At 44.6% G+C, this 144,179-nt stretch overlaps 2 protein-coding genes, 1 long non-coding RNA gene and 1 pseudogene across 6 annotated transcripts; 2 read left to right on the forward strand and 2 right to left on the reverse strand.

The window, feature by feature from the left end:
• Nucleotides 1–3,519: 3,519 nt before the first annotated feature.
• On the reverse strand, nt 3,520–8,527 carry cep57l1 (centrosomal protein 57, like 1). 3 transcript variants are annotated; one of them, XM_035757709.2, is made up of 11 exons: nt 8,140–8,527; nt 7,088–7,262; nt 6,795–6,959; nt 6,208–6,329; nt 5,640–5,750; nt 5,465–5,542; nt 5,180–5,266; nt 5,011–5,088; nt 4,668–4,912; nt 4,372–4,516; nt 3,520–4,213 (listed from the first exon to the last, which is right to left on the reverse strand). In XM_035757709.2, the coding sequence occupies exons 1-11, from the start codon at nt 8,140–8,142 to the stop codon at nt 3,983–3,985; spliced, it is 1,440 nt and encodes a 479-aa protein (XP_035613602.1). In that variant the 5' UTR covers nt 8,143–8,527; the 3' UTR covers nt 3,520–3,982. The 3 variants fall into 3 exon arrangements, with proteins under 3 accessions (XP_035613602.1, XP_035613601.1, XP_035613600.1); XM_035757708.1 differs by lacking the exon at nt 8,140–8,527 and adding an exon at nt 7,635–7,856 and having other exon boundaries at nt 5,640–5,738; XM_035757707.1 differs by lacking the exon at nt 8,140–8,527 and adding an exon at nt 7,635–7,856.
• A 356-nt stretch (nt 8,528–8,883) lies between these two features.
• sesn1 (sestrin 1) lies at nt 8,884–93,231 on the forward strand. Of its 2 annotated transcripts, XM_035757705.2 has the most exons (10): nt 8,884–8,984; nt 9,858–10,169; nt 88,772–88,837; nt 89,003–89,203; nt 89,372–89,554; nt 89,879–90,115; nt 90,296–90,556; nt 90,754–90,944; nt 91,124–91,268; nt 91,425–93,231. In XM_035757705.2, the coding sequence occupies exons 2-10, from the start codon at nt 9,891–9,893 to the stop codon at nt 91,509–91,511; spliced, it is 1,650 nt and encodes a 549-aa protein (XP_035613598.1). In that variant the 5' UTR covers nt 8,884–8,984; nt 9,858–9,890; the 3' UTR covers nt 91,512–93,231. The 2 variants fall into 2 exon arrangements, with proteins under 2 accessions (XP_035613598.1, XP_035613599.1); XM_035757706.2 differs by lacking the exons at nt 8,884–8,984; nt 9,858–10,169 and adding an exon at nt 87,489–87,753.
• A 2,012-nt stretch (nt 93,232–95,243) lies between these two features.
• LOC118372012 (uncharacterized) lies at nt 95,244–101,402 on the reverse strand. Its single transcript, XR_004823131.2, has 4 exons — nt 100,583–101,402; nt 99,177–99,492; nt 96,701–96,817; nt 95,244–96,479 (listed from the first exon to the last, which is right to left on the reverse strand). It is a non-coding gene; the product is annotated as an uncharacterized LOC118372012 (long non-coding RNA).
• A 1,517-nt stretch (nt 101,403–102,919) lies between these two features.
• On the forward strand, nt 102,920–113,839 carry LOC118372008 (uncharacterized protein DDB_G0271670-like; annotated as a pseudogene).
• The last annotated feature ends 30,340 nt before the right edge of the window (nt 113,840–144,179 follow it).

Genomic DNA, 144,179 nt, shown 5'->3' on the forward strand with positions numbered 1-144,179 from the left:
GAAAGAAAGTAATAGAGGGAGGTGAGAGAATGGAAAGGGAAATGGAGTAAGGGAGTTGAGAGAGTGAAAAGGGGGAGAAAATAAGAGAATGTATGGGAGTGGGTGAGTCTGGTGGGGGAGAGAGATTAAATTATGGTGAGATGGGAGGGAAAACTAGACAAAGGCCAGGGCTCATCTGAGCTAATTTGATTTCTGCTCCCGGTGCTATTGGATAATCTAATAAAACAGTATGAGACAAACCACTGGATTTTACTGCTCTCTCTGACCCGCTCTGTGTGCGGTGAGATGCAGTGAGCTCCAAATCACACAGAAAATACCAGAACCCAGTGATGGCAGATATGTAGAAGTGAATCAAATGGACGGTAAAAACAATGAGTGCCAGCTGAACTCATCTCCCATGACTCAGGGCCCTGTACAGCCAGTTCAGGTCGGGGTAGAGACCAAGCCGGCCATGTCTGCCTTTTTAACTTTTACAATTTAGGTTTTAATTTCAATTGAACCCTGGGAATGCAGACCACCGCCCTAGGGATACAAATTTGACCACACACACACCTGCAGCTTAAGGACCAGAGTTGGGGTCGATTAATGGTTGGACCACAGAGTGTTTTGGTGTCTGGGGAGTGGCTGAGGACTGAGGTCATTACATGGGTAATGTCTGAGACTGAGACAAAGCCTCCCTGTGTGTCTGTTTGCTGGGTATGACGACAATGACACAAAACCATGGTCAAATGTTAAGATGAGGCTCTCTCCCTGGGATAACTAATAATTCTGAACTTGACATGATTCTGTAAAAGTGTTTTTTATAGCTCAAATTGTAGTCACAGTATGAAGACACACACCCTGCTGATTTGCTGGCACTGGATTAGGCAGAGCTCTTGGCTTCTCCAGCCCCTATGGGCAGAGCCCAGCCCATAACATAGCAGGTGATTACTGTATAGAAATCCCCAGTCAGTCTAGGATCACTCCTAACGAATGTCTGCCATCATCATCATCCGTCCCATCAGTGATGGGCAATGCTTTTCCACCATTTTATCTTGTGTCGATAGAGAATGAGAGAACGAGCACTGTGTGTGTGTGTGCGCGTGTGTATAAGTCAATGGTGTGTATACAGTCATGTGAAAAAGTAAGTACGCCCCCTGGAAAGTTGTCTTTTTTTGTAAATATTTGGACAGATGGATATGTAGTCTTCACTTCAACACTATTGACAGATAAAGGGAACCTAATTTAACCAATGAAACATTATACTTTGCATTCATTTATTCATCAAAAAAATCAACAGAAATGCAATTCCATAGTGGGAAAAATAAGTACACCCCTAGCTTCAATAGCTGGTGTTGCCCCCTTTGGCTGAAATAACTTAATGTAGCCGTTTCTTGTAACTGTCTGTCAGTCTCTTATATCGACTGAGAAATATTTTCCCATTCTACTGCGTCAACCGTGTCATGTTCGAGGGATTTCTTGCATGCAAGGCCTACTTCAAGTTCCCCCACAGCATTTGCACAGGATTGAGATCTTGGCTTTGACTCAGCCATTCCATAAACCTCCATGTATTCTTTTTGAGCCATTCGGTTGTAGCTTTACTTTTGTATCATCGTCCTATTGCAAGGATCCATGTTCGGTTCAGCTTTTTGACAGATGGCCTCACATTCTCCTCAAGAATTCTCTGGTAAAATATGGAATTCATGGTTGACTAAATGATGGCAAGTTGGCCAGGCCATCAGGCAGCAAAGCAGCCATAAACCATAATGCCACCGCCTCCATGCTTTAGGGTTGGTTTGAGGTTCTTCTGTTCAAAGGCCGTGTTTAGTTTGTCAAAGATGGCGTCTGGCATTGCGGGCAAACAACTCCACCTTTGACTCATCTGTCCAGAGCACAATGTTACAGTAGTTTTGGTCTTTACCCAGGTGTTGTCTGGCAAATGTCAGTCTTGACATTCATTTTTGAGAGCAGAGGCTTCTTCCTTCCTGACCTCCCATATTGGCCAAGTTTGTGCAGTCTCTTTCTGACAGTTGACTCATGCACTTCGACACTGATTATGGCGTACTGTTACCCTGGGGTTCTTAGAGACTTCTATGGGCATCTTTTGTCAGAATTTGGTGGGACGATCTGTCCTAGGTAGATTGCCAGTGGTCTGGAGGTTTCTCCATTTGTAGATGATCCATCGGACAGTGGAATGATGTACTTTGATTGCTTGGAAATGGAAACCTTCCCAGACTCACTGGCATCAATAATGTTTCTTCTGAGGGCCTTGGAGGTGTTTTCATCTTGGCGTGATGTGTTACCACACAGCAATACGGTTAAAACCAAACCAGACCAAGTTTCTAATCTTTATGGAAGGCTGGGTCCAAGGTGCTCTAATGAATTCCTAATCATTTGCACCTGTTTTGGTGCACCTGATTCTAATTCTAGCCATTTTAGGTGATGGTAAAGCTAGGGGTGTTCACATTTTTTCTGCTTAAGAAAATTGTATTTTGTTTATTTTAATTGCATAACATTTTCAAAGTATTTTTTTGTGTGTGTTATTTGTTAAATTGGGTTACCTTTATCGATAAATGTGTTTGGAATTTAGCCCAAATATCCATGTGTCCAAATATGTTTTAAAAAATACCACTTTCTAAAGGGTGTACTTTCTTTTTCACAAGACTGTATATACTGTTAACAGAGTGTACAGTTCTGTGTGTGCTTGTTTTGGAGAATAGACTTGGTTCACTCAACCTTCCTCTATGGGGGTTCTAAGTCCTCTTGCATATCACATATCTGGTGTCCCCTGAGCTTTGAGGCGACTGTCAATGGAAACAAAGACTGAAAGCTCATCTCAAGTCTCACTTAGTCTACATTCCCAACTCCAGCCTGTCTCACATTGAGTCAGTCTGTGTGCTAGTCTGTTTCTGCTATTTCCAACCTCCACTTTATGGAGAAGGACTGGCACCCAAGCTAACTGTACTGCACCACCTCAGTATTCCTGTGGTCAGAAAGACATAGATGCTCCTTCGTGCTGCTGTTGGCCAGCTGTCTGTTGCTGTTGACATAAGCTTTCTCAAACAGAACAAACCGCATGGGTTGACTTTCAGATAAGGAAGCCAGCCGTATGATGCTTATATTGGATATTATGAAGCTGTTCATACCCTACGCAGTAGGCCTTATGGTAAGTTGCAATAGGTGTCATAATACCTTGTCTAGGCAAGGTTTCATACTGGAGAACAATAGGGGAATGTCAGTTGTCTATTAATGTATTGTAAAGAAATACTGTAGTCCATGTCCCTAAATTAAGTAAGTCGTAATTTCACAAGCTGAAATAAATCACTAACTGTAGTAGGGCTGGAGGCCCTAAAATTACACAAATATAAATGGTGGCCTCTTCTTACCTCTAGTTTCCTATCCAGGAGAAACATCACCATCTAGTGGATATGGACTGTATGTGACCATTAGGGCACAAAACATTGAATTGAAGTAGTCTGGCCAAATCTGGCTTTAATAGATGAATGAAAATCACACAAAAAGGTTGAGGTAAAACAAAAGTCTGATGCTGTTATATTAAGTGTTTATTAGACAAAAACATGACTATTTTTGTACATGTACAATGTGTATAACAAAACAAACATGCAAAACAAATACAAGTAATAAAAAGTAACTTCAAATACAATAATATAATTGAAATAAAATATGCCCCAACGCATCACTTCAAAGCTCGCAAGAGAGAAAACTCTTGGATATAAAATGTTTATTCTTCAAGGTGAGACATTCATTGGTCATAAATATCTGTTTAGAAAAAAATCTGACAATGCAGAAACTGAAAACCACAATGGGGGATCCACAATGCTTTGCTTCTGTGGCTCCCGAAGTCAGTCCTGAAGGACCCCTATGTATGCAGGCTTTCATCTCCATCGCCCATTGGTCATAATTTATATATAATCCAGTATGGTTTGAGATGAACCTGTACAGAGGGTCCTTCAGATTCCAGCTCTGATACATGCTGCCCTAGCTATGTCTCCCAGGTGATGTCATCTTTCTTTAGGCTAGTGCAGAGTCTCTGGGTCTCTCTGAGCAGCTGGAGGTTCTGCTCCTGACCCACCACAGTTCTCTTACCCCCCCGTGAGGTGGTCTTAACTGGAGAGGGGGGCAAGGATCTCACCCCACTCCCCCCCTTAGCCCTGCCATCCTCACTTGTCGCCCGCCGACAAGGTTTCTGGGGGTTCTGTGTAAGTTTGTCCACCTGAGTGGGGAGAGGAAACACAGGGAGAGGTCATACAGTATTATTAGACGTGTCAAAAAAAAAGTCCTTCCCCAGTAATCCTCCTCCCTACCCCTCCTGCAGATGCAGAACATCCCCTCATTCCTCCCAACTCCATCTCTGCAGTATTATGTACGTACAGTCTGCTGGTGTTTGCGGAGCTTGGTGATCTGAGATCCCTTCTCCTCCATCCTCTTGACCAGCAGCTCTAGCTCCCTCTCCAGGTCCTCCCTGGTGTCCCGACGCCGCGTCTCATCCATTTGACAAACCAGCTCTTGGTGCTCACTGAATTACACAGACAGAAATATTAAACACGCTCAGTAATGTGTGTTTAATAATTAATGTTAACACACCATCAGCCCCCTCAAAATCAGTCAGAAACCTGCATACATATTGTCCACAAACACACACACTCTTAGCTAGTGGTAGTACTCACAAGCTCATCTGTCCCAGTTCATCCTGCAGTGCCAGCAGTAGCTCAGACAGAGAGCCCAGAGCAGGATCTGCCGGTCCAGGGGGAGAGGGGAAGGTGGATGGGGCCCTATGGAGGGCTCTCCTGGCCCCAGCGGAGCCAGACCTGCGCAGGGAACGCACCCGCTCACACAGGTGGGGCTGGTGGTGCTTCATCATGTGGAGGACACTCTGCATGTTAGCATGCACCGAGTGGCTGGGGCTTGTCGACTAAGAGAGAGAAAGATAGGGAGAGATGTTGAGCTCAGTCACAGAGGGATTCTCTCAACAAACCCAATAAATTCTTGCAAAGTAAAATTCAGACGTACTGTTCCAGCTACAAAGGGCAGTTTATTTTTGGGGAAACATGGTGGTGCTGGGGCCTCTTGCCGCACCAAACTTGTTTTCTGGAGAGGAAATGTTCAGACATTGTTATGTAGCACAAAATAATGTTAATTGCAGTGCACGTCATTAAGTTCTGGTTATTGAATGTAGTACCTTGAAGGCATTCTTGGACTTCTTTGGTTTAACCTCATCCGGGACTGCAGGACACAGGCGGAGGTTGGTCTCCAGCTCCCTCTGCAGCTGTTAAAGGATGTTTGGGCTTGATAAAAGTGGAACCTTGTGTGTCCGATCATCAGTCATGATGAAAAAAGTTACGTTCCCTATACTTTCAATGTATTTTTCCGCAAAAGGCGGGTAACCGCTATCGCAAAATAAAATAAAGTTAAAACTGTTTAGCCTCCACTACACCACTGCTTGTGTATGTGTTATTACACTAACCTCATCTGCTTTCTCCTGCACAAGTTTCCGCTCGTGTTCCTCTTCCAGGAGTTTCTGTTCCAGCAGCTCAATTTTCCTCTGAGGACAACAGAGAAAATATGAGAGATTAACTTTTGATTTACCATCACAGACTATGGTTAGTTACACCTCATTCAACCAAAGCACCATTGGTTACCTCAGCCACAGACTGTGTCTTGGACAGTTTCAGACATTGCCTCTCCAGTTTCTCCAGCTTCTCCAGCGGAGTGTGGGCATCAGAGCTGTTCTGGAGCCTCTGAAGGGACAACTCCAATGGATAAACAGACACGTGTTCATCTAGTCTGATGCAGCAAAAATAACATGCAACATGTCTGCCTAGATGATGAGGAACTGGTGAACAGAGGCCAGCAGATTCACATTCAGCTAGATCTATGGACAGCTGTGCTCTGGGTGTTCGTAAATTCAGAGCGTTGTCAGATTGTCCACTCATAAATTCAGAGCGTTTTGCTCTCGGGGGGTTCAGAGCCACACTGGACGCTCTGGCCGAGGAGTAGGTTTGATCCGAGCAACGGCAGTCAAGCACCCTAGCTATCTGGCTTAAATTTGGCTAGTTTGCTAGCTATTTCTAGACACAAATGAGAGGACAACACAGTCTTGTAAAATTCACAAGTTATTCTGCGCTCTGACACACTCATATGAAAGTGCTCTGAAATCAGAGTCGATAGCCAGAGTGAGTTTATGAACACAACCTTAGTGGCATGTACCTGTTTCTCAGTCAGAGTGTTCTTGTCCTTCTCTGCATTCTCCACCATCTTCCTCATGTAGTCCAGCTGCTTCTCAAGGAGCTGACAGCGAGCTTCCGCAGACTGAAGCGGAGTGACCCGCTCTTAACACAGACAAAAAACAGGAGTGAGAGATTAGACATAGTTCCTTATCACCATAAGCATCATTCTGAGTACAGAGCAACAAGAGGCACAGACATGGCAAATAGAAATCCAACCAGATGGACATCAGCAATAGATGGGAGAGGTTGAGGAAGAACAGGTGTAAAAACAAACAAAAGATAACTATTGTAAAATAGACTGTGTCCATAAAATGTATATAGTATGTATAAGCTGTAAGTAGAGGCCTAAGCGTTGTTGTTCACTAGTTTACTCAAATTAGGGGAGGGGTGGTAGGGTTAGAAAGTAATAAAGGAATATATATGGGGGATTGGAAGTGATGCAGACAATTACATTGCTGGAAGATACAATCTATCTGCAATATTAAAGCTGATCTACCCCCCTTAAAAAAACAAGAGGCACAGAGAGTGAGTTGCAGATATACAGTATATAGTCTCAAAGTCAAGTACCTTTCTTCCTGGAGCCATCTGTTTCTGTAGTGTTGCATGGAGTGATGGAGCACTCATATCCATGGGCTGCCTGGGAGAACTGTTTCACGTTCTTCTCAGCCTGCTTCCTTTCCAGCTCCAGACGACGGATCTTCTCCTGGAGGGTCTTGAGAGCAGCAATGACTGCTACAGGGGAGCAAAACACCTACAGTTAGTAACCAAGCTACAACCATATGCATAATAGTTAGACCAAGAACCTAGAACAGCAGACAGTCCCAGAAGTAAAAGCATTTCATTGTCTACATTGTGCCTACCTTTGCTGCCAGCATCAGGCGTAGTCCGATACACCTGCGGAGTGATGTTCTGCAAGTTCATGACCGTCTTGGTAAGGGGTGCAGGGGCTTCCCAGACATATGAAGGAGGTGACAGCCTATCTGGAGGCTGGTAGTAGCTCCCTATGTAACTATTTTTGGAAGGGGAGTCCAGCAACTAGATAGAAAAGCAGCATGGTTTAATGACTTAGCAAAGACACCAGCATGAAGACCACCCACAAGAGTGCTAAACGTGCCCAGTCTTAGCAAGGTGGCAACGCAGCTGTTTTCAAAAAGACAAACAAACTCTCCTGGAAACACATCGAACGTTCCATTGTTCCTTTTAGCAAGCTAGTCTCAGTAGCTAGCGTGACAACCATGACCCAAACAAAGATAACCGGCTGCAAACAGCAACACTTGCATCGCTCACTAGCTAACATTAGTTACGACGAAGGATAGCTTTCCAGCTAGCTATGTGTTGACTAACTAACGTTAGCTAACACGAAGCATGTCTAGTTATTTTGCTAACTTAGCTATGAAATTGTCTCACCTGATCTTGATAAGCCTCCATATGTAATGGTAGAAAAAATACCCTCGAAATAAAATACAAATATATGACATGTATTATTTATCTGGTTCCGATTTGTTGACTTTGGATGGCTAAACTTCCAAACGATGACAGCAGGCAGTTCTTACAATTAACATTTCCCTCCTACACTCTTCCTTTTACCGCTCTCTGGTTCAGCCTGCGCAGTGGGTTCCCTGCGCACACTTTATTCTAGGCACTAGCCACTCAAAAGATTGTCTGCTACAACAGATGTAGGGATAAAATAATACTGTAATGCAGACCCAGTATAATATATGAATCAAATGCGCTTGGAACCGGAGCATAATTTAAATGTATGAATTTATCAGTCTAACAAGATTTAAAAGCCCCTCTGCCATGTGTTACAAAGTCTGAACCAATGATTCAACTGATTGAAGTGGCCCTTCAACCAAATTATGCAAAATATTTGGCCATGGAGAATATTAGTCGGAAAATTATATTTTCATACCATCAGAAAGCTGTCAAAACTGGGAGGCAGGCAGCCTGTTTGCAGATAATGATGATGACGATGATGAGATGCAGATGAATGCGCAGATTTCTTCACATGCACACGTATGGGTTTTCAGAGCTTTGTGTTACGTTTATAAAGGAACGGAATAGCATGTGCCTGTCTGGCACTAGCCACCTGGTGACAGTCTTGAATGAGACAGCAGTTTGCCCGAGTCCCACTGTGGTAATCTCCCCATCACAGACACCCTGGCCGGATGTTTAGTCCAAATTATGGCAAAAACCTCAAATGATGATGGCATTCTCTCCTTACTCTTGTGAATGGCACTATATTTTCATATATAAAAATACAAATGTCTATATTCAAAGAGTTGTAATGGTGGCACTGTTGCAAATAGTATTTAAATGTCTGTGTCACCTGAGGTTTTGAATTGCTTGTCTGTGTAAAAGCAAAGTGGGGGATGTGTTCGCTTCTAAAAATGTTGTTAATTTACATTTATGATAAACAAGGGGAAGCTCTGCGCAACAACAATCCCTATGTTTGCTGGGAAGTGTATTTTTTAATACCTGTTCATTCCCGTTTTTTATGTGGGTCCGATTGCTAAAATAATCAAACTCCCATGTTTCCCCTGTCGTGGTTATGGGCAGGCCGTACACCATACCTATTGGTGAAGATCTGCATAGATCCTCCTTCTTTGTATTATGCAGTAGATCATTGGACATGAGTCTTTCCAATCAACTGTCAACTCAAGTTGCTGCTCTGTATAATGAAATCTGCCTCCGTATTTCAGTGCAGACTCAAGACGTCCTACGGCTGCAAGATCTGTGCAAAATAATGTGAATCAAGTAAGTATTTGTGAATGACACCCTTCGTTTGTAAAATGTACTGAAAAATGAGGGTATATAACTGCCGTTATGTTAGATATTTGTACAATATTCCTGTTTTGTAACCAGCTAGCTACTGTTAAAAGGCTTAAGACAGAGAGGGCGAGAAAAGATTGAATGGGCATTTTGGCTAGCTAACCAAACCTGCCTTGTAAACCAGATACCACACATTTATAACTAGATAATGAGACTACAAAAACAAAGTGCAATGGATGTGGATACTGTCAGATCAGTGCCAAACATTTTGGAAGTACATAGGAAACAACATGTTTTTATTTTTGCATGTTACTACTACTAACAACATTACTAGCTGCCAACGGACTGCAAAACGGCTAACTAGCGTTGTAGCTACAGCTAGCTTGTTGTTCTCAGCAGCAGTACTGTACAACTAGGCTTTCTTTGTTGGCAGTAACTGGTAAACAAACGAATGGTAAACAAACGACTGGCTTTCTCAGTGTTCTCCGTACAGGTTGGAAGGGAAGAAAAGTTGTCTGTATTGTCCATTGATACGCCCGCATGTTTTTTTTTTTGTCCGTTCCCTTTCACTGGTCACACACACGCACACACACACACACACAGAAGCATCTTGGCAATGCATACAATGTCCTTTTTATCCAGTCAAAGTATTTTGTTTCTCATTTGAATTATCAATGTCAACTCTCTAGTTGCATTGTTGAAGTTGACTGACATTGTTTTAGAATTTTCATAAATATTTGTAGTTGAATGTTCTATTGAATCCATTTTGGGGACGCTAACGTAGGGTGTACATAAAATATTTTACCATCTGTGTATTTGACAGCAAACGGTTGGTATTTCATGCACTTCATATTATAGCCTGCCACGAGAAATCAAGAGAATCAGAATAAGATGGACATCCAGGATCAGGATGCCACAGCCAGATGGGAGGCTCTGGGCAGCCGTGACCCGAGATCCAGAGGCACAGCAATGGAGCACATCAGCCAGGAGGTGATGCGGAGAGTGGAGAGTATAGGGCCGATACCAGCCACCGTCCCTTCGCCTGTAGCTACTGCAGGGCACCTCACCAGCGACCTGAACAACATCCTGGCCCGTCTACTCATGCTGTCTAAGCGGTGCCCTTTCGATGATGTCAGAGAGCGATGTGTTTGGCTGCTGCAGAACGTTCAGGTAGGAGAACATGCATCGCGAGGTCGACAGATGTGGTGCTGTCTGATATTATACGGCAGTGGCTGTACCACTACCACTGAGTTTCTTAGCCCAGAGGTGCAACATTGCGAGCAGGGCTCGTCCTTGCTGTTCTGCAGGACCCCAAAAAATGCAGAACTAGAATAGCCCCACTATGTTAAAATACATTTTCCAGTAGTTGAATTAGGTTCAATTTAGGTTCTGAATGAAAGTTGAAAATACATAATTTATAGTTGCCTATGTTTTGGCTGAATGAAGGCTGGTCCAGACCAGACAAAATCTGAACCAAATTTAGATATCTATGGTTGGTTCAGATTTGGTCTGGACAAAAAAATCGATGTCTATGGATGTGGAAATCAAGGCCGGTCCGGACTGCGCCATAAAAAGACTTCCAAAAGGTGTCGGCTTCGATCCGTGCTTAATGAGGTGCCTACAGTATTGCCTGAAATATAATTTTATGAAGGCCCATCTGTGTGGTAAGCCTACCGTTTGTAAAACACAAAAAATAAGTCCGGACAGGACCAAAAGGATATCCAAAAGAAGTCAACCATGTAGGCCCCCAATGTACTTTTATGAATGCCCGTCCATGTGGTAGGCCCACCATTTGTAAAACATGCGTTGCATTGGCTTTATTAATCCTGATTTCTGTGACTAATCTATTTATCTAATTTAAGCTCTGAATATCAACTACCCAACTTTGTCAGCAGGTATCGTGAGCCCATTTGTAATGTGTTTACACAGCGGGAAATGCAGAAGTATTATATTTTTTCCCGCTATGATCAGCTTGTGAAAAATTGCCGGATACAAACTTGAAACCACTAATAATGACAATGGGGTGAAACTCCTCAGTTGTGATTGTCCATTTCACTTTGACCTGTCCTGTTTTTAGGATATATTATTTTTAACATGACAGCACATTCTTTTTATTTGACTGGGTGCCATTTAGGTTTGTCTATTTGATCAGTGAAACCTGCATGATGTAAAAAGTCTCATTACGTTGTCATACATTTGATCTCCACCCTGTGGGCCACAGAAAAGGCCACATACTCTTTCTACCATATCCTATATCTGCTACATGATTAGATTGTATTTTTGACTGAATGTTGGTGGAGTGCCGCAGCGATGTGTAAGAGTTACACAGAGTGGCGTGCTGGGAATGGACAAGCAAAATATTTGGTGCGCCTTTGACAAAGTCGGCACTGCTTATCACAGGGCGGCATCAGTGCTCACCTAAAAAGACCATATGCAAGTGGGTGAGAGAAAATGTTTGTTGTTGGAGATGCGTCTTAGTCAGTTTAGCTCAGAAAATGCCGCCTAATCCTGCATAATGAGTGGGCCGGCCATGATCGAAAGACTTCCTGGAATGCTTGCAAAACAGATCAAGCAGGCTAGGGTTTGGAGTATGAGAAGTCAATGAGAGTAGTGAGAAATTCTAACTTTTTAAAAAGTTTTTAATTTTGTCCAAATCTAAAGACACAACCTAGATTGGAGCCATTGTCTTAAATAGTTGAATATGTTACTCCAACCTTGTGAAAGTTACAAACTGACACATTTTCATTTTTAGTCAAACAGCTTTATATTGAAGGAGTGCCTTTGTTTTGACTGCCTGCACATGCGCAGTTTGTCGCGAGACGACCGTCAAAGATGTTTATAACTAACCCAAGATAGACCACAGCCTGCCTCATGCCATCATGTAGCTAGGCCATTTACAAGTGATCTCTTTTTGATATTGTTGTCTGGTTATTAACCCCTGTGCGTGAATACCTCAGAACCCAATGGCTCATCATTGACAGGTATGAGGATGGGCTACAGTGTCAATGGATGGAGATTACTGTACGCTATTATAATGCAGAAGGCTCTCCTGGCTGTAACCGGATTAGAAACTGTATTATTGACGACTGAACACGGTACAAAACGATGTAACCGCAAGGCACCAAGGGAAAGTAATGATAAGCTAACCTCTGATCTTGACCCTGTCTGTCTCCTGTACATTTTTTGTTTAAAAATGACCCAAAGCTACAAACAAAACTGGGTCAGGGCATAGGGGAACTTTGCCATGTTAATCATCCTAAGGGTGTCTGACTACATAAATATTGTAATGTGTTGCATGCATAGGGAAATGGGCTGAACACTGCACTTTATAGAATAGGCTGTAAATTATTATTCATTTAACCTGAGCTGGTGTACACAGCCTGTATCCTCTCCAGCTAAAAACATGATATGTCTATAACAAACAAACAATTAGAAAAGCTCATGAGGATATGGCTCAGGATGTTATTCAGAGAAAAAACCCTGTTAGGTTCCGGGTATAATTCATGTTTGTGTGTAGAAGTGTATATCTGGATGATAGAGTGAGTAAAAGCACGAGGGACACAGCATAGAGAAAGCGGCTTTGCGGTTTAGCAGTGCCGCCGAGGGTACGCACCACCGTCTGGTATTTCCAAATTATCTTAAGCTGCAATTGTTGAGGTCTTGCCGAAGGTTGCGTTTATGAGTCCTGCACATCTGCGGCTCCCTTAGCCTCCCTGTGTTCTGGTCGCCCGTCCCCACATATATCCCCGTTTAAGATGGGGGGGGGCTTTTCTAATTCTGCTGATATAAGAGAGAGTCTTGGAGAGCACAGGGCAGGCAGGCAGGTCAGTTTAATCATACAGGCAGTCCCCTTCCAACAATAGTCTCAAATGTGAGGATTTTCTGCTTGGTGAGAAGAATGCTTCTATAATACCCCTGTACTTAATCCAGGGATTATATCAGTGATGTATAGTTTACATGCTCTCACAGTAAGGTACTGTAAGTAGACTGTTCTGAAGGGTCTTTTTTAAAATATTATGTAGCATCCTTTCAAGAATGAAGTAGAATAAAGTATTGACACCTGAGAGATTAATGTGTTTGTAAATGTAGGTTGTGTTTTTACAGTGCATTTGGCAAGTATTAAATAAGACCCCTTGACTTTTTCCACATTTTGTTGTTACAGCTTTCTAAAACGGATTAAATAAATATTTGTCCTAATCAATCTACACACTCCCATAATAACAGCAATGTTTTTTATTTATTTATGCAAATGTATTAAAAATAAACATAAATACTTTATCTACATCGTTTTCAGTCCCTTTGCTTTGAGACTTGAAATTGCGCTCCGGTGCATCCGGTTTCCATTGATCATCCTTGAGATGTTTCTACAACTTGATTGGAGTTCACCTGTGGTAAATTAAATTGATTGGACATGATTTGCAAAGGCACACACCTGTCTATATAAAGTATCACAGTTAATAGTGCATGTCAGATTGAAAAACAAGCCATGAGTTCGAAGGAATTGTCCGTAGAGCTCGGAGACAGGATTGTGTCGATGCACAGATCTGGGGAAGCCTACCAAAACATTTATACAGCATTGAAGGTCTCTAAAAACACAATGGCCTCCATCATTCTTAAATGGAAGAAGAACAACAACCATTTAAGCACACAGCCACAGCAGGAGTGGCTTTGGGACAAGTCTCAATGTCATTGAGTGGCCTGGACTTGAACATGATCGAACATCTCTGGAGAGACTTAAAAATAGCTGTGCAGCGATGCTCCCCATCCAGCCTGACTGAGCTAGAGAGGATCTGCAGAGAAGAATGGGAGAAACTCCCCAAATACAGGTGTGCCAAGCTTCTAGCGTCATATCCAAGAAGACTTGATGGTGGAATTGTTTTAAAATTGTACCTTTATTTAACCAGGCAAGTCAGTTAAGAACATATTCTTATTTTCAATGACGGCCTGGGAACAGTTCAGGGGCAGAACGACAAATTTGTACCTTGTCAGCTCGGGGGTTTGAACTCGCAACCTTTCGGTTACTAGTCCAACGCTCTAACCACTAGGCTACGCTGCCAAAGATGCTTCAACAAATGGGTCTAAATACTTAAGTAAATATAGTTGCTAACATTTTCTAAACAGTTTCTGTTTTGTGTGTTTTGTGTAGATCCATTTTAGAATAAGGCTGTAAGGTTACAAAATGTGGAAAATGTCAACGGGTCTGAATAAATTCCAAATGCACTGTGTATGCAGCCTAACATACTATCTGCCAGTTGCAGAATTGCCTTCGACCTAAAACAAGCAGCTGTCATGTGCTATGTTTTCCAAGGAGGCAGCCTTTGTTAATTTGTAGGACAGTGTGTTGACAGTTGCAGGGAAGGGAGCGGTCTGGTTTTTCTGGTGTTGTGTTCCTCCAGTACTGGAGACTGCTGGGGGTGAAGGGTTAGGAGAGCATGTTGCGGGGGAGTAGGGGTGGGCAGGAGGGTCGAGTTCTCACAAGCTGGCTCTGTATAAGGGGTTCAGAGAGGTCAACACTCGGAGGTCAGAACAGCTTACCCAGGCAGTTCAGTAGACATGGTCAACGTAAGCAACATTGGTCACGCTGGTCTTGTTAAAGCGTTGTGCTTTCATTGCTGCTTGAGTCAATGCATGTAGGAGCACAGCTTCTTTACACACACACAGAGAGAAAATACAAAGTCTATGAAAGGCACGGTTAGACTGATCAGCTCAGTGTGGTCACTGTGTTCCTTAGTCTAAGAACTGCATTTCATCCACTATCTACATTTTAGTTATTTAGCAGATGCTCTTATCCAGAGCGACTTACAGTAGTGGGAGCATACATGTTCATACTTTTCTTATTGTTAGACAACAGACGCTGTGCGGGGTCTCTGAGTTATGCTATGAAGCATTTGGTACCCGCTAACCCCCAACCTGAAATAGCGTTGCACATTTTGGGGAATTTTCAGAGGTGGAAACTTTCTGTGGGAATTAAGGCAAATATATGCAAATTAATATGAATACCATTTAAATGTAGATGTTTTTTTTCATATGGAGACAAAAACCTTTTACCTCATCATAAGTAGACATAATTGCAAATTATTAAATCGTTCCAATAGAAAAAAAAAAACAATTTAGTTACGAATTGAACTTTAATTCAGTGAGTTGAGTCGTCACATGGGATGATTTCACTGAACAACAAAAGAAAGGGAATATTGAACCCCCATCGCATCTGACAAAAGTCCCTCTACTTCTTTTCAAGAATTTGCTTGTGAGCTCTGAGGGAACTTTATGCACTTGGCCAGATGATTCTGCATCTTTGTTGCATTTTTCACTTAATGATTTGGCACAGTATTTGCAAATGTACACAGCTTTTCCTTCTACGTTAGCTGCAGTGAAATGTCTCCACACGTTAGATAGTGCCTGTGGCATTTTCCTGTAATTTTTTTACATTTAAAAAAAATGAAACATGTATGGAAACAGTTGAATTAACACTCCTCAGTTTGCAGGCTCAAGCAAGCTAAAACCCACATGGTTGAAAAAACTAACTAGCAGAAATTGTTAACAAGTTAGAAATGATTTAAACACACTGCTGTAGGCCACTATTTACTAGTTAACAAAAAAATAATGTCTCATATTAAATATATTCACCCCACCCAGTATTGTAATCAAAACTGACCAGACAGCATGTAGTCCTTGGCTCAGACAGTGTAGTAGTGTGTGTGTGTGTGTGTGTGTGTGTGTGTGTGTGTGTGTGCTCAATATCATCTCATTCGTGTGCAAGATCTTGAGAATCAGCTGTACATGTGATGGAAGAGTGCACTGTGCGTGCAGAGGTTTGCAATTCTATTGAATTAGGGATAGTTGAACCAAAATATGTCACAAGATCTAGAATTGCCTTGTGTATCCCACAAAAAATGTTCACTGTTATAAGCTAACTTTGTTTTGATGACTTAAGCCCGGGAATTTGTAGAATTTTACTTAACTTCCCATGAAAAATTTCTGTAAATTTACCGGAAAGTTTCAGACCTTTTGCAACCCTAACCTGACTGAGAAACAACTACCGAAAGACCGATTTATCGTTGTTCCTATTTTACCATGTTCCTGGTATCTGCTTGAGCTTCTTAACAAACAGCTGGTACACATTTTGGATTTGATTTTAAAAAAGCCAGACTTGTTGACACAAGGTTATAAAAATGACACTGTAATTCACAGTATCCTGTCCTCTGCCCCACCATGCTAGTAGGAAAAGCCTCGCCAGTGTTTTAACCAATGCCTTCTAGGCAATAGCACAGGTTGTTGCCAGTTAAGGGAGGAAGTGTCAGCTGTGATGCTTTACATTTTTTTTTACACATTATTTAGCCAATTATGTTTCTTTAGCATGGTTCAGCAGCTGTGGAAATAAACACAAACCTGTGATTAATTAATGATATGGCCTGGCCTAGACTGCTGTGCTCCGTCTGGCGTCCCTCCACCCAGGAATAGAACCACAGTCAGGCGCTCAGGCAGTCAGGCCCGGGGTAGGGGGAAGCTACTGCTATATATGACTGTTGCCTTTTTGAGGAGTCCTGCTGCTTTGAAAAGGGGGTAGGGGGAAGCTACTGCTATATACGACTGTTGCCTTTTTGAGGAGTTCTGCTGCTTTGAAAATGGGGGGGGTAGGGGGAAGCTACTGCTATATACGACTGTTGCCTGATGAGTTTTGTTTGGCATGACATGGTGAGATTATTTCAGAGAATTGTTATGTGTTTTTAGTGTACCGTCATGGTGGTAGGACGTTCTCTCTGTGTGTGTGTGTGTGTGTGTGTGTGTGTGTGTGTGTGTGTGTGTGTGTGTGTGTGTGTGTTCCTGTATTTGCTTACTGTATCAATAGAGAGAAATGGAGAGAAAAGAGAAGCCGGTGGTCTGGGACTCTGGGCAGATCTCTCGCAGGTTTCTATACTAACTTTTATACTGGTGCTACTAGCTTTTTATGCTGGTGGGACTGGTGCTACTAGCTTTTATGCTGGTGGGACTGGTGCTACTAGCTTTTTATGCTGGTGGGACTGGTGCTACTAGCTTTTGCTGGTGGGACTGGTGCTACTAGCTTTTGCTGGTGGGACTGGTGCTACTAGCTTTTGCTACTAGCTGCTGGTGGACTGGTGCTACTAGCTTTTTGCTGGTGGGACTGGTGCTACTAGCTTTTGCTGGTGGGACTGGTGCTACTAGCTTTTGCTGGTGGGACTGGTGCTACTAGCTTTTTGCTGGTGGGACTGGTGCTACTAGCTTTTTGCTGGTGGGACTGGTGCTACTAGCTTTTGCTGGTGGGACTGGTGCTACTAGCTTTTTGCTGGTGGGACTGGTGCTACTAGCTTTTTGCTGGTGGGACTGGTGCTACTAGCTTTTGCTGGTGCGACTGGTGCTACTAGCTTTTTGCTGGTGGGACTGGTGCTACTAGCTTTTTGGGTGCTGGTGCTACTAGCTTTTTGCTGGTGGACTGGTGCTACTAGCTTTTGCTGGTGGGACTGGTGCTACTAGCTTTTTGCTGGTGGGACTGGTGCTACTAGCTTTTGCTGGTGCGACTGGTGCTACTAGCTTTTTGGTGCTACTGGTGCTACTAGCTTTTTGCTGGTGGGACTGGTGCTACTAGCTTTTTGCTGGTGGGACTGGTGCTACTAGCTTTTTGCTGGTGGGACTGGTGCTACTAGCTTTTTGCTGGTGGGACTGGTGCTACTAGCTTTTTGCTGGTGGGACTGGTGCTACTAGCTTTTTGCTGGTGGGACTGGTGCTACTAGCTTTTGCTGGTGGGACTGGTGCTACTAGCTTTTTGCTGGTGGGACTGGTGCTACTAGCTTTTTGCTGGTGGGACTGGTGCTACTAGCTTTTTGCTGGTGGGACTGGTGCTACTAGCTTTTTGCTGGTGGGACTGGTGCTACTAGCTTTTTGCTGGTGGGACTGGTGCTACTAGCTTTTTGCTGGTGGGACTGGTGCTACTAGCTTTTTGCTGGTGGGACTGGTGCTACTAGCTTTTTGCTGGTGGGACTGGTGCTACTAGCTTTTTGCTGGTGGGACTGGTGCTACTAGCTTTTTGCTGGTGGGACTGGTGCTACTAGCTTTTTGCTGGTGGGACTGGTGCTACTAGCTTTTGCTGGTGGGACTGGTGCTACTAGCTTTTTGCTGGTGGGACTGGTGCTACTAGCTTTTGCTGGTGGGACTGGTGCTACTAGCTTTTTGCTGGTGGGACTGGTGCTACTAGGACTGGTGCTACTAGCTTTTTGCTGGTGGGACTGGTGCTACTAGCTTTTGCTGGTGGGACTGGTGCTACTAGCTTTTTGGTGGGACTGGTGGGACTGGTGCTACTAGCTTTTTGCTGGTGGGACTGGTGCTACTAGCTTTTTGCTGGTGGGACTGGTGCTACTAGCTTTTTGCTGGTGGGACTGGTGCTACTAGCTTTTTGCTGGTGGGACTGGTGCTACTAGCTTTTTGCTGGTGGGACTGGTGCTACTAGCTTTTTCAGTTGACAGCATCGTCACATGATTTGGTCGCACCAATTTTTCTCCTCCGTGCGGCGAGAATGACTTGACCTACACTGAGTGTACAAAACATTAGGAACACCTGCTCTTTCTGTAACAGACTCGCTAGGTGAATCCAGGTGAAAACTATAGGCGCTTTTGATGTGTAGATGAAGGGGAGGAGACTGCTTAAAGAAGTTTTGTTTTTTTGCGTTGAGACATGGATTGTGTATGTGTGCCATTCAGAGGGTGAATGGGTAAGACAAAATATTTAAGTGCCTTTTGAATGGGGTATGGTGTGTCAAGAACTGCAACACTGCTGGGTTTTTCACGCTAAACAGTTTCCTGTGTGTATCAAGAATGGTTCTCTACCCAAAATACATCCTGCCAACTGTGGGAAGTATTGGAGTCAATATGGGCCAACATCCCTATGGAATGCTTTCTCCACCTTGTAGAGTCCATCCCCTGACAAATTGAGGCTGTTCTAAAGGCAAAAGGGGGTGCAACGCAATATTAAATTAGTATGCCCTTGTAGGGCTTGACATTCAGATAAATTTGTCACAGGCCTGAATGAAAAGAATACTGTCCCGGGATGCTCGCATCATTTTATGTTATATTTACTTTGTGGGCTGAGCAAGTAGCTTATAACCTATGGTGAGGCATAGGGAGAACCTAACCTAACATAACACCTTTCCTTCAAACACACACAATTACATTTTAACTTGACAATATCATATTTACAGTGACTCTTTGGAGGAAAAAAACAAAACTTGAAAAAGCGTGTTATTGTTAGTGATTTTTGAACAGTCGTTCTATAGTTGTAGGGCCCTATAAAATCAGTTTGATCTTTTGGTAAATTCAATTTTTACTAGTTTTCATAGTTTTTTTGTCAGGTTTTCACTCTCAATCACAAGTCTGGCAACAATAAATAAAATAAAGGTGCAGGGTGTAGTTACCCTTTTAAATCAATTGTCCACCTAGCAAGAGTTGTTTGGCTAGCTTTGTGTTTGTACTGTAGGTTTTATAGCTAGTCTCATGCTATTTTGTACATTTTGTCAAGAGGCTGAGAGAAAATGTTGCAGTTTAAAGGTAATTTCCTTTAATAAAAAAAAAAGAATGACATGTTGATATGCTATCTGGGGGGCCCGACCTCCAGGGGGGTGTGCTATGCCAGTGGCTACCATATACAGTGTAGGCGACATGTGAGTTTGATGAACAAATGCCCCGCGATTGATACATCATTCTGATATCATTCTGCCAGGTAGCCCTACTTTGCAGTCAACATTTTAATTGGGAAGATTTTTGGGGAAAGCCTTTTAGAAATTATAATTCAATCGTGCATGATGACTGAAATGCGCATCGCAAAGATTTAACCAAGTCTTCGGACTAAACTTTTTGAATACCTGGTTTCGTACCCATCACTGTTTGAGTAAATCTTGTTCATGAAACGTTTAACATTGTGAACCCAAAACTAACTTGACCGGCTACATTAAAAGTTGTGGTCGCACTGCCAAGTCAAAGGGTCACAAATGCAAGTGTTCTGGTCGCAGTTCTGAGCCCTGTCCTGGATTATGGGAGATTGACCTCGTTTAAGAGCAGACAAATTGCATGGTGGGGGGAGAGAAAGTGAGAGGCTGCAGGCAGCAGCGACCTTTGGCACAGTAACCACACAGAGATGCTCTCTCCCTTTCCCCGTTTCTCTATGTGGAATGGGATAGAGATATCTAAAACCCTGTATTTACAGCTGGCTGCCTGCTGGGCCTGCCTCGTAGCGGGACTGAGGGGTTTGGGTTGCCTCGTAGCGGGACTGAGGGGTTTGGGTTGCCTGGTAGCGGGACTGAGGGGTTTGGGTTGCCTGGTAGTGGGACTGAGGGGTTTGGGTTGCCTGGTAGCGGGACTGAGGGGTTTGGGTTGCCTGGTAGCGGGACTGAGGGGTTTGGGTTGCCTGGTAGCGGGACTGAGGGGTTTGGGTTGCCTCGTAGCGGTACCTAGGGGTTTGGGTTGCCTCGTAGCGGTACTGAGGGGTTTGGGTTGCCTCGTAGCGGTACTGAGGGGTTTGGGTTGCCTCGTAGCGGTACTGAGGGGTTTGGAATGCCTGGTAGCGGGACTGAGGGGTTTGGGTTGCCTGGTAGCGGTACCTAGGGGTTTGGGTTGCCTGGTAGCGGTACTGAGGGGTTTGGGTTGCCTGGTAGCGGTACTGGGGGTTTGGGTTGCCTGGTAGCGGGACTGAGGGGTTGGGCTGCCTGGTAGCGGTACTGAGGGGGTTTGGGTTGCCTCGTAGCGGTATTGAGGGGTTTGGGCTGCCTGGTAGCGGGACTGAGGGGGTTGGGCTGCCTGGTAGCGGGACTGAGGTGTTTGGGCTGCCTGGTAGCGGGACTGAGGGGGTTGGGCTGCCTGGTAGCGGGACTGAGGGGGTTGGGCTGCCTGGTAGCGGGACTGAGGGGGTTGGGCTGCCTGGTAGCGGGACTGAGGGGGTTGGGCTGCCTGGTAGCGGGACTGAGGGGTTGGGCTGCCTGGTAGCTGGACTGAGGGGTTGGGCTGCCTGGTAGCGGGACTGAGGGGTTGGGCTGCCTGGTAGCGGGACTGAGGGGTTGGGCTGCCTGGTAGCGGGACTGAGGGGTTTGGGTTGCCTGGTAGCGGTACTGAGGGGTTTGGGCTGCCTGGTAGCGGGACTGAGGGGTTGGGCTGCCTGGTAGCGGGACTGAGGGGTTGGGCTGCCTGGTAGCGGGATTGAGGGGTTGGGCTGCCTGGTAGCGGGACTGAGGGGTTGGGCTGCCTGGTAGCGGGACTGAGGGGTTTGGGCTGCCTGGTAGCGGGACTGAGGGGTTGGGCTGCCTGGTAGCGGGACTGAGGGGTTTGGGCTGCCTGGTAGCGGGACTGAGGGGTTGGGCTGCCTGGTAGCGGGACTGAGGGGGTTGGGCTGCCTGGTAGCGGGACTGAGGGGTTGGGCAGCCTCATAGCGGGACTGAGAGGTTTGGGTTGCCTGGTAGCGGTACTGAGGGGTTTGGGCTGCCTGGTAGCGGGACTGAGGGGTTGGGCTGCCTGGTAGCGGGACTGAGGGGTTGGGCTGCCTGGTAGCGGGACTGAGGGGTTGGGCTGCCTGGTAGCGGGACTGAGGGGGTTGGGCTGCCTGGTAGCGGGACTGAGGGGTTGGGCTGCCTGGTAGCGGGACTGAGGGGGTTGGGCTGCCTGGTAGCGGGACTGAGGGGTTGGGCTGCCTGGTAGCGGGACTGAGGGGTTGGGCTGCCTGGTAGCGGGACTGAGGGGTTGGGCTGCCTGGTAGCTGGGACTGAGGGGGTTGGGCTGCCTGGTAGCGGGACTGATGGGGTTGGGCTGCCTGGTAGCGGGACTGAGGGGTTTGGGCTGCCTGGTAGCGGGACTGAGGGGTTGGGCTTGCCTGGTAGCTGGACTGAGGGGTTGGGCTGCCTGGTAGCGGGACTGATGGGGTTGGGCTGCCTGGTAGCGGGATTGAGGGGTTGGGCTGCCTGGTAGCGGGATTTAGGGGTTGGGCTGCCTGGTAGCGGGACTGAGGGGTTGGGCTGCCTGGTAGCGGGACTGAGGGGTTGGGCTGCCTGGTAGCGGGACTGGGGGTTGGGCTGCCTGGTAGCGGGACTGAGGGGTTGGGCTGCCTGGTAGCGGGACTGAGGGGGTTGGGCTGCCTGGTAGCGGGACTGAGGGGTTGGGCTGCCTGGTAGCGGGACTGAGGGGTTGGGCTGCCTGGTAGCGGGACTGAGGGGTTTGGGCTGCCTGGTAGCGGGACTGAGGGGTTTGGGCTGCCTGGTAGCGGGACTGAGGGGTTGGGCTGCCTGGTAGCGGGACTGAGGGGTTGGGCTGCCTGGTAGCGGGACTGAGGGGTTGGGCTGCCTGGTAGCGGGACTGAGGGGTTGGGCTGCCTGGTAGCGGGACTGAGGGGGTTGGGCTGCCTGGTAGCGGGACTGAGGGGTTGGGCTGCCTGGTAGCGGGACTGAGGGGTTGGGCTGCCTGGTAGCGGGACTGAGGGGTTGGGCTGCCTGGTAGCGGGACTGAGGGGTTGGGCTGCCTGGTAGCGGGACTGAGGGGGTTGGGCTGCCTGGTAGCGGGACTGAGGGGTTGGGCTGCCTGGTAGCGGGACTGAGGGGGTTGGGCTGCCTGGTAGCGGGACTGAGGGGTTTGGAATGCCTGGTAGCGGGACTGAGGGGTTTGGGCTGCCTGGTAGCGGGACCTAGGGGTTTGGGCTGCCTGGTAGCGGGACTGAGGGGTTTGGGTTGCCTGGTAGCGGGACTGGGGGGGTTTGGGTTGCCTGGTAGCGGGACTGAGGGGGTTGGGCAGCCTCATAGCGGTACTGAGAGGTTTGGGCTGCCTGGTAGCGGTATTGAGGGGGTTTGGGCTGCCTGGTAGCGGGACTGAGGGGTTGGGCTGCCTGGTAGCGGGACTGATGGGGTTTGGGCTGCCTGGTAGCGGGACTGAGGGGTTGGGCTGCCTGGTAGCGGGACTGAGGGGTTGGGCTGCCTGGTAGCGGGACTGAGGGGTTTGGGCTGCCTGGTAGCGGGACCTGAGGGGTTTGGGCTGCCTGGTAGCGGGACTGAGGGGTTGGGCTTGCCTGGTAGCTGGACTGCTGCCTGGTAGCGGGACTGATGGGGTTGGGCTGCCTGGTAGCGGGACTGAGGGGTTGGGCTGCCTGGTAGCGGGACTGAGGGGGTTGGGCTGCCTGGTAGCTGGACTGAGGGGTTGGGCTGCCTGGTAGCGGGACTGATGGGGTTGGGCTGCCTGGTAGCGGGACTGAGGGGTTGGGCTGCCTGGTAGCGGGACTTAGGGGGTTGGGCTGCCTGGTAGCGGGACTGAGGGGTTGGGCTGCCTGGTAGCGGGACTGAGGGGGTTGGGCTGCCTGGTAGCGGGACTGAGGGGGTTGGGCTGCCTGGTAGCGGGACTGAGGGGGTTGGGCTGCCTGGTAGCGGGACTGAGGGGGTTGGGCTGCCTGGTAGCGGGACTGAGGGGTTGGGCTGCCTGGTAGCGGGACTGAGGGGGTTGGGCAGCCTCATAGCGGTACTGAGAGGTTTGGGTTGCCTGGTAGCGGTACTGAGGGGTTTGGGTTGCCTGGTAGCGGGACTGAGGGGGTTGGGCTGCCTGGTAGCGGGACTGAGGGGGTTGGGCTGCCTGGTAGCGGGATTGAGGGGGTTGGGCTGCCTGGTAGCGGGATTGAGGGGGTTGGGCTGCCTGGTAGCGGGACTGAGGGGTTGGGCTGCCTGGTAGCGGGATTGAGGGGTTGGGCTGCCTGGTAGCGGGATTGAGGGGTTGGGCTGCCTGGTAGCGGGACTGAGGGGTTTGGGCTGCCTGGTAGCGGGACTGAGGGGGTTGGGCTGCCTGGTAGCGGGACTGAGGGGGTTGGGCTGCCTGGTAGCGGGACTGAGGGGGTTGGGCTGCCTGGTAGCGGGACTGAGGGGGTTGGGCTGCCTGGTAGCGGGACTGAGGGGGTTGGGCTGCCTGGTAGCGGGACTGAGGGGGTTGGGCTGCCTGGTAGCGGGACTGAGGGGGTTGGGCTGCCTGGTAGCGGGACTGAGGGGTTGGGCTGCCTGGTAGCGGGACTGAGGGGTTGGGCTGCCTGGTAGCGGGACTGAGGGGTTGGGCTGCCTGGTAGCGGGACTGAGGGGGTTGGGCTGCCTGGTAGCGGGACTGAGGGGGTTGGGCTGCCTGGTAGCGGGACTGAGGGGTTGGGCTGCCTGGTAGCGGGACTGAGGGGTTGGGCTGCCTGGTAGCGGGACTGAGGGGTTGGGCTGCCTGGTAGCGGGACTGAGGGGTTTGGGCTGCCTGGTAGCGGTACTGATGGGGTTGGGCTGCCTGGTAGCGGGACTGATGGGGTTGGGCTGCCTGGTAGCGGGACTTAGGGGTTGGGCTGCCTGGTAGCGGGATTGAGGGGTTGGGCTGCCTGGTAGCGGGACTGAGGGGTTGGGCTGCCTGGTAGCGGGACTGAGGGGTTGGGCTGCCTGGTAGCGGGACTGAGGGGTTGGGCTGCCTGGTAGCGGGATTGAGGGGTTGGGCTGCCTGGTAGCGGGACTGAGGGGTTGGGCTGCCTGGTAGCGGGACTGAGGGGGTTGGGCTGCCTGGTAGCGGGACTGAGGGGGTTGGGCTGCCTGGTAGCGGGACTGAGGGGGTTGGGCTGCCTGGTAGCGGGACTGAGGGGGTTGGGCTGCCTGGGAGCTGGAATACTTGGCCTGTGGGATATGGGGCTGTTTCTCAGGATGCCAGACCAGTAGACTAAGCGGGTTGTCATCAGATCATCTGGCAGATGTACTGACAGATGTAGGCTGCTGTACCTGCATGTAGAAAGCTTTTTTGTATGCTGAAATGTGTTCACGTTTCATGTTAATTAACCATAATCTAATAAGTGGGTTTTTCACATCCAATGCTCCTGTCTCCATGCCTTGATCTATATTCTGAACGTGCGTAACCATAGCAATGTCGTCAAAAGGGCACCGCCACACACACAAAATCCAACCACCGAAGACATACCCCCTTCCTGAGTCCCACAATGCATCCCGCCTTTGCTGTGCCAGTACAGACTACGGAGAGGGTAAGAGTGGAGGTAGAGAGAGTGGCATGGGGAGGGGGGGGTGGGTGTGCTAAGTGTGGAACTAGGTCATTAAGCCAATGGGATTGACTGAAAATAATAAACGCTCTTCTTATCCACTACATACCAGCACAGTTTACTATAATATTAAAGACCTGAGTATATGTATTTCTGATTGCTGGACTGTTTTGTGTTCTTCTCTATTCCTCTCTTAATGGATAGCCATAGGCCTTTTAATACTGTCGTGGGGGGAGGGAGGCTGAGGTGGGTGAATCGGGTGTTACAGAGAGCGGGCAGTCACCATGGCACCAGTGGTATGAGGGATATGATGGGGTGGCCAGTTGGCACTGTTACCAATAGGCTGGCCTGGGCTTATTTCTGGCAGAAGAGCGGGGGAGAGGAAGAATTTAAAGGAGAGCAAAATAAGAGAATGTATAAATAAAGGAGAGCGAGAAGAGGGATAGAGAAGGGTTAACAGCACTGAACTAAATGTCTCTCTGTATTCAGTCAACTACCTCCAGTGGAAAACTACCAGAACCCAATAACTGCAGTGCAGTGCACACCCCTCTCTCACCCACACACAGAGAAAGCGATGGAAGGGGAATGAGAGATCGAGGGATACAGAAAGGCATGGAGAAAGAGACACACACCCTCCCACCATCCTGCAGAATAAAATTGTAGTCATTGCAGCAAGGTTACACACAGCTACCCACACTGCAATGTTTTTAGTCCCAAGCTGTTTGACAAAGATCAGATTGCAGCCCACCTGTTGTCGATTTAATTTGATTGAATGCATGAATGAACAATTGTAGGATCTTAGGAGCAAACATCCCCTGTGTCTTTCTCTCTCATCTTCGCTCTCTGGGTATGTGTACTGTATCTTTGTCTATCTTGTAAGACATGCATGCTTGAGAGGCATCTAAGGGTCAGGTGGCAAAGCATGAATAGGTCAATGGCTGGTCTCCAGACCCCATGCTGATGTTGACTGTATTGGTTAACAACTCCAATGCACCATGGATTTAAAATAAAAATAGATTTCCACTTTCTTTTTACTGGATTTCAAATTCCACATTGTATTCTTTAAACATAACCAAACCATTATAATATTTAGGCTTACACCACTACAATAATGTGTAGCATAGTATATCTGTACACTAGAGGGTGCCAGACATCCACTCTTCACCCCATGCTCTGGCAAGACCTGGAATTTTTCCATGCACTGAACTGAATGCAAGCAATGCCTGTTTAAATTTTTATTATTAAAAAAATAAAGAATTCTCCTTTCTGCCAAGGAACAAACATCCCCTGTGTCTTTCTCTCTCATCTTCTCTCTCTGGGTATGTGTACTGTATCTTTGTCTATCTTGTAAGACATGCATGCTTGAGAGGCATCTAAGGATCAGGTGGCAAAGCATGAATAGGCTGGTCTCCAGACCCCATGCTGATGTTGACTGTATTGGTTAACAACTCCAAGGCCTCTGACTGGGATTTAGCCTAGTTCTTGTTCAGAAGTCAGGAGCTGATGGGCTTGGTGTGTAGCGTGATAGTAAATCTGGTGCCTGGTTTATTATTTAGGGCCTAGGCTGGGTGTTATTTGGTGATCTCTTTTCTTTGGCCCTTATGTAGGTCTAGTTCAAGTATGCACACAGTGAGGGTGTCAGGTGTGCTTTAGGAGTCCTGGTTTTGTGGTAACTCTGCCAGGTAACTGCCACAAATGTTTTGCTCATATTACTTTCTTTCTACCTTCCAAACGTACCTCATATTTTGTGATAACCAAAGGGTCCTCTCCTTCAGTGTTGAACTAAGCATGTAACTGTGTTGACAGTCATTGATGTACAAGTCATTTTTCATTCTGCACAACCCTAGGGAAATCAGTAGCCTAGTCAAACTGCGCACTGTGCCCAGCTCCTCACGCTGACCAACGCCAGATAGGCAGCCTGTTCCTGATCTTGCACATCTGCACGGCACCTTCAGCATTCAAATGCTAAAATGGCCTGCACAATATTAAGCTTGATTTGTTGAGTGACAACCTATGTCTTTTGCTAGGTGGTTGTTCTTATCTGTGTGCTGTTGAAAATGATGTTTTAGCGGAATAAACGTAACCTACTGGAGACAACTCCCATCTGGCTATACGTGCTGAACAGGGCTTATAATAGATTGTATTCTGATTGTTCAGGTTTACCATCAGCAGTTGGTAGTTTTGCTTTAAACGTCAGTGTATATGGTCATTTTTCGATATACAGGGTGAAGTTGATCATTTAATGAGGAATCCCGTTTGTGCGGCACATTGCAAGCCCAAAGCGAGAGGAGAAATGAAACCAACTAATCTTCAGAAAGGTCATAGCCATTTGATTGGGAGTGAAATCCAAAATTGTGCTATATTTTCATTGGCTATGTCGGAACTCATTTGTAAACTATAACTATTGATGCATTACTAACTCAAACACTTAACCTGCAAAAAGTTAATTAGTGGGTGATGGTGATTTCAGAACCAAAGTGGGGGACTAAAAACAGGCTACATTGTCCGTAATCTGATAGTGGTAGATCTCTAATCTGGTAGTGGGGTGGTAGATGTCTAGTCTCCCTTATGGCTCCAATCTGATAGTGGTAGATCTCTAATCTGGTAGTGGGGTGGTAGATGTCTAGTCTCCATTATGGCTCTAATCTGATAGTGGTAGATCTCTAATCTGGTAGTGGGGTGGTAGATGTCTAGTCTCCATTATGGCTCTAATCTGATAGTGGTAGATCTCTAATGTGGTAGATGTCTAGTCTCCCTTATGGCTCTAATCTGATAGTGGTAGATCTCTAATCTGGTAGTGGGGTGGTAGATATCTAGTCTCCCTTATGGCTCTAATCTGATAGTGGTAGATCTCTAATCTGGTAGTGGGGTGGTAGATGTCTAGTCTCCATTATGGCTCTAATCTGATAGTGGTAGATCTCTAATGTGGTAGATGTCTAGTCTCCTTATGGCTCTAATCTGATAGTGGTAGATCTCTAATCTGGTAGTGGGGTGGTAGATGTCTAGTCTCCATTATGGCTCTAATCTGGTAGTGGTAGATCTCTAATCTGGTAGTGGGGTGGTAGATGTCTAGTCTCCATTATGGCTCTAATCTGATAGTGGTAGATCTCTAATGTGGTAGATGTCTAGTCTCCCTTATGGCTCTAATCTGATAGTGGTAGATCTCTAATCTGGTAGTGGGGTGGTAGATGTCTAGTCTCCATTATGGCTCTAATCTGGTAGTGGTAGATGTCTAATCTCCCTTATAGCTCAGATCAGGTGCCTACATAGTATATGTCATTTACACACACACACACACACACACACACACACACACACACACACACACACACACACACGTCAGCTCAGAGAGGCCCAGCTCATGAGCTCCATCTTCAGAAGATTTTAATTTAGAATGGAAAATAAATGTGTGTTTGCAACAAATGTTAGTGCATCGAATCGTATAGCACTGAATCGCATCGATTCGTTCTCTAATCAAACCGAATCTCACCGGATCGTTTCAAACTAAAACATATATCGGAGCCCATGCCAAGAGTGTGCAAAGCTGTCAGCAAGGCGGCTACTTTGAAGAATCTCAAATATAAAATCTATTTAGATTTAACACTTTTTTTGGTTCCTACATGATTCCATATGTGTTATTTCATAGTTTGTCTAAACTATAATTCTACAATGTAGGAAGTAGTAAAAATAAAGGACAACCCTTGAATGAGTAGGTGTTCTAAAACTTTTGACTGGTAGTGTACAGAGGGCTGGTTTCCTAGATTCTTCTTAGTTCAATACTAGGCTTCATCTGTGTGTGTGTGTGTGTGTGTGTGTGTGTGTGTGTGTGAGAAGGGGAGAACTACTCATTCAGACAATACGACTTGCTAAATTTCAAGTTCACAGTCTCTTAGATTGATCCTTGTGTTTGTCTACTGTCTAAGGCTTGGTCTATAATCCCTTGAAGGGATTGTACTCTGCACAGTGACGTGCTCTCACCTTTCTGTAGGCCTAAGCCTTGAAACACTGTAAAGACTTTGCCTAAATATGGATGTTGTTCAGTATTTTTCCTCCAGTCTTTCTCAGTGTTTGTTGTGTGAATGGAGCGTGGGACATCTGACACTGTACCAAAATGGTCAGTGCTATCCTTGGGACCTCCCTACCCTACACTGGGTGGTGGCACACGTGAGTGTTGTCTCTATGACATGTGCCCAAGTAGACAGAACCCACACGTGTTTCTTTTTGAAAGAGGAAATATGAGTGTTCCTCTTTTACAAAGTCAGCGGTTATTAAAAATGTGAAGACGAGAGGGGGGGATTACGGAAACCACGTCTCAGCGGTATGAAACACGTGTGTACGTATTTGAGGATCTGTTGATTGCCTATTCTTTCACATCCACTCATGCTAGTTGTTTATTTTGTGTGTGTGTGTGTGTACCACTAGCACTGATGTCCTAGCAGTAGGTGGTCAGTTTCAAACATAGCAGAAAGTCTGACTCGGGTCTCTATCCCTCATTCTAACTGATGATGAACCGGACAGCCATTACTGAGGTAACATAACATCATGTTCTTTCTCCCTCTGTGTTTGAGTCCCGGGTCCCTCACAACACTACACGCCCTCGGCTCCACCAGTCAACCACTCAAGTAATGCACAGATTACCTCACACCACTGTCGGCACGACGACTGACCTACTCTTAGCTACAGTACATACTGTTACTGCACAATCATCAGGATGGCATGTCTTATCATTTTTGTCTGAGAGCATGAGACCGGTAGTTATCTAGAGAACATTGTGTGAATACACAGGTTTTAAAGTCTTAGGTGGTTAAACAGGGTTTCATCTTAAACCAAACCCTCTTTGTCCTGTCCTAACCATGACCCCTTGCCACACTAGAAAAATCCCTTCAGTTTGTCATATTATTTGTCCACAGATGGCCTGGATTTTAGCTGAGCTGGTAGAGGTGGTGGACATGTGTAGAATTTGTGACACCACCACTGATCATGATTGATGTTACATCAATCGCTTGAAAGTACAGACTAGTGTAGTGAGTTTCCCCATGGATAGTCTACAGTTTGTATGGATCGGCCCTATATCCTACAATTGATGACAAGTTCAGGAATGGAATATGACAGGCATCCATCCTCAAAGAAGACGAGAGAGAGACTGCATCCAACCCATGTCATCATGGATTGATTAGGTGGTACTGGTTCTAATGCTGAGGTGGTGAACAGTGGAGCTTTGTAAGAGCTTTATAGTGGGTGTGAAGGCTTACTGCGGGCTTATGTAACTGGTGTTCACAACAGAGCATTAGAACTAGGCCGGGTTCAAAATTCCATTTCAGATCTCGGAGGACAAAGTTTACATTAGGCTGAAAATGTTTGGAAACAATGCTGTTTGTCGTGTAGTGATTGATGGCACAGGGAGAGGAGAAGGAGGAGCATGGAGGCCTGACGAGAGGGGCAAATGAGATACAGACAGCAAAAGAGGAAGTGGAATGAAAAGTTGAGAGGATATAACTGAGTAGAGGGAGGAAAATAAAAAATCTAGTTGGGCAGAAAGATCTCGGGAGAGGCACAGAAAAGGAGATGAAAGGAGAGGGAGGAAAATAGTTTCTGAGGATTGCTCGGACAGGGCAGGCTGAGACCTATAGAGAGAAGGAAAAACAACTTTTCCTGCTCTAATCTATCATTTGTTGGCAGCGTGCCACACCTTGTCTGTGTTTCTCAGTTGTTGCAGTCAACACACACGGAACTGAACCCCTTATGAAACCAGAGGGGTATCCTATGACGCAAGTTAGATCTATTCGATTTATAAAGCTAGCCAGCTTCAGTACTGCGTACAGTGTATTCGGACACTGACTTTTTCCACATTTTGTTACGTTACAGCCTTACTCTAAAATGGATCAAATCGTTTTTTAATAAACTGAAATCTAACATTTTACGTACGAATACAGACCCTTTACTCAGTACTTTCTTGGCAACGATTACAGCCTAGAGTCTTCTTGGGTATGACGCAACAAGCTTGGCACGCCTGTTTCACTCATTCTTCTCTGCAGATCCTCTCAAGCTCTGTCAGGTTGGATGAAAAGTGTCGCTGCAGAGCTATTTTCAGGTCCCTCCAGAAATGTTAGATCTGGTTCAAGTCCAGGCTCTGGCTGGGCCACTCAAGCACATTGAGACTTGTCCCGAAGCCACTCCTTGGCTGTGTGCATAGGGTTGTTGTCCTGTTGGAAGGTGAACCTTTGCCCCAGTCTGAGGTCCTGAACACTCTGGAGTAGGTTTTCATCAAGGATCTCTCTGTACTTTGCCCTGTTAATCTTTCCCACGATCCTGACTAGTCTCCCAGACCCTGCCGCTGAACCACTTCCCCACAGCATGATGCTGTCGCCACCATGCTTCACCATAGGGTTGGTGCCAGGTTTCCTCCAGACATTACGCTTGGCATTCAGGCCAAAGGGTTCCATGTTGGTTTCATCAGACCAAAGAATCTTGTTTATCTTGGTCTGAGAGTCCTTTCCTTTAGGTGCCTTTTGGCATACTCCAAGTGGGCTGTCATGTGCCATTCACTGAGGTGTGCCTTACGTCTGGCCACTAACGTAAAGGCCTGATTTGGTGGTGCTGCAGAGATGGTTGTCCTTCTGGATGGTTCTCCCATCTCATCAATAGGAACTCTGGAGCTCTGTTAGAGTGACCATTAGGTCCTTGGTCAGTGAGGTGACCAAGGCCCTTCTCCCCTGATTTGCTCAGTTTGGCCGGGCGTCCAGCTCTAGGAGTCTCAGTGGTTCCGAACTTCTTTTATTTCTTCTATTTAAGAATGATAGATTGAGGAACAATTTTTATTTAATCAATTTTAGAATAAGGCCATAATGGAAGAAGTCAAGTGGTCTGAATACTTTCCGAATGCACTGCATGTGTGTTTCTGTGTACAGGTGGCCATCTGAGAAACATGCTGTCATCACCCATTCTTTCCTCACTAATATTTCTCCTCTCATCAGTTCTCTCAAATGCAAACACACACATAACAGAACAACCAAGTATTTTTGGTTTCGCCTGTAGCAAGCTAGTTGTCATATTGGATCATTTATGTTGTCATTTAATAACATCTGTGGAATTATGGTTTGTTATGCTCATGAGAATACTTTTTTGGAACAGATTTGGGGTCAGTTTCAAGGAACACTCAAATATTTTGAGGGCTCTTCCTGTATTGACTTTCTATTACATAAATCAACTGTGGAGAGTGACGAGGGAAGTAACTGCTGTTCTTTTGTGTGTGTGTGTGTGTGTTAAGATGTTTTCTGTGGGATGTACAGTGTCCTTTTCTGAGGTGGTTGTCGAGCTGGTGATGCCTCATCATGGCAGTGTGCTGAACACATCTGTTATGAGCCCTCCACACCCTGACATCAGCTTACTCAGTAACTCTGGACACTGTGTGTTAAGAGAGGATTTGTGTGTGTGTGTGTGTGTGTGTGTGTGTGTCTGAGTCTCCTCCCTTCTGCAGGCATGCATCCAGTTCCTATTAATACTAGGTTCTGACCTCTCCTTTATTCTCTCCATCCATCATCCTGAAGACTTGCAGAAAACAGTGAGAGAACAGAGAGAGCAGCAAAACAACAAGCTCGCTCCTCCCCCTCAGCCGCTCCCATTGGCTCAGACACACAGCCTGATCTGGCTGTCATTGGCCAGATGCAGACACACCTCCTAGAATCTGTTTGTGTTCTGCAAGAAACATAACTAACAGTCAAGGGAGGGGTGAGATATAGGAGGAGTGAGTGAGGGGGGGGGGTGTAGATTGGATATGGGATTCTCGAAAACATCCATTGAACCATTTTCAAAAACTTCTAGGAAACGTGTGTGTGTGAGAGAGAAACCAGGCCAACCTTATTTAGTCAGCAGTATTTATGGGCCCCTGTGCTCAACTGGGGGCGTGTTGTTTCCCCTTTTTTAAAAGGTTGGCCAACAACTTGGACTTAAATAACTCCGTACACACACAGTAGATCTTTGTTTAGATAGAAAAAGCAACATCTTCATAGCTGCAATAATGCTATACGATGTTGACTTGTTTTTGTGGTTGAATAGCCCAACTGTGTAACCAACAGACATGAATCACCACCGCCTGCTATTCAAGTGTCAATCTGTCAACTTACAGTGCCTTCAGAAAGTATACAATGTGTTACAACGTGAATTTAAAATGGATTACATTTAGATTTTGTGTCATTGATCTACACACCATACCCCGTAATGTCACAGTGGAATTTTGTTTTTATAAATGTTTACAAATTAATTACAAAAGAAAAGTCTTGACCCTTTTTGTTATGGCAAGCGTACATGAGTACAAATGTTGCTTAACAAGTCATATAGGTTCCATGTACTTACTCAGTGTGCAATAACAGTGGTTCATTTGATATTTGAATGACTACCTGATCTCTGTACCCCACACACAGTTATCTTTAAGGTCCCTCAGTTGAGCAGTGAATTTCAAACAGATTCAACCAGGGAGGTAAAAAAAAAAAAAAAAAAATACGACATTGAAAATCACGGAGTATGGTAAAGTTATTAATAACACTTTGGATGGTGTATCAATACACCCAGTTACTATAAAGATTCAGGTCTCCTTCCTAAAAGAAAATCGCCAATGGTGATTTTAAATGGCTGTGATAGAACTAAGGATAGATCAACAACATTCTAGTTACTCCACAATACTAACCTAATTGACAGGGTAGTAAAGAAGCCTGTATAGAAGAAAAGTATTCCTAAACATGTATCCTGTTTGCGATTCCCTTTCCCAATAAGGCACTCAATTAGTACTGCAAAAGAAATTAGAAAACAAATATTTTTGTTGGTCCTGAAAACAAAACGTTATGTTTGGGGCAAACTCAACGCATCACTGAGTACCACTCTTAGTCTTTTCAAGCATGTTGGTGGCTGCATCTTGTTATGGGAATGCTTGTCATTGGCAAAGACTAGGGAGTTTTTTTTTTAGGCTGGAAGAAACTGAATGGAGCTACGCACAGGCAAAATCCTAGAGGAAAACCTGGTTCACTCCACTTTCCAACAGACACTGGGAAACAAATTCACCTTTCAGCAGGTAAATAACCTAAACCTCAAGCCCAAGTATACACCAGAGTTGCTTACCAAGACAACATTGAATGTTCCTGAGTGGCCTAGTTACAGTTTTGACTTAAATCAGCTTGAGAATCCACCACTTAAAAATGGCTGTCTAGCAATGATCAACAACCAACTTGACAGAGCTTGAAGAATTATGAAAATAATAATGGGAAAATATTGTACAGTCTAGGTGTGCAAAGCTCTTACCCAATAAGACTAACAGATGTAATCATTGCAAAGGTGATTCTAATAATAGTATGTCTTGACTCAGGTTGAATACTTATCAATATACTGTATAATAGTGTTTAATTTTCCATACACTTTTTAAAATAAATCTTAAGAATAGTGGCCTAGAAGGTTTGGTGGGTCTGGTACAGTAGGTCTGGTACAGTAGGTCTGGTACAGTAGGTCTGGTACAGTAGGTTTGTGGAGGGGCTCCTGACCAGAACAGAGACTGTGAGTGGACCTGCTTTCTGGTTATCTATTGCTGGTATTCATAGACTCAGGGGTGATGGTGGGGTCAAGGCCTGTTCAGGTCTTATTTTGAAATCGGAGTGAGATATAGGGAGATTTTGGCCTTGTTCCAATATCTAGGAAATGCATCCGTCTTTCTTTAAGAACAGACTGTTCTGAGAGGGACTGGATTGGTTAGTCCTGGGTCATAGGCAGCTGAGCGGTTCTGGTCTCTATATGCCAGAATAGGTTTGCCACTATGTATCATTGTGTATGTGCTTGCTCATATGTGCATATTATTGCATACCTTTGTGTGTTCTCTGTCGTGTGTGTGTGTTGTTCACATAAACCAGGTCAAGGGCGGGGATGTGTGCCACTAGTGTTATGAAAGTGGAGAGCACCGTGTCAACCCATCCTTGTTTACCACTTCCCAAGTGTGTGTGTGTGTGTGTGTGTGTGTGTGTGTGTGTGTGTGTGTGTGTGTGTATTGATAGCTATTAAAAACCCTTTGGATCGCATGCAGGGGTGTGTAAAGGGGGTGTGTGCGCATGTTTCTGTGCGCATATTTTTCAGAGCACTTCTTGCCAATGTGACCGAGGCTAAAGGTGGAGCCAGGAGACCATAACTCTCATAGTCTGAGCTGCTATTCACAATGTCCCCACTGTGGGGGTAAAACACACCTCCATTTTCCATGTTGCTTATAGGGCTGGGAATTTCCAGGGACATCACAATACGATATTATCACAATACTTTAGTGACGATACGATATGTTTTGCGATTCTCAATTCTATATGTATTGCAATTCGAAACTGATTTTATTGCGATCCAATATTCCAAACATATTTCTCACCATATGTCTGCTGCAGAGGAACAAGAGAAGCCATGAGAACGTTTTGATCAGTCAAGGAAATAAAAGTGCTGAAAACAAATTGGCTTCCCAATTAACATGGTGAACAAGCTATGAAGGTGTGCAGGTACAGCCAACTAGCACCAAAATAACATTGTCGATATGATATCGTCAAAAAGGATATCCTGTACTGTATGGATAATTCCCCCCGATCATTATTTGTTTATGGGTGCATTTCACACACTTTTTGCATTCTAATTGGTTTGTAAGGCTGATATGAATGTCCTGCATTATACTTAAGAATCACTTAAACTTTTTAAAATGATCTTAGGCTGGTAGCAAAGCTAGCCAATGTCAATGAGCGTTAGCGTTCTTGCTAATAACTGATCTGTCCAAAGTAGGTGTTTTTGCAACCATCACAATTAAATATAATCTAAACGACTGTTCAAGCAATAATCAAAACAACATTGTAAGCCTAAAAATGTCTGTTGAATGGGCGCAGATGGCGAATGGAAGTTCTCTCCCAAGGTGGTTGTGGTTTAGAGCATTCATTCCCAAACTTCTTCACTTGTGGGCCCCCCTTCCAACATTGGGGAACATCCTGTGCCCTGTCTATTTCTGTGGGCACAAACACTGTTCATGACACAAACCCTCACAACCCTCATGTTGGTGGAGATAATTAGGCAGGGTTGAAGCGTATTTCCTTCAATTCTACACATTTTGTCATGGGGTGCAAAGAACATTTCCTTCAATTCTACACATTTTGTCATGGGGTGCAAAGAACATTTCCTTCAATTCTACACGTTCTTTGCATCCCATGACAAAATGTGTAGAATTGAAGGAAATGTTCTTTGCACCCCATGACAAAATGTGTAGAATTGAAGGAAATGTTCTTTGCACCCCATGACAAAATGTGTAGAATTGAAGGAAATGTTCTTTGCACCCCATGACAAAATATTTCCTTCAATTCTACACATTTTGTCATGTGTTCATGTGACATTTGAGTGACAAAAAAATTACAACTATCTATGGGGGAAAAAACAAATAAGTCGTTAGGTGACATTGGCTAGTTGATCTGGACATTTCTAACAAGTTATAAATAGACTCGCGCCCCCCCTGCCAACCCCTCGTGTGCCCCACAGTTTGGGAACCACTGGTTTATGGGACTACTTAGTGACTGAGTATTCTTATGTCACTTAACCAGCCACCTTACTGTATGCAACACAATCCCCCCCCTCCCCCCCTTATGTCACTTAACCAGCCACCTTACTGTATGCAACACAACCCCCCCGTCCTTATGTCACTTAACCAGCCACCTTAAGGTATGTAACTCAAATGTCTTACATCATCTGATATCTCAAAGTGCTGTACCGAAACCAAGCCTAAAACACCAAACAGCAAGCAATGCAGGTATAGAAGCATTGGCTAGGAAAAACTCCCTAGAAAGGCCAAAACCTAGGAAGAAACCTAGAGAGGAACCAGGCTATGAGGGGTGGCCAGTCCTCTTCTGGCTGTGCCGGGTGGAGATTATAACAGAACATGGCCAAGATGTTCAAGTGTTCATAAATGACCAGCATGGTCAAATAATAATAATCACAGTAGTTGTCGAGGGTGCAGCAAGTCAGAACCTCAGGAGTAAATGTCAGTTGGCTTTTCATAGCCGATCATTAAGAGTATCTCTACCGCCCCTGCTGTCTCTAGAGAGTTGAAAACAGCAGGTCTGGGACAGGTAGCACGTCCGGTGAACAGGTCAGGGTTCCATAGCAGCAGGCAGAACAGTTGAAACTGGAGCAGCAGCACGGCCAGGTGGACTGGGGACAGCAAGGAGTCATCAGGCCAGGTAGTCCTGAGGCATGGTCCTACGGCTCAGGTCCTCCGAAAGAGAGAATTAGAGAGGGCACACTTAAATTCACACAGGACACCGGATAAGACAGGAGAAGTACTCCAGATATAATAAACTGACCCTAGCCCCCCAACACAAACTACTGCAGCATAAATACTGGAGGCTGAGACAGGAGGGGTCAGGAAACACTGGCCCCATCCGATGATACCCCCGGACAGGGCCAAACAGGAAGGATATAACTCCACCCACTTTGCCAAAGCACATCCCCCACACCACGAGAGGGATATCTTCAACCACCAACTTACCATCCTGAGACAAGGCCGAGTATAGCCCACAAAGATCTCCGCCCAGGCACAACCCAAGGGGGGGCGCCAACTCAGACAGGAAGATCACGTCAGTGACTCAACCCACTCAAGTGACGCACCCCTCCCAGGGACGGCATGAAAGAGCACCAGTAAGCCAGGGACTCAGCCCCTGTAATAGGGTTCGAGGCAGAGAATCCCAGTGGAGAGCGGGGAACCGACCAGGCAGAGACAGCAAGGGCGGTTCGTTGCTCCAGTGCCTTTTCCGTTCACATTCCTGGGCCAGACTACACTCAATCATATGACGCATTGAAGAGATGAGTCTTCAGTAAAGACAGTAAAAACAACCCCCCCGTCCTTATGTCACTTAACCAGCCACCTTACTGTATGCAACACAATCCCCCCCCATCCTTGTCACTTAACCAGCCACCTTACTGTATGCAACACAATCCCCCCCCCCATCATTACATTACATTACATTACATTTAAGTCATTTAGCAGACGCTCTTATCCAGAGCGACTTACAAATTGGTGCATTCACCTTATGACATCCAGTGGAACAGCCACTTTACAATAGTGCATCTAAATCTTTTAAGGGGGGTGAGAAGGATTACTTTATCCTATCCTAGGTATTCCTTAAAGAGGTGGGGTTTCAGGTGTCTCCGGAAGGTGGTGATGGACTCCGCTGTCCTGGCGTCGTGAGGGAGTGTGTTCCACCATTGGGGAGCCAGAGCAGCGAACAGTTTTGACTGGGCTGAGCGGGAACTGTACTTCCTCAGTGGTAGGGAGGCGAGCAGGCCAGAGGTGGATGAACGCAGTGCCCTTGTTTGGGTGTAGGGCCTGATCAGAGCCTGGAGGTACTGAGGTGCTGTTCCCCTCACAGCTCCGTAGGCAAGCACCATGGTCTTGTAGCGGATGCGAGCTTCAACTGGAAGCCAGTGGAGAGAGCGGAGGAGCGGGGTGACGTGAGAGAACTTGGGAAGGTTGAACACCAGACGGGCTGCGGCGTTCTGGATGAGTTGTAGGGGTTTAATGGCACAGGCAGGGAGCCCAGCCAACAGCGAGTTGCAGTACTCCAGACGGGAGATGACAAGTGCCTGGATTAGGACCTGCGCCGCTTCCTGTGTGAGGCAGGGTCGTACTCTGCGGATGTTGTAGAGCATGAACCTACAGGAACGGGCCACCGCCTTGATGTTAGTTGAGAACGACAGGGTGTTGTCCAGGATCACGCCAAGGTTCTTAGCGCTCTGGGAGGAGGACACAATGGAGTTGTCAACCGTGATGGCGAGATCATGGAACGGGCAGTCCTTCCCCGGGAGGAAGAGCAGCTCCGTCTTGCCGAGGTTCAGCTTGAGGTCATCCACACTGATATGTCTGCCAGACATGCAGAGATGCGATTCACCACCTGGTCATCAGAAGGAGGAAAGGAGAAGATTAATTGTGTGTCGTCTGCATAGCAATGATAGGAGAGACCATGTGAGGTTATGACAGAGCCAAGTGACTTGGTGTGTATAGCGAGAATAGGAGAGGGCCTAGAACAGAGCCCTGGGGGACACCAGTGGTGAGAGCGCGTGGTGAGGAGACAGATTCTCGCCACGCCACCTGGTAGGAGCGACCTGTCAGGTAGGACGCAATCCAAGCGTGGGCCGCGCCGGAGATGCCCAACTCGGAGAGGGTGGAGAGGAGGATCTGATGGTTCACAGTATCGAAGGCAGCCGATAGGTCTAGAAGGATGAGAGCAGAGGAGAGAGAGTTAGCTTTAGCGGTGCGGAGCGCCTCCGTGATACAGAGAAGAGCAGTCTCAGTTGAATGACTAGTCTTGAAACCTGACTGATTTGGATCAAGAAGGTCATTCTGAGAGAGATAGCGGGAGAGCTGGCCAAGGACGGCTGGTCTGTAGTTGTTGACATCGGAGGGATCGAGTGTAGGTTTTTTCAGAAGGGGTGCAACTCTCGCTCTCTTGAAGACGGAAGGGACGTAGCCAGCGGTCAGGGATGAGTTGATGAGCGAGGTGAGGTAAGGGAGAAGGTCTCCGGAAATGGTCTGGAGAAGAGAGGAGGGGATAGGGTCGAGCGGGCAGGTTGTTGGGCGGCCGGCCGTCACAAGACGCGAGATTTCATCTGGAGAGAGAGGGGAGAAAGAGGTCAGAGCACCGGGTAGGGCAGTGTGAGCAGAACCAGCGGTGTCGTTTGACTTAGCAAACGAGGATCGGATGTCGTCGACCTTCTTTTCAAAATGGTTGACGAAGTCATCTGCAGAGAGGGAGGAGGGGGAGGAGGATTCAGGAGGGAGGAGAAGGTGGCAAAGAGCTTCCTAGGGTTAGAGGCAGATGCTTGGAATTTAGAGTGGTAGAAAGTGGCTTTAGCAGCAGAGACAGAGGAGGAAAATGTAGAGAGGAGGGAGTGAAAGGATGCCAGGTCCGCAGGGAGGCGAGTTTTCCTCCATTTCCGCTCGGCTGCCCGGAGCCCTGTTCTGTGAGCTCGCAATGAGTCGTCGAGCCACGGAGCGGGAGGGGAGGACCGAGCCGGCCTGGAAGATAGGGGACATAGAGAGTCAAAGGATGCAGAAAGGGAGGAGAGGAGGGTTGAGGAGGCAGAATCAGGAGATAGGTTGGAGAAGGTTTGAGCAGAGGGAAGAGATGATAGGATGGGAGAGAGAGCGAAGGTTGGGACGGCGCGATACCATCCGAGTAGGGGCAGTGTGGGAAGTGTTGGATGAGAGCGAGAGGGAAAAGGATACAAGGTAGTGGTCACTCTCTTGAAGACGGAAGGGACGTAGCCAGCGGTCAGGGATGAGTTGATGAGCGAGGTGAGGTAAGGGAGAAGGTCTCCGGAAATGGTCTGGAGAAGAGAGGAGGGGATAGGGTCGATAGGGTCCATCCTTGTCACTTAACCAGCCACCTTACTGTATGCAACACAATCCCCCCCATCCTTGTCACTTAACCAGCCACCTTACAGTATGCAACACAACCCCCCGTCCTTATGTCACTTAACCAGCCACCATACAGTATGCAGCAACCCCCCATGTTGTCAGCTCCCTCCTGTGTTGTGTTTGTGAGTAGCTGTTGTTCACGCTTGTCTGTGCATGCTGGCTTGTAGAGCTGTTGATTCCATCCCCACCAGATTGCTGTCAGTTGTTTACGTTGTGTGTGACATGCTTGGGCATGTTTGTCTCAAACCTCTAGCAGTATGGCTGTATAGTAGGCCAACATGTCCTGTTCCCCTCACTGTTAGTCAGTGTATGCCTGTTTCACTAGGCATTCTGTTCTCTCTTTCTGGATGTCTACAAGTTCAACTTGAACCTTTACAGAAACTTTTCACATATAGACAGTTTCCTACTGTTCCATGTTCTGTTACATATACAGTACCAGTTGAAAGTTTTTTTTCTTTTTATGTTTCTTTTTATGTTCATTACAATGTTCTACGTTGTAGAATAATAGTAAAGACATCCAAACTATGAAATAACACATGGAATCATGTAGTAACCAAAAAAGTGTTAAACAAATCCAAATACATTTGAGATTATTCAAAGTAGCCACCCTTTGCCTTGATGAGAGCTTTGCATACTCTTGGCATTCTCTCAACCAGCTTCAAGAGATGGTCACGTTTGAGTTGCATGGTTGCGTTTGAGCCAATCAGTTGTGGCAAGGTAGGGGTGGTATACAGAAGATAGGACTATTTGGTAAAAGACCAAGTCCATTTTATGGCAAGAACAGCTCAAATAAGCAAAGAGAAACAGTCCATAATTACTTTAAGACATGAAGGTCAGTCAATTCGGAAAATTAAGTACTTTGAAAGTTTCTTCAAGTGCAGTCACAAAAACCATCAAGCGCTATGATGAAACTGGCTCTCATGAGGACCTTTCATGGTCGAATTGCTGCAAAGAAACCACTATTAAAGGACACCACTAAGAAGAAGGGACTTGCTTGGGCCAAGAAACACAAGCAATGGACATTAGACCGGTGAAATCTATCCTTTTGGTCTGATGAGTCCAAATGTGAGACTTTTGGTTCCAACCTCCAAAATCTGAGAGACTCAGAGTAGGTTGAACGGATGAGCTCCGCATGTGTGGTTCCCACCGTGAAGCATGGAGGAGGTGGTGTGGGGGATGCTTTGCTGGTGTCACTGTCAGTGATTTATTTCAAATTCAAGGCACACTTAACCAGGATGGCTACCACAGCATTCTGCAGTGATAAGCCATCTCATCTGGTTTGCGCTTTGTGGGACTATCATTAGTTTTTCAACAGGACAATGACCCAACACACCTCCAGTGTAAGATGATCTGGTCTCCGCTAACACCCGACCTCAACCCAATTGAGATGGTTTGGGATGAGTTGGACCACGGACTGAAGGAAAAACAGCCAACAAGTGTTCAGCATATGTGGGAACTCCAAGACTGTTGAAAAACCATTCCAGGTGAAGCTTGTTGAGAGAATGCCAAGAGTGCAAAGCTCATCAAGGCAAAGGGTGGCTACATTGAATAATCGCCAATATAAAATATAGTTTGATTTGTTTTAATGCTTTTTTGGTTACTACATGATTCAGTGTGTGTTATTTCATAGTTTTGATGTCTAAACTATAATTCTACAATGTAGGAAATAGTCCAAATCAAAACCTTTTTTGAATGAGGTGTGTCTGAACTTTTGACTGGTACTGTATATGTCTGTCCACATTGCCTGCATAAATCCTCATACATAGGTAGTGTAGGCTACCACTTTTTTTCTGTGTACCTCTTTTGTGCGGAGTGGATTTGGGTACAGTGTCCACACCTTCTATGAAGATGTGTTGGTCATTCCTCAGAGGAGAGGGATTCTGTCAGGCGAAGCTTCTACAGCGCACACACACAGCCACAGAGCAGAACATACCTAAAACTCACTGGTTCGTTCCATCTCAAAAAGCAGTCTTCCGGAACAGCTGGTGCGCTCATGCATGTTTCGGTGTTAATTGCCTCAAAGCGAGCATAGAAGTAGTTTGGCTTGTCTGGTAGGCTTGTTTCACTGGGCAGCTCTCGGCTGTGATTCCCTTTGTAGTCTTTAATGGTTTGCAAGCCCTGCTACATCTGACAAGCGTTCGAGCCGGTGTAGTACGATTCGATCTTAATCCTGTATTGATGCTTTGCCTGTTTGATGGTTCGTCGGAGGGCATAGCAGGATTTCTTATAAACTTCCGGGTTAGAGTCCCACTCCTTGAAAAAGTGGCAGATCTAACCTTCAGCTCTGTGCAGATGTTGCCTGTAATCCATGGCTTCTGGTTGGGGTATGTATGTACAGTCACTAGGGACGATATCATCAATGCACTTATTGATGAAGCCAATGACTGATGTGGTGTACTCCTTAATGCCATTGGAAGAATCCTAGAACATATTCCAGTCTGTGCTAGCAAAACAGTCCTGTGGTTTAGCATCTGCTTCATCTGACCACTTTTTTTTTATTGATCTAGTCACTGGTGCTTCCTGCTTAATTATGCTTGTAAGCAGGAATCAGGAGGATAGTATTATGGTCAGATTTGCCAAATGAACGGCAAGGGAGAGCTTTGTATGCGCTTCTGTGTGGAGTAAAGGTGGTCCAGAGGGTGGGTTTTTTTCCCTCCTGGTTGTACATTTAACATGCTAATAGAAATTAGGTAAAACATATTTAAGTTTCCCTGCATTAATGTCCCCGGCCACTAGGCTGGCACTAAGACTGCACTCAATGAGCTATATTCTGCCATAAGCAAACAGGAAAACGCGGCCTGTGGGTGAGCGTTTTCTTGTTTGCTTATGGCGGAATATAGCTCATTCAATGCTGTCTTAGTGCCAGCCTCTGACTGTGGTGGTATGTAGACAGCTACAAGAATACAGATAAACTCTCTAGGTAGATAATGTGGTCTACAGCTTATGAGATACTCTACCTCAGGCGAGCAAAACCTTGAGACTTCCTTAGATATCGTGCACCAGCTGTTATTTACAAAAATACATAGCCCGCCGCCCCTTGTCTTACCAGATGCCACTGTTCTGTCCTGCCGGTACAGCGTATAAGCAGCCAGCTGTATGTTGATAATGTCATCGTTCAGTCATGACTCCATGAAACATAAGATATCACATATTTGAACATCCGATTTGGATTCCAAAAAATTCTAACATTGGGTAAGACATGAGGATTTTAAAGAAATGGTCAAAAGCCACCCACGGACAAGCCACAGCTCATGCCAATCCCACCCCAACAGCGAGTATACAGTATCAGTTCTCTACGTACATATCCCAACCAAAAGCCATGGATTACAGGAAACATCCGCACTGAGCTAAAGGCTGGAGCTGCCGGTTTCAAGGAGCAGGACATTAATCCAGACACCTGTAAGATATCCCGCTATGACCTCTGACAAACCATCACAGGCAAAGCGTCAATACAGGACTAGGATCGAGTCCTGTTACGCTTGCTCTTACGTTATCAAGGTTTTCAAAAGGAAACCCAACCGCAAGATGCCCAGTGACGTGAGTCTACCAGACGAGCTAAATGCCTTCTTGCTCTCTTCGAGGCAAGCAACATTTTAACCACGCATGGGAGCATGAGCTGTTCTGGATGACTGTGTGATCACGTTCTCCATAGCCGATGTGAGGAAGATCTTTAAACAGGTTAACATTCACAAGGCCACAGGGCCAGACGGATTACCAGGATGCGTACTCTGAGCATGCGCTGACCAGCTGGCAAATGTCTTCACTGCCATTTTCAACCTCTCCCTCACCCAGTCTGTAATACCTACATGTTTCAGGCAGACCACCATGTTGTTTTACATCGAACCTTCCCCCCCAGGCCTGGCCTAGCCCAAACCAACACCCCAACTATTTCCTATTGCTCCTGACCTACAGTGCCTTCAGAAAGATTTCACACCCCTTGACTTTAACATTTTTTCCCCCCTTGTTACAGACTGAATTAATTGATTAAATATAGATGTTTTGTCATTGGCCTACACCCAATACCCCATAATGTCAAAAGTGAAATTATGTTTTTTGAAATGTTTACTACTTAATTAAATGAAAAGAGAAAATATCTTGAGTCAAAAAGTATTCAACCCCTTTGTTATGGCAAGCCTAAATACGTTCACACTCTGTGCAATAATAGTGGTTGGCATTATTTTTTAATGTCTACCACATCTCTGTACCTCACACATACAATTTAGCTGTAAGGTCCCTCAGTTGAGCAATGCATTTAAAACAGATTCAACCACAACGATCAGGGAGGTAAAAATAAAAAAGCAGACATTGAATATCTCTTTGAGTATGGTGAAGTTACTAATAACACTTTAAAACTATCAATACACCCAGTCAAGACAAAGATACATGTCTTCTTCCTAACTCAGTTGCCAGAGGAGAAGGAAACTGGTCCAGGGATTTCATCAATCGTGTGTGTGGGGGGGGGCTGCTGTAGTTTGTGTTCATTAGACATGAGCTCCCCTAGTCCCTGCTGGTTTAAACTAGTTCCTCTGTCATTGTGGGATATAGCGCAGTGGCTCGACTACACAAAGCAGTTAGTAATAACAGAGGCCTTCCCTCTGCACAGGATAGGGACGGGACGGGGGGTGGGGGAGACATGGCAGGACTGAAGTGGGGTGGGTGGTGGCAGGGTAGAACTAGGGTGGGGTGATCGGTGGGGAGGTGTACATTGTTGGACTTTGGGGGCGGGGGGGCAGAGTAGGACTAGGACCGCACAGCATTATTCACATCAGAGGGTTACCTACCTAGCAGCCATGGTACTGCTGCACTACAGCATTGGGTAGTGTTCTATGATAGTTTTAGGCTCCATGCTCTCATGTGTTTCATGTGTTGCTGCCATGCTACGTTGTTGTCTTATGTCTCTCTTTATGTAGTGTTGTGTTTATGTAGTGTTGTGTCTCTTGTTGTGATGTGGGTTTTGTCCTATATTTGTATTTTATTTTTAATCCCAGCAGGAGGCCTTTTGGTAGGTCGTCATTGTAAATAAGAATTTGTTCTTAACTGACCTGCCTAGTTAAATTAAGGTTATATACATAAATAAACATGTAGTGTGTTCCAAATCAAAGTTTATTTGTCACGTGTACAGAATACAACACCTTGCAGTGAAATGCTTACTTCCAGGCTCTTACCAATCGTGCAAAAAAGGTCATAGGTGAACAATGGGTAAGTTAAAAACAGTAGCTAGCTATATACAGGCACCGGTTAGTCGGGCTGATCAAATCAAATCAAATTTTATTTGTCACATACACATGGTTAGCAGATGTTAATGCGAGTGTAGCGAAATGCTTGTGCTTCTAGTTCCGACAATGCAGTGATAACCAACAAGTAATCTAACTAACAATTCCAAAACTACTGTCTTATACACAGTGTAAGGGGATAAGGAATATGTACATAAGGATATATGAATGAGTGATGGTACAGAGCAGCATACAGTAGATGGTATCGAGTACAGTATATACATATGAGATGAGACAAAGTAAACAAAGTGGCATAGTTAAAGTGGCTAGTGATACATGTATTACATAAGGATGCAGTCGATGATGTAGAGTACAGTATATACGTATGCATATGAGATGAATAATGTAGGGTAAGTAACATTATATAAGGTAGCATTGTTAAAAGTGGCTAGTGATATATTTACATCATTTCCCATCAATTCCCATTATTAAAGTGGCTGGAGTTGGGTCAGTGTCAATGACAGTGTGTTGGCAGCAGCCACTCAATGTTAGTGGTGGCTGTTTAACAGTCTGATGGCCTTGAGATAGAAGCTGTTTTTCAGTCTCTCGGTCCCAGCTTTGATGCACCTGTACTGACCAAATCAAATCAAATGTATTTATATAGCCCTTCGTACATCAGCTGATATCTCAAAGTGCTGTACAGAAACCCAGCCTAAAACCCCAAACAGCAAACAATGCAGGTGTAAAAGCACGCCTCGCCTTCTGGATGAACAGGCAGTGGTTCGGGTGGTTGATGTCCTTGATGATCTTTATGGCCTTCCTGTAACATCGGGTGGTGTAGGTGTCCTGGAGGGCAGGTAGTTTGCCCCCGGTGATGCGTTGTGCAGACCTCACTACCCTCTGGAGAGCCTTACGGTTGAGGGCGGAGCAGTTTCCGTACCAGGCGGTGATACAGCCCGCCAGGATGCTCTCGATTGTGCATCTGTAGAAGTTTGTGAGTGCTTTTGGTGACAAGCCGAATTTCCTCAGCCTCCTGAGGTTGAAGAGGTGCTGCTGCGCCTTCTTCACGACGCTGTCAGTGTGAGTGGACCAATTCAGTTTGTCTGTGATGTGTATGCCGAGGAACTTAAAACTTGCTACCCTCTCCACTACTGTTCCATTGATGTGGATGGGGGGGGGTGTTCCCTCTGCTGTTTCCTGAAGTCCACAATCATCTCCTTAGTTTTTTTGACGTTGAGTGTGAGGTTATTTTCCTGACACCACACTCCGAGGGCCCTCACCTCCTCCCTGTAGGCCGTCTCGTCGTTGTTGGTAATCAAGCCTACCACTGTTGTGTCGTCCGCAAACTTGATGATAGAGTTGGAGGCGTGCGTGGCCACGCAGTCGTGGGTGAACAGGGAGTACAGGAGAGGGCTCAGAACGCACCCTTGTGGGGCCCCCGTGTTGAGGATCAGCGGGGAGGAGATGTTGTTGCCTACCCTCACCACCTGGGGGCGGCCCGTCAGGAAGTCCAGTACCCAGTTGCACAGGGCGGGGTCGAGACCCAGGGTCTTGATGACGATCTTGGAGGGTACTATGGTGTTGAATGCCGAGCTGTAGTCGATGAACAGCATTCTCACATAGGTATTCCTCTTGTCCAGGTGGGTTAGGGCAGTGTGGTTGAGATTGCATCGTCTGTGGACCTATTTGGGCGGTAAGCAAATTGGAGTGGGTCTAGGGTGTCAGGTAGGGTGGAGGTGATATGGTCCTTGACTAGTCTCTCAAAGCACTTCATGATGACGGAAGTGAGTGCTACGGGGCGGTAGTCGTTTAGCTCAGTTACCGTAGCTTTCTTGGGAACAGGAACAATGGTGGCCCTCTTGAAGCATGTGGGAACAGCAGACTGGTATAGGGATTGATTGAATATGTCCGTAAACACACCGGCCAGCTGGTCTGCGCATGCTCTGAGGGCGCGGCTGGGGATGCCGTCTGGGCCTGCAGCCTTGCGAGGGTTAACCCGTTTAAATGTCTTACTCACCTCGGCTGCAGTGAAGGAGAGACCGCATGTTTTAGTTGCAGGCCGTGTCAGTGGCACTGTATTGTCCTCAAAGCGGGCAAAAAAGTTATTTAGTCTGCCTGGGAGCAAGACATCCTGGTCCGTGACTGGGCTGGGTTTCTTCTTGTAGTCCGTGATTGACTGTAGACCCTGCCACATGCCTCTTGTGTCTGAGCCATTGAATTGAGATTCCACTTTGTCTCTGTACTGACGCTTAGCTTGTTTAATAGCCTTGCGGAGGGAATAGCTGCATTGTTTATATTCGGACATGTTACCAGACACCTTGCCCTGATTAAAAGCAGTGGTTCGCGCTTTCAGTTTCACGAGAATGCTGCCATCAATCCACGGTTTCTGGTTTGGGAATGTTTTTATCGTTGCTATGGGAACGACATCTTCGACGCATGTTCTAATGAACTCGCACACCGAATCAGCGTATTCGTCAATATTTTCATCTGACACAATACGAAACATGTCCCAGTCCACGTGATGGAAGCAGTCTTGGAGTGTGGAGTCAGCTTGGTCTGACCAGCGTTGGACAGACCTCAGCGTGGGAGCCTCTTGTTTTAGCTTCTGCCTGTAGGCAGGGATCAGCAAAATGGAGTCGTGGTCAGCTTTTCCGAAAGGGGGGCGGGGCAGGGCCTTATATGCGTCGCGGAAGTTAGAGTAACAATGATCCAAGGTTTTACCACCCCTGGTTGCGCAATCGATATGCTGATAAAATTTAGGGAGTCTTGTTTTCAGATTAGCTTTGTTAAATTCCCCAGCTACAATGAATGCAGCCTCCGGATTGAGGTAGTATGTAGATATGGTTAAAGTGGCTATGCATATATGATAAACAGAGTAGCAGTAGGGTAAAAGAGGGTTTGGTGTATGGCGGGACACAATGCAGATAGGCTAACCGGGCTATGTGCGGGCGCACGGATTGGTCGGGCCAATTGAGGTAGTATGCACATGAATGTATAGTTAAAGTGACTATGCATATATGATAAACAGAGTAGCAGCAGTGTAAAAGAGGGCTTGGGGGGGGGGCGGGCACACAATGCAAATAGTCTGGGTAGCCATTTGGTTACCTGTTCAGGAGTCTTATGGCTTGGGGGTAAAAACTGTTGAAGCTTTTTTGTCCTAGACATGATGCTCCGGTACCGCTTGCAGAACTTTTTGAGGATCTCAGGACCCATGCCACATCTTTTTAGTTTCCTGAGGGGGAATAGGCTTTGTCGTGCCCTCTACACGACTGTCTTGGTGTGTTTGGGCCATTCTAGTTTCTTGGTGATGTGGACACCAAGGAACTTGAAGCTCTCAACCTGCCACACTACAGCCCCGTCGATGAGAATGGGGGCGTGCTCGGTCCTCCTTTTCCTGTAGTCCACAATCATCTACTTTGTCTTGGTTACGTTGAGGGATAGGTTGTTATTCTGGCACCACCCGGCCAGGTTTCTGACCTCCTTCCTATAGGCAGTCTCGTCGGTGATCGGGCCTACCATAGTCGTGTCGTCTGCAAACTTAATGACTGTGTTTTGAGTCGTGCCTGACCATGCAGTCGTGGGTGAACAGGGAGTACAGGAAGGGACTGGGCACACACCCCTGAGGGGCTCCTGTGTTGCGGATCAGCGTGGCAGATGTGTTGCTTCCTACCCTCGCCTCCTGGGGGCAGCCCGTCAGGAAGTCCAGGATCCAGTTGCAGAGGGAGGTGTTTAGTCCCAGGATCCTAAGCTTAGTGATGAGCTTTGAGGGTACTATGGTGTTGAAAGCTGAGCTGTTGTCAATGAATAGCATTCTCATGTAGGTGTTCCTTTTGTCCAGGTGGGAGAGTGCAATAGTGCATCATCTGTGGATCTGTTGGGGCGGTATGCAAATTGGAGTGGGTCTAGGGTTTCTGGGATAATGGTATTGATGTGAGCCATGACCAGCCTTTCAAAGCACTTCATGGCTACGGATGGGAGTGCTACGGGTTTGTAGTCATTTAGGCAGATTGCCTTCGTGTTCTTGGGCACAGGGACTATGTTGGTCTGCTTGAAACATGTTGGTATTAGACTCAATCAGGGACATGTTGAAAATGCCATTGAAGACACCTGCCAGTTGGTCAGCACATGACCAGAGTAAACGTCCTGGTAATCCAACTGTCCCCGCAGCCTTGTGAATGTTGACCTGTTTAAAGGTCAACATGTAGATATGGTCAGTGTTCCAGTGTAGTAGATGATGGAGAAGTGGTGATGAAAGACGGAGAGAGAGTGAATGAGAGAAAACGGGAGTGTGTGGGGAAGAGATGAAGACATGAAAGTATTGATCGAGAGAAATAGAAAGCTGTAATGTGAGAGAAGTAGAGAAAGTGTGTGCTGTTTGGTTCCAGAGGAAGTGGTGTGTGTGTGTGTGTGTGTGTGTGTTACCCTGACAGGATGACAAAGTAGATAGTGGGTTAGAGGTGGTCTCCGCCTGGAGGGGAAGTCCCTTTTCTCAGCAGCCAGCTGTGTACTTGTCTGTGTGACATACTGTATACACACACGCACATACGTGCACAGAATGTGTGTTCTGGATGATGTACAGTGGGGCAAAAAATTACACTGCTCAAAAAATAAAGGGAACACTTAAACAACACAATGCAACTCCAATTCAATCACACTTCTGTGAAATCAAACTGTCCACTTAGGAAGCAACACTGATTGACAATAAATTTCACATGCTGTGGTGCAAATGGAATAGACAACAGGTGGAAATTATAGGCAATTAGCAAGACACCCCCAATAAAGGAGTGGTTCTGCAGGTGGTGACCACAGACCACTTCTCAGTTCCTATGCTTCCTGGCTGATGTTTTGGTCATTTTTGAATGCTGGCGGTGCTTTCACTCTAGTGGTAGCATGAGTCGGAGTCTACAACCCACACAAGTGTCTCAGGTAGTGCAGCTCATCCAGGATGGCACATCAATGCGAATTGTGGCAAGAAGGTTTGCTGTGTCTCAGTGTAGTGTCCAGAGCATGGAGGCGCTACCAGAAGGCAGGCCAGTACATCAGGAGACATGTAGGAGGCCGTAGGAGGGCAACAACCCAGCAGCAGGACCGCTACCTCCGCCTTCGTGCAAGGAGGAGCACTGCCAGAGCCCTGCAAAATGACCTCCAGCAGGCCACAAATGTGCATGTGTCTGCTCAAACGGTCAGAAACAGACTCCATGAGGGTGGTATGAGGGCCCGACATCCACAGGTGGGGGTTGTGCTTACAGCCCAACACCATGCAGGACATTTGGCATTTGCCAGAGAACACCAAGATTGGCAAATTCGCAACTGGTGCCCTGTGCTCTTCACAGATGAAAGCAGGTTCACACTGAGCACATGTGACAGACGTGACAGTCTGGAGACGCCGTGGAGAACGTTCTGCTGCCTGCAACATCCTCCAGCATGACCGGTTTGGCGGTGGGTCAGTCATGGTGTGGGGTGGCATTTCTTTGGGGGGGCCGCACAGCCCTCCATGTGCTTGTCAGAGGTAGCCTGACTGCCATTAGGTACCGAGATGAGATCCTCAGACCCCTTGTGAGACCATATGTTGGTGCGGTTGGCCCTGGCCACCTCATTAGGAGCATGCCCAGGCGTTGTAGGGATGTCATACTGGCACGTGGAGGCCACACACACTACTGAGCCTCATTTTGACTTGTTTTAAGGACATTACATCAAAGTTGGATCAGCCTGTAGTGTGGTTTTCCACTTTAATTTTGAGTGTGACTCCAAATCCAGACCTCCATGGGTTGATAAATTTGATTTCCATTGATCATTTTTGTGTGATTTTGTTGTCGGCACATTCAACTATGTAAAGAAAAAAGTATTTAATAAGAATATTTCGTTAATTCAGATCTAGGATGTGTTATTTTAGTGTTCCCTTTATTTTTTTGAGCAGTGTATTTAGTCAGCCACCAATTGTGCAAGTTCTCCCACTTAAAAATATGAGAGGCCTGTAATTTTCATCATAGGTACACTTCAACTATGACAGACAAAATGAGAAAAAAAATCCAGAAAATCACATTTCAGGATTTTTTATGAATTTATTTGCAAATTATGGTGGAAAATAAGTATTTGGTCACCTACAAACAAGCAAGATTTCTGGCTCTCACAGACCTGTAACTTCTTCTTTAAGAGGCTCCTCTGTCCTCCACTTGTTACCTGTATTAATGGCACCTGTTTGAACTTATCAGTATAAAAGACACCTGTCCACAACCTCAAACAGTCACACTCCAAACTCAACTATGGCCAATACCAAAGAGCTGTCAAAGGACACCAGAAACAAAAATGTAGACCTGGACCAGGCTGGGAAGACAATCTGCAATAGGTAAGCAGCTTGGTTTGAAGAAATCAACTGTGGGAGCAATTATTAGGAAATGGAAGACATACAAGACCACTGATAATCTCCCTCGATCTGGGACTCCACGCATGATCTCACCGTGGGGTCAAAATGATCACAAGAACGGTGAGCAAAAATCCCAGAACCACTCGGGGGGGAGGACCTAGTGAATGACCTGCAGAGAGCTGGGAACAAAGTAACAAAGCCTCCCATCAGTAACACACTACGCCGCCAGGGACTCAAATCCTGCAGTGCCAAAGGTGTCCCCCTGCTTAAGCAAGTACATGTCCAGGCCCGTCTGAAGTTTGGTAGAGAGCATTTGGATGATCCAGAAGAAGATTGGGAGAATGTCATATGGTCAGATGAAACCAAAATATAACTTTTTGGTAAAAACTCAACTCGTCGTGTTTGGAGGACAAAGAATGCTGAGTTGCATCCAAAGAATACCATACCTACTGTGAAGCATGGGGGTGGAAACATCATGCTTTGGGGCTGTTTTTCTGCAAAGGGACCAGGACGACTGATCAGTGTTAAGGAATAAATGAATGGGGCCATGTATCGTGAGATTTTGAGTGAAAACCTCCTTCCATCAGCAAGGGCATTGAAGATGAAACGTGGCTGGGTCTTTCAGCATGACAATGATCCCAAACACACCGCCCGGGCAACGAAGGAGTGGCTTCGTAAGAAGCATTTCAAGGTCCTGGAGTGGCCTAGCCAGTCTCCAGATCTCAACCCCATAGAATATCTTTGGAGGGAGTTGAAAGTCCGTGTTGCCCAGCAACAGCCCCAAAACATCACTGCTCTAGAGGAGATCTGCATGGATATATATATATATATATAACATAAAACACACACACTGCCTGTCTTTCTCTGTAGCTGTGGCAAAAGTCTGGCTGTTATTATAGGCAGCTGGTGGTGGGCTTTCCTGTCTAAACAGCCCCAAACGCTGAGGTGGCAGAGCTGTGAAAATAGAGGAAGAGAGAAAAAGGGGGAGGGAGAGAGTGGGTGAGACAGGGCTCCAGACTAAACATTTTCCCTAGTTTTTCAGTTGGTGGCACCAGCCAATGATATGTTCTCACCCAATTTTTCTGCAGCATCGTGCAATAGAAAACATGTATCATCATATGAAGTTATTCACAGTGCTTTATTAAAATGTATAATAGGTTGGTATTCAGAATATGTTCATGTGCAACCAAATAGTGATTGTCATGCATTTCTTTGTTCAATAGAAATAAATGTATGTGTACTAATATCAAAGATGATGAATTAGCCCCAAATCGGGCTAATTCACCACCGGAGTAATTGGAAACTCAAAACACATTATCTCGATCGCTTACTCTAAATGTAAAACCCACTGCTAGTAGTCTTGTACTAATCTAACAGTAAATATAATACCCACTGTTAGTAGTCATGTACTAATCTAACAGTAAATGTAACATCCAAAACAGCTGCCCGATGAGGCCTTTGCAATTGCAAATCACATAATAATTTAGCATGCTCCATATCCCAAACCCATTTCATACAAATTATACCTACAGAAAGCTGAGAACCGCATCTCTTCAACGGTGACAACATGATAGCTGTGTTTTGCCAGCAATATGATTTATTATAATTTTTTTTTGAGTATTTCTTACCCCAGGAAAGGAGAGACGAAGTGGCTAGCTTGACACAGCACCTGGCACCAGGGAAAGGGATACAGGGGCAGGCAGACACCAATACAGGAATCATGACGATAATGTCCTTTTACTGTTAGAGCAAATCATGGTTTATCCTCCTAATGAGGGTACCATAGGATGTACCGATGTGACCAGTTAAAATTGAAACTGGCACAATCAAGTCAAAGGGTTGCAAAATGCGATCAATGTTCTCAGTCTGTGGCCCTGGAGTAGAGCGGCAGGTTCAGTGGGATGACCACTAAGCCTGAGAGAGGGAGGATGGGATCCATACTGGGCCAAAGCAAGGGCAGGGGACACGGGTGAGGGCCAATGAGGTCTTCCTCTTGTCCCTGACAGAGGATACACACACGGACACTCCCCAGCTCATGTGAAACCATGTAACCCCTCCAGCCACCCACTGAGGTTATGAGAGGCAACTGAGGTGCCCCACGGCCCTGTCCTCTCGCCTCCTTCCTCTTTACGTGGTTTACACTCGCTTGCCTTGTCCCAACACTGGGGTCTCCATTCATTCGGACTCACATTACATTATTTACACAGTAGCCTAGGTCCTATAAACACACTTTCCCCCTCCAAGTAAAATCACAGAATGGGTTTATGGTACTGTACGAATACCCCCCTGCCCTCACACTCATTGAATGGACACTGCTAGGCAGTAGTAGTAGGCTATGTAAACAAGATGTTGCATAAACTAAGGCCTGGCTGACTGAGTCAGGCCTGGGGCACAAAGGTCACACTCACATAACCTCTAATGAAGCACTGAAGACTACATCTGTAGTGGAAGTCAGAGAGGAACTGGGGACTGGGTGTTTGTGTTCACTCTTATTGCTTGGTCTGTGTTTTCCACTGGAGATTGTTTTGGTTGATCTTCATATTGTCATCAGTACCACTGTCAGTGTTCCAAGTGGGGGAATCGGCCAGCCCCATCCCTCAGCGAGCCTACTTACAAAAACAAGTGGCAGGTTTACCATTTTTGTAGTTTTTCAAAGAAGTGAAATAAGGTGATTGCATTGAAGAGAGTAAGTGAATAAGGGAGATTCTACATAGAGAAATAAAGGCCGAAGGAGAAAGGGAAAACCGAGGGAGGCCAGAGTTAGCAGGCGTGGTTGTGTTGGCAGGTAGCCTGCGCAGCTGCTTCATACAAGGCCCCTACACAGCAGGAAGGGGATGGTGTGCGCACACACACACCCATATAACTCTCTAGGCTGGAGAACTGAGCCTCCCTTCATTGTGTTTTGGTTGTGCTCTAGTCCTTCACCTGTGTGTGTGTGTGTGTGTGTGTGTGTGTGTGTGTGTGTGTGTGTGTGTGTGTGTGTGTGTGTGTGTGTGTGTGTGTGTGTGTGTGTGTGTGTGTGTGTGTGTGTGTGTGTGTGTGTGTGTGTGTGTGTGTGTGTGTGTGTGTGTGTGTGTGTGTGTGTGTGTACTGTGTTATCAGAATGCTGTGTAACTTATTCAGAAGCAGGACTCATTGTCCCAGCCTCTCTTCTGATAGTGTTGTTCGCACACAGAACCTCCATGCCACTCTAGACTTTTTTCTGTTAAAGGTAGGACCAAGCGTTCTGCGGAAGAGTTTGGGGAACGGAATTCTGAGAAGCCCTGTCCTACTGGTGATGCCATGATCCGAAGACTGGTGATGAAGACACGGGACACTTGAATGATGATGTGAAATGCTCTCTGTCTGTGTGTGTGCAGGGAATGAATTTCTCAGTGGCAAACCAAGGGGGGTTCAAATGGAACTTGATTTGGTAGGGCATTTTTAAATCTGGGTTTTGCTCACAAACAAACAAACACACCCTCTCTTCATGGAACACTATTCTGCTGACCCAGCAGGACAGCACAGAGGAACGTTGGGAGCCTTCGTCATGGCGACAGGTCCCCAATTCTGACTCTGGGTCCTTTATTAAAAGCCATCCTTCTCTGTCCTTCCCTTCTCAGAACCATAGGTCTGCCCCTTAAAGAAGGGGGATGGGACCCTTTCAGCTGAAGTAAACTTAAAAGAAAGCCTCCATAAGTAGCTTAACACCTAGAGTTAACATGAATGCTAACCCCATTAGCCTTGGAAACTATGACACGGCATGCTCTTTAGCATTAGCCTAGCTTAGCCTCATCACAGCCAGACAAACTAATGGAAATAGTGAATGGGGAGAGAAATGGCATTACTATAAGGTCACATGCTGGCATTCCAGCAGGGGTTCTTTGTAGAACCGCCAATGTTCCATTCACTAGCCATGTAAACCCTGGTGATGGAGTGCTGATGTCATGATGTCTGCTTGCTGGTGTTCTGTTAGCGTCCTGTGAGCGTTTTTGTGAGGCCTCGTTTCCTCACTGCTTCCTGTTCGGGAAAGCAGTAGGGGTGTGTTCCTCTTCCTTCCTGACCCCTGAACTCTTTATCTCAGTCACTCTTACCTCAACTTTACCAACAGTTGCACTGTACTGTGGGTCTGTGCGTGCCACTTTACTGTGGGTCTGTGCGTGCCACTTTACTGTGGGTTTGTGGGTGCCACTGTACTGTGGGTTTGTGGGTGCCACTGTACTGTGGGTTTGTGGGTGCCACTGTACTGTGGGTTTGTGGGTGCCACTGTACTGTGGGTCTGTGCGTGCCACTTTACTGTGGGTGTGTGGGTGCCACTTTACTGTGGGTGTGTGTGCCGTTGTGCATGTTTGCAGCTAATGTCTACAAAATAAGTTATGTGACTTACAGAGAATGAAACTTCTGAGAAGGAGCCAGATGAACGAAAAATATAAGAAAGGAGTGATGTCACAGCCCGTGAAAAAGTTGTCAAAAACCAGGCAATCAAAGTTTGTTACGTCAACAGGATATAGCAGGTGTAAGCAGTACAGTGAAATGCTTACTTGCCAGCTCTTTCCCAACAATGGCAGCATTCAATATCAAAGGTCAAAATAAGATGAAATAAAAACGTGTGCGTTTTATACAGGGTCAGAAGCAGTACCGTATCAATGTGCAGGGATACTTGTGATAATTGAGGTAGATATGTACAAGTCAGCTGGGTAAAAGCAGGGTTCTCTGTCCCTGTAACATCAAACAGCTGCCGCCATGGCTCAGCTTGGTGGGTCAAGGCCTCTGGTCTGTTACCACTGACGCACAGTGCCTCCAGACCAGATTAAGTCACCTCCAGTGGGTGGTGTGTGTGTGTGTGTGTGACATCAGTGATAACCTAGCATGAGGTCATAAGTCAACACAGAAGGATATATGAACCTGGGCCCAGATAAACATTTGTTTTAGCTTGGTTGGTGCGCCAGTAAGGATTTTACTTTAGGATCAATGGAAAGGTCTTTAAAAGAAAATTTAAAAAACATTTTACCCCCCAATTTCGTGGTATCCAATTGTTTTTAGTAGCTACTCTTGTCTCATCGCTACAACTCCCGTGCGGGCTCGGGAGAGGCGAAGGTTGAAAGTCATGCGTCCTCCAATACACAACCCAACCAAGCCGCACTGCTTCTTAACACAGCGCGCATCCAACCCAGAAGCCAGCCGCACCAATGTGTCGGAGGAAACACCGTGCACCTGGCAACCTTGGTTAGCGTGCACTGCGCCCGGCCCGCCACAGGAGTCGCTGGTGGCGATGAGACAAGGATATCCCTACCGGCCAAGCCCTCCCTAACCCGGACGATGCTAGGCCAATTGTGCGTCGTCCCACGGACCTCCCGGTTGCGACAGAGCCTGGGCGCGAACCCAGGGTCTCTGGTGGCACAGCTGGTGCTGCAGTACAGCGCCCTTAACCACTGCGCCACCCGGGAGGCCCGGAAAGGTCTTTTAATGTGTAAACTCGCTTCCACGGTCGAGTTAAATGACTGCACCTAGAGACAGAGAGGTAAGAGAGAGAGCGCGAGGGGGATGATTTGGGGACAGAGGGGCATGTGGTTGGGGTCATCAGTGGATTGTGGGACTGATGGGCAGTCTCCAATCGAGGCCTTCTGGAACATTCTCTGGCTGTGGCCGTAGACATCTGTCATCACTGTGGGGACCATGTTTTTGTGTACTGCTGTTGGCACCTTGGCAACCAGAGGTGTCTGACAGGACCGGTCTCTCACCCTTAGTTAGAATTCAGTCCTGTAGACCTATCAGGCAAGCTCTGGATACTTGACACACACGTAGTGAATGTATGTGCACAGATGTTCTTCTGCCAATGTACCCATGGAACCCATGTACCCGTTGTGGAGCCTCATGAAAAACAACTTCTACTGTATTTATCTGAAGTTCTCTTCATGTGTCCACGTGCTGTTATTCATAGTAAGAATCAGCTCCTTCCATGTCAGTCAGTCACCCCTCTGGCCTGCTGAGAGCAGACGGAGGACTTCTCTATCTCTGGCTAGAGAGAAAAGCGTGAAAGGGCAGAAGGGGGAGAGGGAGAAAAACGAGTAATGGAGACAACCACAGTCTGAGAGACTGATAGAGAGAAAGAAAGGGAGAATGGGAAAGAGGGCGAAAGATGTGGTCTCACCAACCCTCTCCTAAAAAACAAACATTTTCTCTGAAAAGCTGAACTTTCTGTTTGTCCCCAAACACCCTTCTGCTCAGCCCACAAACAGGCTCCTTTTCCTAAACACAAACTGCACAACACTACCTCAGAGCAAACAACATTCTCCTGCACAACCCACTAAACAAAAACAGACCCAACACTGAAAATACAATTCCTGGTCGCCAGAGTATAAAATGCTTTTCAAGAAGTGTTTTCGTGTTTGCTGATTGGTGAAATGTTTGGAAAACACATTTTCTTACTTTGTACACTTGTTTCCATATTGACCCAACTATACAATTACTTAGTTGTAGGAGTGGAGTGTCCGTGTGTGGGTAGTTCTTGACATCACAATTTGGTTTGTGTCTAAATAAAGATATTTAGAAGCAAAGTTAGAACTAAATAACGACCCAGAATAGCCACAAACTTGAGCTAAAATGCATTTCTTTTGTCTCTAGTTTGACCAGGGGGAGATGTGACCTGGTCCAGCTGGGGTAGAAGAACTAGTTTCTCAGACGAGGCCTACTCTGGCTGGTTTTGGGGTGTGGGGTGGATAGCAGGGTTGAAGTGGGGTTTTCATGTCTGGTGTCCAGGCAGTATCCAGATAGTGTTGTGTTCCCTGCTGTAGGCAGTATATGTGACAGCAGTGGAGGCTGATGAATTTGCTGGTATTTGAGCCTGAGCATCTGGTTCTTTTGAGTAGGCCTGCTATTTATCAAACTGAAGCAAAGTCTGCAGGGAGGGGAAAAAAACACTATGCTATGTAGGTTAACCCCCCTTAACTCTCTCTCTTCCCTTTCTAGCTCTCTCTTGGTCCCTCACTCTGTTATTCAAAGTCCTGTTTGTTCAGGGAGTTGTACAGCGCCCTAAAGGGGAGAGGGAGGGAGAAGAGGTGGGATGGTAGAATGTACAGCCCAGTTGCGTCTCTGGTGTGTTAAAATATATCTTTTTTTTAATGGTTCTGGTATTTTGTTGCACAATCAGAGAAGCACCTGTTGTTGTTCTCCACTTTAAGAACAAGTCTACTTATTGTAATGTAGATCATTAAGCTTTCCAGGGAATCTGTTTTTCTTAGAAAGACTGGAAGATAAAGGGTCTGTTGACACAAGCTAGCTCACTCAAGTTGAATGGTTGGATATATCCCAGTGCAATGGTGTCGAGTTGATAAACACTCTTTGTTTTATAAACATTTTTGAAAGGTGGTGGCTGGAAAAAATATCAAATTTGCATAAGTATTCACACCCCTGAGTCAATACTTTGTAGAAGCACCTTTGGCAGCTATTACAGCTGAGTAGTTCTGGGTAAGCCTCAGCTTTCTACACCTGGACTGTGCAACATTTGACCATTCATTATTTTCATAATTCTTCAAGGTCTGTTAAGTTGGTTGTTGATCATTGCTAGACAACCATTTTCAGGTCTTGCCATAGCTTTTCAAGTAGATTTAAGTCATCTGTAACTTGGCCACTCAGGAACATTCACTGTCTTGGTAAGCAACTCCAGTGTAGATTTGGCCTTGTTTTAGGTTATTGTTCTGCTGAAAGGTGAGTTAATTTCCCAGTGTCTGGTGGAAAGCAGACTGAACCAGGGTTTCCTCTAGGATTTTGCCTGTGCTTAGCTCCATTCTGTTTATTTTTTATCCTGAAAAACTCCCCAATCCTTAACGATTACAAGCATACCTATAATCTGATGCAACCACCACTATGCTTGAAAATATGGTGAGTAGTACTCTGTTGTTTTGGATTTGCCCCAAACATAACACTTTGTATTCAGGACAAAAAGTTAATTGCTCTGCCAAATGTTTTGCATTATTACTTCAGTGCCTTATTGAAAACAGGATGCATGTTTTGGAATTGTTTTGTTCGTTACAGGCTTCCTTCTCACTCTAAGTTAGTATTGTGGAGTAACTACAATGTTGTTGATCCATCCTCAGTTTTCTCCTATCACAGCCATTAAACTCTAACTGTTTTAAAGTCACCATTGGCTTCATGGTGAAATCCCTGTGCAGTTTCCTTCCTCTCCGGAAACTGAGTTAGGAAGGACACCTGTATCTTTGTCGTGACTGTGTTGATACATCATCCAAAGTGTAATTAATAACCACCATGCTCAAGGAATATTAAAGTGTCTTTTTTTATTTTGACTTTTATGTATCTACCAATGTATAAGTGCTCTTCTTTGCATGGCATTGAATCTGTGTTTGAAATTCTCTGCCAGACTGAGGGACCTTACAATGATCTGTATGTGTGGGGTACAGATATGAGGTACTCATTCAAAAATCATGTTAAACACTATTATTGAACACAGAGGGAGTACATGCAACTTATGTGACTTGTTAAGCACATGTTTACTCCGGAACATATTTAGGCTTGGCATAACAAAGGGGTTGAGTACTTTCAAAAAACAGAATTCCACTTTGACAATGTGGGATGTTGTGTGTAGACCAGTGACCTCAAAAATCTCAGTTTAATCAATGCAGAAAGGCACTGTACATGCATATTTGAGTATTTGTTATTTAAATACTAAAATATACAGAAAATAAGTATTTTCAAATAATGTGTCCAAAATCAAGTACTTTATATTGGAAGTATTTGAAAGTATTTTCAAACAACCTCCTATTAATAGCCTACTGTTTTAAATGATTTTCAAATACCTGGGTTACATGCATGGGAGTGTATAAGAAACTTTCAAAATGCATTGCAATATTCAACTACTTTTCATTTCTACCAGTTCTACCAGTACCTGGAAAGACTAACTTCAAGTTGTTTTCAGTCTTATTTATTTATTTATATATATACATTTATTTATTTATATATATATTTCTTTATATTTATTTATTTTTATATATTTATTTATATATATATTTATTTATATATATATTTATTTATATATATATTTATTTATATATATTTATTTATATATATATTTATTTATATATATATATTTATTTATCTTTTATTTATATATCTTTATTTATCTTTATTTATTGATATTTTTATTTATATTTATTTTTATTGATTTTTATTTATTTATATATCTTTATTTATATTTATTTATATATCTTTATTTATATGTATTTATTTAATTTATTTATATATCTTTATATTTATTTATTTATATATCTTTATTTATATATCTTTATTTATATTTATATATCTTTATTTATATTTATATATTTATATATCTTTATTTATTTATATTTATTTATTTATATTTATTTATATATCTTTATTTATATTTTATATTTATATATTTATTTATATATATATATATATATATTTATATATATATTTATATATTTATATTTATTTATATATTTATATATATATATTTATATATATATTTATATATATATATTTATTTATATATATATATTTATTTATTTATATATTTATTTATATATATATATATTTATTTATATATATTTATTTATATTTATTTATATATATATATATATTTATATATATTTAGTTATATATATTTATATATGTATTTTTATATATATTTATTTATATATATATATAAATATATTATATATATTAAATATATATTTTTAATATATTTATATATATATATATATAACTAAATATATATATATATATATATAACTAAATATATATAACTAAATATATATATATATTATTTATTTATTTATTTATTTATTTATTTATTTATTTATTTATTTATTTATTTATATATATATATATATATATATATTTTTATTTATTTATATATATTTATTTATATATATATATAAATAAAAATACATATATAAATACATATATATAAATATATATTTGAACATGATTTTTCAATGACTACCAGATACAATGATCTGTAAGGTCCCTCAGTAAAGCAGTGAATATAAAACACAGATTCAACCACAAAGACCAGGGAGGTTTTCCAATGCCTCACAAAGAAGGGCACCTATTGGTAGGTGGAAAAAAAAAAAACATTGAATCTCCCTTTTTGAGCATGGTAAAGATATTAATTACACTTTGGATGGTGTATCAATACACCCAATCACTACAAAGATACAGGCGTCCTTCCTAACTGTTGCCAGAGAGGAAGGAAACCGTTCTGGGATTTCACTGAGGTCAATGGTGACTTTAAAACAATTCGAGTTTAATGGCTGTGATAGGAGAACTGAGGATGGATTGACAACATTGTAGTTCTCCACAATACTAACCTAATTGACAGAGTGAAAAGAAAACAACATATCACAGAGTACAACTCTTAATATTTTAAAGCATTGTGGTGGCTGCATCATGTTATGGGTATGCTTGTCATCGGCAAGGACGAGGATGTTTATGATAAAAAGAAAAGAGCTCAGCACAGTAAAAATCCTTGAGGAAGACCTGGTTCAGTCTGCCTTCCAACAGACACTGAAAACAAAATTCACCTTTCAGCACGACAATAACCTAAAAACACAAGGCCAAATACAGTTTACACTGGAGTTGCTTACCAAGACGACATTTAATGTTCCTGAGGGGCCTAGTTATTTTGACTTAAATCATCTTGAAAATCTATTGCAATACTTGAAAATGGCTATCTAGCAATGATCAACAACCAACTTGACAGAGCTTGAAGAATTTTTTAAAGAATGTGAAAATATTGTACAATCCAGATGTGCAAAGCTCTTAGACTTACCAAGAAAGACTCACAGCTGTAATCACTGTCAATGTTGACTCTAACATGTATTGACTCAGGTGTGTGAACACTTATGTAAATTAGATACTTAATTTTCAACACATTTTCAAAGTTTCTAAAAACATGTTTTCACTTTGTCATTATGGGTTATTGTATGTAGATGGGTGAGAAAACAAATATATTTAATCCATTTTGAATTCATGCTGTTAACACAACAAAATGTGGAATAAGTCAAGGGGTATGAATACTTTCTGAAGGCACGATTTTTCTCTCCCTTGCTCTCTATTTATTTATCTATCCCTCAGATGATTTGTACCTCTCACTTTATGCTCCTCTGTTCCATACCTCCACTGTGATGTAACACACTGTGCCAAGCATGTTTTCCTGAATGCAACACACATAGATGCTGCAGCATTGTTTTTCAATGCACTTCTCTAAGACACAGAATAGTTCACATTTCTCTGCCCCATCTGTCAATATGGCCTTTATTTCAGTAAGATGACTCTTGTTATGAGTTAGCACTCCAAACATGCTTTCTGTTTGGAAGGGGGAGACACCCTGGACCCAAACTGTTACAGACCTATGTCCATCCTGCCCTGCCTATCTAAGGTCTTCGAAAGCCAAGTCAACAAACAGGTCACTGACCATCTCGAATCCCACCGTACCTTCTCCGCTGTGCAATCTGGTTTCCGAGCCGGTCACGGGTGCACCTCAGCCACGCTCAAGGTACTAAACGATATCATAACCGCCATCGATAAAAGACAGTACTGTGCAGCCGTCTTCATCGACCTTGCCAAGGCTTTCGACTCTGTCAATCACCATATTCTTATCGGCAGACTCAGCAGCCTCGGTTTTTCGGATGACTGCCTTGCCTGGTTCACCAACTACTTTGCAGACAGAGTTCAGTGTGTCAAATCGGAGGGCATGCTGTCCGGTCCTCTGGCATTCTCTATGGGGGTGCCATAGGGTTAAATCCTCGGGCCGACTCTTTTCTCTGTATATATCAATGATGTTGCTCTTGCTGCGGGCGATTCCCTGATCCACCTCTACGCAGACGACACCATTCTATATACTTCCGGCCCGTCCTTGGACACTGTGCTATCTAACCTCCAAACGAGCTTCAATGCCATACAACACTCCTTCCGTGGCCTCCAACTGCTCTTAAACGCTAGTAAAACCAAATGCATGCTTTTCAACCGTTCGCTGCCTGCACCCGCGCGCCTGACCAGCATCACCACCCTGGATGGTTTCGACCTTGAATATGTGGACATCTATAAGTACCTAGGTGTCTGGCTAGACTGTAAACTCTCCTTCCAGACTCATATAAAACATCTCCAATCGAAAATCAAATCAAGAGTCTGCTTTCTATTCCGCAACAAAGCCTCCTTCACTCACGCCGCCAAACTTACCCTAGTAAAACTGACTATCCTACCGATCCTCGACTTCGGCGATGTCATCTACAAAATTGCTTCCAACACTCTACTCAGAAACTGGATGCAGTTTATCACAGTGCCATCCGTTTTGTCACTAAAGCACCTTATACCACCCACCACTGCGACTTGTATGCTCTAGTCGGCTGGCCCTCGCTACATATTCGTCGCCAGACCCACTGGCTCCAGGTCATCTACAAGTCCATGCTAGGTAAAGCTCCGCCTTATCTCAGTTCACTGATCACGATGGCAACACCCATCCGTAGCACGCGCTCCAGCAGGTGTATCTCACTGATCATCCCTAAAGCCAACACTTCATTTGGCCGCCTTTCGTTCCAGTTCTCTGCTGCCTGTGACTGGAACGAATTGCAAAAATCGCTGAAGTTGGAGACTTATCTCCCTCACCAACTTCAAACATCAGCTATCCGAGCAGCTAACCGATCGCTGCAGCTGTACATAGTCTATAGGTAAATAGCTCACCCATTTTCACCTACCTCATTCCCATACTGTTTTTATACTGTTTTTATTTATTTACTTTTCTGCTCTTTTGCACTCCAATATCTCTACTTGTACATGACCATCTGATCATTTATCACTCCGGTGTTAATCTGCAAAATTGTAATTATTCGCCTACCTCCTCATGCCTTTTGAACACAATGTATATTGACTCCCCTTTTTTCTTTTTCTACTGTGTTATTGACTTGTTAATTGTTTACTCCATGTGTAACTCTGTTGTCTGTTCACACTGCTATGCTTTATCTTGGTCGCAGTCGCAAATGAGAACTTGTTCTCAACTAGCCTACCTGGTTAAATAAAGGTGAAATAAATAAAAATAAAATCAATATGCTAAAAAATAAACACGCACATTCTCTCTCTCACTCTCACTCTCTCATAATCCTGCAGCAACAGGGAATGTGGATTATAATCAATGGACATTTGTGTAGGGTTGATGCATTTTTTTTATGGCAAGTCAAATCTGATATTTTAAAGTGTAAATTACAAACTTTAGAAGCCTTTTTAAACCTCTAATACTCTACGAGTTTGCATTTTTTGCTGTGCAGAAAAATTCCTGCAACCGGCTGATCTAAGTCTGTATGTTGGTGAGTAGGCTATATTCTCCAATCTTTATTTTCACAGTGCTCGGGCTGTGCTTCTTTATTTTGGAGCTGACCTTTCCCCTACTTCATCTTATGTGCAGTTTTTCCCAGTTACTGTCTCCCTCATACACTGTCTCATTATACCCTGAACATTCTCACTTTTCACTAAGGTCTATTAAGGGTCTCTCCTGTTCAATCTGCTGCATTAGAACCGCACAACAGGGATTTGTAGATCAGAGATGGTCTGTTGTAGATGTTTCTGCTATCTGTTTTAGACATGTCTATGGTAAATCAAAGTAAACCCAATGGGGTAAAGTTGCACCATTGTACTGCAGTGCAAGACTGGTGTCTGAGTCTCCCTTCCCATCCTCTCCTCTCTCCCTACTGTGCTACAGTTGCTCCATTGTACTACAGTGCATGATAGTCTCTCCCCTCCCCCGGACTAGCTGGTGTGGTGTTAGTGGAAGGGAAGATGACCATCTGCTGCCCCAGTTTCCCAGTGACTGGACAACCGCCTTACAGCCTTCCCTTATGGCACCGTTCCACTTGCCTGTGTGTGTGTGTGTGTGTGTGTGTGTGTGTGTGTGTGTGTGTGTGTGTGTGTGTGTGTGTGTGTGTGTGTGTGTGTGTGTGTGTGTGTGTGTGTGTGTGTGTGTGTGTGTGTGTGTGTGTGTGTGTGTGTGTGTGTGTGTGTGAGAGAGGTGTCTGTGCACACTGACTACCTGGAGGAGGTCCTTGGCTATATTGTGTTAGTGTTTCCTGTGGGACTCCCATAAAGAACCCACCCATGAACAGTGCTGCTGTCTTCACACTGAGCCAGGGGGCCTGGAGACCTGACCTTCAGGAAAGGTAAACAAAGGGTCTCTGCTTTTTTTTTTTTTAACTTCGTTTTAATGCAGTAAATGAACACGATTGTTCAAGGCCCAGCGCCATCCAGGTTAGGGGAGGGTTTAGCAGGGGACTTTCCTTGGCTCTTCGTGCTCTAGCGACTCCTTGTGGCGGGGTCGGGCGCCTGCAAGCTGACGAGGCTGTCAGTTGAACGGTGTTTCCTCCTACACATTGATACGGCTGACGGCCAGGTTAAGCGAGCAATGTGTTAAGAAGCAGCACAGCTTCGCGGGTCATGTTTCGGAGGACGCATGTCTCAACCTTCGCTTCTCCCGAGCCTGTTGGGAAGTTGCAGCGATGAGACAAGGTCGTAACTACCAATTGGGAAGGAAATTGGGTAAAATTACGAGAATCATAAGAGAATACGATTCTACACCGTGGTCACCAACCTTTTCTGAGTCGAGATCACTTTCTCAAAATACAAGCTGAGATCTACCGCTCTGACTTTTTTCCAAATGTAACTTAAGCCGATGCAACATGAACTCATTTTAAAAACAGTTCTGTAGCAACAAGGTTTGTGCTATAGGCCTAATACATTATCACTGGCTATGCTTGAATTGCCCTGCTAATATTGTTCTTCTCAGACCATTTTGAAATGACCAGTAGTCACACTGGTAATAGATAATTTATTGTATTACCTGTAAGGCACTGCTGAGCTTAATGATGATCATATTTTTTACTGGACTGATGGTCAGCATTTGAAGGTCAGTCTGACGGGGGGGGTCAGCGGTGAGGCTGCTTCGAACCTGACTCACTTCCCTCTGCTGAGTAGGTGGGGGGTCAGCGGTGAGGCTGCTTCTCACCTGACTCACTTCCCTCCGCTGAGTAGAGGGGGGTCAGCGGTGAGGCTGGTAATACCTAACTCACTTCCTCCGCTGAGTAGGCAGGGGGCTTAATGGTGATCTATTTTTCACTGGACTGATGGTCAGCATCCGAAGGTCAGTAGGGGGGGTCAGCGGTGAGGCTGCTTCTCACCTGACTCACTTCCCTCTGCTGAGTAGGTGGGGGGGGGTCAGCGGTGAGGCTGCTTCTCACCTGACTCACTTCCCTCCGCTGAGTGGGGGGGTCAGCGGTGAGGCTGCTTCTCACCTGACTCACTTCCCTCCGCTGAGTGGGGGGTCAGCGGTGAGGCTGCTTCTCACCTGACTCACTTCCCTCCGCTGAGTGGGGGGGCGGTGAGGCTGCTTCTCACCTGACTCACTTCCCTCCGCTGATAGATAATTTCTCACCTGACTACTTCCTGCTGAGGCACTGGGGCAATGATGATCATATTTTTCACCTGACTCACTTCCCTCCGCTGAGTAGGGGGGGTCAGCGGTGAGGCTGCTTCTCACCTGACTCACTTCCCTCTGCTGAGTAGGGGGGGGTCAGCGGTGAGGCTGCTTCTCACCTGACTCACTTCCCTCCGCTGAGTAGGGGGGTCAGCGGTGAGGCTGCTTCTCACCTGACTCACTTCCCTCTGCTGAGTAGGGGGGGGTCAGCGGTGAGGCTGCTTCTCACCTGACTCACTTCCCTCTGCTGAGTAGGGGGGTCAGCGGTGAGGCTGCTTCTCACCTGACTCACTTCCCTCCGCTGAGTGGGGGGTCAGCGGTGAGGCTGCTTCTCACCTGACTCACTTCCCTCCGCTGAGTAGGGGGGCAGCGGTGAGGCTGCTTCTCACCTGACTCACTTCCCTCCGCTGAGTAGGGGGTCAGCGGTGAGGCTGCTTCTCACCTGACTCACTTCCCTCTGCTGAGTAGGGGGGGTCAGCGGTGAGGCTGCTTCTCACCTGACTCACTTCCCTCTGCTGAGTAGGGGGTCAGCGGTGAGGCTGCTTCTCACCTGACTCACTTCCCTCCGCTGAGTGGGGGGTCAGCGGTGAGGCTGCTTCTCACCTGACTCACTTCCCTCTGCTGAGTAGGGGGGTCAGCGGTGAGGCTGCTTCTCACCTGACTCACTTCCCTCTGCTGAGTAGGGGGGGTCAGCGGTGAGGCTGCTTCTCACCTGACTCACTTCCCTCCGCCGAGTGGGGGGGGTCAGCGGTGAGGCTGCTTCTCACCTGACTCACTTCCCTCCACTGAGTAGGGGGGTCAGCGGTGAGGCTGCTTCTCACCTGACTCACTTCCCTCCGCTGAGTAGGGGGGGGGTCAGCGGTGAGGCTGCTTCTCACCTGACTCACTTCCCTCCGCTGAGTAGGGGGGTCAGCGGTGAGGCTGCTTCTCACCTGACTCACTTCCCTCCGCTGAGTAGGGGGGGGGGTCAGCGGTGAGGCTGCTTCTCACCTGACTCACTTCCCTCCGCTGAGTGGGGGGGGGGTCCGCGGTGAGGCTGCTTCTCACCTGACTCACTTCCCTCCGCTGAGTAGGGGGGGGGTCAGCGGTGAGGCTGCTTCTCACCTGACTCACTTCCCTCCGCTGAGTAGGGGGGCAGCGGTGAGGCTGCTTCTCACCTGACTCACTTCCCTCCGCTGAGTAGGGGGGTCAGCGGTGAGGCTGCTTCTCACCTGACTCACTTCCCTCCGCTGAGTAGGGGGGCAGCGGTGAGGCTGCTTCTCACCTGACTCACTTCCCTCCGCTGAGTAGGGGGGGGGGCAGCGGTGAGGCTGCTTCTCACCTGACTCACTTCCCTCCGCTGAGTAGGGGGGGGGGTCAGCGGTGAGGCTGCTTCTCACCTGACTCACTTCCCTCCGCTGAGTAGGGGGGTCAGCGGTGAGGCTGCTTCTCACCTGACTCACTTCCCTCCGCTGAGTCATCAGTTAAATGGTGTTTACTCCGACACATTGGTGCGGCTGGCTTCTGGGTGAAGAAGCGTGGTTTGGTGGGTCATGTTTCACATTACTCGACCTTCGCCTCTCCCGAGTCCTTTGGCGAGTTGCAGCGATGAGACGATCTTAATTGCTTCACAGGGGGTAAAAAAAATAGACACCGCTAATAATAACGCAAGTTTATCACACTTCACTATTCACTATTGTACTCATTCATTACAGCTGCAGTGCCGGTTGTACTCGTTTATTACAGCTGCAGTGCCGGTTGTACTCGTTTATTACAGCTGCAGTGCCGGTTGTACTCGTTTATTACAGCTGTAGCGTGAGTGGAAGTAGGGAGAACTCACATTTTACGGCTTAAGTGTTTAACAAAGTGTTGAATAACAACTTATACGTGAACTTACTTATAAAAACAGCAACTGTATTCATTGAGTGCCTCTAGTCATGTTTTGAAATCTCACAGTATCAACTTTGCTGTGCGTTCAAGGCTTCTTTTTACAATCTATGGCTCGAGGAAACTGTGCAGACGCGGTGATCTGAGCTTTCTGATTGGCCAGCGGTAGGCCTATCAGGGCACTTGATTTGCTGTCAGAGCCTGCCTGGTAGGCGGAGACACATTAAATGGTTAAAAATGGGAGCACTTTGCCCTCCTGGTGATAGGGCTACTGAATCAAGGGCACCTACTGCCAACAGCATGAAACAAATTAAATACAAATTGGAGCACAAGGCTTTATCATTGTTTTGTTTTTTACATAAATGTTTGATGATCGACTAGGAATGCCTTCGAGATCAGTTGGTGACCACTGCTCTACACAAACATGGACACACCCACACCAATGATAACATGGATCATTGGATTTTCAAATCAACCGTCTGCGCTCAGTGTTCAGAGGCAGTAGCTATCTGCTGACACGTTTCAGTGGTCATTGTTAAAGTCTAGTCAGATGGGCCCACCAAACATTCTCAGGGTTATAAATACTGGCAGGCACATACATACATACATACATGCATACATGCATGCATGCATACTGAGGGCTGTAGACATTTGGTGTCTGTGTGCCATATGTGCCTCTAAAAGAGGTGGACAGACACCTCAGTAGGTGAATACAGACAGATCATGCCCCTGTAGCTGATCCAGACTTAGCTGGGCTGGTGAAGAATAGAGAATATTCCCCGCTAGCCCACATAGTTCTATTCAAGTCCAATGTCTACATAAAGACAGACAGCAATAGGGCTTACAGTATGTTTTTGGCAACAACAATAAAATGCCTATGTTAGAAACTACAATAAAATATATCTACGGTATGTGATGATGAGACATGCAAGGGGTTGTGTAAAACACACCCAAATACAAATAGATCTCACACAGCAACCCCCAGGTGTTCTGTTCACACATCTCTGCTTAGCCGCTGTCTCACATTTGTTTTTCTTGGTTACCAGTCCCCCCCCTCTATTCTGTTCTGTAACTTGTTATTGAGATAGTGATGTTGCACCCCCCCCCAAAATGGGCTTTATTGGCTTGGGAAACAGATGTTTACATTGCTAAAGCAAGTGAAATAGAATTTTTAAAAGTGAGGTAAACAATCAGAAATGAACAGTTAAACTCCAAACAGTTTCAAAAGAATAGAGACATTTCTAAATAAATAGACAGATAAATATAGGTTGTATTTACAATGGTGTTTGTTCTCCACTGGTTTCCCTTTTCTCATGGCAACAAGACTCACATCTTGCTGCTGTGATGGCACACTGTGATATTTCACCCAATAGATATGGGAGTTTATCAAAATTTGATGCGTTTTCAAATTCTTTGTTTGGTCTGTGTGATCTGAGGGAAATATGTGTCTCTATAATATGGTCATACATTTGGCAGGAGGTTAGGATGTGCAGCTCAGTTTCCACCTCCATTTTGTGGGCGGTGGGCTCATAGAGCCGGGTCTGCCTACATTTCTCGCTTTCTCTCTCTCTGTCGGTGAGAAGGTGAATGTGTGGCTGGTTTGAGATACAGGGCTCAGTTTCTCATTATGTTGACAACCGCCTTGGCCGTCTGATTGCTCTCCTGTTAGTGATGAAACCTCTGACAACCTTCTGTTAGCTCTTTGTCTTGGCACTGGAGAGGGGTGATCTGAGGGTATTGGATTTCATATATGAAATGTGTAACTTTAAGCAGTTTCCCCAATATGCATTTAGCAGCATCGCACCGCCGCTGCCCCAAAAATGTTTTTCGGGATCTGAAAACATTCACAGTGGAAACTTAAACCACATATAAAGTATGTAGAACAGATCATGGATCTCTACATATTTTTAAACCACTGAGGTAATGTGCATTTGCCTGTATATGATATATGCGGGCTCATAATTTTAGTTGCCAAGTGCAATTGAATCCTAATCTTCAGTCAAGGACAGGTTATGGGGCGGAACGTAGCCTAGTGGTTAGAGCGTTGGGTCTGAAAGGTTGCTGGATCGAATCCCCGAGCTAATCCCCGAATGCTCCTGAACAAGGCATTTGCCCACTGTTCCCCGGTAGGCCGTCATTGTAAATAAGAATTAGTTCTTAACTGACTTGCCTAGATAAATAAAGGTTTTAAAGTTGTTGTTTTTTAATGTAAGATGGGAGCCTCAGACTGCATGCATGACTGACAAAACTGGTGAAAGATCGTTCCATTGTTCTGAGGTTGTATTGAATGACAGCATGGCAAATAGTTTGTACTTCTGCTGGGCCATCTGTGATTGTGAGTGTGTGTCTTCTCTTTTATTACCTGTGGCTTATCTTTCAGCCTGTCACGTGACTTCATGGCATGATCATTTTATTAGTGGTTTCTCCTTTCAGTACCGCAACATAATAACATGCTGGGGACAGAGGGGGGTGAAAAGAGGATGTTGTGGAGGAGGGATAATGGAGTCTGGGAGATTTAGGGAGTGGGAGAGATGGGAAGAAGAGGTGAGGGGGAGGACAGGATGATTGTGATTTGTCGGGGAGGGATTGGGGAAGGCTGAAACCTGAGAGGGAAATCTGTTTGAGCCTTCAATCAGTAACTCTGACTGGAGTTTCTCCTCAAATAGGCTGCCTATTCACTGAAGAGATCTTAGTCCTCGCTGAGAATTTGTGTGTGCATGTAAATGTGTCTTTTCTATGTTACAAGTTTGTGCTTCTCCAGGTGTGTGGGTGCACAGTAATTGATTTTCAAATTGGAAGTGGCTAGTTATTGATTCTCTGGGACAATGATGTCACCCCAGACTGATGATACAGTGTTTGCTTACTCGTGAGGTTCTCTCTCCCATTTCTCACTCTCACTGTGTTGGAAAAACCCTTCTCCGCCTTCTCTCTCTCTCCATCCTTGTTATGGTCATGGAGGTAAGTCCCGTGAGCCGTATGGAAGATTTTCTTCTCTCCTGGTTGTATGGTCCTGTTGTTGATTAACCACAGGGTAAACATCTCAACCACAGCCCACGCCATCAGAGCACTGCTCAACCGACCACACACACACACCACAGAGTGAGGGAGACGTTTCACCAGCCAGTCCCTTATTCTCCTGTCCTGAGAGTCCAGGTATTACAGTAGTTTTTGTTAGTTAGACATGGGAGACTGTCATCCATGAGACAACATGTCAGTTGCACTAAACCTTACATGGTCAACATGTTTGTCTGAAGAAATCAGTTTTTTCCAAACTTTGTCAGACTTCAGATTTACCATAAATGTACCTTGAATTCCCTTTTGGACTAGCATTTCTGTCTAGCGTGTATGTAAGCCTAACCTTGTCCATTCTGTGCTTTTGTTGTGTGTGTTCTTGGCAAACGTATGTTCAGGTTAAGCAGTAGGGCTGGTAGGTAATTGCCAGGGACCGTACAATATTATCCCGATACTAGAGGTCGACTGATAATGATTTTTCAACGCCGATACCTATTATTGGAGGACCAAAAAAAGCAGATACCGATTAATCTGTCTATTTAATGAATAACAAAATTTATTTGTAATAATGACAATTACAACAATACTGAATTAACACTTATTTTTACTTAATATAATACATCAATAAAATCAATTTAGCCTCAAGTAGATAATGAAACATGTTCAATTTGGTTTAAATAATGCAAAAACAAAGTAAAAGAAAGTAAAAGTGCAATATGTGCTATGTAAGAAAGCTAACGTTTCAGTTCCTTGCTCAGAACATGAGAACATATGAAAGCTGGTGGTTCCTTTTAAGATGAGTCTTCAATATTCCCAGGTAAGAAGTTATAGTTATTATAGGACTATTTTGCTCTATACCATTTGTATTTCATTAACCTTTGACTATTGGATGTTCTTATAGGCACTTTAGTATTGCCAGTGTAACAGTATAGCTTCCGTCCCTCTCCTCCATCCTCCCTGGGCTCGAACCAGCAACACAACGACAACAGCCACCACATTGAAGCAGCGTTACCCATGCAGAGCAAGGGAAACAACCACCCCAAGGCTCAGCGCGAGTGAAGTTTGAAACGCTATTAGCGCACGCTAACTAGCCAGCCATTTCACTCCGGTCTCACCAGCCTCATCTCGGGAGTTGATAGGTTTGAAGTCATAAACAGCGCAATGCTTGACGCACAACGAAGAGCTGCTGGCAAAACGCCCGAAAGTGCTGTTTGAATGAATGTTTACGTGCCTGCTTCTGTCTACCACCGCTCAGTCAGATACTTAGATACTTGTATGCTTGTATGCTCAGTCAGATTATATGCAACACAGGACACGCTAGATAATATCTAGTAATATCATCAACCATGTGTAGTTAACTAGTGATTATGATTGATTGTTTTTTAAGATACGTTTAATGCTAGCTAGCAACTTACCTTGGCTTATTGCATTCGCGTAACAGGCAGTCTCCTTGTGGAGTGCAACGAGAGGCAGGTCGTTATTGTGTTGGACTAGTTAACTGTAAGGTTGCAAAATTGGATCCCCCGAGCTGACAAGGTGAAAATCTGTCTTTCTGCCCCTGAACGAGGCAGTTAACCCACCGTCATTGAAAATAACAATGTGTTCTTAACTGACTTGCCTAGTTAAATAAAGGTGTGAACAAAATATATAAATATATATATTATTTTTTTATCGGCAAATCGGCGCCCCAAAAATACCGATTTCCGATTGTTATGAAAACTTGTAATCGGCCCTAATTAATCGGCCATTCCAATTAATAGGTAGACCTCTACCCGATACTTAAGTGCCGATATGATATGTGATTCTCACAATTAAATATGTATTGTGATTCGATGTTCCAAACATATTGCTCACCATATATCTGCTGCAGAGGGACAAGAGTTTTTGTCATTCATGGAAATAAAAGTGCTGTAAAATGAATTGACTTAATATTTAAAAACATTGAACAAGCTAAGAAGGAAAAATACTGGAGTTTTGGTGCAGATACAGCCAACTAGTGCAACAAATAATATTGCGACATTGTCAAAATGATTTGGTATATTGTCAAAAATAATATCCCAATATGTAATTATTGATTTCCCCTGAACGCTATTGAACATACATTGTCATGTAATGGGAAGTAAATGCATGGCAGACTGACTGACTGTCATTCCGACATTACTCAAATCTAATATTTATATATTTCTTAACTTTTAGATGTGTATTGTTGTGAACTGTTTGATACTACTGCACTGTTGGAGCTAGGAACTCAAGCATTTTGCTACACTCGCAATAACATTGCTAAATATGTGTATGTGACCAATAACGTTTGATTTGAGATGGTGTCCATGCACTGTTTGTGTTTTTGGTACTTATTCCCCTGGAAAAAGTGAGTCAGAACATTCAGTGTATGCTCGTTATACTGTAAATACCACTGTTGAGTAATCTCTACCACTATAGAACATTTAAAGAAGAAATCGAGGGAGAGGAAGCTAGTCACAGTGAGAGATGGCGACCCTAAAGAAGGGAAGGAGGGAAAGATGAGGAGAGACCAGAAGACCTGAGAGGGGAAAATGGATGGATGCAGGGCCTCAGCTGTTACAGCCACTACATTCTCCTCCCTCCATATTTGAGAGGGATGTTCTGCTCGACCAAATAGGCATTTCAGAAACAATCAAATATTAACAGGTCCGTTCTGGCTGTAGTGTGCCGTTCTAACAGGTCTCTGCCAGTGGTTTGTTCAGCCGGCCGGTGCCGGAGCTCATCGTCTAGTTATGAGGTAACGGGACCTGGGGAAAAAGGTAGCGCCACAGCGATTAGGCAATATCATATCCTCTCTGCTTCATATTGAAGCTGGATACTCATAACACACAGGAAACAAAATTGCAAAAAAATACCACTGCCGGGCAGGAGGGAAAGCAAGAGGAAAAGACAAGTACCCAGCGGGAAAGTTTGGTTAAAATCTCTCACCTGTGGGGTAGAGAAATAAATATAGATACAGTGGGGCAAAAAAGTATTTAGTCAGACACCAATTGTGCAAGTTCTCCCACTTAAAAAGATGAGAGGCCTGTAATTTTCATCATAGGTACACTTCAACTATGACAGACAAAATTAGGGGGGGGAAATCCAGAAAATCACATTGTAGGATTTTTAACGAATTTATTTGCAAATTATGGTGGAGAATAAGTATTTGGTCACCTACAAACAAGCAAGATTTCTGGCTCTCACAGACCTGTAATTTCTTCAAGAGGCTCCTCTGTCCTCCACTCGTTACCTGTATTAATGGCACCTGTTTGAACTTATCAGTATAAAAGACACCTGTCCACAACCTCAAACAGTCACACTCCAAACTCCCCTATGGCCAAGACTAAAGAGCTGTCAAAGGACACCAGAAACAAAATTGTAGACCTGCACCAGGCTGGGAAGACTGAATCTGCAATAGCTAAGCAGCTTGGTTTGAAGAAATCAACTGTGGGAGCAATTATTAGGAAATGGAATACATACAAGACCACTGATAATCTCCCTCGATCTGGGACTCCACGCAAGATCTCACCCCGTGGGGTCAAAATGATCACAAGAACGGTGAGCAAAAATCCCAGAACCACACGGGGGGAGGACCTAGTGAATGACCTGCAGAGAGCTGGGAACAAAGTAACAAAACCTACCATCAGTAACACACTACGCCGCCAGGGACTCAAATCCTGCAGTGCCAGAGGTGTCCCCCTGCTTAATCCAGTACATGTCCAGGCCCGTCTGAAGTTTGCTAGAGAGCATTTGGATGATCCAGAAGAAAATTGGGAAAATGTCATATGGTCAGATGAAACCAAAATACAACTTTTTGGTAAAAACTCAACTCGTCGTGTTTGGAGGACAAAGAATGCTGAGTTGCATCCAAAGAACACCATACCTACTGTGAAGCATCGGGGTGGAAACATTATGCTTTGGGGCTGTTTTTCTGCAAAGGGACCAGGACGACTGATCAGTGTTAAGGAATAAATGAATGGGGCCATGTATCGTGAGATTTTGAGTGAAAACCTCCTTCCATCAGCAAGGGCATTGAAGATGAAACGTGGCTGGGTCTTTCAGCATGACAATGATCCCAAACACACCGCCCGGGCAACGAAGGAGTGGCTTCGTAAGAAGCATTTCAAGGTCCTGGAGTGGCCTAGCCAGTCTCCAGATCTCAACCCCATAGAAAATCTTTGGAGGGAGTTGAATGTCTGTGTTGCCCAGCAACAGCCCCAAAACATCACTGCTCTAGAGGAGATCTGCATGGGCCAAAATACCAGCAACAGTGTGTGAAAACCATGTGAAGACGTTTGACCTCTGTCATTGCCAACAAAGGATATATAACAAAGTATTGAGAAACCTTTGTTATTGACCAAATACTTATTTTCCACCATAATTTGCAAATAAATTCATTAAAAATCCTTCAATGTGATTTTCTGGATTTTTTTTCTCTCATTTTGTCTGTCATATTTGAAGTTTACCTATGATGAAAATTACAGGCCTCATCTTTTTAAGTGGGAGAACTTGCACATGTAACAGCGTTCTTCGTTTGTTGAAAGAGAGTCGGCCTCAGGCAGCCAAGCCTATACAACACCCCTACTCAGCCGCAATCCCAATAACTACAAAACCCCAATACGAAATACAACAAAATAAACCCATGTCACACCCTGGCCTGACCAAATAATAAACAAAAACACAAAATACTAAGACCAAGGCATGACAGAACCCCCCCCTAAGGTGCGGACTCCCGGACGCACCTCAAAACCATAGGGAGGGTCCGGGTGGGCGTCTGTCCATGGTGGCGGTTCCGGCTCGGGACGTGGACCCCACTCCATTAAAGTCCTAGTTCCTCCCCTTCGCGTCCTGGGATAATCCACCCTCGCCGCCGACCATGGCCTAATAGTCCTCACCCAGAACCCCACTGAACTGAGGGGCAGCTCGGGACTGAGGGGCAGCTCGGGACTGAGGGGCAGCTCGGGACTGAGGGGCAGCTCGGGACTGAGGGGCAGCTCGGGACTGAGGGGAAGCCCAGTACTGAGATGAAGCTCAGGCAGGCAGTAGGCTCTGGTAGATCCTGGCTGGCTGGCGGATCTGGAAGATTCTGGTTGACTAGCAGATCTGGAAGAGACTGGCAGATCTGGAAGAGACTGGTTGACTGGCAGATCTGGAAGAGACTGGTTGACTAGCAGATCTGGAAGAGACTGGTTGACTGGCAGATCTGGAAGAGACTGGTTGACTGGCAGATCTGGAAGAGACTGGTTGACTGGCAGATCTGGAAGAGACTGGCAGATCTGGAAGAGACTGGCAGATCTGGAAGAGACTGGCAGATCTGGAAGAATCTGGTTGACTGGCAGATCTGGAAGAATCTGGTTGACTGGCAGATCTAGAAGATCATGGCTGACTGGCGGATCTAGCTGTTCTATGCAGACTGGCAGCTCCTTGCAGACGGACAGCTCTGGCTGCTCCATGCAGGCTGACAGCTCCTTGCAGACTGACAGCTTCTTGCAGACTGGCAGCTCTGGCTGCTTCATGCAGAGTGACAGCTCTGGCTGCTTCATACAGACTGACAGCTCTGGCTGCTTCATACAGACTGACAGCTCTGGCTGCTTTATGCAGACTGACAGCTCTGGCTGCTTTATGCAGACTGACAGCTCTGGCTGCTTTATGCAGACTGACAGCTCTGGCTGCTTCTAACAGGCAGAAGGCTCTGATATAGCGCTGAACAGGCGGGAGACTCCGACAGCGCAGGAGGGAAGGAAGGCTCTGGCTGTGCTGAACAGGCGAGGCGCACTGACGGCCTGGTGCGTGGTGCTGGAACTGGTGCTACAGGATCGAGGACATGCACAGGAAGCCTGGTGCGGGGAGCTGCTACCGGAGGACTGGTGTGTGAAGGTGGCACAGGATGGACTGGACCGTGAAGGTGTACTGGAGAGCCTGAGAGCAGGACTGGCACAGGACGTGCAAGGCTAGGTAGGTACACAGGAGGCCTGGTGCGTGAGGCTTGGCACATTTTTCACCAGCCGACTAACACGCACCTCAGGACGAGTATGGAGCGCTGACCCAGGTGCCATTAAATCCCTGACACGCTCCGTCGGACGAATATCGTACCTATAGCACCATACTAGCAACTCTCTCATTACTCTCTCCTCCACTTTCCCCATTAACTCCTTCACGGTCTCTGCTTCGCTCACCTCTAACACCGGCTCTGGTTCTGGTCTCCTCCTTGGCTCCTCACGATAAACAAGGAGAGTTGGCTCTGGATAGACCGGACCGTGCAGGCTCACTGGAGCTCTTGAGCACCGAGCCTGCCCAACCTTACCTGGCTCGATGCCCACTCTAGCCCGGCCAATACGAAGGGCTGGTATGAACCGCACCGGGCTATGCACCCGCACTGGAAACACCGTGCGCTCCATAGCATAACACGGTGCCTGCCTGGTCTCTCTAGCCCCCCGGTAAGCACAGGGAGTTTGCGCAGGTCTCCTACCTGGCATAGCCATACTCCCTGTAAGCCCCCCAATAATTTTTTGGGGCTGCTTTTCGGGCTTCCTTGCCAACCGTGTTCCCTCGTATCGCCGGCTCCTATCTCCTGCTGCCTCTGCTCTCCTAAGTGCCTCCACCTGTTCCCATGGGAGGCGATCTCTTCCGGCCAGTATCTCCTCCCAAGTGTAACAACCTTTGCCATCCAACACGTCTTCCCATGTCCATTCTCCGAATAATTCATCCTCCTTTCGCTGCTCATGCTGTCGCTGCCTGTTACCACGCCACTCGGTCCGTGTGTGGTGGGTGAATCTGTAACGGCGTTCTCCGTTTGTAGAAAGAGAGTCGGACTGATATGCAGCGTGGTGGTTACTCATGTCTTGAATGAAAGAATAGCGATACGTGAAATTAACTGAATAAATACAAAACAACAAACGGAACGTGAAAAACCTAATGACAGCCTATCTGGTGAAATACACAGAGACAGGAACAATCACCCACGAAATACAAAGTGAAACCCAGGCTACCTAAATACGGTTCCCAATCAGAGACAACGAGAATCACCTGACTCTGATTGAGAACCGCCTCAGGCAGCCAAGCCTATACAACACCCCTACTCAGCCGCAATCCCAATAACTACAAAACCCCAATACGAAATACAACAAAATAAACCCATGTCACACCCTGGCCTGACCAAATAATAAACGAAAACACAAAATACTAAGACCAAGGCGTGACAGCACAATTGGTGGCTGACTAAATACTTTTTTTGCCCCACTGTATATATTACACACACACAGTTATTGAGAGGGAGAATGCACTTGTCATATCTCGGATGTTTGCCATTATGTCTGTGACGTGTTACATCGGACTGTCTGTCCGCTGCCCGGTATGTCAGTCATTCATAATCGGTGGACAGGATCAGACTTGGACATCCCTCTCATATCTGCACTCTTTCACACTTCCATAATGTGCTATAGTAAGACCTGTCCAACCTTGAAGTTGACCCCCCCATGCCTGCTCTTCTCTCAGTCCCGCTCTTTCATACAAAGAGTTAATTTACACTTTCATTGTTTTCTTTCCTTTAACCGTATGAGCAATCAGATGAGACTGATAACGCCCTATGTAGCGGCTGGCAGAGCAGAGAGGTTCATAGAGTTTTATATAAGTTATGAGGTGTTGTTCCCTATGATTTAGTGACACTACTCACATTAGTGTTGGAACATTGGCCAATGGTGAGCGTTTTTTTTTTTTAACTTGTGTGGCGTTGTTGTTTGTGGAGATGGAGAGTTAAAGGAGTGCATCATTGTCCATCAGGTGAGGGGTTGGATCTGTTGTGAATGCTTATTAAGGGTTATTATAATCTGATCAGGGATGTGTTGGACAGAGTCCCGGATGTGAGCTGAGTCTGGTTCTCACAAAACAAAAACCACAGCTGGTACTGACTGCCATGAGACCCACAGCTCACCACTGGATAGTTTGGAGCTGCATGTTGCATCTCACTGATCTAAGGTCAGTTTTGCCCCCCCCCCCTCAATGGTCAAGGTTCTAGTTTTGGGATGGTTAACAGACCCCAGATCTTTGTGTATGCTTCTTTACCATGCACACCCTCTTCCTCTTAAACCTCTCTGGTCCCTAATCTTTACCTTTTAAACTCTTTCCTGCACCCCTCTGCAGCGGAAAAAAAATGTGGTATCTTCCACAGTTCCCAGAGGTGAACCCTGTGAGGCACCGAACTCCGGAAGAGGAGATCAGGGAGAGTTCGAGGGGGGTTGGGGTTACTGTATGTTGGCACAAATCATAAAGAGGAGGAAAGTGTTTTGGATGTTTTTTTTCTCTCTTTTGTTTTAGATTCCTCCCTCCTCTCTACCCTCACTGCAATCTATTACATTGTTGTGCTCTTTGCTCCATGGAGTTCCGCTCCACTTCATGGAATCCAGGGAAAGCGGTTTCCTCCTGGTGTGCGTTTGTCCTGGGCCGGGCCCGTTGCTCTCAACCGCGCCTCTCGGCTCAGGAAAGCCGGCGTTTGGCGAGGCTGCTGCACTCTGATAGCATGCCAGAATAAACACACATCAGAGAGGGGAGGGGGAGTAGAGAAAAGGAGAGGGAAATAGAGAGGGGAGGGGGAGTAGAGGGAGGAATTAGAGAGGATTTAAACTCTGGTTTATATAATGTCAGTGGTTCCCAGGTTCTCACCTGTTGCTCTTAGAGTTTGACTTTCTGAAAAATGCATGAATCAATTCTCACCGGTTACTATTGTTGTTAGGCTATATAGAGGACCACTGATCGACAGCAACATACAGGTAACTGCCAAAATAAAAACCGTCATTTAGCAGACGCTCTTATCCAGAGCGACTTACAGGAGCAATTAGGGTTAAGTGCCTTGCTCAAGGGCACATTGACATCTTTTTCACCTCGTCGGCTCAGGGGTTTGAACCTGCAACCTTTTGGTTACTTGCCCAATGCATTTAACCACTAGGCTACCTAATGCCCCAGCATAGTGTCTTTTTTTAATCTATAATTTTTTTGTATTTCACCCCCTTTTTCTCCCCAATTTCGTGATATCCAATTACGATCTTCTCTCATCGCTGCAACTCCCCAACAGGCTCGGGAGAGGTGAAGGTAGAGTCATGCGTCCTCCGAAACATGACCCACCAAACCGCCCACTTAACCCGGAAGCCAGCCGCACCAATGTGTTGGAGAAAACACCATTCAACTGACAACCAGTGTCAGCTTGCAGGTGCCCGGGCCGCCACAAGGAGTCGCTAGAGCGCAAAGAGCCAAGTAAAGTCGTCCCAGCCAAACTTTCCCTTCACCCGGACGTCGCTGGTCCAATTGTGCACCGCCCTATGGGTCTCCCGGTCACGGCCGGTTGTGACATAGCCTGGGATCAAACCCGGGTCTGTAATGACCCGGATTGGAGCTTGGTTTGGATCAGCCAGGCTCTTAAACAGACCACTGCGCCACTTGGGAGGCCCCCAACATAGTGTCTTAAACCTCTTAGGGATCCCTTACGGCTCGAATCCAGTTACCTGGATCGATTTGACAACATCCGTTAAATTGCAGAGTGCGAAATTTAAAAATACTAAATTTGTAATATTAAACATTCATGAAGATACAAGTGTCTTACATCATTTAAAAGCTTAACTTCTTGTTAATCCAGCCGTTTTGTCAGATTTCAAAAAGGCGTTACGGCGAAAGCATACCATGCAATTATCTGAGGACAGCACCCCACATACAAAAGCAAGAAAAACATTTTCCAACCAAGCAGATGCATCACGAAAGTCAGAAATAGCGATAAAATAAAACGCTTACCTTTGAAGATCTTCATCTTTTTTTCAATCCCAAGGTCTGTTACACAATGAATAGTCTTTTATAGTCCTTTATATCCCAAATATTTCTGTTTTATTTGGCGCGTTTGATTCAGAAATACACCTGTTCCAACTCACCCAACATACCTACAAAGGATCTAATAAGTTACCTGTAAACTTGGTCCAAACATTTCAAACAACTTTTCTAATCCAACCTCCGGTACCCTAATATGTAAATAATCAATAAAATTTAAGACGTAATAAACTGTTATCAATACCGGAGGAAAACGAGCAGCGCAGTCTCATTCACGCGCACCAAAACACTGGAGTCCACCTGAGTGACACTTAGAAAGAATATGAATACTTCATTTTTAGAAGAAAAAAAACATTGAACAATTTCTAAAGACTGTTGACATCTAGTGGAAGTGGAATCTAGTGGAAGTCATAGGAACTGCAATCTGTCCTCTGGGTGTCGCCTGCCAAATCAGTTCTGTTGTACTCAGACATTATTTTAACAGTTTTAGAAACTTTAGTGTTTTTTATCCAATACTACCATGCATATCCTAGCTTCTGGGCCTGAGTAACAGGCAGTTTACTTGGGCACCTCAGTCATCCAAACTTCTGAATACTGCCCCCTAGCCTTAAGAAGTTTTAATAGGGTGTTGGGCCACCACGTGCCATAACCGCTTCAATGCACCTTGGCAAGTGTCTTTACCTCTATCGGAGGAATGCAACTTCATTCTTCCACAATAAATTCCATAATTTTGTGGGGATGGGGGCATTGCCATCCTATAAGGGCATAGCCATGGTAGCCAAAATAATGGCCTGCCCAGCATTTTTATGCATGACCCTAAGCATGATGGGATGTTAATTGCTTAATTAACTCAAGAACCACACCTGTGTGGAAGCACTTGCTTTCAATATACTTTGTATCCCTCATTTACTCATGTGTTTCCATTATTTTGGCAGTTACATGTATAACTCAAGGCTCACCATCTCCAGGTATACAATTATAGCTATGCAGCTGCAGAAACAAAGAAAAGCAAGCAATTTAGTTACAATTTTGAACAATGTGACGTGTGACATTGCTTGACATGTGAATGAAGAAAATTCCAACTGTCCTTAACTTCAAAGTGGACATGGATGGGGACGTGAGGGTTAACTGTGCAGTGTTATGCCAAGTCTTAGCCGTTATGTTAACTGCTTAGTGATGGAATGGACTGGCTCGAACCAAGAGCGTTGTTTGAAGAGTGGGAGAGCGACAGAGGGAGGGTGAAAGAGGGGGGAAAGGGGAAAATACCTACTTTTCACTCTGCAAATGAACAAGAGTCAACTGTAGTGTATTTGTATGTATATTTTGTGTTGATTTATCTCCTGTCCATTAAGTTTAAACAGACGTTACCAACAACTGGAGAACCTCAACTGTAAACGGCATGAAAAGACAGAGAGAAATAAAGTGACATAAGGAATATGCATGCATGCTGCATACAGTACACTGTTGATGTGGGCTGCTCTTGTGAAACTGCTCTGGGTTAAGCTGCGGATAGAGGTCTGTCTACCTGTTACTCCCCCCACGCACACACCAACACTGACTTGTATACATTCTCGCACTCAAAACAGCTCTTAACTTGCTGGGAGATTTAGTTAGCAAAGTGAAAAGTTAGTCAAACTCTCTCTCCCAGCTCTAGCAAAAACTTTCTTTTTTTTTAACCAGAGGAACAAGGGGGGAGAGCGAGAGAAACGATTGGACCCTGTAAATGTTGTTCTGGCCTGTGATTGGGGAAAGCCTGTTGCTAGGCTTATGTCATTGTATGAGAGGGAGTTTTTTGCTTCCCCTCTGCTAAGCGAAAGGTCAGGTTTGAACTGGTTAGGAGGACTTCTACCACTTGTTGAACTTCCCCACGGTTTTGTGATTTGGTCTCTCCGCTCTCTTGTATTTTCATGGCATGTTAAAAACACTGCAGACACTTTTGGGGCACATAATGTGTACAGCTTTGGTTTTGGCTTCCTTTCTCTTTCTCTTTTAATCCCTTTGACTTGTATCCTCTTTTTATTGGAAAAAGCAGCTAAGAAGTTTGCATTTACAATTGCCATCTTCTAAACTTTTTTCAAACTTTTTTCCTAAATACCCAAGTGTTTAAATGCTACTCTTTGAATAATTTATTTTTACATGCTCTCTAAAATGAAAAGATAAATAGTTATAGAGTAGGTACAAAATCACACAATATCATGTGTTACATATTTGCATGTATTATACATGTTAATTACTTTTGTCAAAGTTAAGGGAGTGACACTGAAATTCCTCTCTACATTATCTTATGGAGTTGTCCTTTCATGTTAGTTGAATTTCAAGTTGAGAGGGATCCATGTTTTGGAATTCGAACCGGAGCTTGAACTTGTGACTGGTCTGATGTTTGCTGTTTGTTTATTCCGGGCCCATTTTAATCTTAATTACTTTTATCTTGTCCATCAAATGTTATAAAAATCACAAACCAGTTGCATGGATGTGATAGTTAATAGTTTACTAACAGGTCTCTAACTTACTCCTCTCGAACCCCAGCCACCACACCCAAGTATGTCATCTTTCTATGTCTACCATTGTTTGTCTTATCTGTAGCTTAGAATGTATTCCCAGTCAGTTGTAACAATAGGATATTAACTAATGTATGACAATGCTCTCCGTGTGTGTGTGTGTGTGTGTGTGTGTGTGTGTGTGTGTGTGGGGTTTGATAGAACTGCTATGACATAATGTTAGATGCCACCAGATCTCACAGCAATGAGTTAATGATGTCAAACCCTCTACACCGGTCAGTTAGACTGCTCATTCAGACTCAGTGAAGAGGACCACGTCCAATCCCTCTGTCCCTTCTTCTCAGAGGCTCACTATCTGCACTGTGAGAACCAGCTTGAGAAGGATCCCTGCAGGCTCTCTACCAGCCTCCCATGGCAGTCTAACAAATCATCATGATGTTATAGTAACCACCGCCCCCACTACGCCCCTAGCTGGCGTGGGTATAGTAAAGCCCCCGAGTAGGTGGTGGTGTGGCAGGGCTGTGTACGCCCCTGAACATAGTGTTTGGCCCTGTCCCTTTTCCGGGGGGCTGGGGGCCAGTCGAGGCCCTAGCCTAGGCTAACTCTTTTATGTGAAAAGGGCATGTCGTAAGCTGAACGCTGACCAGGCCTCTTCTGCTCTGCAACTTTGCTGAGCCATGGGGCTCACACACTGTGCTCGCTCTGCTGCTGGGAAACTGTAGAGTGCTGACTCCAGCCCCAGGGCATGTTTACCCCAACCCCCGCCCCTCCCTAGGGGTAACAGGAGTGGTGGGGGGCATCGTCACACAATGAGTCTGCCAAATGGCGTGCTATGTATCTAGCCAGGCCCATATCAACCAGGCAGCCAGGCTCTTAACCAAAGTGTTAGATTGGAGCTTGGTTCAGATCAGCTTGGTGATAAACAACAATCTGGGCTCCCTCACACCACCACTCCTAATATAACTTGTTTTAGCAGGTTTTTATTTGGTTCTTCCACCTCTGCCTTGAATTTATTATGAGATCATATTAATATGATCAGCCTTCCAGTGGCGTTGTGCTTCTAATGAGGTTGTTGTTGGTATCTCTGCCATGGAACACTTGACCTGGCTAGATGTGCTGCAGTAATAAGCAATTATCACAATTATGCAGCTGCTATTTACCACCACTAATTTATAATACAATAGTCAGATACTCAGATTTCATGCCACTGCAGTACCTTTTTTTGAGTAGTCATATCTAGACCAAAGCTCTTTTTCATGCTACAACCATCTGACAAAACAGCATTATAAAATGACTCGTAAATGACTTCAGAGTACAGTACAAAACACCGACACCAGTGACTGGTGACATCATCCGCTCCAGGCGGTGTCTTTACTGACAGGCTCTATGATAGACCCAGAAAGAGAACCGTTTCCTGTCTTTATTGAGACTTCCTGGTAGGTTTGTTTGAGGTGCTATACAGCCCTGTTTGATTTGGTTTAAGGCTGCTTTATCTGAACTGGTAGTCTAAGTGGAAAGCTGGAATTTATCTGCTGTTTGTTGACCTGTACTGTCCAGGTATCTTACTGTGCCATTATAAGATCTGCTGTTTGTTGACCTGTACTGTCCAGGTATCTTACTGTGCCATTATAAGATCTGCTGTTTGTTGACCTGTACTGTCCAGGTATCTTACTGTGCCATTATAAGATCTGCTGTTTGTTGACCTGTACTGTCCAGGTATCTTACTGTGCCATTATAAGATCTGCTGTTTGTTGACCTGTACTGTCCAGGTATCTTACTGTGCCATTATAAGATCTGCTGTTTGTTGACCTGTACTGTCCAGGTATCTTACTGTGCCATTATAAGATCTGCTGTTTGTTGACCTGTACTGTCCAGGTATCTTACTGTGCCATTATAAGATCTGCTGTTTGTTGACCTGTACTGTCCAGGTATCTTACTGTGCCATTATAAGATCTGCTGTTTGTTGACCTGTACTGTCCAGGTATCTTACTGTGCCATTATAAGATCTGCTGTTTGTTGACCTGTACTGTCCAGGTATCTTACTGTGCCATTATAAGATCTGCTGTTTGTTGACCTGTACTGTCCAGGTATCTTACTGTGCCATTATAAGATCTGCTGTTTGTTGACCTGTACTGTCCAGGTATCTTACTGTGCCATTATAAGATCTGCTGTTTGTTGACCTGTACTGTCCAGGTATCTTACTGTGCCATTATAAGATCTGCTGTTTGTTGACCTGTACTGTCCAGGTATCTTACTGTGCCATTATAAGATCTGCCGCCATATTTACACTTGTGAAGCTCCCCATCCTGTTTATAACACAGAGTAAAGGACTTGCTGTTCTTTTCTCTGTTGTTTTCAATGTACATGACATAAGATAGCAGGTGCCTGCAAACGTCCATGTAGCACCGGGTCAGCTGTGGGTGGAAGGGGTGAAAAATATATGTATCATGTAATAAAGCCATAATAAGCAGGCAGTTGGTGGAAGTGACCATTTCACGCCATATTGTGCGTTGCAGAGTAATAGTCAGTCGATATCCATTGCCAATCAATGGCTGCAGCAAGGAACAAAATTAGAGACGATTGATGGTGTTTTCGTGGGGGCTCGCTCTGTGCTCAAGTTAAGAAGCTCACCTCTCTACACATTTCACTCCTCCTCTCTCCGTCCCCTTATATTTCATTGGATGAATGGAGGTTGTTTTCGCCATGGGATTGGCTTTTGCGCACGTCAGTCAACCAAGGCTCCGTTTATTTACGGACTGTATCCGCAGAGAGAGAACGGTATTCTGCTGTAGGACAGCACTGGCTGACAACTGAGCACTTTATTAACCAGTCCCTCAAGAAACAAAGCGAGAAAGGAAACAGCCATCGAAGTAGACCTTTTATATTTCTATACCTGAAAACATATGATCGCGCCGAGAACACATTATGAAGCACGCAACTGCAGCAACAGAAACCATTGAAAATGATTCATTTACAGTGACAGACGTATTTAAAATATGCACTCGGTGTGAACGGCTAAGCAAAAAGGTAAGAAGAAAATAAAGGGGAAATTATTTTGACAGTGAATGCATGTTTTGGAAAGCCTGTGCTTTCGTTTTGGAATTTAGATTATTTCATTTGTGACAAGACATTTTCATGTCATTTTAGCCACTTGTTTTCTGTGGCTTCGAGTGAAGGAACTGCAGTGCAGTCTTTTCTTTTGTGTCCAACCTTGTTTACGCGTTTGAGGAGTTTGCGCTGCTTTTCAACTCTACTTTCTTTCCAGTTCTTTGTCATCCTACTGCCAACTCTATAGACCGTTCGGTATAAGGTTCTACTTTTTTCGGTTGGTGTATTTCAATGCAAGACAGTATTGTCGCTTTCGAGTAATCTTCTGCGGGCAGTTCTAGGTCATTCATTCCGCCAGCTCTGCGCTGCGCAGAGGGACAGAAACGGAGCAGACAGTCAGCCCTAGCCTGTAGGACATGTCGCAATCAGCGACGTTTCAAGTTGACAGTTGGCTGTTTGTATGTTGAGTGAGATGTCAATCATATTTTGAATTCGTTTATTTAACTATTTTAGTATGCGAGCCTTTCTGATCAATAACATTGTGTCTAATATTGTATCAAGGGTATTACTTGTATCAAGGGTGTATCAAACTGCAAATGGTTACATAGCCACTGTAGGCATGATACATTGTATCTATCAAGCCTTCTTTTTGTGTATTTTGGTAGTTTTGTAACATTTATAGAGACTGCTGTTATGGCTTGCTGCAGCTAAATGTTGAACAAAGAGATTTATTTCTGCACAGGCTGCGGTTGCAGTGCGCCAACCCGACTATAGAGCGAACATGTGGGCTAGAGGAGGGGGTGAGAGATACGATAACCCACAGAAGGATGTACAATATTACACGGTCAGGGCTCGCAGCCAAAATTGTACGAAAAATCGCAATTAGTTTTCCCCCTGTGCCTTTAGCTTTTGACGCCAATGAGCACTGTTGCATTTGGTTCTTGCATAACTATAATATAATATAATAATGTGTTTTCTGTATTATTTTGTCTTGCAGGACTTTGGAGTTCGAATCCCAAGACCCCTGGGAAATGGACCAAGTAGATTTATCCCTGAAAAAGAGGTATGGAGAACAAAACCTTTTTTTACCACGAGTTTTCTTTGGACTTCAAAACAGTTACTTATCTATGCAAATGATCAATAACTTTGACATTTTATTACAGATATTTAGTTAGCATCTTATACCAATAAGTGAATTACATTAAATTCACTGTCTCTATTGCGTCAGATCCTTCAAGTCAGTAAAGTAGACCCCAGGACACAATCGATATTTGAGGACGCATTCGCAGCACTGGGTCGCCTTGACAACATCTCCTTGGTGATGGGCTTCCACCCACAGTACCTGGAGAGCTTTCTGAGGACACAGCACTACCTGCTGCAGATGGACGGGCCCTTATCCCTGCACTACCGCCACTACATAGGCATCATGGTGAGATCCCTAACCCCCTCTCCAACCTCTACACTACCACAGTATAGCTACTACAAGCCCTGTATATCTCTCTACCTACAGAGAGTACGTTTTGAATTCTTGGACACTCGTCTATAGACTGTACATTTTAGAGTTCTTGGGCAGTCTGGTAATTGTTTCCCCTCCCAGGCTGCAGCCAGACACCAGTGCTCCTACCTGGTCAACCTGCACGTCAATGACTTCCTCCAGGTAGGAGGGGACTCCAAGTGGCTGAATGGCCTGGACGGAGCCCCACAGAAGCTGCAGGCTCTCGGGGAGCTCAACAAGATCCTGGCCCACCGGCCCTGGCTCCTCACCAAGGCACACATCGAGGTACTTAGGAGGGGGGGCTGGATCTGTGACACAAACCCCCAGGACTGGACAGAGGGACAGGTTAGGGTTATGTAACAGATACCGAAATGATGGCATGAGGCCTGGCCTGAGTTACACAGCTGCTGACTTTGCAGAGTTAGTTATAACTTTTTGAAAAGGGGATCTGTATAGAAGGAAGAGGGGAAGGGATGGGTAGAGAGAATAAAACAATTGGAAAGCGATGGATGGATAGAATGTGAGACCGGAAAAGAAAAGATTCCACCCAAAGGAAAGTACTGATTGACTGACGTATCAGCTCTCCCCCCACCCCCACCCCCCCTCTAGCACCTGCTGAAGGCTGAAGAACACAGCTGGTCCCTGGCTGAGCTGATCCACGCTGTGGTGCTCCTCACACACTATCACTCCCTGGCCTCCTTTACCTTCGGCTGTGGCATCACCCCCGAGATCCACAGTGATGGGGGGCACACCTTCAGACCCCCCTCCCTCAGCCAGTACTGTGTCTGCGACATCGCCAATGGCAATGGGCACGGCCACCTGGAGGAGAGGAGAGGCAATCACCAGGTGAGCGGGAGGAGGAGAGTCAGGACTGTGTGTGGGTGAGCGAGGGAGAGAAGCTGTAAGTTTGTTAGTCACTCGGCTTTGACACCCGTGTGGTTGTGAGCGCAGTGATTCTTGTGGTTGTGGTTGCCCTTTGTATGACCAGTGCCCTGAACCAGAATGTGTGTGTGTTCCTGTGTTTAGGTGTCAGAGGTGTCTGGTGAGGTGGAGGTGCTGATGGAGAGGATGAAGCAGCTGCAGGAGTGTCGTGATGAAGAGGAAGCCAGTCAGGAGGAGATGGCCACACGCTTTGAGAGGGAGAAGACCGAGAGCATGCTGGTGGCCACGGCAGAGGACGAGGAGTGTGTGCCATCCAGAGACGTCTCCAGGCACTTTGAAGACCCCAGCTACGGCTACAAGGACTTCTCCAGGAGAGGAGAACATGTACCCACCTTCAGAGTGCAGGTATATAATAAACGTGTACACACACACACCCCTTCAGGGAGAGCCAGAAAGAGAGAAAAGGAGAGAGAAAGTGAAGTTTTTTTTTTCTCAATAACTTCAAGATGACATTTTCTAAATATTACCATGTTGCGCTATCTATCTGATTGATCAGTTGATATCCAGACATTCTGATTAACTCCTTGCTTTCCTCTCTTCAGGACTACAGTTGGGAGGACCACGGCTACTCCCTGGTGAACCGTCTGTACCCTGACGTTGGTCAGCTGCTGGATGAGAAGTTCCAGATGGCCTACAACCTGACCTACAACACCATGGCCATGCACAAAGACGTGGACACCACCATGCTGCGCAGGGCTATCTGGAACTACATCCACTGCATGTTCGGCATCCGGTACGTCACTCACCGGCTCTATACAAACACAAATCTACTCATGTAAATGTATATATTTCATGATGTAATATGCTAGATTCAGTCAAAAGAAGAATGTTATCACATGTTTAATAGATTGACAAAGTGCAGTAATTTCGTACAGTAATGTAGTTATTAGTAAAGAAATATCTATGTCTCAGGTATGATGACTATGACTACGGGGAGATTAACCAGCTGTTGGACCGCAGCTTTAAGGTCTACATTAAGACCATGGTGTGCAGCCCGGAGAAAACCACCAAACGAATGTACGAGAGCTTCTGGAGACAGTTCCAGCACTCCGAGAAGGTGAGGGGACAACTTTATTTCTTATTCCATGGGGTTCTGTTAGCATTTAACATTTCTATATAGTTTCCTCTCCTAGTTGTTGATCTGTGTGACTGGAGTAATGTTGTGGAGCAGTTTTGTAATGCGTTCTACTCTCTTTCTGCCTCACTCTTCCAGGTCCATGTCAATCTGCTTCTTATGGAAGCGCGCATGCAGGCAGAACTGCTCTACGCTCTGAGAGCGATCACCCGCTACATGACATGAAATGCTTTTGGCGTTTATCATTGTTTTTTGCTGTCATTGTCTTTGCTCTCGTGGGACACTTCAGAAGAAATAAACCAAGGGGGGAAACAGAAAACTAAAAAGATGAAAGGTAACCCTGTCCGTCGTGACGAAGCTCGTCCTCGTGATGTGGAAAGAAAAATGAACAGAACAAATGAAAGAGAACAAAAAAAAGCAAATGAAAGAAGAAGAAGAAAAAAAGAACTGCAAAAAGAAAAGTCATCTCAACCTACTTGTGGAAAGATAAGCTGTCCTCTTTACCTGCAGTGCCAAAACTCACCATGAGGGGGCAGCCTGGAGCAGACACTGCTGGGCCAGAGGAAAAGAAACAGATGACAGGCCACCCTTCCAGTATTCTAATACACCTCAGTGGATGATGTCATAAGAATCTCCATATAGTGTGAAAACCCACAGCAACTCTCCAGAAAGCAACGCAGTGCATCAGTCTGCACTTGATAATGTAGTCACTGTTTTTTGTTGAATATATTTTGCTTTAGTTTTTTTGTATGAAGAGAAGTTGTTATCATGTGATTGTTGCGATAACTGGAGATGATGGAAGCATTATTTGGCCTGTGTGTTGGTGTGCCTGGTTATGTCATACACCACAGTATAGTGTGTAGAGGTGCGGCCTGATACTGCTGCTCATTTAAGCAAGGGGTCATATTGATCCCCCCCCATCCTCCCTCCCACCCCTAAGAACCCTATCCATCATAAACCCACAGCATTACCCCCCCCACCCTGAAACTGTTTGTGTAAGCTAACCCAAGAAGTGTGTGAAAGCGGAGAGGTGTTGGAAAAACTAAAAAATAACACTGTCTGAGCCCTATTTAGTTCAACTGTACGTATGATGAACCCATTCTGTATGAGAGACTGATGTCAGTGACAAATATCATGTGTGGATGTGTGTGTAACTCCATGTGTTTTACAGAAAATATAAAGAAAAAAAGTGTGAAATTTCAAGCAACAAAAAACCAGGAAGAAAGCGAGGTAATTTGAAGGGTGAAACTTCTTGCCTCTGCTGTAGCTCTTTCCGTGTGGTGACTGTTACATTGTTTTGTTTCTGGTAAAAAGCTTTGTCCTGTAAGAACATGAAAGCTAAAACAAAGTGGTCTTCCAGGGGATTGGCTTCCGGTTGTCATAACAATGACATCACCTGTCTGTCTTCCGCTCACCCTCGACCTTTGACCTTGGCCTGGGCATCCTAACACTTTCAAAGCTTTGGGTATTGTGAATTGTACCAGTAAATAAATACCTCTTCTGTTTTCTTTTCTATCACATTAAGAAGTGCTCTTTGGCGAGCAGAATGACTCTTATCATTCTGGGTCGCTTGGCTTTCATTCGTAGGGAGCCCAGTTGGTCCTCATTGGACCGACTGTGGTCGATACGGTCCGACTGCAGTCGGTCATAGATGTGCTTGTTCCCTCTGTGGGAGCCTAACCAGTGCAACACAGTTTTTTTAAATGAGGGGTAGACTCCACCCTTTTATTTTTGTTGACTAAAAACAGTAAAGTACTGCATTCTACTGAGGGTGGATTGATACAGTTGGACAGTTGAATGATTTTCACGTTAAGAGGAGGAAGATGAGGATGATTATGGAATGGTACATTATTTGGGGGTGGTTGTGAGAGAAAGTGTAGAGGTTTTACCAAACTTCTGACTGTCATATACTGAAACTTTTTATATAAAAAAAAATGGAATGTTATTGAATCATTGTATTTTTTTGTTTTCTCCATAGAACTGTTGTTGCTGCATCAACATAATCATAACATTACATATAAATAATCTATACATTGAATCATTCATGAAACAAGCCCACCAAGTTGTAGTCACAGCACACATGCATGTATTATCTCCAACCTTAACAATAAACATCTGATCTCCATCAATGACATTTTACAATATGTCATCAGTAATGATGTAGAAAACATTTGGCTATTAGATGCATTTTACAATATGTCATCAGTAATGATGTAGAAAACATTTGGCTATTAGATGCATTTTACAATATGTCATCAGTAATGATGTAGAAAACATTTGGCTATTAGATGCATTTTACAATATGTCATCAGTAATGATGTAGAAAACATTTGGCTATTACAGATGCATTTTACAATATGTCATCAGTAATGATGTAGAAAACATTTGGCTATTACAGATGCATTTTACAATATGTCATCAGTAATGATGTAGAAAACATTTGGCTATTAGATGCATTTTACAATATGTCATCAGTAATGATGTAGAAAACATTTGGCTATTACAGATGCATTTTTACAATATGTCATCAGTAATGATGTAGAAAACATTTGGCTATTACAGATGCATTTTACAATATGTCATCAGTAATGATGTAGAAAACATTTGGCTATTACAGATGCATTTTACAATATGTCATCAGTAATGATGTAGAAAACATTTGGCTATTACAGATGCATTTTACAATATGTCATCAGTAATGATGTATTTGGCTATTAGATGCATTTTAAATATGTCATTTGATGCTTTGGCTATGACAGATGCATTTTACAATATGTCATCAGTAATGATGTAGAAAACATTTGGCTATGACAGATAACAATATGTCATCAGTAATGATGTAAAAACATTTGGCTATTACAGATGCATTTTACAATATGTCATCAGTAATGATGTAGAAAACATTTGGCTATTAGATGCATTTTACAATATGTCATCAGTAATGATGTAGAAAACATTTTATTACAATATTTCAATCAGTAATGATGTAGAAAACATTTGGCTATTAGATGCATTTTACAATATGTCATCAGTAATGATGTAGAAAACATTTGGCTATTAGATGCATTTTACAATATGTCATCAGTAATGATGTAGAAAACATTTGGCTATTAGATGCATTTTACAATATGTCATCAGTAATGATGTAGAAAACATTTGGCTATTAGATGCATTTTACAATATGTCATCAGTAATGATGTAGAAAACATTTGGCTATTAGATGCATTTTACAATATGTCATCAGTAATGATGTAGAAAACATTTGGCTATTACAGATGCATTTTACAATATGTCATCAGTAATGATGTAGAAAACATTTGGCTATTACAGATGCATTTTACAATATGTCATCAGTAATGATGTAGAAAACATTTGGCTATTAGATGCATTTTACAATATGTCATCAGTAATGATGTAGAAAACATTTGGCTATTACAGATGCATTTTACAATATGTCATCAGTAATGATGTAGAAAACATTTGGCTATTACAGATGCAATATGTCATCAGTAATGATGTAGAAAACATTTGGCTATTACAGATGCATTTTACAATATGTCATCAGTAATGATGTAGAAAACATTTGGCTATTAGATGCATTTTACAATATGTCATCAGTAATGATGTAGAAAACATTTGGCTATTAGATGCATTTTACAATATGTCATCAGTAATGATGTAGAAAACATTTGGCTATGACAGATGCATTTTGCACAGTTAATGCAATTGAGTCCCACACACCAATAAATGTTTCGTACAACCGCATGTGTTGAGTGTGGACCCACTGGTTTAATGTCTAGTTTTGATTTAGATTTGGTTGACTTGTCGACTAACATGAAAAGTCACCATCTCATTGGATTTAGGTTAAAAGTTAGGTGAAGAAACACAATTCTCTTGTTTTGATTGCTTTTTTCCACTTCCATTCAACGTCAACCTATTTCATTTTTTGTTGTTGAAATCATGTCAAAATGTTGATTCAACTTGTTTTTGTCCAGTGGGGAGTCAGTCCTCCCATTTTATACTACACTGAACTCTGTGGTTCAATGTTTGTGTTGACGAGTCCAAGGTTGAATGTTACTCCCACACCTGTTGTGCTAGAACACTTGGACCTGTCTAATGTGCAGTGAGATGAGGGAAAGGATCACCTTTGACCTCTATTCTGCTCACCTTCCTGTCCTGTTCCGTTCTCCCTGCGGAAACTCCCTGGCATCATTGTGGGTGACTGAATTCTCTGGATGTTCAGGGACTTTTCTATTAAGGGCAAACAGAGTGACTTGGTCCATATCTCTACTGATACTGAACTGCCTCATTTCCCTACGACAATCTGAACAGGATGAGACTATTATACACAATAGATGCACTTAATACCTCCACAATTACCCAACTAACTTTATCATCCCAGACGGACAGGTGTGTATCATGTAGAGAACCATGTGTCATTAACTATGGCTGATGAAATGCTATTGGGTTGTGGTCACTAAGGCGTTATTGCAGGATAGGTTTACTTTATTTTGACAGAAGTGCTGTTTTTGTACTTATTTGATGTAATGATGATGTTGTGATTTAAAAAGCGCTGTTCTTTACTAACTTTGCAGCAGTACTGCCTGGCCTGGTCCATATCTGTAACAATAAAGGCTTTGAGAAGGAGAACGTTTACCACACTTTGTTTTGTTGTGGTTTGTTACTTACAGCAGTTCAGATTAACAATGTTCTAACTTTATCACCACAGAAGCAATTTACAATTATTGCAATGTAAGAGTAGCTTATGATGATAATACATTACCAGTTACATTATGGTCCAACAAAAACAGTTTGTCATACAGGTCAGAGGCTCAAAATATGTCATAGCTAGGGCCAAGAGGGTTTCCTGACTTGGAAAACACTCAACCCAAGTAACAGCCTATAACTAAGTCCCAGAGTTGTCCCTGGTCAGGACCTTACTAATGGAATTGGAGAGCGTGGTAGAACTGGAAGGTATAAAGTGTGTTTAGTACAGACACTGGAGGCAGGGCACAGCAAGAAGAAAGGCTAGGACATCACACTTTAGGGAGGGAGACTGTGTAGATGGCAGACAGTTTGAGTCTGGATCCTGTCCCTCAGCCTCTGAGCCACAGGACGGAACTCTGACTCCCAGAATGCTCGGTGGAAGTCCCTCGTAATCACCAGAGGTCCACTGCAGCGCTGCCTCCTCGTCTAAGGGAAAGGGGGATACCTAGTCAGTTGTATAACCGAATGCATTAAACTGAAACGTGTCTTCCGCATTTAACCCAACCCCTCTGAATCGGAGCTTCCTCAAAACGATACAACATAAAAAAAAATTAGGTATGTTTACAACAATAGACCAAAGCATATAACTATAAAAGGTTATTCATAAAACTTTCAGTAAAATAACCTCTTCTAAATAACTTCCATACCTAGGTGCAGTGTTTGGACCTCAAGCAGTGCCTCTTTCTCCTGGTTGTCCAGTGTGGCTGGGGAGTCTGCCCCCCCCCCCTTCTCAGTGAGGTTCCACAGGGTCCGACACACCAGGCCTGCACACACACATCACATGACGGGAGAGAGGGGTTTAAGTCACATGATTCACACACTGCCTTACATTAGCTCTCCCTGAGTGCATCTGCTGCTAAAGGTGGGCTGATAAAACTCTGGACAGTTCTGCCCCCCCAGCATCATCAGAGCAGCTTCAACAGCATGAGACAGAGAGAGAAGGAAGGAAAATATAGCTTGTTTGGTCGTACTATATCAAAGATATTGCGGTCGTACTCTCAACCGGTGCCTGCGTCATAGTGTGTGTTTCGTTTCTGGGTCTGACTGGAAAGGCCCTTTGGTGTGGTGGAGAAGTTCTCCTCTCCCTCTCTCTGTCTCTAATGTAAAGCAGCATGCATGGCCTGTCATAAACTGTGATCAAAACAGGATATTGAGCTGCCTGATTTGGGTCCACAGCCAGTGCTAAGGAGAAATAAAAAACGTCTGTTTCAGTTTCAAGTTTTATTTGTCACATTCACCAGTAGAGTGAGATGCTTAACCTGCTAGCTCTAGCCAACAGAGCAGTTGTATATTAGTAAAACTAATAACTAAGAAATAATAGAAGAACCTATATACAGGGTCAGTGCCAATACCACATTTACAATGTGCAGGGATACTGGAGTAATGAGGTAGATATGTACATCTAGGCATGGATTAGGAGAAAGTGACTGGTAGCAGGATTAATAATAATAAACAGTATGGCAGCAGCGTAAGTGATGGGTGGGTGTGTGCAAAAGTGTCAGCGGAGGCGTGATACACTGAGTGTACAAAAACATTTTACACCCATGAGATAGACTGACCAGGTGAAAGCTATGACCCCTTATTGAAATCAACTTCAATCACTTTGGATGAAGGGGAGGAGACAGATTAAAGAAGGATTTTTAAACCTTGAGACCATTAAAACATGGATTGTGTGTGTGGCATTCAGAAGGTGAATGGGCAAGACAAAAGATTTAAGTGCCTTTGAACAGGGTATGGTAGTAGGTGCCAGGTGTACCAGTTTCCCATGTGTATAAAAAATGGTCCACCACCCAAAGGACATCCAGGCAATTTGACATAACTGTAGGAAGTATTTGAGTCTACACGAGCCAGCATCCCTGTGGAACGCTTGACACCTTGTAGAGTCCATGCCCCGATGAACTGAGGCTGTTCTGAGGGCAAAAAGGGGTGCAACTCGGGCCTCCCGGGTGGCGCAGGGGTCTAAGGTACTGCATCGCAGTGCTAGCTGTGCCACCAGCCGGCTGCGATCAGGAGGTCCGTGGAGCGACACACAATTGGCCTAGTGTCGTCCGGCTTAGGGAGGGTTTGACCGGTAGGGATATCCTTGTCTCATCGCGCTCTAGCGACTCCTGTGGCGGGCCGGTGTTTCCTCCGACACATTGGTGCGGCTGGCTTCCGGGTTGGATGTGTGCTGTGTTAAGAAGCAGTACGGCTTGGTTGGGTTGTGTTTCAGAGGACGCATGACTATCGACCTTCGTCTCTCCCGAGCCCGTACGGGAGTTGTAGCGATGAGACAAGACAGTAACTACTAACAATTGGATACATGAAAAGGGGGTTAAAAAAAATAAAAAATTTAAAAGGGGTGCAACTCAATATTAGGAAGGTGTTCTTAATGTTTTGTACACTCAGTGTACATGTAAACAGGGCTGAAATGTGACTGGTAGCAGGAATATCTAAATACTGTTAATATACGAATAGTAATATATAGCAATGTAAACATGAGTAATAGTGACCAGCAGCAGGATAATTAGATAGATACTAATGGTGTCAATAATCAATGAACAGCAGCCACACACACACACACACAATTACAGTGTGTGGGAGGGAGGCGGAAGGGAAGAACACACAGCTAAGGCTGAGAAACTGAGAATTTCACACCCGCCTGAACATCGCCTGTACCAGTCCTGAAACCATCATTCCAACCACCTCGAAGTTTCACAAGTAACCAACCCGGCTCTAAAGAGCACAGAACATCCTGTTCTCTCTTTGGCTCTTTCAGACTGCAAAAGGACCTAAACCGAAAAAGGATGTGCAACAAAAAAAACACAAAGAAAGAAAGAAAGAAATTGAAGAAGAAATATGTGTTAGATGTTTGGCACCTGTCTCCAGCAGACAGGAAACTGGTACCAAACAAGGAGTGACTGTATAGAGTTTTACAGTGAAGGGTTTGTACAGTGTGATACTTGTATTGACGGGACATACAGGGACATGTCAATACATTTATCAGATATAACTGTGGGCTGTTTGGGTTCACCTTTTTTCAGATGTTCGGAGAACATTATTGGGACGTTATTAGAACATTTTGGGAACATTATAGGAATGTTATGAGAACATTATGGGACCATAATTTCACTCTTACATTACCCTAAAAACGCTGAAACTCCCTCAGTGTGTCCAGCAGGTCGTGTACTAGGTGTTTGTTAGCTGCCAGGGTAGGTCCCACTGCAGGGTGGATGAACAGCACCCTAACCAGCTTCACCAGCATGTTCTCCTTCCCCCACATGGGAGAAGTACAGAGTGTACGGGCGTCCCTGGCTGGAGGTAGGGGGGTCTCCCCTCGTAGGTGTTGTAGAGCCCCAGCAGCACGGACACACCCATCAGCTGTGAAGAGGTGCTCTCTGGTCTCACTGCTCTGAGACGTTAGGTTACCCAGAGGGAAGTGCAGACGCACCCCCAGGTCCTGTGTGGAGGAGAGACAGAGGATTAGGTTGAATGTGTGTGTGTGTTATCCACATAAACAAATACCTTGGTGATTATAGAGAGTAATACAGTAATACATTTCTACTATCAGATATGACCTGGCATTCATGACATTTACCGTTTCTCCCCCACCACAACAACAAGGATTGAAACCTGTATACCATGTTGGTTTCTCAAATCGCACTCTGCCCATCCCCTAAAGTGTGTCACAAACACAGAAACACACACAGTTACCCAGGGCCTGGCTGGCCAGTGTGGCTGATATGAACGTACTGTACTGACAAATTTATGGAGACAGGCTGTCCTATCAAAGAGCTATCTAGGACACAATGTGATCAACCGTGCGTCTATGTATAATAACAGGGGGATATCTGTGTGTCTCCTGTGTGTGTGTTTATTTCCTGGCTGATTAAGTCCTCTCTGATTACCAGAGCCTCCCTCCCCACCCCGTCTCCCTAAGGGCAGGATGACTTCCTCAGTTTCTCCTGTGACGATGATTAAAGTCAAAACGCACGCGCACACTGCTGTAACTATACAGGGACTTGGAGTACATAAACAACTTCCTGAAGATAAATAGGCTTAGTCAATGTGCAGTATAAACACTGGGAGTAAATGGGCTCATCTGCTTCCCACACACACACACAGGGGGCCCAGCTCACCTGTTCCCGCTGGCGTTTACTCATCAGTTCTATAAATAGTGTGTAGCAGCCAGGGGTCTGGGCCAGAGTAGGAGGACAACAAATAACACTGACCAGATAGGCTCTCACTGGACTGCTATTGTCACAAAAAAAATATTAGCTTTACTGGCATTACTTGTGGAAATAGGGAGTGCTACATGCTTTTAGAATCATATACTGTCAGATAGTGAATTGTTGATTCTTGTAAAGTTGTATGAGAAAAAAACTCATTTTTGTACACACTTAAAAGTAATGCACAAGGTCAAGAAGTGTTGTAAATGGTCTGAGGTCTATACTGTCCCACTTTCAATTAAACAGTTAAACGTAAGGTTTTCAGCCGGAGGTGAGATGTTTTAGGTGTACAGTGTGTATGTGTGGTACAGGTACAGGTACCTGAACACCCTGGCGATGTTGATATCTTGTTCTCCGTGGTGATGGTGCAGCGCCTGGCAGTTTGGTCAGGGCACAGTGGGAGATGAAGAGGGGGCGGGATTCTGGGTGGTCAGCCAGATGAAAGGGGATTCATCAGAGAAAATGACTTTACCCCAGTCCTCAGCAGTCCAATCCCTGTACATTTTGCAGAATATGAGTCTGTCCCCGATGTTTTTCCTGGAAAGAAGTGGCTTCTTTGGTGCCCTTCTTGACACCAGGCCATCCTCCAAAAGTCTTCACCTCACTGTGCATGCAGATGCACTCACACCTGCCTGCTGCCATTCCTGAGCAAGCTCTGTACTGGTGGTGCCCCGATCCTGCAGCTGAATCAACTTTAGGAGACGGTCATGGCGCTTGCTGGACTTTCTTGAGCACCCTGAAGCCTTCTTCACAACAATTGAACCGCTCTCCTTGAAGTTCTTGATGATCCGATAAATGGTTGATTTAGGTGCGATCTTACTGGCAGCAATATCTTTGCCTGTGAAGCACTTTTTGTGGAAAGCAATGATGACGGCACATGTTTCCTTGCAGGTAACCATGGTTGACAGAGAAAGAAAAATGATTCCAAGCACCACCCTCCTTTTGAAGCTTCAAGTCTGTTATTTGGAACTCAATCAGCATGACAGAGAGATCTCCAGCCTTGTCCTCGTCAACACTCACACCTGTGTTAACGAGAGAATCACTGACATGAATGTCTGTTCACATATATAGGTTGACCCAAACAGCACAAACATCTTCTGAGAATGACTCATAATCTTTGGAAAGTTTTGTTCATCGAGAGAGGCATATAACCTCGTCAGTGATATTGTTTTGAATAGTTCTCCAATCACTGCATCAGACTGAAGATCAATAAACTCAAGTTGCAGGTCAGTGGGAGCGTTATCCACATTTAAGGTGAAAGGAGAGGAAACCAACAGCATGTCATTTTCCAACAAATTGAAATCCTCAAAACAATGAGAAAACTCACCCTTCAAAGCGCGCAGCAGCGATGTATACTTCTCCCGCTTTTCATCTGATAGGGAACAGACTAGTAGTGTTGGAAGGTGGGTAAGATTGTTGGCTTCTACTTGGCAGGTCAGGAGTAATTTTCCCTTGAAGGATTTGACAAGGCTGTATGTCTGATGTGCAAAAAGGCCCTTCCCTTCATGAGTTCATTCATGAGGGCCATGATGTCCAAGGTGAAGGCAAAATCAGCCAACCATTCTTTATCTTGCGGTTGAGGGAAATCCACATATTATCCTTTCATTTGCAAAAACTCAGCAATCTCCGACTTCAGGTCCCACATCCCTTTCAGCACCTTTCCCACGTTTGTGGTAGGGGAGATCTGCCTGACCCAACTATGTCTCTTCCAACAGCAAGACAAACTGCCTGTGGTTTAAAGGTTTTGCTCTTATGAAGTTTACCACTTTAGTGACTGTATCCAAAACATCTCATTTTCAGAACACATTTACAGAGCACCTCCTGATGAATAATGCAATACAGAGATATCATTTTCTCATCTGGGTTCAGCTCAGCTACTTGATCTTGTATCCTTTATAAAAGGCCCACCTTTTTTCCTGTCAAGTTTGGGCACCCATCAGTGGTCACACTGGATCACTTTTCAAAACATTGCCACACACTTATTAACCTCCTCCAATAAATATTTTGCTGTGGTTGTGGTCTTCATTGACTGCGCTGAAGCAAACTCCTTGGAATTTCAAAGTCTGGGGTTATGCCTCGTGACAGGCTGACCATACCGCTCCCGTCGCATGCCTAGCGTTGCAAAATAAATGTAGAAATCTATGTTATTCAAATATTGCACCCACTCTGCGGGCTAAAATATGAATCAGTTCTATTTCAAACGCAGATCGCGCTGTAAATCCTGCCTCTCCCATCTCCTCATTGGTTTATAGAAGCAGGTACCCACGTGCCATCTCCTCATTGGTTATACCCACGTGGGTGACTGAAAGACCAACGAGGTCAGTGAAGAAAATGCCTGGAAGGAGGAGAGATGACTAGAAACGATTTGGTTGACCGTTTTATGTGTGGATTAATTGTCGGAGTAGAGGACCTTGTGCATTTCAGGTTAAATAACAACTCAATGTTTATATCCCAGGACAAATTAGCTATCAACAGAAAGCTATCTAAATAGGACAAATTAGCTAGCAAGTGCAAGCTAACTAGCTAAATTGAAATAAATGTTTAATGCTTTTCGACCTGTCCCCAAATCAATATAATTGGTTCAGAGTTTGTTTTGATATTTTAACCTGCGTGTCATGATCGCGTTTGTTGTGGGGGGACAAAATACATTTATGCACGATGGCGCACACGCGCAGCCAGTTTGGGTTCGGTGTAAGAATATCAACAACTGTGCCGTGTCACATGCATCACTGCTCTCATCCAGGGCCAATGAGAAATAGGTGAAATCCTTTACCTTGTCTTTCAACTGTTCCATTTTCAGACAGGTCTTTCTCGTCGGGGCAAAGTATTGCTACAGAGTCAATTAAACATTATTTAATGAATTCGCCTTCAGCGAATGGCTTGCTATGTTTAGCAATTTTGTGGGACAGTACATAGCTAGCTCTCGCAATTCCATTGGTTGCTGAATGCAGTTTTGTGAAAAGTCCTTGCTGCTTTTGCAACTGTGAAAGCAACTCATTCCATGCACTTGCCCTCTGCTCAGAAGACATATTCCTATATTTCTCTGCATGGGAAGTGTCGGGACAAGTTGTAGTCTTTCACGACAGCGATGCTCTCTTTGCGCACTAAGCACACAACTTTCCCTGATACCTCAATAAAGAAATATGTCGATGTCCACTCTTGCTGGAACACCCTGCATTCATTGTCTACTTTTCTTTTCCTTGAAATCTTTGAAAAACGTATATTTGCGCAATTTCTAGCTAGCTACTATTTGTAACTGTTATGTGTGTGACCGCCTGTCAGTCACTGTTTGTCCTCGAGCAGTTGTTATTTACATGTGCCTTCAAAATAAATGTCCCACAAGCGGTGGGAGGTAAATAATTACACAAAGGCGAGTATTCATTGGGCTTTTAATTTGAATAACAAATACGTTTCTCAAAAATGTACTATAGCAAATTCTTTATGTGATCTGAGAATGATTCTGCGGGCTGTACTGAATCAGGTCGTGGGCCACATACGGCACCGGGCCAGCCTTTGCCCAGGGATGCTCTAGGCAGACAGGTTGCCCTCCACAATGTACCAATGTTCTGCCTTACACGCCTGTACGAATATAACGTGAGTTTGGCATAGAGAAACTTGTTGCCCTCATCCCCCAGACACAAAATAGTAACTAGAAAGATGGAGATCACAGAGGTTACTTTTAATGAGTACATTTCTCAAGTGGCTCGTTTGCATTGACTACCTTCTTTAAAACAAATGTAAAGGTTTTGCCTGCAACGCTTTGTTTTGAATCACAACGTTCTGGCATGTTTGGGAAATCTACTGTTGTGTATTAGGGCAGGGAAGAGATGGGAGAAAGAGAATCACTATGATGACATTGACTGTTTTCACAGCCAGGCTGAGTTTGGCGAGCTGCAGGTTGAGTCCTGCAACACTGGCCCAAGCATGCCCTTGCCTGGCCAAGGCGCCATGGAGATGGTCACAGGTGTTACACAGCCTCTCCACGGTGTCCTCTGATTCACCTGAGTGTCACATGATTGAGAAAAATATATATATTTGTAAACTTTTTAAAACTTATTTGCAAATATACCACTGCCTTGTATAATTGATGCATACACAAACAGAGTTATGCACTCATATCTTACAGTATGTTAGGATTTGGCCCTCAGTGAATATGCATGATTAACCTCATGTACTTTACATGAAAGAGGGTGGTGTGCTTTTCCTTGTGTTTTCTAGGAAAAATACGTGTTTTTTTTGTCTGTTGAAAAAAAGTCTGTCAACTGCCGCTGTCAGAACCAAAAGGTTTGCCCACACGCTCGACTCATCATACTGCAATTTCTCAGCCAATCTGACAAGTGTTTTATGCCTGATCCAGGAGGTACTTGGTACAATAAATATTTTATATTTATCCTTAAAATTAATTTCCATTACATTTAAAAAGTGTTAAAATATTTATAGCCGTAGATTCCATTTGGCGGTCGTCAGACTGCAAAGTGAAACTAGGAGAAATCTATACACAACACTATTTTTAAAATCTTTTTTGATGGTTAAAATGGCTCTGTGTTTATTTGTTTTATTTGTGTGCGTGTGTTTTTCTACCAAAATCTATTTCCAACCTTACATATTAGCATGATAATGAAATCAGTTGAATAGCATATGAGAAACTTTGTTTTCACAATATTTCCCCAGTTCCCCAAAATTAATACAATTATTTGTCCATTTATGAAAGAGGTGCTTTTTGTACAGGACCTAGATGGATTAGGGAACGAATTGCAATTCAACACCGTCCAGTCATCAGTGTCCTAATATTGAGAATAACATCTGTTTGCACTTTCTTTTGGAGTCCGTTTCATAGCAACTAACAACTAACTCCGTTCCTAACCCTGTTCCTAATGCTGTTCCTAACTCCTTTCCTAACTTCTGTTCCTAATGCTGTTCCTAATGCTGTTCCTAACTCCGTTCCTAACTCTGTTCCTAACTCCTTTCCTAACTCTGTTCCTAATGCTGTTCCTAACTCCTTTCCTAACTCTGTTCCTAATGCTGTTCCTAACTCCTTTCCTAACTCTGTTCCTAATGCTGTTCCTAACTCCTTTCCTAACTCTGTTCCTAATGCTGTTCCTAACTCCTTTCCTAACTCCGTTCCTAATGCTGTTCCTAACTCCGTTCCTAATGCTGTTCCTAACTCCGTTCCTAATGCTGTTCCTAACTCCGTTCCTAATGCTGTTCCTAACTCCGTTCCTAATGCTGTTCCTAACTCCGTTCCTAATGCTGTTCCTAACTCCTTTCCTAACTTCTGTTCCTAATGCTGTTCCTAATGCTGTTCCTAACTCCGTTCCTAACTCTGTTCCTAACTCCTTTCCTAACTCTGTTCCTAATGCTGTTCCTAACTCCTTTCCTAACTCTGTTCCTAATGCTGTTCCTAACTCCTTTCCTAACTCCGTTCCTAACTCCGTTCCTAACTCCGTTCCTAACTCCGTTCCTAACTCCGTTCCTAATGCTGTTCCTAACTCCGTTCCTAATGCTGTTCCTAACTCCGTTCCTAACTCTGTTCCTAACTCCGTTCCTAACTCCGTTCCTAATGCTGTTCCTAACTCCGTTCCTAATGCTGTTCCTAACTCCGTTCCTAACTCCGTTCCTAACTCTGTTCCTAATGCTGTTCCTAACTCCTTTCCTAACTCTGTTCCTAATGCTGTTCCTAACTCCTTTCCTAACTCTGTTCCTAATGCTGTTCCTAACTCCTTTTCTAACTCTGTTCCTAATGCTGTTCCTAACTCCTTTCCTAACTCTGTTCCTAATGCTGTTCCTAACTCCTTTCCTAACTCCGTTCCTAATGCTGTTCCTAACTCCGTTCCTAATGCTGTTCCTAACTCCGTTCCTAACTCCGTTCCTAATGCTGTTCCTAACTCCGTTCCTAATGCTGTTCCTAACTCCGTTCCTAACTCTGTTCCTAATGCTGTTCCTAACTCCGTTCCTAACTCCGTTCCTAACTCGTTCCTAATGCTGTTCCTAACTCCGTTCCTAACTCTGTTCCTAACTCCGTTCCTAATGCTGTTCCTAACTCCGTTCCTAACTCTGTTCCTAACTCCGTTCCTAACTCCGTTCCTAATGCTGTTCCTAACTCCGTTCCTAATGCTGTTCCTAACTCCGTTCCTAACTCCGTTCCTAACTCTGTTCCTAATGCTGTTCCTAACTCCTTTCCTAACTCTGTTCCTAATGCTGTTCCTAACTCCTTTCCTAACTCTGTTCCTAATGCTGTTCCTAACTCCTTTCCTAACTCTGTTCCTAATGCTGTTCCTAACTCCTTTCCTAACTCTGTTCCTAATGCTGTTCCTAACTCCTTTCCTAACTCCGTTCCTAATGCTGTTCCTAACTCCGTTCCTAACTCCGTTCCTAACTCCGTTCCTAATGCTGTTCCTAACTCCGTTCCTAATGCTGTTCCTAACTCCGTTCCTAACTCTGTTCCTAACTCCGTTCCTAACTCCGTTCCTAATGCTGTTCCTAACTCCGTTCCTAATGCTGTTCCTAACTCCGTTCCTAACTCCGTTCCTAATGCTGTTCCTAACTCCGTTCCTAATGCTGTTCCTAACTCCGTTCCTAATGCTGTTCCTAACTCCGTTCCTAACTCTGTTCCTAATGCTGTTCCTAACTCCGTTCCTAATGCTGTTCCTAACTCCGTTCCTAACTCCGTTCCTAATGCTGTTCCTAACTCCGTTCCTAATGCTGTTCCTAACTCCGTTCCTAATGCTGTTCCTAACTCCGTTCCTAACTCCGTTCCTAACTCTGTTCCTAATGCTGTTCCTAACTCCTTTCCTAACTCTGTTCCTAATGCTGTTCCTAACTCCTTTCCTAACTCTGTTCCTAATGCTGTTCCTAACTCCTTTCCTAACTCTGTTCCTAATGCTGTTCCTAACTCCTTTCCTAACTCTGTTCCTAATGCTGTTCCTAACTCCTTTCCTAACTCCGTTCCTAATGCTGTTCCTAACTCCGTTCCTAATGCTGTTCCTAACTCCGTTCCTAATGCTGTTCCTAACTCCGTTCCTAACTCCGTTCCTAATGCTGTTCCTAACTCCGTTCCTAATGCTGTTCCTAACTCCGTTCCTAACTCTGTTCCTAATGCTGTTCCTAACTCCGTTCCTAACTCCGTTCCTAATGCTGTTCCTAACTCCGTTCCTAATGCTGTTCCTAACTCTGTTCCTAATGCTGTTCCTAACTCCTTTCCTAACTCCGTTCCTAACTCTGTTCCTAACTCTGTTCCTAACTCTGTTCCTAATGCTGTTCCTAACTCCGTTCCTAACTCTGTTCCTAACTCCGTTCCTAACTCCATTCCTAACTCTGTTCCTAACTCCGTTCCTAACTCCGTTCCTAACTCCGTTCCTAATGCTGTTCCTAACTCCTTTCCTAACTCTGTTCCTAATGCTGTTCCTAACTCCTTTCCTAACTCTGTTCCTAATGCTGTTCCTAACTTCGTTCCTAACTCTGTTCCTAATGCTGTTCCTAACTCCTTTCCTAACTCTGTTCCTAATGCTGTTCCTAACTCCTTTCCTAACTCTGTTCCTAATGCTGTTCCTAACTTCGTTCCTAACTCTGTTCCTAATGCTGTTCCTAACTTCGTTCCTAACTCTGCTCCTAATGCTGTTCCTAACTCCGTTCCTAACTCTGTTCCTAACACAGAAACAAGGAGACGAAAAGGGAAGAACATAAAACACAGTTAGACAAGGCTGCCGCCTCAAACCCCAACATGGTGCTAGAGGGCTGAATATGGTTCACAAGTTCAGCGTCTTAAAATAAATCGCTCTGCGGGAAGTTTGATGCAACGAAAGGTCACCGTTCTCATCTGAACTTCCTCTGATTTGTGTGTGTGTGTTTCTGTGTCTGTGTGTGTGTTTGTGTGTGAGTCTATGTGTGTGTGTGTGTGTGTGTGTGTGTGTGTCTATGTGTGTCTGTGTGTTTTCTATCTCACATCCTGACACCTCTTTACTGAACATTTGCATATTATCTGTGTGCCTGGCTGCCTGGCTGCCTGGCTGCCTGGTGCAGGAAGCGGTGGTTATAGACCAACAGCTCTGACAGCCATTGGCTGCTGCTTACAGAAGGTGGGAGTGAGGCCCTTAGCAACAACACTCTGCCTGATCAGTGTGACACACGGCTAAGCTCTCATAGTCAAGAGGAAAGAAAGGTGTTTATCATGGAGATTAGATGAACATTCTTCATTCTTTTCATTTAGCAGCTTACTGTGTCCTCCACCAGTCAATATGTAAACATCAAACCAACTCTGACTTTAAGCTCAAATAAAAAAAACTCCTTCAAAGTCGGGGTAACAAAGGTAGAAGTAAATCAAAATCGATATTCAAAGAAACTTGTCACAAACTTGTTATAAGAACTAAAGGTTTTGACACATCTACCCACCTACAGGGTACCAAACATCTATGTGTGTTAGGTTTAACACTTGTCCTGGTGTAGGCTACCCTCTCTGTTGGTCGCTGCTGTACATTGTTACCCTTTGTTGATCCCAACATACAGCTAGAACTGTATGGTTCAGTAAACTATTGAACTATGGTTGCAAAGCAACTGTAATTTACCAAAGTTACCGGAATCTTCGGCAGGTGTCCTAACGGTTAAGAGCTTTGGGCCAATAATCAAAAGGTTGCTGGTTCAAATCCCGAGCCTATTAAGTGCTATGACTGCTGATGTGCCCTTGAGCAAGGCACTTAACCCTAATTGCTGCTGTAAGTCACTCTGGTTAAGATCATCTGCTAAAATATATATTTTTGGTTTACATTTTTGGTTTATTTCGGTAATTAACAGGTAATCTATAGTAATTTTGGTCATTTATACTAGAATAACTTAAAAAATGTATTCATGTATAGTATAAATGTTTTATTGTGTCCATATTTTCCATGAGTTTCTAGTGCATAGACTATGGTTTACAAATTAATTGCAAATGAAAAGAGAAAATATATTGAGTCAATAAGTATTCAACCCCTTTGTTATTGCAAGCCTAAATAAGTTCAGGAGTAGAAACTTGCTTAAACAAGTCACATAATAAGTTGCAATAGTGTTTAACATGATTTCTGAATGACTACCTCATCTCTGTACCTCACACATACAATTATCTGTAATGTTCTGCAGTTGAGCAGTGAATTTCAAACACAGATTCAACGACAAAGACCACAGAGGTTTTCCAATGCCTTGCAAAGAAGGACACTATTGGTAGATAGGTAAAAAAAGCAGACATTAAATATCCCTTTGAGCATGATGAGTTATTAATTACACTTTGATGGTGTATCAGTCACAACAAAGATACAGGCGTCCTTCCTAACTCAGTTGTTGGAGAGGAAGGAAACAGCTCAGGGCTTTCAAAATGAGGCCAAGGGTGACTTTACACAGTTCCAGAGGGCCTCCCGAGTGGCACAAGTGGTCTAAGGCACTGCATCGCAGGGTTAGAGGAGTCAGTACAGGTCCTCAGCTGGCCGTGACCGGGAGACCCATGAGGGGGCGCAAAATGACCCAGCGTCGTCCGGGTTAGGGGAGGGTTTGGCCGAGATGTCCTTGTCCCATAGCGACTACTGTGGCAGGCCGGGCGCATGCACGTTGACACGGTCATCAGTTGGACGGTGTTTCCTCTGACACATAGGTGCGGCTGGCTTCCGGGTTAAGTGAGCAGTGTGGCTTGGCAGGGTCGTGTTTCGGTGGATGCATGGCTCTCGACCTTCGCCTCTCTTGAGTCTGTACGGGAGTTGAAGCGATGGGACAGGACTATAACTACTAATTGGATATCATGAAATTGGAGAGAAAAACGGGTAAAAAGTACGAAAATAATACAGTTCCAGAGTTTAATTGCTGTGATAGGAGAAAACTGAGGATGGGTCCACAACAATGTATTTACTCCACAATACTATTGTTTGCAATAAGGCACTAAAGTAAAACTGCACAGAAATGGCTAAGAAATTTACTTTATGTCCTGAAATCATTATGTTTGGGGCAAATCCAATACAAAACATCACTGAGTACCACTCTTCACATTTTCAAACATGGTGGTGGCTGCACCATGTTATGGGTATGCTTGTCATCAACAAGGACTGGGGAGTTTTTTTGGGATAAAAATAAATGGAATAGAGCTAAGCGAAGGCAAAATCCTAGAGGAAAACCTGGTTCAGTCTGCTCTCCAACAGACATTGGGAGACAAATTCACCTTTCAGCAGGAAAGGCCAAATATACACTGGAGTTGCTTACCAAGACAACATTGAATGTTCCTGAGTGGCCTAGTTATAGTTTTCACTTAAATCGGCTTGAAAATCTATTGCAAGACTTGAAAATGGCTGTCTAGCATCAACAACCAACTTGACAGAGCTTGAAGATTTAAAAAAAAAAGAATAATGTGCAGATATTGTACAATCCAGGTATGCAAAGCTCTTAGAGACTTACCCAGAAAGAATTACAGGTGTCATCGCTGCCAAATATGATTCTAACATGTACTGACTCAGGGAGGTGAATTTAAAAAAATATTTCTGAAATTAATTTTCAATAAATTTGCAAAAATTTCTAAAACACGTTTTCACTTTGTCATTAGGTGTAGGTGATGTGTAGACATTGCACATATTATACAGTCTTGTATAGAGTTATGGTTAGGCGCCTACTATACAGTCTTGGTTAGGATTAGGATTAGGCACCTACTATACAGTCTTGGTTAGGGTTAGGCACCTACTATACAGTGATGTGTAGATATTGCACCTACTATACATTCTTGAGTAATTCATTTTAACAATGCCATTATCATATGCAACTTTAATATATATATATATATATGTATTTAATCCATTTTGAATTTAGACTGTAACACAACAACACGTGGACTAAGAAAAGGTGAATGTGTACTTTCTGAAGGCCCTGTATATCACTGTATGTGACCAGTTACTTCAGTTAACACCAGGTGTCCCCATTACAACAGAGGTTGCAGTAACTGAAGCTCCTCTTCCTGATACTGTATTGTATATAGCCTGTGTTGCTGTCTGCTCCTGTGTGTGTGTGTGCCTGAGCTTGTGTCAGTCACATACAAAGAGACCTGCAACAGACAGGAACTGAGACCACAGCTTTGTGGGTTAACCCTGGTTAAAGCCGTTCATGCTTTGTCACTGTGACTTTACTCAACAGTTATTTTCAGTTACAGAACTGACAGCAACACCGATAACTCGCTGTTTTACACTGTTTTGTTCACTGTCTTTTTGTTGTCATTGATGATCAACTGAATCCTGACAGTGCTTTAATATCCCTACCGGGCTAAAGCATATATTGGATGATTTACTAACATAACTGAGGCTGGTACACAGGGCATAGACTGGAGCAGAGAGCACAAGCAGAGATGATTGTTATTCTTAATGTCAGAGAGAGAGAGAGAGAGAGAGAGAGAGAGAGAGAGAGAGAGAGAGAGAGAGAGAGAGAGAGAGAGAGAGGAAAAGAGGGAGAGAGACAAACACACACAGACATACTGTAGACACAGAGAGAGAGAGGGAAAGACAGAGAGAGAGAGAGAGAGAGAGAGAGAGAGAGAGAGAGAGAGAGAGAGAGAGAGAGAGAGAGAGAGAGAGAGAGAGAGAGAAAGAGCATGCAGTCTGTGTGATGGGATCAGGGCCTGGTAATAGGGCCTCTGTGTGTGATAGTGCCTTCTACGAGACATTATCTCATCTGTGTCTTGGGCCTGGGCAGTGCCTGGCCGGTGGACAGTAGTCAGTCAGTCAGTCACTCCCAGCAGAGACGCTGCTACGCGGCTTCTAGCCGTGCCCAGATGGGCACCCAAATCTAATAGACAGCCATTTTGAGCTTTTAAGCCCAGGCTTATTGGAGAAAAAGAAGCAGCCAATGTCTAATCTCTCTTTTTATTTCTCACTCTCTTTCTCCATTTCTCAAGCATGCATGGCACACTCCAACTTTAAATCTCTGTTATTTTCTCTCTCTCTCTCTCACCCCTGGCTCAACCCCTCGCTCTCGTTCCACTTTCTCTAAGATGGCTTGGTCCAAATAGGAAAGTTCTAATCAAGGAGAATGACTGGAGTTTGGGAGTACAGACATGTAAACCTTAAACACTGAACTTGAACTGTGAAAAAAAGGGTATGAGTTTGCAAGACAAAGAGTGAATGGCTTTCAGATCATGTCCATGAAAATCTGAAGATGGTGATCTCACATATATTGTGTAACTAGATCAGTGGGGTGAGAGTTGGGGGTCTGGCTTCGAATCTATTATAGGTTCTCAGTAAAATTGTGTGTGTGTGGGGAGGGGGGGGCCCAGCAGCTCCAAGCAGCCCCAGCAGTTTCAAGCAGCCCCAGCAGCCCCAGTAGCTCCAAGCAGCCCCAGCAGCTCCAGAAGCCCCAGCAGCTCCAGCAGCCCCAGCAGCTCCAGAATTCCCCAGCAGTTCTAGCAGCCCCAGCAGCTCCAGAAGCCCCAGCAGCTCCAGCAGTTCTAGCAGCCCCAGCAGCTCCAGAAGCTCCAGCAGCTCCAGAAGCCCCAGCAGCTCCAGCAGTTCTAGCAGTCCCAGCAGCTCCAGCAGTTCTAGCAGCCCCAGCAGCTCCAAGCATCCCCAGCAGCTCCAGAAGCCCCAGCAGCTCCAGCAGTTCTAGCAGCCCCAGCAGCTCCAGAAGCCCCAGCAGCTCCAGCAGTTCTCGCAGCCCCAGCAGCTCCAAGCAGCCCCAGCAGCTCCAGCAGTTCAAGCAGCCCCAGCAGCTCCAAGCAGCCCCAGCAGCTCCAGAAGCCCCAGCAGCTCCAGCAGTTCTAGCAGCCCCAGCAGCTCCAGCAGTTCTAGCATCCCCAGCAGCTCCAAGCATCCCCAGCAGCTCCAGAAGCCCCAGCAGCTCCAGCAGTTATAGCAGCCCCAGCAGCTCCAGAAGCCCCAGCAGCTCCAGCAGTTCTCGCAGCCCCAGCAGCTCCAAGCAGCCCCAGCAGCCCCAGAAGCCCCAGCAGCTCCAGCAGCTCCCACAGCTCCAGAATCCCCAGCAGCCCCAGCAGCTCCAGCAGTTCAAGCAGCCCCAGCAGCTCCAAGCAGCCCCAGCAGCTCCAGAAGTCCCAGCAGCTCCAGCAGTTCTAGCATCCCCAGCAGCTCCAGCAGTTCTAGCAGCCCCAGCAGCTCCAAGCATCCCCAGCAGCTCCAGAAGCCCCAGCAGCTCCAGCAGTTCTAGCAGCCCCAGCAGCTCCAGAAGCCCCAGCAGCTCCAGCAGTTCTAGCAGCCCCAGCAGCTCCAAGCAGCCCCAGCAGCTCCAGAATTCCCCAGCAGCTCCAGCAGTTCTAGCAGCCCCAGCAGCTCCAGCAGTTCTAGCAGCCCCAGCAGCTCCAAGCAGCCCCAGCAGCTCCAGAATTCCCCAGCAGCTCCAGCAGTTCTAGCATCCCCAGCAGCTCCAGCAGTTCTAGCAGCCCCAGCAGCTCCAAGCATCCCCAGCAGCTCCAGAAGCCCCAGCAGCTCCAGCAGTTCTAGCAGCCCCAGCAGCTCCAGCAGTTCTAGCAGCCCCAGCAGCTCCAAGCAGCCCCAGCAGCTCCAGAAGCCCCAGCAGCTCCAGCAGTTCTAGCAGCCCCAGCAGCTCCAGAAGCCCCAGCAGCTACAGCAGTTCTAGCAGCCCCAGCAGCTCCAGAAGCCCCAGCAGCTCCAGCAGTTCTAGCCAAACATTTACATTTACATTTACATTTAAGTCATTTAGCAGACGCTCTTATCCAGAGCGACTTACAAATTGGTGCATTCACCTTATGACATCCAGTGGAACAGCCACTTTACAATAGTGCATCTAAATCTTTTAGGGGGGGGAGAAGGATTACTTATCCTATCCTAGGTATTCCTTAAAGAGGTGGGGTTTCAGGTGTCTCCGGAAGGTGGTGATTGAAACAATGTGAGGATGGATTTTAATGACAGGCCCCGTCCTCATGCCTGGTTATATATCTCTATAACTGACACACTCCTGATGAGGTAGGCAGAAACTGTTTAAGCCTCTCCTGAAGACTGACCGGTCAGTGATGGTGATGTTGATAACAGATAGATAGGTCTATTGTATTGGGAAGGTCTTGGCTGAGAAGGTAGTTTTGGAAACTAGGATCCATTTAGACAAGTACCTGACCTGAAGACCAGTGGTGGAAAAAGTATTCAATTGTCATACTTAAGACATTAACAGTACCTGACCTGACCTGACCTGAAGATATTAATAGATTAATACATTAAGTAAAATTGAAAGTCACCCATTAAAATACTACTTGAGTAAAAGTCTAAAGGTATTTGGTTTTAAATGTAAGTATCAAAAGTAAATGGAACTTCTAAAATGTACTTAAGTATCAAAAGTAAAAGTAAAAGCATAAACCATTTCAAATTCTGTATATTAAGCAAACCAGACAAGACAATTATGTTTTATTTTTTTATGGACGGATAGCCATGGGGCACACTCCAACACTCAGACATCATTTACAAACATTTGTGTTCAGGGAATCCGCCAGATCAGAGGCAGTATTGATGACCAGGGATGTTATTTTGAAGTGTGTGATTTCGACCATTTTCTTGTCAAAATGTAACAAATACTTTTGGGTGTCAGGGAAAATGTATGTCGTAAAAAATACATTATTTTATTTAGGAATGTAGTGAAGTAAAAGTAAAAGTTGGCAAAAAATAGAAATAGTAAAGTAAAGTACAGACACCCCAAAAACTGCTTAAGTAGTACTTAAAAATATTTTTACGGGAGGGATCACGTGACCCTTGAACGAGATGGCCGCATGAACTAAGAGCTCCACACAAGTAGTTTCCAATTCCTAATCCTTACCTCCACTCCAAGTTCACACTCATTTAGCTTTAGTAAGAAAAAGTAATGGCGGCTACAAAAGGCGACACTACAGGTGACATTTTTACCCGGACTCGAATATTAGCGACGGAAAAAGCCTCCAAGAAGAAGCTAGCTTCAGAAAAAACTAGCGCCATTAGCCAGGAGCAAGAGAACCCGCTCCCCCACGAGGCACAACGAATGCCAACCTCGCACTCTGTCGAAGACATCCTTTCTGAGTCGAGATCCCAACGTACAGAACTAAACACCAAATTAGATGCCATTAACTCTCAGCTCAGTGCGATAGGGGACAAGGTGACAATCCTGGAAAACGCTTTGCCTGACATCAACAACAAGATAACCATAAACGCGGGGCGCCTGGACGAGGCAGAGGGGCGAATCCTATCCATGGAAAACTTATTGACAGATGCCATGGAAACAATAGCATATGCTAAAAAGAAAATCGAGCATCTGGAAGAGAAAACAGAGGACCTGGAAAACAGGGGGCGAAGGAATAATTGTGTTCTATTCAATCTGGGCGAAAAAGAAGAGGGAAACATGCCACTGATCCGCTACCTGCAAGACAAACTTCCCGAGTGGCTCCACCTGCCCACCGACAGGCCCATAGAACTCGAGAGAGCTCACCGAGCACTGAGGCCCCCACCAGCAGCCAGACAACCACCGCGCCCAATCACCATACGTTTCCTGAGATTCACCGACAAGGAACGAGTCCTGCAGGCGGCGAAAACAACACCATCACAGTGGGAAACGCCAAACTCGCTTTACACCAGGACCTGTCAGCTGGAATACGCCGAAAGCGCCGAGAATTTGACGAAGTGAAGAAATACTCCATTGACCGAGGCATCTTCAAGGGATTCAAATACCCAAACGAGCTCAGGATTCTTCACCAAGGAGCCTTGCGACACTTCAAAACTCCCGAAGAGGCAAAACGTTTTTTTGAAAGACAATCCTGGCCAATGAGAAACAGACCAAATACTAAATGCGATTAATGCCATTACTAAAGGAGGTAAGACGACATATAGCCGATATCCAGAGACCCACCCCCTAAATGTAATTATAGCCGTCCAATTTATATTTATTTTCCTTTAACTGAGAGGGATGGGCTGTATAGCCTAACCTAGGCCTACTAATGTTTCAGCCTACTTTTATTTCCCTGTTTTTTTGTTGTTGCTATTATTACCTGGGGTTCCCTATGTCCCTTGGGGGAGGTATATGTAGGCTGGGCTATTGATTTTATTTTTCTCCCCTCTTTTACTGTGGTCTGGACGAGGGCAACTGTGTTATTTACTCAATGCGGGGTGGAGAGGATGAGGCATTTCTTTGGTGGGGAGAGGGAGACGTTGTGCGTTGCTAACTGTTCCCGGTTTTTGTTTTATTCGGAACACAGAATTGAGACTGAGGGGGTAATAGATCCAACGGGATGTGACTCGGCTGGGGTGTTCAGAGATTATTATTTTATGTACACCATTTATTTTCCTTTTATGTGAACGCAGCTGTAATTACTATCCACTTTTACCCAGCGATGACTTGCACTAAAGTTTGATTACTGCTCGATGACGATGACTAGTACCTTAAATCTATTGACATGGAGCTGCCATGGTCTAGGGCATGCAATAAAACGAAAAAAGATACTATGTGCTCTAAAAAAGGAAAAAGCAGACATTGCGCTATTACAAGAGACACACCTCTGTGATGCTGAACATGCCAAACTCCGCAGAGCTTGGGTGGGACAGGTGTATTTCTCATCTTTCAAATCAAACTGTAGAGGCACAGCCATACTTATCCATAAAAATGTTCCATTCATAATAGACAAAAACATATCTGATCCGGAGGGGAGATTTATTTTGATAACTGGGTCACTATATGGTCAACCAATTACTATATTAAACATATACCCCTAACACAGATACTCCTGCCTTCGTGTCAAAAATTATAACCCTGTTCAATGAGCATTGTGTCTCCTTTGGTGTGGTGGCCGGAGATTTTAATTGTACCCTTAACCCAACCCTAGACAAATCATCTCAAGTCCCCACCACAAATCCTAGATCTGCAAAGATGTTGAACTCTCTTACTAAAGAGATGGGACTGATAGATATCTGGAGAGAGACTAATAGCTCATCTATGGACTATACATACTACTCTATTGTCCATAACACCTACTCCCGTATAGATTACATTTTTATCCCAAAGAGTTTCATAAATTCAGCCACTTGTACAATCGGACCCATAGCACTTTCAGATCACGGCTATGTCCACCTCCGCTTTGACCTCTGCAAAAACATCTCGAGGTCAAAGAGCTGGAAATTCAACACTTCCATGCTATCAAATGACGAGTTCCATACATTGGTAACTACATGGATAGACAACTACACACAAGACAATAAAGATTCTCCTGTTTCTCCGGCCACAATGTGGGACGCTGCTAAAGCCACACTAAGAGGTCATCTAATTGCATATGCTTCTTCTTAGAAAAAAGCAATGGAAGCACACAGGCTAGATCCTGAGAGGGAGCTGGAATGCTGTGAAAAAATACATAAACAATCCCTAGACAGCACCTCCTGGAGTCAACTTAAAGCAGCCAAAGCCAAACTGAATTTGGACTACACTCGGGAGATAAAAAAAAAACTTTTCTTTACTAAACAGAAATACCATGTAGGCCCAGTAGATTGCTTGCTTACCAATTAAAAAAGGAGCAGTCAGAGCGTACAATCATGGCTATCCGAACAGCAGAGGACGAGATCACATATGACCCAAAAAAGATCAATTTAACTTTTCATGATTTTTACTGCAAACTATATACCTCTGAGAGAAAACACACGGAGGCAGAACTCCACTCTTTCCTAGAGGGAATCTCGCTACCTAAACTATCAGAGACCGACCAGGAAGATCTCAACTCCCCCTTCACTCCTGAGGAGATCCTGGAGGCAATTACCTCCATGCCACCTAATAAGTCCCCAGGCCCAGATGGATTCCCCAGAGTTCTACAAAGCTTTTTGGCCCCAGCTCAGCCCTATCTTCATGCCAATGCTGGAGGATTTTTGCAAAAACGGAGTTCTCCCAGACTCAATGCACACAGCTCGCATTACAGTGTTGCTAAAAAAGGACAAGGACCCCCTATCCTGCTCGTCCTTCCGGCCCATAAGCTTGTTGGATTTCGACTATAAAATAATTACCAAATTGCTCACCAAAAGACTAAACACTCTTCTTCCCAAAATAATAAAAGCGGACCAAACTGGATTTATTAGGGACAGATACTCTTCTGATAACATTCGCCGTCTTTTTGATATTATTGATCAAGTAAACGCACAAAAGACCCCTGTCCTGCTGGCTTCACTGGATGCTGAGAAGGCGATTGACAGGATGGAGTGGAGCTTTCTGTTTTCAGTCTTAGAAAAGTTCAATATGGGCCAAAATTTTATTAAATGGAACAAATCACTATACTCTCATCCAAATGCCATGGTGACTACTAATGGACTGAACTCTGACAGATTTCCTCTGGAACGGGGCACAAGACAAGGGTGCTCGCTGTCCCCGCTGCTCTACTTGTTGGGGGCGGAGCCTCTGGCAGAGCTGATAAGGAGCAATCCAAGTATTATGGGTGTTTCTGCAGGTGGCCTGCAGCACAAGATTTCTCTTTACGCAGATGATGTCTTGCTCTACATATCCGACCCTGAGAAATCCCTCCCCCTCATTTTAGACACAATTGCTCAGTATGGCAAGTTTTCAGGTTATAAGATCAATTTTAACAAATCCACTGTCTGCCCTCTCAATATTACACTCACCAGCTCTATGAAGACACTTTGTCCTTTCCAATGGAAAACACAGGGGTTTCAATACCTTGGGATCTTCAAAACACCAGATCTGAATAGCCTTTTTAAGGAAAATTATCTTCCACTCCTGGATCGAATCAAGAACGATCTCCAAACCTGGATCTCCCTCCCAATTAGCTTAGTAGGAAGAATTAATGTAATCCGTATGAACGTCCTCCCTAGACTGAACTACTTATTTCAGATGCTCCCATGCTATCTCCCAGTTTCCTTCTTCAAAACAACTAACCAAAGCATCACCAAATTTATATGGGGCAATAAAAAACCTAGGATCAAGTTTTCCACTTTATCAAAACCTGAATCTAAAGGTGGTCTTGCCCTTCCCTCCCTTCAATTGTACTACTGGTCTGCCCAAATCCGCAGCATGCTAACATGGATCACAAACAGACAAGAGTCAACGTGGATTCAGATATAAGCCCAATCCTGTGGTTCATTGCCCTTAAGCTCAATTATATTCATTAATAACTTTAGTGAAGTGGGCAACATAGCCAAAACCTTTGCGATTTACAGCACCCTACTAGCGTGGAGGGACTGTAAGAAATACCTGGGCATTTCCTCCCAAATATGTTCTCACTCGCCTATAGTAGGCAACCCAGACTTGCCAAAACCCCTGAGGGATGCCAACTTTAATCTTTGGCATACTCTAGGAATCAGGACCTTTTCAGGCCTATTTCATCAGAAAACCACTACACTGAAATCATTTCAAGAGCTCTGCAGTGAATTCGATGTGCCAAGATCCCATTTTTGAAAAAATCTTCAAATTAGACATGTAATTTCCTCATTTACCTCCAAGAGGAGGTTTAGAACTCAGTTGAATGAAGTTGAAACCCTTCTTGTCACAGCACAATCCATTAAAGGCAAAATATCTTACATCTATAGACTCCTTTCTGAGAAAGGAAGCTCCTCCTTTACTCCTTTGAAAATAATCTGGGAAAAGGACCTTGGTCTGACTATCAGTGATGAGTTATGGGCGGAGGTTTGCGACAGGGTATACTGCTCCTCTACCAGTGTAAAAATGAAAGAATCTAACTACAGATTTTTGTACAAATTTGATTATACTCCTTTGAGACTCCATAGAATGAAAACAGATATGTCTCCTAACTGTAAAAGATGTACCTCTGAAAGTGGAACCTATATGCATGTATTTTGGAGCTGTAGAGAGATTGCCAGATTCTGGCAATCTGTACATACTGCTGCACAGAAAATACTAGAGGTACAGTTTGATATGACCCCGTGTATCTATCTTCTTAATGCCCAGCAGGACTTTGTTCTTGATCCTGACAGAGAAAATTTGCTTATGACTATTACATACTTTGCTAAGAAATGTATTATTCTATTGTGGGCCTCTAATACCCCCCTACATTTAAAATGTGGATTGACCAGATTGTTGACTTTCTTCCTCTTGAAAAGCTCACTTATGACCTCCACAAGAGACAGCCCAAGTTTGATAGACTCTGGTCTCCACTATTCAACTATATTTCAAACTGGACAGAGTGAACGGGGTGACTAGGGAAATGCGCAGATACTGTAACGGCGTTCTTCGTTTGTCAAAAGAAAGTCGGACCGAAATGCAGCGTGGTTGTTACTCATGTCTTTAATAAATGAAGAGCGATACATGAAATAACTTAATACAAAAGCAAAACAACAAACGGAACGTGAAACCTAATTACAGCCTATCTGGTGAAACTACACAGAGACAGGAACAATCACCCACGAAATACAAAGTGAAACCCAGGCTACCTAAATATGGTTCCCCATCAGAGACAACAAGAAACACCTGACTCTGATTGAGAACCTCCTCAGGCAGCCAAGCCTATACTAGACACACCCCTAATCAACCACAATCCCAATGCCTACAAAAACCCCAATACGACAATACAATAAACCCACGTCACACCCTGGCCTGAACAAATAATTAAAGAAAACACAAAATACTAAGACCAAGGCGTGACAGATACATGTTGTGTAAGGTATTGTAAAACCTAAAAACGAATTATTGGCCCGTCGTCTCAGCGAATGCTTGAAATAGCTGATAAGATAGTGCTGCTGCAAGTGTTATATGTTTTTTTTTGTGTGTTTTTATTTTAATTTAGTTTTTGAGTACGTGTGCGTATGTGTGTGTGTGTATGTATATGTGCGTATGTATGTACGTATGTATGTATGTATGTATGTATGTATGTATGTATGTATGTATGTATGTATGTATGTATGTATGTATGTATGTATGTATGTATGTATGTATGTATATATATATGTACCAAGGAAAATATATAGATTAAGAAAAATAAATGCTTTTATTTGACTTTATCATTCATTTTAATTGTATTTTTATTTTTTCAAATGTATTATTATTTTTTGACTTTTTATTTTTTTAAAGCCTGTCACATCTGTGAATGTGGAATGTGTTTTGTTGGTTGATTGAAAAACAAGAAAACTTAATAAAACTTTAAATTGAAAAAATATATATATATTATATTATATAATATATATTTTTACTTAAGTACTTTACACCACTGCTGAAGACTGAGGTTGACTTAGACTTAGATGGGGGTGGCTGAAAGCTCATATAATATCTTATATATTATAATTATAATTTTCATACACATTTGGCTAAAACTACTCCCTCTCTCGCCTAAGGTTCGGGTTTCATTGAAGAGTAGGAGAAATTCATGAAATACCTTGAATAAACTTGAAGGCAATCTGCATATGTAAAGAACCAAAATGAGTTAGAAAGCACAGAGGTGAGGGGTAGTCAAAGTCTTTGAATCGGACTCTGAAAGAGAGTGGCCAGAACATTGCATCAGGGTTGAGCCAGGCCGTGAAATTTAAGAACAGGAGGTATAATTCACCACTGTGGTAATGGCCACCATGGAATTCTTTGTGTGCCAATACATCTACACTTAATGTCACCTACGCCAAAAGGAGAGAGACAGAGGGAGGGAGAAGTAGAGAGAAAGATAGAGAGTGAGTGAGTGAGTGAGTGAGTGAGTGAGTGAGTGAGTGAGTGAGTGAGTGAGGGAGGGAGGGAGGGAGGGAGGGAGGGAGGGAGGGAGGGAGGGAGGGAGGGAGGGGGGGAGGGAGGGAGGGAGGGAGGGAGGGAGGGAGGGAGGGAGGGAGGGAAGAAAGATAGGGAGGGAAGAAAGCTAGAGGGAGGGAGAGGGAGGGAGGGAGGGAGGGAGGGAGGGAGGGAGGGAGGGAGGGAGGGAGGGAGGGAGGGAGGGAGGGAGGGAGGGAGGGAGAAGTAGAGAGAAAGATAGAGAGTGAGTGAGGGAGGGAGGGAGGGAGGGAGGGAGAAGTAGAGAGAAAGATAGGGAGGGAGGGAGGGGGAGGGAGGGAGGGAGGGAGGGAGGGGGAGGGAGGGAGGGAGGGAGGGAGGGAGGGAGGGAGAGGAGAGAGAGAGAGAGAGTGAGAAGGAGGTGAGAGGGAAGGAGAGAGAAGTGGGTGAAAGAGGTAGAATAAGAGAGTAGAATACTAAAAGAAAACATCAAAAGGGAGAGAAAAAAGACACGATGGAAAAGAAAGAGAGAAAGAAAGAGATGGTTGGACAGACAGAAGTGAGACAAAGTGGAAAGACGAGAAGAGAAAGAGGATATGGAGGAATGAAAGAGAGAACAAGGAATGAAATGTAGAGAAATGTGTAGGCATACAGTACCTTTCAATTCAATTCAATTCAATTCAAGGGCTTTATTGGCATGGGAAACATGTGTTAACATTGCCAATGCAAGTGAGGTAGACAACATACAAAATGAATATATAAAGTGAAAAACAACAAAAATTAACTTTCACTGTTGGTCCTGTGTCAGGCAGGTTTCGAGGGGCCTCCCCTAATCCTTGTCTCTCTTCTCTCCATCAGTAGGCTCAGTACAAGGGGCTCTCCTGCCTCTTCTCTTAGCTGACAGCTCCCTCTGCCCTAGGCTGGAATCTGAACTCACACTGTCCCTCCCTACAAACACAGTATAGTGAAGAGATATTATAGTTATTGGATACTAGTGTTCTGAACTGCCTTCAAAGTTCTCGCCATCTTTTCAGATTTTGTGTTTTGATTTAGTGAAAGATTAGAAAATAATGTTTAGAAAATGTACAAATAACCAAACTCTACACAGTCATTTGAGCTTTTCCCAAAAGCCAGTGACGTAAGCAAGCAAAGATACAAAAAAGAAGACAAAAACAATTATAAATAAAAATTCCAATTCTTTTTAAACAAAAAACATTTAAAAAACATTTAACAAAAAGAAGACTAAATCACCTGGAAACCAGCTGCAACGTTTTCCACCTCAACCAACCAAGTGGGAATGTAAATCAGGTATAACATCCTCCTGTGAATGGTTGCATTCATTTCCCTTTGGGAGAAGAGCTGCTCCAGCCCTCTGCCTGTGCAAATGATTTATTAATAATAAAATGACTGGCTGACAACACGCAGAGATATTGCCTTACAATAATAAAGTGTTCATGTTTTGCTTATTGCAACCATCCCTCTCCACTCCCTTTTTCTCCCCCTCGCTCATAAACCCTACCCTCTCTCTTTATATTACCTCCCATCTCTCGTTCCATTGCTTTTGCAATTTTGTCTCACTCCCTTCTAACTCTCCATCTTTCTTTCATTTCTCCCTCTCTCTCCATCTCCCTTTACCCTCTGTTGAATCTGCCAGAGGTGGGAGTGTTATCAGACAACCAGCGCTGAGGAGGCGCGGCCTCGCCCCTGCCACCCTCGTCTTCTGGTCCAGGGGGTCAGAGGGGGTTTGGGGAGGGCTTTGGGGCTGACGGGGTCTGGCTCCTCATCCTGGGCCACTGGCAACCTGGGCTTCTGGTAGGCCACAAAAATGACTTCCTCATCGAGAGACCAAGCACTGATGTAGTATGTATAGTCAGAACAATACACTCAGGCTTTCTAAGCTCCCCAACAAGTTCACAAGAATATACATAGATTAATGTACAGTTCAACAGTGAGGAGATGAGATGAACAATGAGGAGAAGAACCCACATTCTCCAGAGGAGACAGGCGAGTTCCAGAACCGGGTCTGAAGTCTGGTGCTTCAAAATGGTAAGCCTTGATGCTGAAAGAGGAAAAGATAGACCTTATTCATTCAGTACACTGTATGGATGTAACACTGGACTACCTCTAGGGGGTTACAAGATAGGGGTTTTAACCTGATCCCTACCCTGAACATAGAGGGAGGTTGAGCATCTTGGGCTTGAGAGGAGATCTCCCTGAACAGCTGTCTGTGGTCCTCAGAGAACAACTTGCTTTAGTGACGATCTCTGCGCTGGTCTTCCTCTGGGGGTCAGGCTTCAGGGTAAAAATGCATTGTTTCTCATACTTCCTCTCCAAAGAAGACATTTTGTGAGGATTGTTGCCAGCAAGACCAGGGATGAGGTCAGGAGAATTACTTTATGGCAGTGTTCCCAAACTTTTTATAGTCCCGTACCCCTTCAAACATTCAACCTCCAGCTGGGTACCCCCTCTAGCATTAGGGTCAGCGCACTCTCAAATGTTGTTGTTTGACATCATTGTAAGCCTGCCACACACACAGTATACAATACACTTTTAAACATCAGAGTGAGTGTGAGTTTTTGTTACAACCCGGCTCGTGGGAAGTGACAAAGAGCTCTTATAGGACCAGGGCACAAATAATAATATAATAATCAATAATTTTGCTCTTTATTTAGCCATCTTACATATAAAACCTTATTTGTTCATCAAAAAATGTGAGTAATTCACCACAGGTTAATGAGAAGGGTGTGCTTGAAAGGATGCACATAACTCCTCAATGTTGGGTTGTATTTTATATTTCTTTAACCTTTTTATTTAACTAGGCAAGTCAGTTCAGAACAAATTCCTATTTACAATGACGGCCTTGGAACAGTGGGTTAACTGCCTTGTTCAGAGGCAGAACAACAGAATTTTACCTTGTCAGCTCGGGGATTCAAACTAGCAACCTTTTTGTTACTGGCCCAACGCTCTAACCCCTAGGCTACCTGCTGCGTATTGGAGAGAGTCTCAGTCTTAAATCATTTTCCACACACAGTCTGTGCCTGTATTTAGTTTTCATGCTAGTGAGGGCCGAGAATCCACTCTCACATAGGTACGTGGTTGCAAAGGGCATCAGTGTCTTAACAGCCGATTTGCCAAAGCAGGATACTCTGAGTGCAGCCCAATCCAGAAATCTGTCAGTGGCTTCTGATTAAATTACATTTTCACTGAACTGCTTGTTGCAATTTCGATGAGGCTCTCTTGTTCAGATATTGATAAGTAGACTGGAGGCAAGGCATGAAAAGGTATAACAAATCCAGTTGTTTGTGAAAGTACCTGCGTAATTGTGCACCCAGTTCACGCAGGTGCTTAGCTATATCACATTTGACATTGTCCATAAGCTTGAGTTCATTTGCACATAAAAAAATCATACAATGATGGAAAGACCTGTGTGTTGTCCTTGTTAATGTAGACAGAAAAGAGCTCCAGCTTCTTAATCATAGCCTCAGTTTTGTCCCGCACTTTGAATACAGTTGTGGAGAGTCCCTGTAATCCTAGATTCAGATCATTCAGGTGAGAAAAACATCACCCAGATAGACCAGTCATGTGAGAAATCATCATGCAGTCAGACGAGTGAAAAGGATGGTCAGTAAAGAAAACTTTAAGATTGTCTCTCAATTTAAAAAAACATGTCAATACTTTGCCCCTTGATAACCAGCACACTTCTTTCTGTATGTTGTGAATCACATTTTTATTTGGTGTACCACCTACGGCATTGTGAGTACCCCTGAGGGAATACCTGCTTAATGGGAATGATTTTATCACTAAAGTGGGTTCAGTCATGGGTGTATTACTGAAAAGGAAAAGTTTGGCTGTATGGGTGAATTACACATAGTGTTTTAAGCCATTGCAGAAATAGGCACCATAGTGCACTGATATGCAGATTTACAGTGGATGAGGCTCGTTGTAAATGAGAAAGCAGGGCTCAGTCACCAAACGAGAGCAGCAGAGACAGGTTGAAGATGTTTTACCTAGGAGGCAGGCAGGAACTATTTTACTTGTGACAACAAACCGTCTCAAAAGTAACATAAACTGTGTACAGAAACAAGCAAATTCCATTTTCATCTTGGTTGCACTCAGAAATGTTCAACCGAAAGCACTGCCAGGAATACTCAGCATGAACTGGTATCATAAAACCAAGCATGCTAGATATGCTACACTAACGTCACACGTTAGCCAGGCTGGCGTGTTCACATTTTTGGGATTAGAAGAAGTACCTAGAATTCCTGTTACTAAAATAAACATGCCGTCTTTTGGTGATCACCGTAAAATGACTGGCCGATTTTGAGGCAACCCAACTTCTACTGCCAAACAGGAAAAGTAATTGCTTCTCAAGTTTGACGCAAGTGAGTTCGCAGTGGTAGCTAGCCAGCTAGCTGAAAATGACTGATGTTGTCGAGTCTCGGGCCTCGACATCAGTTTGTTATCATGATATGTGTCAAGCATTTGATCTTCCCAGGTGAGTCCCTCAGCATCATCAGTGTTTTCGCACAAAAAAGTTAAACAAATAGTTGTCATAGACGGTAAAATTTTAATTTTTATTTCCATTTTTCACTAAACTGACATGACCAAAAGCAGGAGATTTGAGCAAATCAATTGCATCCCACCACCACATACTGTAGTAGGTAGGCTATGTAATACATCACCAACAATCATTTTGACCAGGGATAGAACCACTGCCAAAATGATATAGTTTCCCTCCTCAGTCATTCCATCTTTAGATGATCTTTCAAATTGAAGTTGTGCTGTTTGTCAGATTCTTATACCTTTCTATGTTCTTCCCAGTGCCCCAGGGATGTTTTAAACCCAGACGTAAACTGTCTCAAACAATAGTCAAGTACATTTTCCACATCTCACAGACATTGCATTCTGGTTAAGTATTCAGAATAAGGCATTGATTTATAATAATACAAATCAATTGAGAGGGAGTGGACCCTGTCCCTTTCAGCTCAAAAGGCTGTATACCCTCTGGCTAAATAAAACATCTGCATTAATGTGTCTAGCCCTTTTGAATTACTCTCCTCCTCCTTCTCACTGCCACGTTAAACTGCTGCTGACACTTACTCAGAATGAAGTAGTGAATTTTTTAAATTTAGACTACAGATACAGTATTTAAAGAATTAGACTGTCTCAGTCTGGCACAGACATGTACATTTGGACATATGTACATTTTTATTAACCAATTTTGGCAATTACACCTTCCATTTCCAGTCAAGGTTGATATAATTACTGGAGCGAAGAACCTTTCATTTTCATGACTATATTAGTAGGCTATCTGTTGTTGTTTGTTGTCATCGTTAGGGTTACGGAAAGATGGCGTGGGTCGTTGCTATACAGTACTTTCACCTCTCCTTTTACTATAGTTTCCACTCACCTTAAAGGTACATGGGGGTCATTATCTGTCTGTACAATTGAAATACCAGGTAGTTCATGTTTTAATCAACACAATCAAATATGAACTTTTAAAATAAGCTGTAAATGGCAACAGTGTGAACACAGAGATGAAAGATAAATCAAAATGATTTATTTGTATTTACATAAATGATGGTACAGTTGAGACATTCAGACATTTTAATGTACAAGGGTCATACATGTAGTTTTCTTTGAAATTAAGATAAGGCTGTAGAAAATGCTAAAAAATGCTAAAAATATTTGGATGAAATCTGATTTACAAAATACAAATCTTTTAAAAGTGTTTCCAAAGTCCATCAAAAAATGATGGTCACCATTATGGCATATGTTGCAGGTGATATTAAACTAAAACAAATGTGGAAACGACCGTAACGACTGACCTGGCGGGAGAGGACTTATCCGCCATTTTATGGTCAGTGAAAATGTGACGTTGTTCAAATAAAAAAGAGCGAACACAAAATGGCAGCTGACTTACGTCGTCTTTTTCATCCGGTGCTTTTCTTTCGAATGCTGCTCCTCTGTGAGATGTAGAACATTGTTTGTACCATGTTCCTGTGGCATGAACAACAAATACCCAGTGCCCCCCTGACACAGTTGTACAGGAGAAAAGAGACCTCCAGCTTTAGTTCATCCTGTCCACATGATTTCACTGTTCAGTCTCCGCTCACTGCCACAGCTTCATTTAGGGCAAAGTAGCATGAATGCAAGTAAGGGATAGAGTTCTATCAACAAACTCAGGATAGAGGGATAGAAGAGTACAACCTGAATTGGTACGCTGTTTTCATTCAATCAACTCATGCTTTGCCCTGGGTTAGTTTAACCCCGAAGATGGGTTGACCACTTTGCAGCGAGCAGTTCTGTCTCGATTTGCAACTGTTTGTCCACTCGCAAACCTTTCCCCCCTGCTTTAAAAAAATAGAAATGTACATCTAAGCAATCTTGTGTGTCTCTGGTTGGATTTAAATAGCCCTACATGCTTCAGTCTCATGGATACAGTGAGCCTGATTGGCCGAGTGTGCATGCTGGGTATGACCAATCAGAGGGCATCACCATGGTGCTTCCCAGCCAATGGGAGGAAGAGGATAGTCTGTGATTTCATTGTCACTAAGGGAGGGGGAAACATACTGCCAGGACAGTTGGCATTAACATGGTGAGCAGTGGAGGAGGCTGTTACAGTCAAACTGTATGTCACTGATATGGCCTGGGAACAGTAGATGTGATGCAGTAGTCATTGAGAGAAAGAATGTAATGGCTCGAAAAACAAGGCTACGGTATACGCTTCCCAGTAAACACACTACCACACACTAGTCACTGTTATCACTGGTCCTCACGTCACAGTAAGGAATAAATGGGTTGATTTTCGAGAGCTCTCGTCCTCCTTGAAGGTGGTGCGTCTCCTTGGCAACCAGCTCCGTCTTCTTCGGCCAGGAGCTTAGTATGATAGAGGGAACACACTGACATGGGGGTTAGAGGAGAGGACCTTTTCTCTCTCTCCCCAATCACTATTCAGTCCAGGACCCCAATATAGGGTCTCTCTCTCTCTCTCTCTCTCTCTCTCTCTCTCTCTCTCTCTCTCTCTCTCTCTCTCTCCCCTCTCTCTCTCTCCCCTCTCTCTCGTTCTCTCTCTCTCTCTCTCTCTCTCTCTCTCTCTCTCTCTCTCTCTCTCTCTCTCTCTCTCTCCCCTCTCTCTCTCTCCCTCTCTCTCTCTCTCTCTCTCTCTCTCTCTCTCTCCTCTCTCTCTCTCTCTCTCTCTCTCTCTCTCTCTCTCTCTCTCTCTCTCTCTCTCTCTCTCTCTCTCTCACTCTCTCAGGTCATTTCATAGCAAAAGCCATGTAAAAACATTTCCAACGTGTTGCTGACATTGCAACCTGCAGGCATCATGTGATGAATACAATAGAAAACTGCTGATATCTTGTCTGTCTGAACTATAGGGGGCTTCCCTTCCCTCATATGTGCAGCTGCAGCAGTCTGACCAAGAGGTCACTCTGACACAAGTCACAGGTGCCTTTGAACAGGCAGTTAACCCACTGTTCCTAGGCCGTCATTGAAAATAAGAATTTGTTCTTAACTGACTTGCCTAGTTAAATAAAGGTCAAATAAATAAAACATGTAATCTCTTACTCTTCATTTCGATATCCAGCTCTGTCACCCTCTTGAACAGGCTGATAAGAAAGCCCTGCGTCAGGGTGAAGTTGTCATGTGCCAGCATTCCGTGGCCATGTCGTAATGTGAGAGAGACTTACAGTGAGGGCCTTGCTGTGTTATGGCAGGAAACTACAGCTGGCTAATGATGGTATGTAGGCCTCCGCTCCTGTACAACACAAGCTGTGTGATCTCCCTTTGAAACACTGACATTTACCCATTGTCTATCGAGACCATAGGTTTGCCAGTGCAGAGTAGTACAGGAAATCCAAGACTTTGGGGTACATCAGATAGATTTCAAGTTCAAATGTGTCTTCAGGAGATTGTTGCCTGCATATTTCCGTCAACCTGTCTCAACATTTCATTGGAAGAAAGAAAGAGAGCGAGAGAAAAAGAGCGAGAGAGAGTGAGAAAAGGAGAGCGAGAGAGAGTGAGAGAAGGAGAGCGAGAGAGAGTGAGAGGAGAGTGAGAGAGAGTGAGAGAAGGAGAGCGAGAGAGAGTGAGAGAAGGAGAGTGAGAGAGAGTGAGAGAAGGAGAGCGAGAGAGAGTGAGAGAAGGAGAGCGAGAGAGAGTGAGAGGAGAGTGAGAGAGAGTGAGAGAAGGAGAGCGAGAGAGAGTGAGAGAAGGAGAGTGAGAGAGAGTGAGAGAAGGAGAGCGAGAGAGAGTGAGAGAAAAAAAGCGAGAGAGAGTGAGAGAAGGAGAGCGAGAGAGAGTGAGAGAAGGAGAGCGAGAGTGAGAGAAGGAGAGAGAGAGAGAGTGAGAGAAGGAGAGCGAGAGAGAGTGAGAGAAGGAGAGCGAGAGAGAGTGAGAGAAAAAAAGCGAGAGAGAGTGAGAGAAGGAGAGCGAGAAAGAGATTAACAGTAGGACTCAGAAACCCACTGGAATGCTTCACTTGTTAAGGCCTTTAAACAGCAACACTACAAATATATGATCTTAATTTGATCACTCTTTTTATCCCAACCTGTAGTGTATATTAGCTTTGAAAAAGGCTTATAAAGTTTGTCATTTCCACTTATAAATTTCAGACTTGATTTGCTATAACAAAAAATGTATCAACCCCTACAAAATGTTTCATTAATTATAATCCACATAATATTTCACATTCCCTGTTGCTACAGGATTATTTTCCTGCTGTAGCAAACTGGCTCAAATTAAGATCCTACATCTATCTGTATGTTGTGAGTTGACTTCTTTTTCCACATTAGTCAATTAGCCACACAAGCACATACACTGTTTGCAGCCTGTCAGTAGGGGTGAATAGAACGCGGTTCACAGCCATTCAGACACACTCAACAGACACCCTCTTATCTCTAATCTCTGTCTGTGTTCACGCAAGAGAGCCACCCTGACATGCACCCACTCATATTACACACAGACCACAGGAGACTGCTGAGTGGAGGACGACTCATAATAATGGCTGGAATGGAGTAAATGTGTTTGAGTTCAATACCGTTCCATTTATTCCATTCCAGCTATTACTATGAGCCCGTCCTCCCCAATTAAGATAGTTTTTTTTTGTGACACACTTGGATACATACACCATGGGTCATGCACCACACACACACACACACACACACACACACACACACACACACACACACACACACACGCACGCACGCACGCACACGCACACGCACACGCACACGCACACACACACACACACACACACACACACATACAACCACACACACACACACACACACACACACACGCACACACACACACACACACACACATACAACCACACACACACACACACACACACACACAACCACACACACAACCACACACACACACACACACACACACACACACACACACACACACACACACACACACACACACACACACACACACACACACACACACACACACACACACACACACACACACATACAACCACACATTATGGAGAAGCGTCCCTCTGTATTATATCCCATTGACTACTGCCAGACACCCACAGACTCCAAAGCGGTTCCATCTAATTTGATATGCTAATCAAAAGGAGAGAGCCTCAGTCTAATCTTGATGGAACTGATGAATGTTTCCATGGATGTTGGTGATGCTGTCTCCGTCTGTCTGCCTGTCTGTCTGTCTGCCTGTCTGTCTGTCTGTCTGTCTGTCTGTCTGTCTTTCTGTCCGTCCAATCGTCCGTCTGTGCTCTGTGTTCCTGCTCTATGACAGTCTGTATGTGGTCCAATGATGACAGACACTCTCTGACTCAACTCCTCTAAAGTGTAGCCTGAATCAACCTGTTACCTGTTAACCTGTTAATCAACCTGTTACCGTGGCCTGAATGAACAGACATACACAGAAGAACAGATACTCATACAGTAGACACTCTCTGACGTACACAGACAGACGCTCTGACGCACACAGACAGACACTCTGACGCACACAGACAGACACTATGACGCACACAGACAGACACTCTGACGCAGACAGACGCTCTGACGCACACAGACAGACGCTCTGACGCACACAGACAGACGCTCTGACGCACACAGACAGACACTCTAACGCACACAGACAGACACTCTGACGCAGACAGATGCTCTGACGCACACAGACAGACGCTCTGACGCACACAGACAGGCACTCTGACGCACACAGACAGACACTCTGACGCAGACAGACGCTCTGACGCACACAGACAGACGTTCTGACGCACACAGACAGACACTGACGCACACAGACAGACACTATGACGCACACAGACAGACACTCTGACGCACACAGACAGACACTCTGACGCACACAGACAGACACTCTGACGCACACAGACAGACACTCCCTGACGCACACAGACAGACACTCCCTGACACACACAGACAGACACTCCCTGACGCACACAGACAGACACTCTGACGCACACAGACAGACACTCTGACGCACACAGACAGACATTCCCTGACGCACACAGACAGACACTCCCTGACGCACACAGACAGACACTCCCTGACGTACACAGACAGACGAACTGACGCACACAGACAGACACTCCCTGACGTACACAGACAGACGAACTGACGCACACAGACAGACGCTCTGACGCACACAGACAGACGCTCTGACGCACACAGACAGACACTCTAACGCACACAGACAGACACTCTGACGCAGACAGATGCTCTGACGCACACAGACAGACGCTCTGACGCACACAGACAGACGCTCTGACGCACACAGACAGGCACTCTGACGCACACAGACAGACACTCTGACGCAGACAGACGCTCTGACGCACACAGACAGACGTTCTGACGCACACAGACAGACACTGACGCACACAGACAGACACTATGACGCACACAGACAGACACTCTGACGCACACAGACAGACACTCTGACGCACACAGACAGACACTCCCTGACGCACACAGACAGACACTCCCTGACGCACACAGACAGACACTCCCTGACGCACACAGACAGAAACTCTGATGCACACAGACAGACACTCCCTGACGTACACAGACAGACGAACTGACGCACACAGACAGACACTCCCTGACGTACACAGACAGACGAACTGACGCACACAGACAGACACTCCCTGACGTACACAGACAGACACTCTGACACACACAGACAGACACTCTGACACACAGACACTTGTTGGAATGTAATTTTTGATCCACGTTTCGTACACTTGAGCATGTGTCCTAGACCTGGGGTCTTGTAGTCTGGAAACTACTAAAAAATACTAAAAAGGAAACATCACAAAGCTGACGGTTAAATCCTAGGTCTGTTCATAATGTAAAATATAAAGGTGGGTATTTCAATAGCAAATGCTTGTTCTATAGGGAATTGTGATGCACTTGTTTAAACACACAGGTTTGAAATGACAGGGCTATAAACTTGTGAATGTCCTGCCCTCCACTCACCCCAGCTTGATATGGACATAGTGTGTTTGGAACACAACACAAAGACATTCACATTTAGGGGACAAATCCTCCCTCTTTTTCCTGTTGTGTGTGTGTTACAGGGTCAATAGTAGGTCACTGTGTTAAAGTGTGTATTAGTGTCTGTGTGTATGTGTTTGTGTTTGTGTGTTAGTCTGCCTCTTTATGTCCTTGCTGTGTATAGACGTTTGACAGTGACTAATCTCTACACCCTTTTCTTTAGTGCTTTTTGCACGTCACTAAACTGTTGTGCAACCCATGCTGAGACTGTAATGTGGAACCACAATTGTAGTGTTCATTCTCTCTCTTCCTCTCTCTATAGTTCTATTGTGAGCACTGCAATTAGAAAATAGTACACCCTTAGTGTTGTTTCAGATACCTTCCTACCTTCTCTATCAGTGCAAACACAAACACTTCAAGTCAGCTCAAGGGGAGATATGGTATTATGACAGATTTGGCTTTTCTTTCTGTCATGTAAGAAGGATGAGCAATCAAGGTGAAATGGAATCTTGTTTGTCCTTCTAGCCAACTGACTCCTCAGGTGAAAGAGAATGGCGTGTGTGAGATCACTCAAGGACACACAAACACACGCTCGAAGGGCTTAAATAATGCACGTCCAACAGGACATCAGAGATATGCCTGTGTTGAGAACAATCATTTGATCGTTCCCTTCATGGCCCCCCACGCAACTTTCCCTTGAGTACAGGGGCGAAGCAGCAAAATTCTGTGAAAACAAACACATCATATTTCCAAGAAGCACATTGTTACCTAATCCCACACACTTCATGTCTCCCTTGGGTTTGTGGTAATAGTAGGAGTGTCCTCTCCTCCAGTTTCCTCCTGCCAGGAGCGGACTGGCCATCTGGCAATCCTGTCAAATGCCAGATGGGCTGGACAATTGTTTTGTTGGGTGTGCTGGTCGAAATAGACACACACAAAAATATTTTTTTAATACAAAAATAAAACAAGGAAAAAATATTTTTTACGCCCCAGTCTTCTGATAGTTTGAGCTGAGGTCACGCATCTCACATTCAAAGTAAAACGCGACATCAGCAAAGAGACCTGCTCCAACTCTGTCATCAATTAGACAGCCAGGATCTTTGTAGGAAAGAAGGGTTGCCTATCAACATACAAACAGCACACTCTACAGGGCCGTGAAAAAGTATTTGCCCCCTTCCTGATTTTTTCTATTTTTGATACTGAATGTCATCAGATCTTCATCCAAAACCTAATATTAGATCAAGAGAACATGAGTTTACAAATAACAAAAAAATATGTACTATTTATTTATTTCATTAACAAAGTTATGCAACACCCAATTTCCCTGTGTGAAAAAGTAATTGGTTGTGCCACCTTTAGCTGTAGTGACTCCAACCAAATGCTTCCTGTAGTTGTTGATCAATCTCACATCGTTGTGGAGGAATTTTGGCCCAATCATGCATGCAGAACTACTTTAACTCAGCGACATTTGAGGGTTTTCAAGCAGGAACTGTTCATTTCAAATCCTGCAACAATATCTTAATTGGGTTTAGGTCTGGACTTTGACCAGGTCATTTCAAAACGTAAAATTTGTTGCTTTTTAACCATTTTCCTTATTGTGTGTTTTGGATCAATGTCTTGCTGCATGACCCAGCTGCACTTCAGCTTCAGCTCCCAGGCGGATGGCCTGACATTCTCCTGTGGAATGATCTGATACAGAGCACAATTCATGGTTACTTCTATTAAGGCAAGTTGTCCAGGTCCTGAATCAGCAAAACATCCCCAAACCATCACACTACCACCACCATGCTTGACCGTTGGTATAAGGTTCTTACTGTGGAATGATTGGTTTTCGCCAGACATAATGGGACCCATCTCGTCCAAAAAGTTTACTCAAGTTTGCCAAAAATCACCTGGAATCACCTGGATGATCATCAATACTCTTGGAAGAATGTTCTATGGACAGGTGAGTCAAAAGTATCACTTTTTGGACGACATGTGTGCCTTTCTTTGTTTGCTGAAACCTAGTAGTGTAAAGTACTTAAGTAAAAATACTTTCAAGTACTACTTAAGTAGTTTTCTTGGTATTTGTACTTTACTATTATTTTTTGGACAACTTTTACTTTTACTTCACTCCATTCCTACAAAAAATGATGTAATTTTTACTCCATACATTTTCCCTGTCACACAAAAGTACTCGTTAAATTTGAAATGCTTAGCAGAACAGGAAAATGGTCCAATTCACACACTTATCAAGAGAACATCCCTGGTCATCCCTACTACCTGATCTGGCGGATTCACAAAACACAAATGCTTGGTTTTTAAATGATGTCTGAGTGTTGGAGTGTGCCCCTGGCTGTTTTTAAATGATGTCTGAGTGTTGGAGTGTGCCCCTGGCTGTTTTTAAATGATGTCTGAGTGTTGGAGTGTGCCCCTGGCTGTTTTTAAATGATGTCTGAGTGTTGGAGTGTGCCCCTGGCTGTTTTTAAATGATGTCTGAGTGTTGGAGTGTGCCCCTGGCTGTTTTTAAATGATGTCTGAGTGTTGGAGTGTGCCCCTGGCTGTTTTTAAATGATGTCTGAGTGTTGGAGTGTGCCCCTGGCTGTTTTTAAATGATGTCTGAGTGTTGGAGTGTGCGCCTGGCTGTTTTTAAATGATGTCTGAGTGTTGGAGTGTGCCCCTGGCTGTTTTTAAATTATGTCTGAGTGTTGGAGTGTGCCCCTGGCTATCCGTAAATTTAAAAAACAAGAAAACAGTGCTGTCTGGTTTGCTTAATATAAGGAATTTTAAGTGATTTATACTTATACTTTTGATACTTAAGTACATTTTATGAATTACATTTACTTTGAAACCTTAAGTATATTTAAAACCAAATAGTTTTAGACTTTTACTCAAGTAGTATTTTACTGGGTGACTTTCACTTTTACTTGAGTCATTTTCTATTAATGTATCTTTACTTTTATTCAAGTATGACAATTGGGTACTTTTTCCACCACTGCTGAAATCCATACTTTTTAATAAAACGTTAATCAAATACAACCACTGACTGTTTCCTCGTATCGACTGACAGCGACTCGATGATGAGGTACACTCTGCCCACAGTCGTCCCAACCCATCTCCACTGAGACGTATATATTGTGGAGTTGAGAACCCAGCTAGCCCTGGCTGTGCCCTCGCTGAGGCCTGCTGATGTGATGAGTGAACCACTCTCCTCCCCACGAGAGAAAAATGTGCTCTGATCGTATAACATTTCAAAATGCAATAGCGGGAAAAACAGCTTTGGAAGATTTGTCCCTTTGTCCCCTTGTTCAATAGCAGCTATTTTACAAACAATGTATTTGATATGGCTTTGAAATATGCAAAGATTTTTTGAATGATATATGGCTACGAGCAGTGGGTATTATATTTACTGTTAGATTAGTACATGACTACTATTCTGTCAGGGAATTCCTCCTCTTCTTCCGAAGAGGAGAGGCGAAAAGGATCAGAGGACCAATATGCGGCGTGGTAAGTGTCCATGGTTCTTTTAATACGTAAATGTACACATGAACACTACAAAACAATAAACATGGAAAACCTAAACAGTCCTATCTGGTGCAAAGACAGAGACAGGAACAATCACCCACAAACACACAGTGAAACCCAGGCTACCTAAGTATGATTCTCAATCAGAGACAACTAATGACACCTGCCTCTGATTGAGAACCATACTAGGCCGAAACATAGAAATACCCCAAAACATAGAAAAACAAACATAGACTGTCCACCCAACTCACGCCCTGACCATACTAAATAATGACAAAACAAAGGAAATAAAGGCCAGAACGTGACAGTATCCCCCCCCCAAAGGTGCGGACTCCGGCCGCAAAACCTTAACCTATAGGGGAGGGTCTGGGTGGGAGTATGTCCACGGTGGCGGCTCTGGTGCGGGACGCGGACCCCACTTCACCATTGTCTTAGTCCGCTTTATTGTCCGCCTCCGTGGCTTTCTAACCATGACCACCCCTCTCAATGACCCCACTGGACAGAGGGGCAGCTCTGGACAGAGGGGCGGAAGCTCTGGACAGAGGGGCGGAAGCTCTGGACAGAGGGGCGGAAGCTCTGGACAGAGGGGCGGAAGCTCTGGACAGAGGGGCGGAAGCTCTGGACAGAGGGGCGGAAGCTCTGGCGCCCCTGGGCTGAGGGGCTCTGGCGCCTCAGACTCCGGCAGCAGGGCCGGACAGGCGGGAGACTCCGGCAGCAGCGCCGGACAGGTGGGAGACTCCGGCAGCAGGCCCGGACAGGCGGGACCACCTGCAGGGAGGAGACAGAGAGACAGCCTGGTGCGTAACCTTGGCACCACTTCCCCAGGCTGGACAACTACTCTAGCCCGGACCCTCCAGAGTGCAGGCACAGGTTGAACCAGGCTGTGGGTAAGCACGGGAGATCTAGTGCTTACTACACGCACCTCACCCTTAGGCTCCACTCTCACATTTGCCCGGCACGAGCGGAGCGCAGGCAGAGGACACACTGCACCCTCCCAGCGGCCCGGAGACACAGCACGCAGAGCCGGCGCAGGATACCCTGGACCAAAACTGCGTACCGGCGACCAGACCCGCTGAGCAGGCACCATATGCCCTGGCTCGATGCCTACACTCGCATGGCACTTTCGGGGGGCTGCCCTATAGCGCACCGGGCTATGGGCACGCACTGGCGACACCGTGCGCTTAACCGCATAACACGGTGCCTGACCAGTAATGCGCTGCTTATAATAAGCACGAGGAGTGAGCTCAGGTCTGCTACCTGGCTTAGTACCACACCTCGTCTGCCCCCCCCAAAAAAATGTTTTGGGGCTGCCTCTCGTACCTGTCGCACTGCCATGCTGCCTCCTCATATCGCCGCCGCTCAGCTTTCGCTGCCTCCAGCTCTGCTTTGGGGCGGCGATATTCCCCAGCCTGTGCCCAGGGTCCCTCTCCGTTCAGTATCTCCTCCCATGTCCAGGAGTCCTGTGATGCCGGCCGCTGTTGTTGTTGCTGCTGCTGCTGTCGTCGCTGTCTTTTACCACGCCGCTTGGTCCTTGGTTGGTGGGTGATTCTGTCAGGGATTTCCTCCTCTTCTTCCGAAGAGGAGAGGCGAAAAGGATCAGAGGACCAATATGCGGCGTGGTAAGTGTCCATGGTTCTTTTAATACGGAAATGTACACATGAACACTACAAAACAATAAACATGGAAAACCTAAACAGTCCTATCTGGTGCAAAGACAGAGACAGGAACAATCACTCACAAACACACAGTGAAACCCAGGCTACCTAAGTATGATTCTCAATCAGAGACAACTAATGACACCTGCCTCTGATTGAGAACCATACTTGGCCGAAACATAGAAATACCCCAAAACATAGAAAAACAAACAGACTGCCCACCCAACTCACGCCCTGACCATACTAAATAATGACAAAACAAAGGAAATAAAGGTCAGAACGTGACAATTATATTTACTGTTAGATTAGTACATGACAACTAGCAGTGGGTATTATATTTACTGTTAGATTAGTACATGACTACTAACAGTGGGTATTATATTTACTGTTAGATTAGTACATGACAACTAGCAGTGGGTATTATATTTACTGTTAGATTAGTACATGAGAACTAGCAGTGGGTATTATATTTACTGTTAGATTAGTACATGACTACTAACAGTGGGTATTATATTTACTGTTAGATTAGTACATGACAACTAGCAGTGGGTATTATATTTACTGTTAGATTAGTACATGACTACTAACAGTGGGTATTATATTTACTGTTAGATTAGTACATGACTACTAGCAGTGGGTATTATATTTACTGTTAGATTAGTACATGACAACTAGCAGTGGGTATTATATTTACTGTTAGATTAGTACATGACTACTAGCAGTGGGTATTATATTTACTGTTAGATTAGTACATGACTACTAGCAGTGGGTATTATATTTACTGTTAGATTAGTACATGACTACTAGCAGTGGGTATTATATTTACTGTTAGATTAGTACATGACAACTAGCAGTGGGTATTATATGTACTGTTAGATTAGTACATGAGAACTAGCAGTGGGTATTATATTTACTGTTAGATTAGTACATGACTACTAGCAGTGGGTATTATATTTACTGTTAGATTAGTACATGACTACTAGCAGTGGGTATTATATTTACTGTTAGATTAGTACATGACTACTAGCAGTGGGTATTATATTTACTGTTAGATTAGTACATGACAACTAGCAGTGGGTATTATATTTACTGTTAGATTAGTACATGACTACTAGCAGTGGGTATTATATTTACTGTTAGATTAGTACATGACTACTAGCAGTGGGTATTATATTTACTGTTAGATTAGTACATGACTACTAGCAGTGGGTATTATATTTACTGTTAGATTAGTACATGACTACTAGCAGTGGGTATTATATTTACTGTTAGATTAGTACATGACTACTAGCAGTGGGTATTATATTTACTGTTAGATTAGTACATGAGAACTAGCAGTGGGTATTATATTTACTGTTAGATTAGTACATGACTACTAGCAGTGGGTATTATATTTACTGTTAGATTAGTACATGACTACTAACAGTGGGTATTATATTTACTGTTAGATTAGTACATGAGAACTAGCAGTGGGTATTATATTTACTGTTAGATTAGTACATGACTACTAACAGTGGGTATTATATTTACTGTTAGATTAGTACATGACAACTAGCAGTGGGTATTATATTTACTGTTAGATTAGTACATGACTACTAACAGTGGGTATTATATTTACTGTTAGATTAGTACATGACAACTAGCAGTGGGTATTATATTTACTGTTAGATTAGTACATGACAACTAGCAGTGGGTATTTTATTTACTGTTAGATTAGTACATGACTACTAGCAGTGGGTATTATATTTACTGTTAGATTAGTACATGACAACTAGCAGTGGGTATTATATTTACTGTTAGATTACTACATGACTACTAGCAGTGGGTATTATATTTACTGTTAGATTAGTACATGACTACTAACAGTGGGTATTATATTTACTGTTAGATTAGTACATGACTACTAGCAGTGGGTATTATATTTACTGTTAGATTAGTACATGACTACTAGCAGTGGGTATTATATTTACTGTTAGATTAGTACATGACTACTAACAGTGGGTATTATATTCACTTTTAGCGATCGAGTTAGTGTTTTTTGAGTTTCCACTTCCTCAGGTGTTGAGCCCCAAATGAATCACCCTGTGGAATTAGTTAGTGCACATAAAGATGTATGTAATTCATCTTTAGTGAACATAACACATGTATCTGGAAATTCTGAAGTCCTGTTTTGACAGTAAAAGAGCAAATATAGTCCAATTGTCAACAAAAAATTAATGACAATCACTGGTTTAGAGATTGCAAGTGTTAAATGAATCAATGTATTTCTTGAATACGTTAGTAGTATATGTATTATACTTATTAATTACTGTATAAGATGATGACTCATGATTTGTGTCAGACCAAATCATGAACTGGTGTGGATAAAACGCCAGGGTGGAATTCTTGTCCCAATCCGCCAAGTCTTTCTGCCACCTTTCCCCCTTCACCTCCTCTCTCTATGTGTAACCGATGTGAAATGGCTAGCTAGTTAGCGGTGGTGCGCGCTAATAGCATTTCACTCGGTGACGTCACTCACCCTCTGCACACATCAACAACAGTCACCCACGAAGCATCGTTACCCATCGCTCCACAAAAGCCGCGGCCCTTGCAGAGCAAGGGGAACTACTACTTCAAGGTCTCAGAGCAAGTGACGTCACCGATTGAAACGCTATTTAGCGCGCACCGCTAACTAAGCTAGTCATTTCACATCCGTTACACGTCCTCCGATACACAACCCAACCAATCCTCACTGCTCCTTAACACAGCGCGCATCCAACCCGGAAGCCAGCCGCACCAATGTGTCGGAGGAAACGTGCACCTTAGAACCTTGGTTTGCGTGCACTGCTCCTGGCCCGCCACAGGAGTCGCTGGTGCACGATGAGACAAGGATATCCCTACCGGCCAAGCCCTCCCTAACCCAGACGACGCTAGGCCAATTGTGCGTCGCCCCATGGACCTCCCGGTCGCGGCCGGTTACGACAGAGCCTGGGCGCAAACCCAGAGTCTCTGGTGGCACAGAGTCTTTCGCTGCAGTACAGCGCCCTTAACCACTGCGCCACCCGGGAGGCCCCAAGGGTGACTGTTGATGTGTGCAGAGGGTCCCTGGTTCGAGCCCAGGATGGGGCAAGGAGAGGGACGGAAGCTATACTGTTACATATGCACAGATTCATTTCTCATATATGTGCACACAATGACACTGAGAGAACAGGGACTCTCCTGTGAACAGCCAGTCATATCTGGCCCTCTGCTGCCTACCCCTAAACAATGGATCCTCTCTCTCTCTCTCTCTCTCTCTCTCTCTCTCTGTCTCTGTATATATATATATAAGGGTATTATATATATATCTCATCCTGCCATCCTGCCATGCTCCCAATAATGAATGGGGATTTAGTACTTACAGTAGTATTTATTAGGATCCCCATTACAGTGAGGGAAAAAAGTATTTGATCCCCTGCTGATTTTGTACGTTTGCAGCCTGAATACAGCCTCAAGCTCATTACCATAACGCAACGTTAACTATTTATGAAAATCGCAAATGAAATGAAATTAATCTATTTGCGCTCAAGCTTAGCCTTTTGTTAACAACACTGTCATCTCAGATTTTCAAAATATGCTTCTCAACCATAGCAAACTAGCATTTAGCATTTAGCGTTTAGCGTTAGCATTAGCATTTAGTGTTAGCATTAGCAGGCAACATTTTCACAAAAACCAGCAAAAACATTCAATAAATAATTTACCTTTGAAGAACTTCGGATGTTTTCAATGAGGAGACTCTCAGTTAGATAGCAAATGTTCAGTTTTCCTGAAAGATTGCAGGAGAAATTGGTCCGTTTTCTGCGTCTACCAAAAAAAAACGAAAATTCATTCATCCAAACGCCAAACTTTCTTCCACATTAACTCCATAATATTGACTGAAACATGGTAAACGTTGTTTAGAATCAATCCTTAAGGTGTTTTTCACATATCTCTTCATGATATATCATTCCTGGAAGTCTCCTCTCTGTCTCAATCACATGGATGAATGCGAGCAGCTTGGAGATTACGCAACAATTTCAACAAAGGACACTGGGCGGACCCCTGGTAAATGTAGTCTCTTATGGCCAATCTTCCAATGATATGCCTACAAATACGTCACAATGCTGCAGACAACTTGGAGAAACGATAGAAAGGGCAGGCTAATTGGTGGCGCTTTCACAGCCATATAAGGAGACAATGGAAAACAGAGCCTCAAAAATCCTGCTCATTTCCTGTTTGAGGTTGCATCTTGGTTTCGCCTGTAAGATCAGTTCTGGGGCACCCACAGATAATATCTTTGCAGTTTTGAAAACGTCAGAGTGTTTTCTTTCCAGAGCTGGCAATTATATGCATAGTCGAGCATCTTTTTGTGACAAAATATTGCGCTTAAAACGGGCACGTTTTTTTTAATCCAATAATGAAATAGCACCCCCCTAGCTTCAACTGGTTACGGTCTGGAGGCTGGCTAGGCCACTCCAGGACCTTTAATGTGCTTCTTCTTGAGCCACTCCTTTGTTGCCTTGGCCATGTGTTTTGGGTCATTGTCATGCTGAAATACCCATCCACGACCCATTTTCAATGCCCTGGCTGAGGGAAGGAGGTTCTCACCCAAGATTTGACGGTACATGGCCTCGTCCATCGTCCCTTTTGATGCAGTGGAGTTGTCCTGTCCCCTTAGCAGAAAAACACCCCCAAAGCATAATGTTTCCACCTCCATGTTTGACAGTGGGGATGGTGTTCTTGGGGTCATAGGCAGCATTCCTCCTTCTCCAAACACTGTGAGTTGAGTTGATGCCAAAGAGCTCCATTTTGGTCTCATCTGACCACAACACTCACCCAGTTGTCCTCTGATTCATTCAGATGTTCATTGGCAAACTTCAGACGGGTATGTATATGTGCTTTCTTGAGCAGGGGGAACTTGCGGGCGCTGCAGGATTTCAGTCCTTCACGGTGGTAGTGTGTTACCAATTCTTTTCTTGGTGACTTTCTTGCTGCCTTGAGATCATTGACAAGATCCTCCCGTGTAGTTCTGGGCTGATTCCTCACCGTTCTCATGATCATTGCAACTCCACGAGGTGAGATCTTGCATGGAGCCCCAGGCCGAGGGAGATTGACAGTTCCTTTGTGTTTCTTCCATTTGCGAATAATCGCACCAACTGTTGTCACCATCTCACCAAGCTGCTTGGCGATGGTCTTGTAGCCCATTCCAGCCTTGTGTAGGTCTACAATCTTATCCCTGACATCCTTGGAGAGCTCTTTGGTCTTGGCCATGGTGGACAGTTTGGAATCTGATTGATTGATTGCTTCTGTGGGCAGGTGTCTTTTATTCAGGTAACAAACTGAGATTAGGAGCACTCCCTTGAAGAGTGTGCTCCTAATCTCAGCTCGTTAACTGTATAAAAGACACCTGGGAGCCAGAAATCTTTCTGATTGAGGCGGGGTCAAATTCTTATTTCCCTCATTAAAATGCAAATCAATTTATAACATTTTTGACATGGGTTTTTCTGGATTGTTTTGTTGTTATTCTGTCTCTCACTGTTCAAATTAACCTACCGTTAAAATTATAGACTGATAATTTCTTTGTCAGGGGGCAAACGTACAAAATCAGCAGGGGATCAAATACTTTTTTCCCCTCACTGCAGCTGCTTCCAAAGCAGCAGCTAC

The sequence above is a fragment of the Oncorhynchus keta genome, chromosome 8, assembly GCF_023373465.1.
Source record: "Oncorhynchus keta strain PuntledgeMale-10-30-2019 chromosome 8, Oket_V2, whole genome shotgun sequence".
Taxonomy (NCBI): domain Eukaryota; kingdom Metazoa; phylum Chordata; class Actinopteri; order Salmoniformes; family Salmonidae; genus Oncorhynchus; species Oncorhynchus keta.

What these genes read in the sequence shown, in the direction of transcription:
- cep57l1 (XM_035757707.1), bottom strand. Translation starts at nt 7,655, where the DNA reads ATGGAGGCTTATCAAGATCAG. An exon ending in AGTCCAAGAATGCCTTCAAG is followed by an intron (nt 5,089 to 5,179) that starts GTACTACATTCA and finishes TTTCCTCTCCAG; the next exon opens with AAAACAAGTTTGGTGCGGCA. An exon ending in GAACTGGGACAGATGAGCTT is followed by an intron (nt 4,517 to 4,667) that starts GTGAGTACTACC and finishes TGTGTAATTCAG; the next exon opens with TGAGCACCAAGAGCTGGTTT.
- sesn1 (XM_035757705.2), top strand. Translation starts at nt 9,891, where the DNA reads ATGGACATCCAGGATCAGGATGCCACAGCCAGATGGGAGGCTCTGGGC. An exon ending in TACCCACCTTCAGAGTGCAG is followed by an intron (nt 90,557 to 90,753) that starts GTATATAATAAA and finishes TCCTCTCTTCAG; the next exon opens with GACTACAGTTGGGAGGACCA. An exon ending in CACTGCATGTTCGGCATCCG is followed by an intron (nt 90,945 to 91,123) that starts GTACGTCACTCA and finishes TCTATGTCTCAG; the next exon opens with GTATGATGACTATGACTACG.